Raw genomic sequence first — 144179 nt, 5'->3', positions numbered from 1 at the left:
GTGACCCTTCCAGCTTCCACCAACCATGTGGTACCAAAGCCAATGACGTGTTTGGGGTTTTTCTCGTGGCAGTACCCAAATCAGGCACAAGTACCAAAATCTGCATCAGCTGGCCACAGCGATACAGAAAGTCACTCTAAAACTGAGTGACTTAAAACAGCAACAATCGTTTTTTTAGCTCTTGAATCCACCAGGATAGTTCCAGACACAGGTCTGTGTTTACTGAACCAATTAACACATAAGATAAAATGAGATTACTCTGTTCACATAAAATTCTCTGGTCTAGGAGTTCTACTTTTTTGCCATCAAAAATTAGTTGTTTGGACCAAATTCCCCATGGAGAACTAAAAAAGCTGGAATACACATGTGCATGTGCGTACACACACACACACACACACACACACACACACACCAGGACAGTTAAGATGTGTAGGGAAAATGTCTTAGGTGGAGGAAGGAAGCCCAAAGAGGTGAGTCTGGCATTTGGTGCCACAATCCTTTCAAGAGAGAGAGTAAAGTTCTGCTCAGTCAATGAGAAACTGAGCAGAACTTTTAGCAGACACAGGTCTATGGGACAAAAGCTAAAGTTCAAGGCTTGTCAAAGAAAAGGAAATCTATTTCTAAAGGGATTCCAAAAGGTTATATACAAATATATACAATGACCAAGAGTAAACTGGAAATAGATCAGCGCTTCCAGATACCAATAGCCAACTTCAAATCACTGTAATTTCTGATTGTAAGGGGATCTGGAGGCCCTAGCTCAAGGTCCGCTTGCAGAAGTAAAAGATAATTCTCTTTGAAGGAAGAGAATATTACACAGAGCTTCAATTTCCTCTCTATTTTTAATATATAGTGTCTGGTATCCAATCAAAAACACTTTGGTATTTAAGAAGATGGGACTTAGTTGAAAGCCCAGATAATAAAACATATGATAGATGTATATTCTTTTGTCTGATGGAGTTAACAGCCATGAACTTTAAAATAATAGGTTCAAGGAACCAAAAGAACAAAATGAGAATTTCAGCAGAGAAATAAAAAAGAAGAATGAAATAGATGCTCTAGCTGGTAAATCCTAGTGTTAATAATAACTAATATTAAGAACTCAATGATTAATACAGTTGGCCTGTCATATGCTGAACTGTGCACCCAACAGCTATAGAACCATTTATCAAAACTGGAGACATGCTAGTTCATCAGCTTCTCTAATAAATTTCATAGGATTAAAATTAGAGAGTATATTCCCTGACCATTGTGGAAATAAGTCGGATGTCAATAACACCATCACAAAAAAAAAAGCTAGAAAATTTCTGTATGTTTGGAACTTAAATAACACACTTCTAAATAACCCATGTGATCCAGAAGAAGTTATAATGGAAATTAGAAAATACTTGAACTGAATAATAATGAAAATCGGGCATAAAAATTTGTATAATGAAACCAAAGCAGTGCTTGGAGGGAAGTAAGTAGATGCCAATATATGTGTTAGAAAAGAAAAGGGGCTTCAAATCAGTGATTTAAGTATCCATCTGAAGTTTAAAAATAAAATCAAATGAAACCCAAAGTAAGTAGAAGCAGAGAAATTATAACTCTGAGAGCAGAAATTGCTTCAGAAGAAAAACATAGAAGAAATTTAACAAAACCACAAAAAGTATTCCTTGGAAAGACTACGAAAACTGGTAATACCTTGGCATGACTGACGAATGAAAAAGAGAGAGAAGGCACAAATAACCAATAATACAAATGAAAAAGAAATATTACCGCTGGTCCTTCTGACAATAAAAAAGATAATATGAGGATACCAGGATTATGATGAGAGATTAGGACATTCAGGTAAAATGGAGAAATTCCCAGAACACACTTACTACCACTGAAGCAAAAGGTAGAAATTGATCAACATTTTAAAAATGTATATGGAAATAGAATAATGGCTGAGATAATCTTGACAAGAAAGGACAGGATTGGAGGAGCCAAGTTACTGAATGTCAAGATTTGTTAGAAAGCTACTACAACCGAGACTGGAGTGTTGGCACAGGGACAGACTGACAGACATGGAATGCAACAGAATCCAGCAAAAGGCCCGCCTACATATGGACACCTGATTGATGAGAAAGGTGGCAAAGCAGAGAAGGAGGGAGTAGAGAATCTTGCAACAAATGTTGCTGGATCAACTGGATATCCACAAAAGAGACACTGAAAGTAAGATTCAGCTACTATGAGACTGTAGGGAAAATTTTTAGAAAAAAAAAAGGAGAAAGTCTTCATAAAGTGAAGTTGGTAAAGATTTCTTAAATGGAACACATAAAGCACTAACCAGTAAGGAAAAGATGAATAAATTGGAATAAGTTAAATGTAGGAACTCCCGTTTCTAAAGGAAAAGACAAGATAAGACAGTGAAGGGCAAACCACAGGGTTTTTTTTAGATATTTGAAATTTGAAAAACATATACTAAGGGCTTGTATCCAGAATACGTAAAAATAATTTCTATAATCCATAAGAAAAATACAGAAATCCTACAGAAAGATATCCAAATGGCCAATAAATATCTGAAAAGATGCTCATTATTACGAATCAGGGAAATATACAAACTAAAAGCACAATGAGATACCACTACACCCCCACCAGAATGGCTACAGTTAAAAAGACTGGCTTGGGGCGTCTGGGTGGCTCAGATGGTTAAGCGTCTGCCTTCGGCTCAGGTCATGATCCCAGGGTCCTGGGATCGAGCCCCACATCGGGTTCCTGGCTCAGCGGGGGGTCTGCTTCTCCCTCTCCCTCTGCCTCTCCCACTGCTTATGCTCTCTCTCTCTCTCTGTATCTCTGTGTCTCAAATGAATAAATAAAATCTTTAAAAAAAAAAAAAGACTGGCAATATCATGTGTTGCTGGGAATATGGGACAACTAGAACCTTCATGCACTGGTGGTGGGAGGAAACTGGTGCAACCATTCTGGGAAAATGTACATCACATGTACACCTATCTTATGACCCAACTAGTCCTCTCCTAGATTTATATCAAAGAAAAATACGTATGTATATGAGCCAAAAGACACAGCACCATTATATGTAAGCTAAAAATAAAAAAATAAAAACCAAAGTTGCACTAACTGCCAAATGAGAAATACCATGTGCTCGGATCGTATAATAAAAGAGCACATTGCAATGACAATGCAAATGTTACTGCCACACAACATGGATCAAGCTCCCAAACATGCTGTCAAGCAGAGCAGGTCAGCTACCCCACCCCAGCAATATACAGTTTTTGATTCCATTCACATCAAGTTTGAAAACAGGCAAAAATCATTCTGAGTGGTTATCTCTGGGGAGGACCGAGTGAGTAGAGATCACGGAGGGTGGGTCTGTCCCCAGGCTCATGGAGCTTCCACATGCATAGGTCAGCATCCAGCCAGACACTCAGCAAACCCTTTGCTAATCTCCAGAGTTTTCTCTGTGCAACTTCTTCCTCTTTGATGCTCTGCTCCACAAATTCTAACCCCCTTGGCCTCCCACAACCCCACAGCAAGACCCTCAGACTCTGTTGAGGTTCCCTCTTGCTGAGTTGAGGTCTGGAAACAGCCTCCAGGCAGGATGCTGGAGCAATCGAAGGGCTCAGCTCATCTGTTTGCCTCCTTCCATGGATCAGTCTTGCACAGCCTATTACAGTGTCTAAAAACCATACTTTCGTATACCTATCCTAGTTTTCTAGCTGTTTATGGCAGTACTACCGTATCAAAAGTGCAAGTATTTGGATTCCATTCCTGGAAATTCTGATCTACTAAGTCCAGAGTGAGGCCCCGGGATCTGCCTTTTTGAAAAAATATGTACAAGTGATTCTACAATGTAATTCCCCAGTTGTCTATGATTTTTTTAAAAAGGCCATTGTCATTCACTGACAGGCCACTATGGTTCCCTATTTGAAATACTGACGGTCCCATTTACATCGAAACATACACGCATATAGTGTGCATATTCAGTTAGCATATAATCATTTCAATTATTTTGTATTTATATACATGTTATTTTTTTTAAAGATCCTATTTGTTTATTTGAGAGAGAGAGAGAAATCAAGAGCGGGGGGGGAGGGGCAGAGGGAGAAGCAGTCTTCCCGCTGAACAGGGAGTCCGATGCGGGGCTCCAACCCAGGACCCCGGGATCATGACCCAAGCCGAAGGCAGCCGCTTAACCAACTGAGGCACCCAGGTACCCTACACGTTATTTTTTCCTATGTACATGTTACTTTAAATACACTGGACATTGTGAATCTATGATTTTGAATTATAAAGTGAAAATATATTCACCATTTTAAAGTACGTCAACCTGGCTTGATATGCATGCCCAATTTTTACAAATAATGTTGGATAGCCCTATACAGATGATATCTCTATTCAAGGGGTTTTAAGACTTACTGATCTTTAAAGAAAATTGCTGAGCCCACTTACATTCAGATTCTGTAATCTATAGTTTTTGGATTATGCAAACACACACACTCTAATCTGCATACATATAAATTTTGAAATAATATAATTGCATTGATAGCTAATATTTATTGAGCACTTATGTGCCAGGCACTGAACTAAATTCTTTATAATTATTATATCTTTGGAAACTCAAAACCACCGTAAAATGTAGGTCTTGTCATTATGTCCTTTTATAGAGAGGCCCAATGTTAGGCAATGAGAAGGTTAGAACTGCAAACCAGCTCACGTTTGTGACTCCAAACTTGCGCTTATAATAACTTTGCTGCCAAACCCATGTAGAATCAGAAAAATTCCCTCCAGGGTTTTGAAATAAGAAGATGAAACAGTGAAAGAATTTTGGCCAAAATCTCTTTTCTCAGATTAATGGGATTTTTAAATAAACCTATTTTATGGAAAGAAGTAGTGTAAAAAACAATTGCAAATGGTAAGTTCCTTTCCCTCAAGTAAGGCATGACCCCTCAAGCCAATATTTACCATTATTGATTGAAATCTAAACATACAGTGAGTTCGACTGAGAAAGGAAGTTTTGCCATATCCAAGAACTTTGATGCAGATAAAGAAGAAAATGATTAATCCTGGAGGAATCAGAACTTTGATCCCGTGTTTACCCTCAGGTGAATGGCAGCAGACACTTGACCAAAGAAGAGTCATTAAAATGAAATAAGTGACTTCAGGAATCCCTTGGATCAATACGTAGCTTTCCCCATGTTTGTAAAAGCCCGTCGTCTGTCTCTGCGCAGGCTGGATGGGGTCTGTTCAGACATCTCCCAGTGCTCACATTTTCTGCTCATTAAAGCCACAAACGTTGAACTCAAGATAGCTCAGCCATCAGATAAGAAACTGTCCGGTCTCCAAAATAAATGTCTTATAAATTTTCACTAAAAATATTAAGGCAGTCTGTGTATATGTGCTTCAGAGACTACCATAAAAGGGAAAAGTAGGGGATGTTTCTCCATTGCTTCTGGGTTTTTTTCTTATTTTTTAGGATATACCAACTTCCTCTCCTTTGTCCTTCCACACCCAGAAACACTTGCCTGTTTTATAAAACTCAGTTTGAAGAAAGTGAGGTTAATGAAGCCCACATAAATAGAAATGATGTCCAGGTTTCCATAGTGAACATTTAGGGTTGTTCATCTTCCCCACCTCTTTCAGCAATTGCAAAGTGGAAGCTACATCAGCCCGGAGGCCTAATGAGCACCTGTTTCATTTACTAGGGATATAACTTGCGCTGCTGCAAAAATTGCTTTTGCAGAAAAGATGAGAAATGATAAACAAGTTCCTCTTCCCAGAGGCATAGTAGCTTATCCATAACTATCACTTCATAAACAGATTCAATCCAATTCTCATCTTTTGGTGTCTCCGAGGAAGGCAGTTACCTGCCGTGGAAATAGGGTAGGAAAACATTCACTCTGGCTCAAACTGCTTGGATTTGGATCCCAAGACAACCACCTGCGAGCTGTGTAATTTGGGCAAGTCACTTAGCCATCATGTGCTTCACTTCCTTATCTGGAAGGTGGGAATAATAATAGTGCCTATCTCACAGGGTTTTGTGAGGATGAGTAGGCTTTTTTTTTTTTTTAATAAAATTCAGCTTTATTTGCTTGTTCCCATGGTCCTTGCCGGGATAAACTCTCCCAAGTGTGTATCCATCTTATCTGAAGTAAGATAGACGATATCTCATAGAGTTAAGAAATCTCTAAATCAATCACATTGGCAATCTATCCTAGCTAATTTCATTGAGCCTCAAGACCCCTTACAAAGCCCTCCTATATACAGAATCTAGCATGACTAGCCTTGACCAAAGGGACATCATGCATATTCCTTCAAATTCCCAGAGTACTGTAACTGCTGCCTGGCTGAACCCTGTGGCTTATCACATATTGTCTTGGATTCTCAATTATACTTCTTTTTATTTATGCATCATCTTCCTAACAAGACTGAGCTACTCAAAGGCAGGGTCTATGCTGAATAGTTCCTTGTTTCCACCCTTACACTTAGCATCATCCTCATTGTCATCATCATCATCATCATATCTCTCATCTCTTCAGCTAAGGCAACCCCCAAAAAGGACTGATGGCTAAAGGCTGTTTGCTGGCAGCACTCCCAATAGCTGGGGTAATAAGTCCTTCATTCCTGAAGAGGGACCTGGATGATATATCGGAACATCTACTTTACTATCCAGGATAGTGGGAGATATAATATCCACAGAAGGTAGAGCCAGACCTTCCCACACTTGAGCAGAGATTTCCTAGCCACCTCTTTGTGGTACAGTTTGGTGCCGATTTTCCTAGGGGGATAGACTGCATGACCTCTGAAGGTTGGCCTTGTCTATTATCAGCCTGTGAATCAATGGCAGTTGAGAGGCTGCCTTGGGCAAACAGTTACTGCCCTTGTGAATCAGAATGTCAATGCTAAAAAAACATAGGTATCTGTTTGAGCAACCACATTCAATTTACAGATCCAAGGAAGTCCATGGATGATTCCTGTCCCCAAACTGAACCCAAGAGAAACTGGAAGAGCTCAGAGCTAACTCTGCAAACTTAAAAAAACAAAACCAAACCAAAATAATGAGAAACTCTTTGAGAAATAGGAGGTGGTTGGGTCTGGGATGGGTAGATGATGATGCATGCTCTAAAGCTCCAAATGGGCATAGACCAGCAGAGAATTTTTTAGTTTAACTCTTTTCTCTCCCCAGCATTGCCCTGAGCATTGACTTTTCTGTACAACCATTGGGCCAGTCAGAGAATATCCTGGAAGCTCTAAAGCTGCAGAGGTAAAGAATAGACAGCATAAGTGCAGATGAGTTGGCAAACTCCTGAGAAACCTGCTCCTTCTCAAACCACCCCATAGTTTGAGCAATTGCAACATCCCTGGATAAAAGCAGTTCCTGGGAAGAGTGACTGAACTCCCAGGATGGAAAGAATGATGCAGGGTGGTTTAATCCTGAATTTCAACACAAGGGCCTCTCCACCATGGGGCACTCCCTCTAAGTCACTTGGTATAATGCTCCCTGTCTAACTCACTTGGAGAAACCCTACCAGGATCTAATCAGCTTTTGTCCCTCTCTCCAGGTAAATAACCCTGGTTGAATATACTAGTCAGGGTCCCAGCAGGAAATGGTGGCATACTCAAACTGATCATTTGAGAAGACTTTAGTAAGAAGACTATTTATAGTTATGTGGCCAGCATAGAGAGTACTCAAGTGCTAGTCACAGGCCTGGGAGAGGGAGAGGAGGTAGGAGGTCTCAGACTCACAGGGAGAAAGTCTTTGAAAGAGGTCTGTCTTGACAGGAGTTCCGACCTACAGTCGAGGACACAGCCAACAGCATGGGGAGAGAAGTGAGAGAATAAGTATCCTTGACTGCACATTCTTCCCTCCCACCGTTCTCCTGCTGGGTCTCCCCAGTTGCTGAACCCAACAGGAAGCCAGAGGACAAGGGATCCTGTAGATGTCTTTTGCACAGGTCAGGCTCAGAAATACTGAGCAAGGTGGGGAAGGTGGAAAGTGGATCTAGAAGGGCAAACAGAAGACCTGCAAAACACCAAGTTAGCTGATAACCTCAAGGGACAAATAATGAGATACCTTATAAGCATAAACACTATAAAATGGAAGCAAATAATAAAACATTTGCACTAAAAAAAGCACAATTAATGTAACTAAAAGATTTTAAATAAATAAGTAGATAAGATATAAGGAGATATAAGGAGGAATATTGGAAACGATGCAGAGGAAAGCAATTATGAAAAATAGGCAATAGAACATATCGTGGTAGAGAATAATACATCAGATGGGTTTAATAACAGCGGTTATAGTCAAAGAACAAATTAGTAAGCTGGAAGATCAGGTCAAGGAACTCATCCAGAAAGTATCTGGATAGGGTAAAAAGATAAAGAGAATGAAAGAGAAGTTATAAGACATGAAAGACAGGTCAATTTCCATCAGGTGGGAGTCCCAGATGCAGATAAGGACTAAGTGAAAACAAGAACATTTTTTAGGAAATAATGCCCAAAAGTCTCCTAGAATTAAAGAAACATCTAAGGGGTGCCTGGGTGGTTCAGTCAGTTCAGCATCCAACTCTTGATTTCAGCTCAGGTCATGATCTCAGGATTGTGAGATTGAGCCCTGTGTCAGGCTCACATGCTGGGCATGGAGCCTGCTTAAGATTTTCTCTCCTCCTCTGCCCCTCATCCACCCCCTAAAAAAAAAAATTAAGACTCCAGAATGACAGGATTTTTAATGCTGAATTAGAGCCCAGAAGAAAAAAACCTATTCTAAACGCATTATAGTGAAATTTTAAAAACTTGAAGAAAAATAAAACCGTATTTCTTTTTTTGTTTTTTTTTTTTAAGATTTTATTTATTTATTTGACAGAGAGAGACAGCGAGAGAGGGAACACAAGCAGGGGGAGTGGGAGAGGGAGAAGCAGGCTTCCCGCCGAGCAGGGAGCCCGATGCGGAGCTCTATCCCAGGACCCTGGGATCATGACCTGAGCTGAAGGCAGACGCTTCACCAACTGAGCCACCCAGGCGCCCCGAAAACCATATTCCTCAACAGCAAAACTGTATAGGAGATAGATATATAATCTCGCTAAAGTACCAAAGGAAAACAACTTTTAATTTTGAACTTTATAATCAATTAATCTATCGTTTAAATGTAATAATGGAATAAACATATTCTCAGATGTGTCCCAGAAGGTTTACCACACCAGCACTCTGAAAAACCTCTTGGAATCTGTACTCCAGCAAAAAGAGAAATTAATATAGGGAAGCAACAAGATAGGAAAAGAAAGGATGAATAAAGAATATAGTAAGATTTATTCTTGTTTAGGGGCGCCTGGGTGGCTCAGTCCTTAAGCATCTGCCTTAGGCTCAGGTCGTGATCCCAGGGTCCTGGGATCGAGCCCCGCATTGGGCTCCCTGCTCAGCAGGAAGCCTGCTTCTCCCTCTCCCACTCCCCCTGCTTGTGTTCCTTCTCTCACTGCCTCTCTCTGTCAAATAAATAAATAAAACCTTAAAAAAAAAAAAGATTTATTCTTGTTTAGTTAAGCCTTGGCCAAAACAAACAACAAAAAGTATATCCATAATAATCCAGAACTAAAATTTTAGCTGATACCCATTAGGCGGGGAAGGGATAGGCGGAAAGGGGGAAGGCAATGATAGTATACTAAAGTTCCTGTCTTCTTTGCAGGGACACATAGTTTCTGATGACCTTTAGATACTGACAGAGAAAAAACAAGCATAAGCAAGATTTAATAATTGAGATCCTAGCAACAGATATATTCATGAATATATAAGAACTAAACACAGATAGAGGTAATATCACAACTATTAGGAAAAGAATGAATCATTTAGTAGATGGGGTTGGAAAAACAGGCTCACTAAATGGAGAAAAATAAGATTGGCTCCCTATACTATACTGGTTAGCATTAGGGTGTTAGGTTTAGTTGTCTATATATTACTCTCCCCCACCAACAAAGTGGCTGTGGTTAAATAAGGCATAAGCTTATTTCTCTCTCCTATAAGAGAAATCCAGAGGTAGGATGCAGGGCTGATACTGCAACTCTATAATATCACCAAAGCTTTTCTAGCTTTCTGCTCTGCCATCCTCAGCATATGGTACCCAACTTCAAGATCCCTCCATGGCTCAATACGGCTGCTGATACTCCAGCAACATTTCAGCAGTCCAGGCTGGTGACAGAAAGATTCAAAGGGAGAAAAAGGGAGGAAATTGTCTCCTCCATTTTAAAGAGTCTTCCCAGGACTCTCTCACATACTTTCGGTTATATCAAATTATTGAGAACTAAGTCATGTGGCCTCACTTAACTGGAAGGAAGTCTGGAAAATGTAGTCTTTATTGTGGGTAGCAATATGCCCATCTGAAATCTGAGGCTATATGTCTAAAGAACAAGGGAGAATGAGTATTGAGAAGTAACTATTCAATATTGACTATAAAAATAATAAGCTCCAAATTGATTAAAGATACAAATGTGAGAGATATAGAGTCAACTAAATAATAGAATAAGTTGATAAAATGCAGAAGAATATCTTGGTGATATTGGGGCAGTGGGAAGAAGGTGAATTTCAGAAACTAAACATAAAAAATAAAACCCAGAAGAGGAGAATGGATGGATTCTACTACAGCAAAAGTAAAGATTCCTCCTTAATGAAGGGCACTATGGGTCAACTTTCCCATGGAGGGGAAAAAAGATATTTGCAAGAAACCAACAAGAATTAATGTCTAGAATATACAAAGAACTTCTCGAATTATCAAGAAAAAATAGGACAATTAGCGAAGTATATAGACATTCACCAGTGGGGAAACCTGAATGGCTATTAAATACATGGAAACGTCAACTTTAGTAGTGGTCAGAACTATGCTGAAAACAACAACGAGATACTTATTTTGCCCATTAGAATGGAAATTATTAAAAAGTAGCATTAAATGCTGCTGATGATGTTGGGAAAGAGGAATCTTCATACACAGCTGTTCCAGATTCTGGAAAGCAATCTGGAGGTACTTAATGATACTTAACATGTGTGAGCTCTGCATCCTAGCAAGTCCACTTCTGCTATATAATCCGGAGAATTTCTTGCACAGTCCCACAAGGAGCTATATACAAGCATGTTTTTTGCAACATTGTTTGTGATAGTAAAGTGTTTGGGGCAAATTAGGGGGTCTATCTTTTGGGGAGTGGGTAAGTAAAATATGGCATTTTCCATGTAGTGCATGTAGTAACACAGACAGATCTCAGAAACAGAATGTCGAGAGAGAAAGAAGTAATAAGATATACAGTATGTTATGGACTGAATTCTGTTCCCCTCAAATTCATATGTTGGAGTCCCAACTTCTAGTTTCTCACAATATTACCGTATTTGGAGATAAGGTCTTTAAGAGGTGATTAAATTAAAACAAGGCCATTAGGATAGGGCCCTAATCCAGTTCAACTGGTGTCCTTATAAGAGGAGATTAGGATATACAAAGAGACACAGGAATATACATGCTCAGAGGAAAGGCCAGGTGGGGACTACAGCAAGAAGGCAGCCATCTGCAAGCCAAGGAGAGAGGCCTCAGGAGAAACCAAACCTGTTGATACCTTGATCTTGTACTTAGAGCTTCCACACTGTGACAAAATACAGTTCTGTTCTTTAAGCCACCCAGACTGTGATATTTTATTATGGCAGCCCTAGCAAACCAATACAGAGCACAATACCATTTATTGCACAATTGCTAAACACACACACATTAAGGGTGTTTGAAGGGAGGAGACAGGATGGAGGCAGAAAAATGATCAAATAAAAGAAAGCAAAGGATGGCCTTGTACAGACTGATGATTCTGGAGTGCAAAGAGTATAATCAACTCAGTCTGAGTGAGTTATAAGGAAGCATAAAGGAGCCATGTCAGGTTGTCAATCAATTCCATTTATGATACAGGTAACCAGAGCCACAGCCTCAGCCAAGAGTCCTCTATAGGTGGGAGAGAGGAGAGGCTCTTAGGTCAGAGACAAGGTATTCACCAGAAAGACACTCTGGGAGCACTGATTTCTTCATTCACAAACACGGTGGGACATTGGTAAGTGTCAGTGAGCCAGGGGTCAGTCCGCAAGACTGGTAAGAGACTGTACTGTTAGGTTAGGACTCTGGCCGATGAGAGACAAGGAAGGGTTAAAAAAAAAAAAAGCAGCTGGCCTGGAGCGATTCTACCTTGACACCCAGGACCAAGGTTGTGGGCATCTCCTCGGTGCTTCCTTTTGTCTCCTTACCGCCAAACACCACACCACCCACTCCCTCAGCCCTCACCAACTCTATCCCAAGTATGGAAGGCCAAATTTGTTCCCCAAAACCTACAAAAGGAGATCCCTGAGTGACAATACAGCCTAGCAGTAACCAGAACTCAGAGATAACACATAGAGGCTAAATCCCTAAAACCCTGTTGTGTGGAACAAAACAAACTGGAATGAACTCACAAGCCACAGTAAATTTGAAATCAGAAACTTAGCTCGAATCACTGAAAAAGGTAGACTGTCAGAGCTTAAAGGAACCTTACATATTACCTGATTTATAAATCCATTCAGTAATCCACCCATTCACTCAACAACTATTTTCTGAACACATAAAATGTTCCAGGTACAGTGTTAGGCTCTGGTGATTCACTGATAAATCAAAACAGATTGGTGTCTTGTCTTCACCAAGTTTTAGCCTCGGGGCAGAGATAGTAAAACTCCTTCCTGTCTTTGAGCCTTCACAAATACGGTATCTTCTGCCTACAAGAAACTTCAAATGAAAGTATCTTTCTGAAACTTTAGGTTGTAGCTGAAATGTTGGAGGCCTGTCCTAACAACTCTTTCTAAAGTGGACCCTGTCCCCAATACACACACTGGTATTCTCCTATCATAGCATCCTATTCGCATCCTTCATAGTACACTTATTACTTGTATTTGTAATTATATGTTCATTGACTTGTTTTGCTCAATACCTAAAGTTCATAGATGGTAAACTGAGATCCAGGACATACAGCAAGCTATTATCAGAATCAGGATTAAAACCCAAGCTACCTAAGTATACAGAAACTTTAAGAAGCTATGTAACTTCCCTGAATCTCAGTTTTTCCATCTATAAAATATGGTTGATAATCTACCTTACCATGGAAATCAGGCAAGAAAAAGGTACAAAGGGCACCCAGATTGGAAAGAAAGAAGGAAAACTACCTCTGTCTTGGATTATACACATGACATAATCTTGTATTTAGAAAACCCCAAGGAATCCACACACATTAAAAAACAAAACAAAACCTGTTGGAGCTCAGAAAAGTTGAAGGATACAAGATCAATATACAAAAATCTGTTGTATTACTATACACCAGAAATCAACAATTTGAAAAAATAAATTAATAATTATACTTATGATAGAATTAGAGACAGAATAAAACACTGTAGGGATAAATTTAACCAAGAAGGGCCAAGACCTATACACTGTAAATTACAAAATATTCTTGACAGAAATTAAAGAAGACCTAAGTAAAGAGAAAGTCATCCCATGTTCATGGATTGTAACACTTAATATTGTCAAGATGGCAATTCTCCTACGGAATCAATGTAATCCTTATTAAAATCTAAGCTGGTTTCCAAAACAATTTTGAAAAAGAAGAGCAAAGTTACAAGATGCACACTTCTCATTTTAAACATTATTACAAAACATAAGGATAGACATATAGATCAATGGAATAGAATTGAGAGTCCAGAAATAAACCCATATGTTTACAGTCAATTGATTTTGACAAGGATGCCAAGATAGTTCAACATAGGAAAGAATAGTTTTTTTCAAAAAACAGTGCTAAGCCAACTAGGTATTCACATATAAAGAATGAAGTTCAACTCCTACCTCATACCATTTACAAAAATTAGCTCAAAATTTTACCTAAATGTAAAAGTTGAAACTATGAAACCCTTAAAAAATACATAGAGGTAAATCTTTGTGACCCTGGACTAGGCCACTGTTTCTTAGATATGACACCAAAAGAAAAAAAAAATGATGGAATGTCCTCAAAATTAAAAACTTATACTTCAAAGAGCACTATTATGAAAGTGAAAAACAGCCCATGGAATGGGAGAAAATATTTGCAAATCATACATCTATTAAAGGCCTAGTATCCAGAGTATATAAAAGAATTCTTACAACTCAAAGACAAATGACTCAATTTAAAAATGAGCAAAGGATTTTTTTTAAAGATTTTATTTATTTTTGACAGAGAGTGAGAGAGCACAAGCGGGGGAGGGGGCGGCAGAGGGAGAGGGAGAAGCAGGCTCCCCGCTGAGCAGGGAGCCCGATGTGGGGCTCGATCCCAGGACCCTGGGATCATGACCTGAGCCGAAGGCAGGTGCTTAACCAACTGAGCCACCCAGGCACCCCAAAAATGAGCAAAGGATTTAAATAGATAGTCCTCCAGAGAATATATACAAATGGCCAATAAGCACATGAAAAGATGGTCAACATCATTACCACAATGAGATACTACTTTACACATGTTAGAATGGCTATAATAAAAAAGATGGATAATCACAAGAGTTGAAGATGTGGAGAAATTGGAACCCCATATATTGCTGGTGAGAATATATAAAATGGTTCAGTTGCTTTGGAAAACAGTTTGGCAGTTCTTCAAGATATTAAATATAGAATTCCCATAAGTCCCCATAGTTAAACTCCTAAGTGTAGAATGAAGAGGGTTGAAAACATATATTCCACACAAAAATTTGTACATGAATGTTCCTAGCAACATTATTTATAATAGTCTGAAAGTAGAGTCAACCCAAGTGTCCAACAACTGGCAAATGGATAAACAAATGTGGTATATCCATTCAATGGACTAGTATTAGGCTACTAAAAAGAATAAAGTACTGATCCATACTACAACATGGATGATCCTTAAAAACATATGCCAAGTGAAAGAAGCCCAGGACAAAAGGCTCAGTAATTTGTACGATTCCATTTAAATGAAAAGTCTAGAATATGCAAATCCATAAAGATAGAAGTGGATTAATGATTGGTAGGGGTTAGGAGAGGGGAGAATGAGGAGTGATTGCTCATGGGTGAGGGGATTCTCTGGGAGGTGAGAAAAATGTTCCGGAATTAGACAGCAGTGATGGTTACATAACTTCGTGAATATACTAAAAAGCACCAAATTGCACACCTTAAAAGGGTGAATTTATCATCTGTGAATCATAACAACAAGATTTTAAAGATCTTTCTGGGTAGGGGGCACCTGGGTGGCTCAGGCAGCTAAGCGTCGGACTCTGGATTTCCGCACAGGTCATCGCAGGGTCTTGGGATCAAGCCCCACATCAGGCTCTGGGCTCAGAGGGCAGTCTGCTTGAGGATTTCTCTCTCTCTCCCTCTGCCCTTGCCCCCTGTTCTCTCTCTCTCTCTCTCTGTCTCTCTCTAAAATAAATAAACAAATCCTAAAAAAGAAATATTTTTGGGTATAGTGCATACCAACTTCTCACTCTCCCCAACTCTGGTGTTTTCAAACTTGCCTCACTCACCACCTCCCATTCCCCCACCCTGTCATCATGGGAATATCTAATAGGACAGTCATGTTTTTATAAAGCCCTACTTCCTGGCCTCCATCTATTGGGCCCCATAAATCTCTAGGAACCAGGATCTTTCTCCATGATTTCGAACCTGGGAACAGATAAAGAAGCCGTCAATTCTTCATCAGTGTTAGAAGCTGTTAGAGGTAAGCCTAACCTGAAATTAGAAGCTGTTATATTCCATGGGCAGAAAGCCAGTGTGCAGTGAGAGGCAAATTAAGATTATCTCAGAGAGGGAGGAGTGAAAAACAAAGAACATGTCCTGGGGGGGCCTTCAGGTCCTGATTCCAGAGGTCCTGAACGTGAGATACATCCGGGATCTTCCCACCATTCAGGGCGTCCAATCTCCTTGGGTTCCATAAATCAAAAAGTTGTTTCTCTTCCTAAACTGGTTCTATCACTGGCTACCACACCAGTATACTTTAACACTGCAAAGCTTATTGTGAACGACAGATGAACGTAGGGTAAGAAAAAGAAAACATTACTAAGAGCTAACAGTTACGAAGGCCTTACTCTCTGTCAGACACCACTGTAAGCGCTTTAACTGTTGAACATGCTCAGCCGAATACAACAATCTTAGGAGAAAGGTGCTACTATTATTCCTATTTTAGAAATAAGAAAGAGAGGCACAGAATGGCTAAGAAACTTACCCAAGGTCACACAGGTAGTAATTAGCAATGTCGGGATTCTTCCACATTGCACTATGTTGCCTTGCATAGAGTTAAAACGCTGTGGGTGTGTAAGGCATTATTAGTACTCGGAAGACACCAGCAGGGGAAGTTTCCCTGTTGTTGTGATTTAACAACTATTCTGAGACGTGGGTTTCTTTTAAAAAGCAGTCTCTTTCAGCCCCAGAAATGCTCAGGAACTAGTCATGGTATTTGGTGCTTCTAACTGATGATTTCAATTCTCTGACTTTCAGTACTTCTATTACCTGGATCCAAATGAACTTTTATATTGGTTCCAGTTATTCCAGGTGATCGATAATGGAATTTTGGTTTTTACAGCCGCATACAGTGTCTGTCTCTGTTATGTTCCTGAAAAAGAAATGTTCATATTCTGATGTTTTTATTATCAGGAGAGTCAGTAAATGATCTCCACAGAGTTCACACTAGAGCCGTGGAGTTTGAAAGAATTTGGTCACATCATCTCCAATTCATGCAGGGTCTGCTATTGCAGCTGCACATCAAGAAGACTAACACTTGTGCTGCCTGGTTCTCCTTGCAAGAGCATCTCCAAATTCATGTCAACCTTAGAAGCTGCTTTCTCGAGATGATTAGAAAATCAGATTCTGGTGAATCCCAGGGCATACCCAATCTATCCCCAGCACAGGTTGGAACGTTGCACATTAAGCTTTTTCTCTCCTTCCTCTCTGCCTTCCCTGCCTAAGAAGGTGTCAACTTTGTGTTAAAGGAAGAGCTCAAGGGAGGGAGGCTGTTTTCCTCCAGGCTATTCGGTCCCCTGTGTCTGATTTCCTACAAAGTGCTAATTACTGGTGGAAACCTGTTAGATGAAGTGTGTGCACTGGGCATCTTTGTACAAGGAACAGGAAATGAAATTACCACTTCGTTTCAGAGAAATATCCAGTTGTCACCAAGAAGGCAACCACTAATGCCAACGGCAGATACCAGCTGGTGGCCCCCAGGAAGCACGCTGGCTTTAGAGGTAAGTAAGAAGTGTGCTGAGATGGGCGAGGAAACTAAGCTGGCCAGAAAGAACTTTCTCCTCTCGCAAGATAGTATCCCAAATTCCATGGTTCGAGTTTCACTCCTTAGTTTTAAGACTTTGCTAGGTTGAGTTGCAATTAATCTAACGAAAGGGGACATTTTAAATCTAATCAATTCTTTGTATCTTATTTGAATGAGTTTCAGATCCAATCCTGTGTTTTAGGAATGCAAAGAAAGAATAAGAACACACTCCAGGAAGAAGACATGAGGGACAGGAGCTTACAGGGAACTCAGTGTGGCCCAAGTCCTGCCTTGCAGTGCCATCTCTGACTGGTCAGTGTCTAACTGGCTCGCTGAGCCACTGAACCAAAGGGAGATCTGTGAGGCCTGGCCATCCCACGGGAGGAATTGGACAGAAGTCTTCCAGAAAGGGAAATCACAGCAGGCATCTAGTCAAGAGAGGGGAAGGGAGACCACATTGCGTTGTTGCTGGGAACGACCAGGTAGGTGATAAGCCCTCACGCTTGATGAATGGTGGTGGAGTCACTGCTTTCAGCAAAGTCCTACCTGAAGGTGGTGAAGGAAGAAGAATGAAATGAAATAGAAATGGAAGGATTAGTTGCCCCTGTCCTTTGAATATCCAGTGAGAACAATCGTATGGACACACCAAACAAGTAACAGCAGTTCCAAGCAACATGTCTGTGCATACCAGTTGCTAAAACAAAGGCAGGGTAAGTTCTCTCTATTCTCACAAGCTCCTGATCCAGTCTGCTCATCAATCCTATTTACCAGATGCCTAATACTCATCTGTGTGCTGCTCCTCTCAGGAATCCCATGATGTGAGTTTCGAGCTGAGTCTAGTGTTTCTTTTTTACTCTCTGAAGACTGCCCTGATGAATTTTTTCCCCAGCAGCTTGGAAAATAAAGTTAGCCATCAAAATAATTAGTGCTAACTATTCATCATCTAACCCTAAGCGGCCCTAAAATTTTTCTAGAATTTGAATAGAAAGGTAAAGCATGCCTTAGGCTTGCAAAAATAAAAGAATGACAGTAGAAAATTGACTTAGCATAAAATTATGTCACAATTCATTCGTGATGGCCCCTCCAATCTCTCTCAAAATGCAGAGTTTTAAAATAAAACCATGAAAATCTTTACAGCATTTCACAAATTACCTCGATTCTCACAATCATCCCATAAAGGAGGCAGGACTATTTACGATGTGACAAATGATGAAACTTTGGGGGATTTACTTTTGTTCTCTTTTTCCTCAACTTTATCTTGGAAAATTTTCAAATGAAGTCAAAAGAAGAGTACAGGGGACACTCAGATGGCCTCCACCTAGATTGTACCATTGTTAATATTTTGCTAACTTTGCTTTATTTATATGTGTATAAAAATATTCCTCTTTTGCTGAGCCATTTGAAAATCAGTTGCAAACATCATAAACTTTATCCCTAAATATTTCAGAATTCATCAATTAAAAATAATGACCTTTTCTTTTATAGCCATATCATTCTCACCATATGAAAATTAGAAATGATTCCCTAATATTGTCCAATATTTAGACTATGTCTAAATTTCCCCATTTGTCCCCTTAAGGGTCTTTTTTGCTTTTGTTTTTTATTGAGATATAATTCACATTCCATAAAATTCATCTTTTCATAGTGTATAATTTAGTGGTACTTGTATATATCATCATGATGATCTAATTCCAGAATATTTTCACCCCTTCAAGGGAATCCCTTACTCATTAGCAGTCATTCCTCTTCCCCTCCTTTTGCCAGCTCCTGCCAACTACTAATCTACTTTCTGTCTCTGCAGACTTGCCTATTCCGGACATTTCATATAAATAGGTAGGTCGCCTTTATATCTTGCTTCTCTCACTTAGTACAATGGTTTCAAGGTCGATCCATGTGGTAGAATGTATGAGCACTCCATTTCTTTTCATAGCTGAATACGACTCCATCATATGGATCTACATTGTGTTTATCCATGGACATTTAGGTTGATTCTAGTTTCTGGCTTTTATGAATAATGTCGTTATTGAACATTAATGTACACATTTTTCTGTGGATGTATGTTTCCAACTCCCTTGAGTCTAGACCTAGTAGTGTCATTACTGGGACACAGGGTAACTTTGTGTGCATATTGTGGAGAACTTCCAAACTGTTTTCCAAAGCAGCTGAACCATTTACATTTCCGCCAATGTTATGTGAGCGTTCCAGGTTCTCCAGATCTTCACCAACACTTGTGATTGTCCACCTTCAGATCATAGTTATCCTAACATATGTAAGGTGGTATCTCATTGTGGTTTTGATGTGCATTTACCTAATGATGATGCTGCTGAAAATCTTTTCCTGTACTTATTGACCATTTATTTATCTTCTTCAGAGAACGGTCTATTCAAATCCTTTGCTCGTTTTTAAAATTAGGTTATTTTCTCTTATTGTTGAGTTGTGAGTGTTCTTTACATATTTGGGATATCAAACCCTTATCAGATACATGATCTGCAAATATTTTCTCCCATTCTGTGAGTTGTAGTTTCACTTTCTTGATTCTATTGTCTGAAGCACAAAATTTTCAGTTTGTTTTTTAAGATTTTATTTATTTATTTGAGAGAGAGAGAATGAGAAAGAGAGAGCAGGGTGGGGGGGAGGGTCAGATGGAGAAGCAGACTCCGCACTGACCCGGGAGCCTGATGCGGGACTCAATCCCAGGACTCCAGGATCATGACCTGAGCTGAAGGCAATCGCCTAACCAACTGAGCCACCCAGGTGCCCAAAATTTTCAGTTTTGATGACACTCAATAAACTTATTTTCTTTTGTTATTTTTCCTTTTGCTGGCACACTTAAGAAATGACTGCGTAATTCATGGTCACAAAGATTTTGCCCCTATGCTTTCTTTTAAGGGTTTCATAGTTTTTGCTCTTCTGTTTAGGTCTAGGATGAATTTTGTTTTTTTTAAAGATTTTATTTATTTATTTATTTGAGAGAGCGAGAATGAGAGAGAGAGAGAGAGCACATGGGAGGGGGAAGGGTCAGAGGCAGAAGCAGACTCCCTACTGAGCAGGGAGCCCGATGTGGGACTCGATCCCGGGACTCCAGGATCATGACCTGAGCCGAAGGCAGTCGCTTAACCGACTGAGCCACCCAGGCACCCTAGGATGAATTTTGGATCGATCTTTGTGTACAGTGTGAAGTAGGGGTCAGACTTCATTTTTCTGCAAGTGGATATCCAGTTGTCCCAGCATTATTTGTTGAAAAGACTATCTTCCCCCTATTGAATTCTCTTGGCACCCTCGTCAAAAGCAGTTGACCATAAATGTGTGGGTTTGTTTCTGGACTCTGATTTCTATTCATTGATCTCTACGTCTAAACAGATGCTAATTTTATGCTAGTCTTGATTTATTGTAGCTCTGCAGTAAGCTCTGAAATTGTTAAGTGTGTGTCCTGTGTCCTCCAACTTTGCTCTTCTTTTTCAAGATTGTTCTGGCTGTTCTGGGGTCCCCTGTATTTCCAAATGAATTTTAATATCAGCTTGTTGGGGCGCCTGGGTGGTTCAATTGTTAAGCGTCTGCCTTCGGCTCAGGTCATGATCCCGGGGTCCTGGGATCGAGCCCTGCATCAGGCTCCCTGCTCAGCGGGAAGCCTGCTTCTCCCTCTCCCACTGCTTGTATTCCCTCTCTCGCTGTCTCTCTCTCTCTGTCAAATAAATAAATAAATAAATAAATAAATAAATAAATAAAAAAAAATTTAAAAAATATATCAGCTTGTCAATTTCTGCAAAAAGGACAGCTAGGGTTTTGATAGAGACTGTGTCTAATATTTTTTTAAAAACTTGCGAAGAGTGACTTTTAGATGATAGCCAATAAGCTTTTCTTAAGCAAAGAGGTTTTTCGAGGACAATCACTTTTAACTATTTTAATTGTTTCAGAGGACTAAATGTGGGGTATTTATTCTCGTTTTTAAATAACTTCATTCATTTTGAAGAAAAAATACATTAAATACATGCAAAACCGAATTTCAAAGGGTGTTCATGAATAAAGATGTGTGCTGCCAAGTAATCTACAGCACTCTTACCAAGAACTAGTGCTCTTTAATCAGCAACTTTTTTATTTAAAAAAAAAAAGATAATTTTGCAAGGGATTTTTTTTCCTTTTGAAGAAATCTGATTGCTAATTATTAAAGAGAGTACTACATAGCTCCAGCAACTAAGTGAGAAACAGACTGAAAGATGAGTTTTCAGCGAATGAAAATTCAAAATGCAACAACCTCACTTCAATCTGTTGGTGTAAGCTCTTAAAATGCTACTTTACAGAAGTCTGATTGCCTGGGATTTCAGTTAGCAATACTGTCAAAGAAAGCGATTTAAAAAATGCTTCCTTATGAGTTCGGTGCCAAACCCTTGCAACTGATTTCGTTTTCACTGCTCTTTCTCCTCCTTAGTGCCTCCTCATCACTCCCTTCCACCTCATCCTCACTGACTGCTTCTTTTTTTCTCTTTTCCAGAGAATTTCAGTACAGATTTTTTAAAGTATCATAAAATAAAGTTAAAATACATTGTTACTGAAATAATTGATTTTCTTACATCTAGGTCAGTGTTAACTCATTCTACACCAAGCACTTGGGTCATGTCCTGAGAAAGTGTCAGGGGTCGGAGGGTCCAGGAAGGGGGTGGCGGGTGCACAGATCAATTCGCCCAGATCAATTCGGGTGAGCGCGTGCATGAATACTGAGATGGGATGCTGTCCACCCTCTACTCACTCTACGGCAAGACAGACTCACTCAACAGCAAGATAGGTGTAAAATTTCCTAATAAAAAATTCTTTTTGGTACTTCTAAGACAAATTCATCTTCAATAGGACTCATGCTTGCTTAGACAAATTCAATTTTTCTCTATGGCGAATACTATGTAATAGAAGAAATAATACTCAAACATCTGTCATAAATGTGAATTGCGCCAGCTGCAAAATCTCTTATAACATAGCTACTTCGTGGACTATATGAGGCAAAGTTTAACCTCTAAGTGGCAGCTTTCAATCACTCGGTTTGTGTCTGAGTCACCTACATCCCTCCACTGTTAGAGTCTATGTTCAGAGGAGGAAACTCATTTGATTACAGCCCTATAGGAAAGGTACATAGTGAAGTAAATCTAGTAAGAAAACTCAAGTACTATATTCCAAAACAAATACAAGTGATATTTTTCTTATCTAGTATCTTGTAGTCTCTGGTTTACCAGCCTCCCCTGTATTATCCTAAGTCACTGGAAGTTGAACATATGTTCGAAAGGGAACGTGTGTTAAGTCAAATAACCACTCACACAGAGATACATTCATCCTCACCTGTTGTACTGAAAGGTTGAACTGGCCAGTTACGTGCAGTTTCTGAGAACATTCTTGTCTAGCCTAGTTTGAAAGAACTCAAACCTAGGCTCTCTTTGCAATAAAATCCTTGTGGAAAATTATAATAAAGTACACTTTTCCAAAGAATTGAGATTTTAATGCTTCCAAAAATTTAAACGTGCAATTGGGTATTATCAAAAAATGTACTCTATGACAGTACCTTTTTTTTTTTACTCTGACATTTTTTTTTACTTTTTTATTTTACTCTGACATTTTACATTGCACGTGTGTGTGAAATGACAATTTTTTACGAAACAGTACTTACTACATGCAATGCATTCTGGTATTTTCTATTCTATTTCTTCAATATTGTAAAAATGCTGAGTTATCCACCCAACTGATTTCACAACTCATTAATGGCTCCCAACCTGCAGTTTAATGAACACTGTTCAGAGAAAGACAGTCTTATCACCCCAGAGTAATCCAAGAATCGGACTTCAGCTTGTTGGCTGATAACCCCAGCTTTGACTCAGCTGCTGCCCCACTTTGACAGAAGGTTTATATTCTTTCCTGCTTTCTTTCTTCTGTAAGAGTCTCCCAAGCCACGTAGTGCAGGTAAATACAAATACACAGAGAGAAAACTGAGCCATCCTGTAGCATCAGTCACAGGCTTAAAAAAAAAAAAAATCCCTCATCTTCAACACAACAATTTATAACATTGGTGATTATGTAATCAGCAATCCAGAGAAGGGCAAATATTGAAGGCAAAATAGATCCACAAGAGCAAAATATGCATAGTGTTAACATTCTGCAATCTCCCTCTCTCTAGACTCATTTCTTATCCTCTGTAATGTCAATTTTTTTGCTCCGTGGGCAGAATACGGTTGCCTTCTTTGCCCTAATGTCTGCTTTTTTTTCCCAGAAAGTTGCTTTTCTCTTAGACTCATGGCAGCCTTCCATGCATCTCTCCCCATCCTTCCCCAGCACTCACTGAATAATGGAAGCTCTTTTATTCAATCCAGGGCACTAGCTCTCACTCGACTTCTCACCCACTAACAATCACTCATTGCCCAAGGATTCCCAGTAAACTCTGGCTCCCCTTCCTCCCCTGCCCCAACATTTTTCCAGCTTTCCTCACACAAAGGCACACGATTGCATAGCCAACCTAGATAAGAATAACGCGAAACAAAAGACAGATTAAATTTTTTTTTCATTTCATTACAGACAACATCATAGTCTATTGGGTACATATTAGTCACTGTATCTACCCAGCATAAGATAAAGGTTTTATTTTATTTGCCCCAGGATTAGGTGAAATTAATTGAGCCACAGGGCATTCCCAGCCCTGGTTCTGGCTGGAGGAAAATCCCCTTTGGTCATCCATCTTTCTGTTTAATTGCACATATCACCTTGTTAGTGAGGCTAGTCACTGCTAATCTTCCAATTCAGCACTTGGCGGTTTTTGTTAATTACTTTTACTTTTCCTACAATGACTCCTTCTTTTCTTGTTACTCACATGGCCAAACTAAATACAAAGTAGGCTTGTACCCTAGAACAGAGTAGAACTAGACCTTCAGCTTTTGTTCAGAAAGGGGGTTTCAACCTCCTCCATGTCATCTTTCTGGAAGTCGTATTTGATTACGTCATTACACCTAAAAAAGATGGACTACATATCATTTCCTATCAGGTGACAAACCTCAACAGAGAAATAACCGGCTTCACCTGTTTTACTGTATTACTTTTTTCCCTGATGTTAATTAAAAGATGGCCACATGTCCTTTTTCCTAATATTATATAAAAGTATGGAGATCAAAGTGAAAATCATGATCGTTCCACTACCTAGAAATAACCACTGACAAAAATTTACAAACCCACAGAGACATTTTCCTCATATTCACGTCTCCCTCTATCTCTCTCTCTCACACACACACACTTGAATGCAATATTTCAGAAAATCTCCAAAACAGTTGCCTTTGGCTGGTTGGACTAGGAATAATTTTTTTTCTACTTCTTTTTATCTTTCTCTGCTTTCCACAACTTTTTAAATGTCCCTACATGGGTACAAGTCACAGTAAAGAAAAGCCAGAAACTAAAACACCTAACAACCGAGGAGCCACGGTGGTGTGGGGAGAGGTCAGGGGCTGGGGCTGGCGGGGGCAGCTGGCACCCGTGGGCGGCAGGCCGGGAAGGGAGCACCCTGGGCAGGGAAGGGAGTGCGCGTGGGGCACGGGAAGAGGCTGCAGAGGCAGGAAGACCCAATAATCATTACTAATTCTCAGCTCCTGCTGATGTTTTCTCAGAACTTTGACACTTGGCCACCTTCACAGTGACTTTCTCATACGCTTACATTTTCCAGGACTTTGTTTAGGACATTCTGAGAAAAAGAAAATTACCTAGATCTCTTGCCAAAGTCAAGAAGTGAGGAATAAATTTATACATATTTCCTTCACTTCTGCTATCTGGGTCATTATGAAAAATCCCGCTCAAAGGTAAGATGTAGTTGGCAGGAAAGATGTAAGTATTGTCTGCATCCCTCCCCCAGGCTCAGGGAGGAGGAAGTGCGCACATCTCTGCAGGGCTGGGACTGACTCCCCATAGGCCACTGTTTCAATCCAACTCTGTTAAATTACACTCCTGCGCCAAACCCAGGAAACTCCCCTCCTTCACTAATGAAGCATTTATCACCCCTTCCACACTGAATCTACAGCCTGTTCCCTCTCCTGCAACTTCATATCTCAGTCCCATCCATCTCTTCCCTTTGTTTTACTTTAGGAGGGAGGCTTGTTATATATTGCTTGTATAATGCTTTAATCATGGATTCTGGGGTTGCTTTACAGCTCCCTGAATACCTTGGCAAGGTCTCTATATAAATAAAATTATTATTATTAAAATCAATTAATCAGAGGCACAATTCACTTTTTAGTGTCTGACATCCTGAAAGCTTACTGATGCAGAGAAGTAGAACAACATTTTGGGGAATCAATAATATAAAACATGGTACTATAGAGGTCCTTAATTAGATTGTAATCTGCATGTACATATGGATGCATTTCTTTTTGTTGACCTGTTAAGGATCAGTGATTGATCAGAAGTGCAGTAAGATAGGCTACTCAGTAATTATGTTTAGGAAGTGCTGGTGAGGCTTGTCATATAATTTGCAAGCTATTTTAATTCATTCTCAGCAAAAGAAAGGAGAAGCAGCTCATTGTATAATTTGAATCTCTCATCCACATCAATTGCTTTTGATAGGGTCTCTCTGGAGCAGCTAATAATTTGATTTTCCTTTTTTACTCTTAGTAAACTTTTTATTGAAGCATACATAACAGATATATGGAAAAGTGTGCAAATCACAAGTGTACAGCTAAATAATTTTCACAAAGGAAACAAAACAAGTACCACCCAGATCAAGCTATAGAACATCACCATTCTTGAGCGGCCCTCATACCATGTTCCATTTATTACCCTTACTCAAAGGTAATCCTGCTCCTGTCCTCAGATTAGTTTTGCCTGTTTTGGAACTTTCTTTCTTTTTTTTTAAAGACTTATTTATTTGAGGGGGCTGGGTAGGGGCAGAGGGAGGAGAGAGAAACTCAAGCAGACTCCCCGCTGAGCACGCAGAGCCTCAGGTGGGGCTCCATCCCACGACCACGAGATCACCTGAACAGAAACAGGCGCTCAACCAACTGCACCACCCAGGAGCCCCTGGAACTTTCTATACATGCAGTAACACAGGATGCATTCTTCTGTGTCTGTCCAATGATTTGGCTTTTATTGGACTTGGATTTTTCATTTATTATTTATTAAGTACCCGCCAGGAGGCAGGAATCATATTAAGGGCAGGGACTATAAAGACCTACTAGAGACAAGCCCTGCCCTTGACAGTTTTTCAGTTCATTGTGGCGGTGGGAGGGGGGTAGCATACACCTGTGCACAGATGGTGGCAGGTACCTGTTAGCAGTTCTGTGTGAAGGCAGGCGGTGGGACTCCAAGTAAACAGGGTTCAGTCCCACCAGGGTTCAGCTGGTAAGTTAAAAAGACTCCCCAGACACCTGTCTTCATACCTCTTATAAAATTCTCTAAGGTCTTGAAGAAAGAGTGGGAGGCATAATGGTGTTGTTCGGACAAATCCTGGAGGGGCTTCCCTGCCCTTTCAGCTCATTCTATCCTCATCTCCTTTCTAGTTTTTCCACCGCCTTCCTCCTCTACTCTCCCTTTCTCTAAACTCTCCCCTCTTCCTTGGTCTCGTCCCAGTAGGATCCTGCGGGTTCTCCCCCAGCATCTGTTCTGGATCCTTCCCTCCTGACTGACCCCTGCTGCTTCCAGGGGGAGAGGAGACAAAGGACTGAAGCCTCTGCGCTCTCTGTCCACATGCCCTGTCCACACGCCTTCCCGGGTGGGCTTCCTTAGGATTCGTGGGCTTGTAGCTCTCCTGGTGGCTGAGGGCTGAGCAGGTGGAAAGGATAGATAAAGAGAAGGACAGGCGTGAGTGCGGGATAAACACAAGGGATAAGCACAACCATTTCAATCAATTCTTTATGGTTTCCTACTCAAGTCCTATGGTCAATCGAATTGAGTTTGGCTGATTTAATATTTATTGTGCTCCTTGTACCACCGCCAAGTGCTATTCAATTTCGGGTGTTGAGGTGGAGTGGAGAGAGTTCTTTGTTTTGTTTTGGCTCCAGCAAATACATCCTTCTCTCCGAAAACCCAAAAGGTGGTTTGTGGGTGATGGCTCGTCCACCGAGGGGATGCTGCGCTTGCGTCTCCTGCCAGAGGGATGCTCCCTGTTCAGTGTCAGTAGGAGACCATTTAAAACGCCAGCAAGGGACCCAGACCTCCTGCTTTATCATTATGCCAAGAATTCCCAGCCTGTTTCTTTTTCATCTGATTCCAACGGGGTGGTTTTTGTATTTTACCCACTGGCTGCTTAAATTGGAGACTTGGCTGAAAATGAACTGGCTGAAGTTCAATCCAGACAAGATGAATGCCCAGGGTTGGTAAACTATAGAAACTGGAAGAGATAGTCCTGGTCTCTCGTACATGGGATTTTCCACAGGGGGATGTTGGTGTTCCAGAGGACGGAATGTGACTGCCATTTGGCAAATGTTAGGTTATGTTAAGAGGCAGAGGAGTGAGATGGTGAACATCAAAGGGCTTTGGATGAAACCATCTGAGTTTAAATCTTGGCTGTGTCCATTAGCTGGGTGACGGTAGGCAAGTTGCTTAAACCAAAGCCTGTTCACCGGTCTGTCACTTGGGATGGTAATGTGGCCTCTTCGGCTGGAGTCAGTGAGATCATGTGTGGGAAGGACGGTACAGTGTCTGGCACAGCTCCTCAGGGGGAGGTGTGTCTTTATCTCTTCTGGATGGGATTCTGTTTTTAATTTGTTACATTTTTTTTTTATTTTTTAAAATTGATGTATAGTTGGCTTACATTATATTAGTCTCAGGCGTACAACATGACTTGATATTTGTATAACTGGTGAAATGATCACCACAATAAGTCTAGTTAACATCCATCACCACACACAGTTATGCAACTTTTTTTCTTGTGATGAGAACTTTTAAGATCGATTCTCAGCAACTTTCAAATACGCAATGCAGTGTTATTAACTAAGCTGCCATGCTGCACATACTGCCAGTCTGTTCTCTGTGTCTATGAGATCTGTTTTTTTTTTTTTAATTTTTATTTATTTATTCATGAGAGACAGAGAGAGAGAGAGGCAGAGGGAGAAGCAGTCTCCCAAGGAGCAGAGAGCCCGACATGGGGCTCGATCCCAGGACTCTGGGATCATGACCTGAGGTGAAGGCAGACGCTTAACCATCTGAGCCACCCAGGCACCCTATGAGATCTGTTTTTTAGATTCCACATATAAGTGAGATCATATGGTATCTGTCTTTCTCTGTCTGACGTATTTCACTTAGCATAATGTCCTCAAGGTCCATTCGTGTTGTTGGAAATAACAAGATAACATTCTTTTTCATAGCCAAATAATACTCCATTATGTATATGTGTGTATTTTATATCTATCTATCTATCTATCTATCTATCTATCTATCTATCTATCTCACATTTTCTTTATCCATTCATCCAATAAAGGACACTTAGGTTGTTACCATATCTTGGCTATTGTAAATAATCCTGCAGTGAACATGGAGGTGAATTTATCTTTTTGAGTTAAGTGTTTTTGTTTTTTTGTTTTGTTTTTTTTTTCCAGATAAATACCCAGAAGTGGAATGGCTGGATCATATGGTAGCCTTATTTTTAATTTTTGGAGGAACCTCTATACTGTTTTTCATAACAGCTGCACCAATTTACATTCCCACCAACAGTGCACAAGGGTTCTCTTTTCTCCCTATCTTCACCAACAGTTTTTATCTCTTGTCTTTTCGACAACAGCCATTCTAATAGGTGTGAGGTGATATCTCATTGTGGTTTTAACTTGCACTTCCCTGATAATGGGTGATACTGAGCATCTTTTCATGTACCTGTTGGCCATTTGGATGTCTTCTTTGGAAAAACATCTATCCAAGGTCCTCTCCTGTTTTATTTTATTTTATTTTATTTTTAAAGATTTATTTATTTATCTATTTGAGAGAACGAGAATGAGAGAGAGAGTACATGAGAGGGGGGAAGGTCAGAGGGAGAAGCAGACCCCCCCGCTGAGCAGGGAGCCCGATGCGGGACTCGATCCCAGGACTCCGGGATCATGACCTGGGTCGAAGGCAGTCGCTTAACCAACTGAGCCACCGAGGCGCCCTGGTCCTCTCCTATTTTAATCAGACTGGTTTTTTGCTATGAGTTGTATAAGTTCTCTATATATTTTGGATATTAATCCCTTAGCAGATATATAACGTGCAAATATTTTCTCTCATTCAGTAGGTTGCTTTTTCATCTTGTTGACTGTTTCCTTTGCTGTGCAGAAGCTTTTTAGGTTGATGTGGTCCCACTTGTTTATTTTTGCCTTTAGTGTCAAATCCAAAAAATCATCACCAAGACCAATGTCAGGGAGCTTACCACCTATGTTTTCTTCTAGGGTTTTTTATGGTTTCAGGTCCTACATTCAAGACTTAATCCATTTTGAGTTACACCATTGGTGTAAGATAGTGGTCCAGTTTCATTCTTTTGCATGTGGCTCCAGTTTTCCCAGCACCATTTATTGAAGAGACTGTCCTTTTCTCATTGTCTGAGATAGTTTTAAAACCACAGGATGCCCTGGTGCTAAATGCAGAAGCTTGCTGATGTCAGGGCAGGTTTTTAAAGGGATCTGATTTCAGGTCCAATTGAAGTTTAAATTTCAGAAAGGTACCGTTGAAACTCACAAAATGTAGCTCTCTGGTTGCATGACTGAGGAATGGATCTTTTGGAATGACAAAGACCCCAACACCTCTACAATAGATGGTATGTGTGTGAGGACCTTCTGGGCTCATTGAGCCATCACCAGGATCCAGACCCTGAACGACAGCAGGGTGCTCGTAAAAAAAGAATCTCCTTTTGCTTCTTCAAGCTGAGACTTCCAATAAAAATCAGAAATCATAACTAATACAGCTCTGAAGTTATAATGGCAGGGAAAAAAAAAAAAGAAGACTTGAGACCCAAACAATTGATTTCTTTTTCTCCTACATGGTACATCCTCACACGTCAGGAAATCCTGCTAGCTCTACCATAAAAATATAACTAAAATTGAGCTATCTCTCACCTCTCCCACTACCACCATAGACCAAACCGTCATCCTCTCTCATTTGGAATAGGCTCCAAACTGGTCTCCCACCATACTCTATTCTAAACACAGCAGCTGTGGCTTTCTTTCACTCAGAGTAAAAGCCAACTTACGGTGACCCTAAGAGGCCTGGGTTCCCACTCTCTCTCTGACGTCTCTCCTACCCCTGCCCCTGGACCACTCTGCTCCACCACACCAGGCTCCTTGCTTCTCCCCATCCTATTTTCTCAGCTCCCTTAAACCAGCTCTTTGCACTAGCTCTTCCCTCAGCCCGGACCCTTCTTCCCCTAAAGCCACATGAATGACCCCTCATAATATTCAAATTTCTATTCAAACTACACTTCTCACTGAGGCTTACCCTTACCACAGTATTTTAAATTGTCCTCATGACACACACACACACACACACACACACACACACACACACCCCTCAGGCACTCGGGTACACCTAACTTGTGCCTTTCTGCCACTGATTTGCGGCTCTACATTTGTGTCATTTACTTGCTCATTATGTTTATCATTTACTCGTCATCTCCTTCCACTAGAATGTAAACTCCACTTTTTGCTATTTTATTCGGTAGTGTATTCCAAACATCTGGAACATTTAAACAATACATATTTGTTAAATGAATGAATTAATCAATCACATAACCAAGGCAGTTAGATACCTTAGAGATAATCTGACCTCCCACCTGATACCTCAGACTTTCCAGGAGGCATTTAATACACAACCTGAAAACGACCTGTACTTCCGTGCTCTGCACCTGGTTCTGCTAAGAGTGCACTCCTTGGCAATGGATTTATTTATATTCCATTTGATTTTGACCAGGGCTTCTAAAATTATCTGCAGTGAAGGATTTTTTTTTAAAGATTTATCTATTTTAGAGAACAAGCACGAGCAGGAGGGGCAGAGGGAGAGGGAGAGAGAAACTCAAGCCGACTCCCCACTGAGCACAGAGCCCAAAGCAGGGCTCAATCTCACGGCCCTGAGATCATGACCTGAGCTGAAACCAAGAGTTGGACACTTAGCTGACTGCACCCACGCAGGCACTCTTACAGTGAAGGATTTTTAATTACAACCTGCAGTGAACCAATACTTTTAAACATTACAATAAAAATCAGTTACTAGAAAAATAAAATTTAAAAATAGACACATAAGAATAATAGTTGAGTTAATAAAAAAGGGGCTCCTCGGTGGCTCAGTCGGTTAATTGTCTGCCTTCGGCTCAGGTCATGATCCCAGGGTCCTGGGATTGAGCCCTGTGTCAGGCCCCCTCCTTTGTGGAGGGTGGGGGGGTGTCTGCTCTCCCTCTGCTGCTCTCTCTGTGTCAAATCAATAAAATCCTTAAGAATATATATATTATTATTAGGTCCAATTGAAATACAGTGACTTTGTCCAGCTGCTATAAAAATTCTGAACACTTCATTCCTACCCTTAGATCACGGTGGCCACATGACCACAGTTGGAGAAACAGGCTTTGGGGAGCGCTAGTCTAGACCCTGCTTTAGGGTCCACTCCTCTCCTGCCCTCCAGGCTCTCAGCATGCCCTGTGCCCTCAGCGTAAGGAGGGGTGGCCTATGTGTTTTGCTAACTGTGTCCACAATTTCTTTCTGGAGAAAGCTTCCAGAGGGCTTCTGTGGAATTCTTGCCAATTCTAGTTTAACAGAAGCCCAGTGAGTTGACCTTTGGAATGTGGGGATAAAGCCTTATCTTTCCAAAGTCTTTTATTCTTCTGCTGGGGAACAGCAAGGCCACTGTTTTTGTCCTTTATGTTTCATTATGCTCCCTGTTACTAAAAACCGTATTTCTTAAAATGCAGCATGCCCGATACAGTTTGTATGTAATATCTGGGAACATCCAAAATACATCTAAAGTTTTATCCGTATGCGTGAAAATAGTGGACAATATATTTCTCTGATTTCATAATAGTTACTAGCCTATCGCCCGGATACAGGAATCCGAAAGCTCGTATCCCCCAAACGGTGTGACCATTTTTAAATTGCCACATATGTTTTGGGGGGAGGAAGTGAAAACGTAATTTAGAAAAGAAAGAAGGCGGTCCACGCATATTTCTCCGGACATTTCTCAAATACGAGTTCACATTCAGGGGGCTGCAATTTCTCCTCTTAACAATACCCCAATTGAGCTTTTGTGAAGTTATGAGGAATTTGTTTTCACTTTATGTACGGGATTTCTCCATGGAGATATGTCCATAACATGAAGGCATCCAATATAGAAAATGACACGCAATGCCTTTATTCTCGCGGTTTAATTAATGCCGTGACAACCAGTTGGCAGAGCTCGCAGAGGAGTGGAGGCCTCTGGAGGGAACTGCAGGTTATAAGCAGTAAGGAAATTGTCAAGCTGCTCCTTGGGGCCCCAATAGAGCAAAAAGCTGAAGCTCCCTTTGAAGCATCGCCGGAGATAAATCCCAAGGAGGGCAAGCAACTTGGAAAACTGGGTTGTTCGGTCTAACAAAGAAGAAAGCGGGTGATGGCCTGAGTCATAATGTTTTATGCATTTCAAATTTCTAGAGCATGGTTGCCCATCTTTGAAAAAAAGAATCCTTGTACTTATCCAAGCTAAGGCAAGTTCTCGGTGCCCTGAGTCCTTTGAGGAATGTACGTGTCTTTCCTTCCTTCTGGGGTGATTCCCTGAGCCGCAACATGGTGGCGGGCGTAGCAGCAAAGGAGACAGCCCCTGCTGCCACAGAGGGTCAGCAGAGCATCAGACACGGGGCAGGGGGGTGCGAGCGAAGCAGGGAGCCACTGCAGACAGGGGCATCAGGGAGGGCCGCGGGGACCTCTGAGCTGACACCTAAGTGAAGGGGGAGACGGAGACCCACGGAAAGAGTTCCAGGCCAGGCGGAGAGACGGGGCCAAGACCTGAAGCAGTAGTCTGTTTGCTGGGCTGAAGAAAGAACAAGAAGCCCATGGGTGGGAGTGGAGGGAACAGGTGCAAAGCAGGTGGAGGTGAGTGAGTTAGCAGAGGGCGCATCCCTGAAGCTTCTCCCTTCTAACAAACCAAAGCCCCCTTTACATAACAAATGCTTTCAAATGGCCCTTTCTCGCTCTCTTGTCACGAAATCCGCAGATAATACAACCTTTACTCATAATTTTAAAAAATTAACACAATAGCCTAACTCCAGGAAGAAGTAGAAGGCCTTCCATAAAATAAGTATTTCCTGGTGGTACCAGAAATTACAATGAATTAGTAAGACCCTTGCACCCACACATAAAATCACCGCGAATCTGACAGTGAACCGAGACCAGTGTGTTGGCAACTCCGTAGCGTACTGTTGCTGTCAGTATAGAGATTTTCTGAAAATAGTGACTCGATTTTGAAGACTAGCTTTTTGTGTTCTTGGATAACTAGGTGCACGGTAAAAATTAGTTTGTGTTTACGTGTAAAATGGAGTTAGGATCTAAGCTTTAGGTCATAATTAATAGAGTTCAGGACTTTCAAAAGTCTTGTTACAAACCAGACAAATGGGGTTGTGCGAAACTCTTCTGAGCACGGCATCACGTCTGCCATTCCTGGTACCCACCCACTAAATGCCAGCAGCACCTCCACGTCCTTCCCAGAAGCCTCCCAGTGGAAGCACCCTCGCCTTGGAGATCACGGGGATCGGCCACGACGGGGACTCTGGGTCTTCGGAGAAGGCGTTGGGGGTTTGGAGCATGACTATAGCCCAGTGCTGTCCACAGAACTGTATACATCGATGACAGTTTCCATATTGGCCCTGTCCAGGAACCCAGCTGCCGAAATGTAGCTAGTGCAGCGGAGGAGCTAAATGTGTCATTTTATCTCATTTTAATTGATTTAAATTTAAATGGGCACGGGTGACTAGTGGCTGCCATGTTGGACAGAACAGCTATAGACTATAAACACTGATTCCCAACGACCAGCTTTTTTCTTTTGTAGTTATCCCTCTCTTCCCTTATTTTCACGATCACTTCTTTTTGAGTCTACTGATTTAACTACACTTGAAAGACGAGCTCCCTGGAGGAGATGGACTTGGAGCACTTGCACCATCACTTACCTAAGGGCTAGGCAAGCAATAGGTAATGGGGGCTCAGGGAGGCGAGTGAGACTCCTCACTCCTGCCTCTAGCCAGACGCGGACAGGCAGTGAGCCGGCCTCCCTGGGACACAGGATGTCTGACCGCAGAAGTGCATCTCGCCGGCAAGCACAATCACCCGAGGGCCTACCGTGTCCCAAGACGTGAGGTTCAGATAACAGAGAAAAGGAAGATAAAGTTAAAGGGGCCAAGAGAGGAAGCAGAACGACACGAGAGGGCAGCTTACCTGGGGCGCAGTGGGGGAGGCCTTTGAGAAATGGCACAGTATCGTCAAACCGGGGGACAGAGTCATGTCCCCACCGTTGCTGTGAACCAAGTGCTGTGATCCCTGTTAGGCGAGGCTTCCCTGTCAACCAGACCCCTCCCTCACCCTATTTTTTTTTTTTAAGATTTATTTATTTGAGAGAGAGAGAATGCACATGCAAGAGCGAGCAGGGTGGGTACAGAGGGGCAGAGGGAGAGAGAGTTCTAAGCAGACTCCACGCTCGGCATGGAGCTCGCCGCGGGGCTTGATCTCACGACCTTGAGATCACGACACTGAGATCAGGACCTGAGCCAAACCGAGAGTCATACACTTAACCGGCTGTGCCAACCAGGCACCCCTTCCCGTCTTCTTGAAGAAGAGAGCATTCCTTGCCTCCAGGCTTTGCTTGCCCACGTCCTCCCCTTAAAATCTTCCCAGTTGTCAGTGCCCCGGCCCCATACCACTGCCTCCCCGCACGCTGTCCCCACACAATGCACTGCGTCTGTTTCGTCGGGTTGGCTGGATCGCCTCCCCACCGTGCTGCCCTGTGTGCCTCTATCACAGCACTTACCCCAGCCAGGGGAGAGGAGGCCTCCCCCCGAGCCTCCGGGTGGACGCTGGCCCTTCCCTTCTCCTGAACCCCTCCACACTGTCGTTGGTCATGACGTGACATGGTGTGTCGTCCCGGTCCTGTCCCCCTCCCTACAGGAAGCTCTGAGCAAGCAAGGACAGGGCTCACTCATCGGTGGATGCCCTGCACAGTGCCAGGCCCAGGTGGGTGCATGATGAACATCCGTGTATGGGAATCTAGCTCCTTTTCTCCTTAACAAAAATGAGAGTCCTCATGTGACAGGCGTTAGAGCCCTCCAAAGGTCCACATCCTATTTACCAAAACCTGTGCATACGCCTCCTCGTATGACGAAAGCATCTTCGCTGATACGATTAAGGATCTTGGGATGGGGAGACTATCCTGGATGATCTGGGTGGGCCCAATGTCATCACAAAGGTTCTCCGGAGGAACGGGGTAGGCAGGAGGCAACAGAAGAGGAGGTCGGAGTCAGAGAGGGATTAGAAGATGCCGTGCCAATGGCTCTGAAGATGAAGGGAGGTGAAGCAGATTCTCTCCAAGAGCATCCAGAAGGATCTCAGGCTGTCCAACAGGCAGACTGTGGCCAGTGAAACCCATTTTGGACCTTTTACCTCCAGAACTGGAAGATGCTAGATCTGTGCTGTTTTAAGCTAACTTGGTGGTTATTTGTTAAAGCAGCAGTGGTCAACTACAACATCCTAAACATCCTTTTGGCTCTTCAGCTGTGAGGGGGACCCTGTCAGCACTGACTGCAGGTCAAGGAGCGTCTCACAGACTTGATGCATGGTCAACGGGGTCCCCGACTACCCCCTGTCGGTTTCCCAGTATTGCCCGTCCAGTAGCCCTTTCCTGCTGGAGTGTGTACCTTGTCCGAGTCTGAGTCTGTCTTCTTCGCCGCTGCATCTCTGGGCCCGGCACGGTGCCTGACCCACATGCTCTGGACACCTGTGTGGAGGGCAGGAAGACACCGCCAGGTGTATTGCCTACAAGGAAAGAGCTACCAGAAGCAACATTCCTGTGTCTGAGGAAGGCACGTCAGTGGGGTCCCTTATCTGGGGTGCAAAGTTCAAAGTCACTGCAATCTGCCCTTCACTGCTTTTCACCCTTTGTGACTTGACAGTTTATACTTCTTCCAGGTGACATTCTCACTGGCATCCATGACCCAAGTTTCTCTGGTGTCTACCGCCACCTTCCTTTCTCTTCACTGTTCCTCTCTGCAGGATCTCATCCATGGTCAGGACTTTAGCTGCCATCCATAAACTGATGAAAAATCTACCCCAACTCAGCATCTTAAAGGGACCTGACTATTGTAGGGACAAGCCTAACATAGGTAGAATAGTCTTCAACAACACAAAGTAACAGATGACAAGGCCCTAAATCATTTGTCAAAGTCAACTGGTTTTCTGACCTTGCCACCTAACAAAGATGGACATATCACCTTGATTTGTCAAACCGAGTCCTCACTTGAAATGGATTGCTTTAATTCTGTATCTCATTTGGGCTTCTGTGGACATGAACTGTAAGTCAGCATCCTCATTTCGAAAATCCTTCATCAAACAATGGGCCAGAAATGTAGTCTCCTCTTCACCTGATATGAGAACAGGTAGGGGAAGATTCTGAAGGAATGGAATCAACTGGACTAATGACAGGCCCTCCATACAAAGCCCCACCTCTGCCCCAAGCATAACCTTTTGGGACAGCTATTGTGCACAGCATAAGGTGGGAAGGTCAACCACCCATTTCCCATCACCCAGCATGTATTTTGGCATTATAGTTTCCTGGAAATTCCTGCACTCAGCAGTAAATATTCAGTAGACTTGGTTATAAAGATACTGTCTATAAGCAACATCCTGAATTTATCGAGGGCATGGCTGGATGATCCTTAAAGTAAGAGACTGTGTCAGATGGGGAAACCCTCTGTGATGGGGGCACCTGTCTTTGTTTTTTTTAAATGCTCATGGTGGCTGTCATTTGTATCGGTTATTTTCCACCTATATATAGTCTTCTCTCCTGTCCACTGATAATTTAATTTTACCGCTCCTGACACTGATTTGCAACCAGAATAATTACTAAATGTCATGAATCCTCCATTCATCCCATAGAGCACATTTACAGACCTAGTTCTCACACGAGTCCTAACCTAAGCCCCAGCCTCCACTGAGCACTCCTCACCCTTGAGGACACTGCTACTGTATTGTCCTTTTATGGGCTTAATAGTTTCATCAATGCACTTAGAGATGTATTCATTTATAAAAACCAGTTTGGGAAAGGCTTTTTTTCCCAGATGACTTTATTTTGAAATAGACATGCAATGATTCTTCTCATTCAATAAGTTCAGTAAGTTTGAATTCTTCAATACAATGATTCTTCTCGTTCAGGAAGTTTGTGAATTTACAGATACAAGGCCAGGATGTTCAAGACATAATTTTCAAACCCTTGCTGTGTTCTTAAAGTCCGTCACATTGTCTCAGTGTCACAGGTCTTGGATTTTTAAAGTAACGTGTTACGCGCAGTGAGTTTTCTTCCTCTCCCTGTCAGCATTTAAAACAATCAGATTCCCATGACAACTGAATCCCACTGGCTGCTCACGACTTACAAGAAGACTGAAAACCCAGCTGAGATTGATTGCGGGGCCACCAGCTCCAGTGGCAGCCCCTCACCATGACCCAAGAGCATTTCCAGCAGGAGGGAGACCGCCCTTCCCCACACAGGAACTTTTTTTTTTTTAAGATTTTATTTATTTATTTGACAGAGAGAGACATAGCGAGAGCAGGAACACAAATGGGGGGGTGGGAACGGGAGAAGCAGGCTTCCCGCTGAGCAGGGAGCCCAATGTGGGGCTCGATCCCAGGACCCTGGGATCATGACCTGAGCCGAAGGCAGACGCTTAACAACTGAGCCACCCAGGCACCCCACACAGGAACTTCTTGAACTACTCCCTCTCTGAGCTACTCAAGGGCAAGCCTTCAAATGAGGAACATGAACACACTGAGGCCTGGAATACATCATGCAGATATGCTGACTCTGTATCTGGCAAAGGTGAACTAAGAGACCCTTAGGTTGACATCTGGGGTGTCTACATTCCCATTAACTAGAATTCCAAGGTTTATCTCAAGGACTCAACCTGTGACATACACAGTTTCTAGAGAACACAGTATTGAAAATATATTGATCAACCCAGTCTCATCAAAATTATGGCCATAATACAATAGGGTACAGAATGGCTTGGGTTTGAAACTTGGCCCTGCCTCTTATTAGCTATGCCTTGGAATACCTTTTTCTTCTTTTTGAGAGGTGTGGGGGGTGTCCCTGTTGCAGGTTTGTCCCCACCATTTTTTTAAATTGAAGTATAATTAAAATGCAATTTTATACTAGTTTCAGATGGGCAACATATTGATTCAACGATTCTGTACATTACTCCATGCTCACCATGATAACCTTAGTCACCATCTTGTCACCGTACCGTGTTATTACAGTACTGACAATATTCCCTCTGCTGTACTTTTCATCTCCATAACTTACTTATTTTACAACTGAGGTTTGTACCTCTTTTAGAGGAAATACCTCTTAACCCTTGCAAAGCTTTGGTTTCTTCATTGATTAGAAGAACACCTGCAGGGTTGTTGAAAATGTAGCAGAATTTTTGTAAATGGGAAATGTAAACCTAGCGTTTTCTTTTCCCCTCTTGATTTTTGCTTTTTATTTGTTTTGCTATTATGAATAAAACCACTATAAACATTCAAATACAGTTGTGTTTGTTTTGTTTTTGTTGGATAAACGTTTTCATATCTCTGGAATAAAATCTCAGGAGAATTTCTGGATTGTGCGGTAAGTATATGTTTAACTTTTTACAAAACCGGCCAAGTGTTTTCCTAAGCAGCTCTACCGTTTGGCATTCCCACCAACATCAACAACATAAAAGAGTTCCTTCTTGTCACTCTGAACCCTCGCTAGCACTTGTTATTTTCAGTTTGTTGTCTGTCTGCTTGCTATCTTTTGCTAATCTCATCTGTGTATAGAGGTATCTCCTGTGCTTTTAACATGTTTAACATGTTAAACTTTTTTTTTTAAGATTTTATTTATTTACTCATGAGAAAGAGAGAGAGAGAGAGAGAGGGGCAGAGGGAGAAGCAGGCTCCCAAGGAGCAGGGAGCCCGATGCGGGACTCGATCCCAGGACCCTGCGATCATGACCTGAGCTGAAGGCAGACGCTTAACGACTGAGCCACCCAAGCGCCCAAACATGTTAAACATTTCAGCTGAATTGCTCTTACCAGCTTATATGACACTGAGCATCTGGCCCAGGTAAGCAAATGTTCATATCCCATTTTTCTTTGATTTCAAGTCACCTCTGTTTGTCTAGATTTCAAGCTAGTTGGTTGCTCTGTACCTCAGCTGTTTGATGGGCTCAAGAGAAGTCATGATTTTGCAGACTTTTGTCCTGATTTAAAGTTAGGAATGCTTTCATTTTCTACCTTCTAAACAGAAGCTAAAAGTCCCAATACACAGCTTTTGGGTCTAGCAAATAGGTTTTTTTCAATACCTATCAGGAAGAAGCATCACATGTATTTGTCATTCACATATGACGGACAACTATATACCTTCATGGTCTTACTCCAGAGTTATGCTAATTCTCCTGCTGTCTGTTGCAATATAGCCAAAGGGCCCTGAACCATCTGGATATCACTTAGAACATAATGTTGGTTTAGTGTGGGTGATATGATATTAATTGGGCCAACTGAGCAAGAACCTGCAAGGAAGCTGGACATCTTGGTATGACAACACATATCCTCCATGTGCTGGATGGGAAATCCTCATGAAGATTCAGAAGGCTTCCAAACCAGTGAGGTTTCAGGGAACTGGTGGTCTGGGATATGATGTGACACCCTTCCAAAGTAAATGTAAAGTGAGGCGCCTGGGTGGCTCAGTCGGTTAAGCATCGGACTCTTGATTTCAGCTCAGATCATGATCTCAGTCGTGAGATCGAGCCCCACGTCAGGCTCTGTGCTGGGCGTGGAATCTGCTTAAGATTCTCTCTCTCCCTCTTCCTCTGCCCTTCCTCCCCCATTCTCCCTCTCAATAAATAAATAAATAAATTAATTAATTAAATTTAAAGCTATCGTACTTGCATCTTCTATTGCTAACAAAGAAATACAGTGCTTCTTCAGGTTCTGGGGACAACATACACTATTTCTATTCATTTACCAGTGATATGGAGGGCTGTTATTTCTGAATGGGGAGCAGAGCAAGAATAATGATAGTGGATCTAGGCTGCAGTAGAAGCAATCTCCCTGTGCTTTGGAAGAACGGAGGGGAGATACTTGGCGGGCGTCGGAGGACAATCAGCAGTCCCCGCGACACCGATTCAAATTTGGAGAGGACATAAAATATACTTCATCTGCATTCCATAATAGTATTATTTTCAGCCTATTATGTTCCATGTAGTGATTTAAAGCATGTTTGCAAATGCTTTGCTACCCTTCCTATCAAGAGAGGTGGATCTAATTTCCTTCCCTTTAAATACAGGCAGGTCTTGATCACGACGCTGCAGAAGTGATGCAGTCCCGAAGCGGAGAGGGCACACAGAAGGATGAGAGCTGCCAGCCAGCATCCATTTCCAGACATCAATGAACCAGGCCCCGTGGGACAGCGCATGGAGCCATGCCCTGCCCAAACTGCAGATTCACCACCAAAACGAATGATTGTCGTTTTTAGGCCGTGAAGTTTGGAGTGGTTTGTTACCCGGCGATAGATTAACTGGAACATCCCATTTCCGTGCGATTTGTGGTTCATGTTCGTACAAGTTAGCATCTGTTTCACCACTCTCCTCATTCCACCCTTCACTTCAGTTTCTCTTCTCTCTCTTTCCCCACTTTAGTGTTTCTTTTGTTTTCTTCCATTTTAGTACCAGGATAAGCATTTTTAAAGAAACAGTTCCATTAAAAGAGACATACTGGCCACACATGTTTGAGAACTGGGTTTTTGACGCTGTGTCTTTGGGATACTAACTTTTCATGCTGTTAATGTGGTTTCACATTTCAACTACTTGTATATAAGTGATTTAAAAAAAAAAAAACAACTGTTGTCACTCTAAACAGTTTTGGTGATGCTCCGAACTTAAGTCCTACCAATCGTATTTCACAGGCCGCTGTGAGCACCACTAGTGTCCACCAGACCCGTCCCTTCTTTCCCGGTATAAAAGACACGATTTGGGGTTTTCTTTAAATTACGAGACTCTAGCAACTAGAAGTAAATATACACAACACTGACTGAGAGACTATCTCTGAACATTGCTAACTGGTGATTTTTACTTTTTCATGACTGCCTCCAATTTCTGCAGTAAACTTGTGTTCCTTCTATAAATAAGGACAGATTATTTAACTATATATAGCAGCATTATGAAAAACACGTTCTAAAGCATTTTCTCTTTGCGGGTGGAGGTCTTTTCATTCTCTCCTTAATTTCTTCCTGGTTTAACCCAGACCTTTGATCGTAAAAGAAATCCAGGCAACCAGCCCATGCTGCAGGGAGCTGTGGACAGTGTCCTCTCCTTTCAACAGTTCCAAAGCTTCATTCCTACCTCAGCTGGGGGTTTCTCTCATGGCCTTCCTATTCTAGTAGTTTAAGAAAATTTCTTTTTTTATTGGTACATGTTTCATTTCTCCCATTTAAGGTTTAGTTATAATATCACAATAAAAAATGCAATTACTTAGATCTACTTAATTCCTTTCTCTGTAGGTCACTTCAGCTTAATTATTGCTTTTACATTCAGAGGCATTCATAGCAGCTGCCTGTTTTATCCCTCGAGACACGTGGCTCCTTCTCAGGTCTTTCCATCCACTCAAAGACGAGGCTTCAGTTAGTCAACGTTGTTCAATTAAACAAAGACTGATGTAGTAAGTAGCAGAGGTTTCTATTTCAGCTTCTTTCCTCCTGGATGTTTATGGGGTTGGTACATCTCAGTTCCTCTGAGGCTTTCTTCATTTCCAACTGGATGAGTCCCATGAAGGATGGCAGAACGTTCTGTCCCAGAGGAAGTGAACCTAAAGAGGGCTCGGAAACTCCAGGGCACACCTGAGCCACAGTAATGCCTCTATTATTAGGAGAGTCGGCCAAAAGTGATGAAATCATGTGTTTGGAACTAACGGTTCTCCACAGAAGACTCTAAGTGGGTCTGATTTTTCCTTTTGGGACCAGATACTAAATGGGACTTAGCCCATGTCTCTTTAGCTGCTGCTTCACATGCTGGAGAGAAGGGGGTGTGTATGAACAGTGCAGAAGTGTTATTTGGAAAAAAAGAACAGCAATAGCTATGGCCACCTTCTATATATTTTCTTGAACTCATTTCCAGATGGTTTCTTCCTCGCCATGTCAAGGACACAACTTTAAGAACTAACACCTCTTACTCACTAGATAGCCCCCTCTATGTTGGTGACCTCTACATTTATACTTGGCTATAACTTGGATCTCAAACTTAGATGCAACTACCTACTTCACACTTCCACTTGACTAAGCACCTCAGTGGCAACATGATCAAAATTGAACTCATAATCATCCCCATCCCACAGATCTAGTCCTTCCCCCGAGATTTCCTCGCTCATGGAATGGCTCTATCAATGCTGAGAGCACCTGTTGTCCAGACATCTGACTCCTTTGACCACTGCTGTATCTCCTCCCCCACCAACACAATGCCTGGCACACAGCTGGTACTCAGTATTTTTTGGATGAATATTCAAAATTTGTATGGAAAATGTCAATAATTAGACTCTCAACTCCTTCAAAGACCAATGAAATGGACTGTGGTTCATCCAAAGCCCAAGCAAATCTTCACTGTCTCTAAAATTCAGACTCTTTGCTCATGCCAAAGCTACCACTATTTACTCAAACAGTTGAATGCCTTCTAAAATTCCCATCATTACTGTGCATCAACATGCAGTTAAATGAATGAATTGATTATAATTTTCTCTGCTCTACCAAATTTCTGCTTCTCATACTGTGCTTCATGAATGTGTCACTGCTGGAAAATGAACACTAACTGTGTATTCAGGGCATTTAATAGCAAATTTGAGCGAAATGTTGGTATCTTGATAGGAAAGATTTTTTTGAGCTCTACTAAGCATTTTTGAAAGCAAAATGTGTCAGCAGACTGAAATTACATGCAAAATTATTTAAACTATTTACATATGACAGACAGTCACTTTGTAGCAGATGAAGCTTTCAAAATGTAGGGGGTGAAGCTGAATAGTATCAACCTTTGGTCTAATTACTTCCAAGTCTTTGCTCATGGCTAAAGGCATAAAATGCAAACAATTATGATACACAGTAGTGTGAGTCTTGAGGAAGCACCGGAGGGCACTATGACAGCCCTAACTGCACACACTGGGGCAGCTGCTGCCTTCCATCTACTATTTGAGAGACTTAGTCCTTAGTGTGACAAGGGATGCACTGTCCCTGGACTTGGTGCATTACTTTCTTTGCATAGTCCAAGCAGCTGTGCACACCTTGACGGGACTAAAGAGGCTGCTTCTTACGCCCGAGCTTTCCATGCTCCAGACCACCTTAATTCCATTAAACAGTTTAACTAAATCCATTGGAGGTATACCACTCATTGCTCGACCATCACACCTTGAGGGAAAACAGTGTATGTCACTTGTTCTCTGATTTAATCACTCGCAGAGCATGCTTTTCACTACTGGACAAACTCTTGAAAAGTAAGTAATGAAATCTGTGCGCGAAATAGAATCCAGAATCCTCCAATTTCAAAAATAAAAATCCAAGGTACTGTGTCCATTTGTGTAATTCCAAAATCTCAAACAAGAGCTATCTTCCTTAGGTGTAGCTTAGAGTACCTCTTTCCCTTCTAGTTGGAATGTTGCTACATTCCCTCACTTACCTGCTTTCTAGGCCACAATTATTTCATATTAACAACAGCCAACATCTACTGAGCACTTACTATGCCAGGTACCTTACTTGGATCAGGTTTCTCAGCCTCAGCACTACCGATATTTTGAACGAGATAATTCTGTTGTGGGGCAGGCACATAAGATGTTTAGCAGTATCCCATCCCTCCACACATCCCACAGTTGCGACCAAAATGTTTCCAGAAATTGCTAAATATTCCCTGGTGGGAAAAACTGCTCCCAGCTGAGAATTATACTGCCTCAGATATATCAACTTATTTAATCTTCTAAACGACTCCAGGAGATAAGTTCTACTCTCCACTGTGTAAGTGTGGAAAGAGATGCACAAACAGATTCAACTTGTCTAAGGCCATATCACTTGAGGAGATACAGCCGGTATTTGATCCAAGGTAGTCTGACTCCAGAGCCCCACCTCTTAACTGCTGCCCTAGAGCCCTGACCCCTTTCTGACTTTAGGGCTTAATGAGCATAATAGGATTGTTGGATCAGAATCCCTTCCAGAGTTATTGAAAAGAAATTGCTTCAGCAATGAAGACTGATTCAGGAATTGAAATTAACTTGAAAGTAAGAGAGAAGAGGGCATACGATCTCCACCTAACTAGGTATACACCTGAGTCACAGTAATTGAAAGAAACCATTTTTCGAATGGTCAACCATATATAAAAAAAGTCTAAAACCCCACAGCATAGTAATTTTCTTCTTCTACCACCTATAAATCATTTTTATTTTTTTTAAAAAATATTTATTTATTTCAGAGAGCGAGAATGAGAGAGAGAGAGAGTACATGAGGGGCGGAGGGTCAGAGGGAGAAGCAGGCTCCTTGCCGAGCAGGGAGTCCGATGTGGGACTCGATCCCGGGACTCCAGGATCATGACCTGAGCCGAAGGCAGTCGCTTAACCAACTGAGCCACCCAGGCGCCCCACCTATAAATCATTTTTAGATCTAGGTAGAATACTTGCGGAGCATAATTTAAGTGCCTCCTCTCTTTTTCCAAATGATGCACCAGAACATTATATAACAAACAAAATGACTTCCTGATAAATTTCAACATAGTATATTTCATATATTTTATGTTTGGTGTTAGGAATTAAGATGTTTATTTTTGAAGATTTTATGTATTTTGAAAGAGGGAGAGAGCACAAGTATGTGAGCTGGGGGCGGGATGGAGGAGGAGTGGCAGAGGGAGAGGGAGAGGGAAAGAATTTCAAGCAGACTCCCCACTGAGTGGGAAGGGCCAAGGCAAGGCTAAATCCCAGGACCCTGAGATCATGACCTGAGCTGAAATCATGACCTAAGCCACCCAGGTACCGCTAAGATGTTTATAAAGCATATATTAAAATTAGGGTTGAATAAAGTTCTATTCTTTTTTTGTGATGAGACCTTTTAAGATTTACTCTTAGCAACTTTTAAATACGCAACACAATATTATTGGCTGTAGTTACCATACTGCATAATATGTCTCCATGACTTACTTACTTTACAGCTGGAAGTTTGTACCTCCTGACTCTCTTCACCCACTTGGCCCCCTCCCCACCTCCCTTAATGCCCTTCCCCTGTGGCAGCCATCAGTCCACTCTGTATCTAGGAGTTTGGTTTCATTTTGTCTTTGTTATTTCACATATAAGTGAAATCAGAGTATTTATCTTGCTCTGACTTGAATATTTCACTTCGCCTAACACCTTCAAGGCCCATCCACAAAGCTGCAAATAGTAAGATTTCATTCTTTTTTACGACTAAGTAGTACTCCATTGCATACATGTACCGTATCTTCATCCATTCATCCATTGATGGACTCTTAGGTTGCTTCCATATCCTGGCTACTGTAAATAATGCTTCAGTGAACGTAGTGGTACCGATATCTTTTCAAATTAGTTGTTCATTTTCTTCAGATAAATCGCCAGAAGTAGAATTGCTGGATCATACGGTGGCTCTATTTGAGGAAACTCCATACTGTTTTCCATAGTGGCTGTACCAATCTCCATTCCCGAGGCATCTCCTCTCTTAATGGAAATATCTGGCCCATCAGCCAGCAATTCTCATCATTAGATCCCTTCTTGTAATTGGAGATTCATATCTTCCCACTACAGAATTCATTTGCAGATGACCCTTGTTAAAATGCTAATATCCATCTTAAGCTCTGTTAGCTTTCATTTAAATAAATTAATCAAATTAGTGAGTGAGTCATTTAGCAAGCCATTAGAAAGGAAATTACAAACAGACAAGTTCTTATGGTCCAGTCAGGAGCAGGGAAAATCTGGTTACAAGGTCTCCTGCAGGGAAGCCATACATGGGGCTGGTGGCACCTCCCGGGGCAGGACAGGCTAGGCAAGGTGCCGGGCAGGGGACAGGTGGCCAGCAGTGAGGAGGAGGCATGGAGAGCCACTTACATTCCTGTAAGTGTACTCTGCCTCCTTTCCATCCTTCATCCCAGTGCCCCATTTGACAATTTCTTCTCCCTCTGACATTCCAAAGTTCTTCCCTCAAAATGCAGAATGGTCCCAGCCTATCCAAGAAGGCTGCACAGCAGACCTGCCACTTTACAGCCAACTAAGAGGGGCTGAAAACTCCCCCAAGTGCCACTGCTCCTCCTTGAATCAGCTACCCACTTTAATGATACCTGCATTTCTACGTGCAGGAAATCGAAACCTGAAATCGCAATGCACATGGCTTTCCCCTGGTCCTGGTTTCTCCCAGCATCCTCCAGGAACACAAAATTTTACCACCTTCTGTGGGGCAAGAGATGTAGGGCAAGGGTGGATGTCATCCTTTGGGAGGCAAAAAGGAAGTCCATTCCCTCTCCCCGTCTCATTACCTCTAAACAAATGCAAGCATACAACTGCTTGTTTTCTTTGATCCAGAATGTGGCAGACAATAACTACACGAAAAGGTTTCCTACCTGGCAGTGCCTGTTGTGAGAATTCTTCTTCAAAAAAGGAATGAAAGAATACAATGCCCCTGAAATGTAACTAAGCACTGTAAATCTGCTTAGAACAACTTTCTAGTATTCAACTGCTAACGGAAATCTTCTTCAAAAATATGAACAGACAAGAAAACCAGACCCAAGGTTCATAACTGATATAACAGGAAAACATTTTATTGTGGAACTCTTAAAGGCCAATGATTAAAAAAAGAAAAGAAAACCATCATGCGGATTAAAAAGCTAGGTTGGGTGGTTAATTGCAAGAGTGACCAGAAAAACCGCACACGGGCATACTGCAGACACTAAGCAGGCTTAGAGATGGAGACCTGGCCTCTATCTGATCGGACTCTACCTTGTACCTTTTGAGAAAATCAGGGTGAAGGATAAACATATACAAGCTTGGATTAAAAAAAAAAAAAACACCAACTTCTATTTATTATATTTTGCAACTATGATCTTTTAAAACGGTGGCCTTAGGAAAATCTGCTTTGGCAAGCAACTGCAGAGGCTCCCGTGGAGAGGAAGTGAAAAGACTGGGCTTATATACAAGGCTGCTGGCACGTTCAAAGCGCAGGGGATAGTTCACAGAGCAAAATGTAGCCTTAAGTAAATGGGTTTCAGGCAATTTCAGTGTTAAGATAACATCATTAAGAGTAGAACAGATTGTGCTCAAACCCTGCTGTTTATAATTAACACGTTGCTTCCAAATACTCCAGGGTCTCTGGTAAATAGTCTTCTGCTCACATCCACCCAGACCAATCAGAGTATTTTCATCAGATTCCATGCTGGGCCAGCACCTGTCTGGACAAATCCAATAGAGCCAAAGAACTCCTCTCCCTGGCCAGCTAAGTAGTTGGATGAACACAGCTTGGCTTAGTCATTGTCACAGTGTCCATATGGCTTTGAAGCTTGTTTTCACAAGAAATCATACAAGTATTTTATTATGTCAAAGTTCACCGTCCTATAAACAAAAATAGATAATATGTTAGCATCCTCACCCCCTAGACTGCTCAGCTTTGTATGTGTGATTCTGGGGAGCACGTGCAAAATAATTCACAACCAGTGCTAACCAATCCTATAGTGCTATCAGAAGCACCATAATAGGAATGGAATTGATTTTATAAAATGTCACTAGGAACAAAGTTTCTTTGAAAAGTTTCCTTTTTTCTCCCATGCATAAAGTTTGCTTTTCTGAAAAAAAAAGGAAGCGAAGTTAGAACTATTCAACATTCTGTATTTCAATTATACTACAGAAAGTTTAGATTTCATTTGAAAGCTATCTGCTTTTTTGTCTAATAACCAGAATAAAGTAATTAGAGATGCAAAAGTATTTAAATCTTCTCTGCTTCTGAACACTGTTTATCTCCCCAGACACCTGTTTTATCATTACATAATGCATAGCTCATCCGTCCCCGTTTGTAGCTTTCATTCTTTTCAGTCTTTTAACACTGGGTGACCTGTATGTGTATTGTAACTAAATCTGTATGATCCAAGAATACAACAAACAGACGATGTGAATGTATATTTTTGTACTCTGATGGCACGCAGAATAAAACAGCAGAGAGACAGAAACATATAATTATTCTCCTTTCTCCAAACTCATTCTTCACTATAAATATTCAGACTTGGAGGTTTATTATTTGAATAAATGGTGAAAATAATTAGTTATAATGATCTAGCAATAAGTATAAAATTAAAGCCTTAAAGTATTCAATTCTGCAAAAATAATCATCCATGGGAGAACAGTCTTTTAAAGATTCACTAATTGCACACTCTTATTTATTAAACCATCATCAATTAATGTTTTTGTCTATCATTTTATAATACACTTTCTAAAAAAGTTTCTAAGCAAATGACTGACATATCAAATATTGTTTAAAATCTGGAATGGGGAACTATGGATACTGGTTATGAAAACACATTTAAAAATAGCTCAAATGAGATGCTCTGGCTATTGTGGTACCTAATGTAGGACTAAAGAATACCTTACTTGTTTCATTACAACAGTGCCTCTGAAGAATACTAAACCTTTCCAAATGGTATAAAAACACTGCCAAGACAATCCTGTTATCATTAACAGTAATAAAACAACTAAAAACAGTTACTAAAATTAAAAAAAAATCTCAGACATAAAGACGTTAAAATGTGTGGTTATTATCTCATAATCTATTTCATTTTTATGTTTTTCTTCTGTTCAATTCTAGGACCTCCCAAATATACTGGTAACAAGGTATCACTAACCATTTTTTTTTTATAAAGTCTTAAGAAGTACAGACTTCAGTTGGACAAAATTGCCAAAAAACATAAATCATACCAGTTCAAAAGATCTTTTTTAGAGGATCTTAGAAGGAAACAGACATAAAAAGCTATTTCTAAGCACAGGCAGAAAGGGGAGGAGATTTGCATATTTCTCAGGTGTATACCCACCATAACTTTGGGGTTTCTGACATTGTGTGGGGAAAAAACTTAGAAGCAGCTAAGATTAAAACATTTACATTTCAAAACTACAAGATTAGAAGCTATTATTTGATGGAATGTGAGATAGTCATAAAAAATGACCAATACGAAGACACACCTACAATACTAACAAGGGAAAAGGAGAACAGAATTATAGCTCGGTAGTGCCAGCACAGGAGAAGCGTCTGCATAATGAACTGGGACCAGAGGAGAACACAAACTAATGAAATACTGTGTTAGTGGCAGGACTCCTCTATTTTACTCAGTCTAGTTGGGTAACTTTAGCAGAGTTTCCGCAATAAAGTTTTCTTTGGCAGAACAAACGAACTGACTTAAAAACACTATGCTCTTTAAGTGTCTTCATCTATAAAAGCTTCACCTACGTTCCCTTTCTCTGCTTTGCCACTAGAAAATACTCAAGCAAACTGAATGATACCATAAAGATTTTGGGGCTTTTTCAAGACAGTAAATGATTCAGGAATTGAATATGTAAGATCATTCCTTTAGGAAACATTTAGTGCCCAAGATGTATGAATGTCTTTATCTTCCCTCCAACCCCCAATGTAAACTGGTGACTTGCCAACTGGTCCCCACATATATTATTCTAAGGCAGAATTTGAAAGAATAACCACAAACAAAACATAAAAAATTATGTCACACATTCTGAAGATAACTTTATGCTTTACAGGACTCAGAGACAAACAATTCACTGTAAACAACACTTTAAATTTCTACAAAGAGAATGATGTACTTTGTACTTTCTCTGGCTTTTCATGGCTTCAGATGCATATTAAATTTATATAAACATGACTGTAAGGTTTTGGATAGTTTTTATATAATACAGGAGATTCTCAGAACTGAAATGAATTATTTTCTAAAGTAAGCATATAGAAAAAATAGGATAAACACAAATAATATTAGTCACAATTTGCCTAGGAGTAATTAATTCTTAAATCAGAATTCAGAATACTTTAATACAAGTTAGTTAGATGGTATGTCTAAAGATTTAATTTTCCCTTTATCCTTTTATTATACTTTATTGATTCTTTTACTACACTGAAATACTTTTTTTCTCATGGGATACTATTTTATTTCCTTTTACATTTGTGGGCAGTTTGAGTTTGGTTCCACTGACAACTTGCAACTGGACAACTTTAAGCAATCTTATGTTGTCTTCCCAGTGACTGTGTAAGAAAGAAACTTAAAACTACCATTCACATTAAGAACAACCCAAGGACAATATTTAATAAGCTTCTCATCATCTGTCTTCTCCCACATTCTACCTCCGTATTTTGTGCTTCCTTTAAAGTCTCCCACTGCTTCTCGGTCCAAACCTTTCCACTGTTCCTTGGTCAATAAAGTTCTCTACGTCCTCTACCTCTTCCATGAATGTTTTTTCTCTTCTGGGTTTAACCGAAATCTGGCTCCCACTGAAGGACCTAGCCGCCTCTTTAGCTCTTTCTAATGAGGTTAGACTCCAGGCCGTCCTTTGGGTGGGGTTCGGTGTCCTGGTGCAAAAAGCTCTGCTCCTCTGAGACTCAGATCATTCCACTCACCACCTTGTGTCCCCCTGCCACTATGTCTTAGTCACTGAATCATGCAGCACCCAGTTTGGTCTTTCTCTCCATCCCAAGATCTGCACAGTGACCTCGCTGCATACCTGTCTCTCCTACCTCCAATGGTCTTCTTTTTTACTCTCATGATCATATTCAGAAATACTCTACCTCTAAAAACATAAATTCAGGCATGCTATCCTCCGATCCCCAAGCTCTTTCTCTAGGCGATCTGGAACACCTTGACACAACCAGTTCCCAAGCCCCTTCACTTGTTCGTGATCTGCAAATACTTACTGGTATTATGTGCTAGGCACTGAGCTACTGGCTCTCTACTGGCTTTCCTTCCTTCCTTCCCTTCCTAGCTTAGACTCCACGGTCCATCACTTTTAGCACTCACTTACTAGCATCCAGAAAATTTACCTGGCAAAACCTCAATCCTATGTGATTTCAACGATATCCCTTTGCTGTCCCAGTACTTAGCACATGGAATGCTATTAGAGAAGATCCTAAGTTTCACAGATTGGTGCCACTGTAAATTCAAGGTCAGGAACTTTAAATGGGCCCTCAGTACTCCCAGCAAGTTCCTTCTCCTGACGGCACCTTCTTCCATTCCCCACAGCAGCTATTTCAAACACCCACGTTCCTCTCAAACTGCTACTACCTCTGTCCTTAGTCTCAGTTTGTCTCCACATTTAGAGGCTAAATTAAGAAGACATCAGAATTCCCTCGACTTCTTGCCACCAACCTTCCAAACTCAGCTCCATCTGAATCCACTTTTTCCTCATGTTATAATGCAAAAAGAGTCCCCTCTTTAATCCAGGGCTATTTCTTTCAACTCATGTTTCTAAAATCCCACGTTGATATACCATTTCAGACTTTAATCTCTCTGTCCTCTGTATCATTAATTCTCCTCTATCACCCCTTTTCCATCAGCATTTAAATATGTTCAAACGTTTAAATAATAATAACCCTCTCACAACTCCACAACCCCTTTAGTAAGTAACAATCCTCTCTTCCTCTTCACAGCAAAAAGAATCCTAGAATACAGGCTCATGAGGGTAGGATATAAAGCTGTTCCACTTGTTGCCATATCCCCAAAGCCTAGCATAGTGATTATAATGGGCAATACAATAAATGTTAAGTGAACAAATGAATTAGAAACATTCTATTTGCTGCATCGATTTTCTTATAAATACTACTGAAATATGCTATAATCTGACTTCTAACCCACTGAACTGTAAGTGTTCCTGATAAAGTTGCAAATGGTTATTTTATCATTAAATCAGATGGACTCTGCTTGATTTCTTGGCATCAATTGCCAGTTTTGATCATCACTCCCTTCCCTGAGGTTTTCCTACTTTTCTTGTGCATGTAACTCCATATACAACTGCTTTATTCACTTAAGCCTGTATCACAAGTATTTTTCTGTATTTTTAACCTTCCAAAGTATGATTTTTAGTAACTGCATAGTGTTTTTTTTTAAAATAAGAAGGTACAATAAATTACTGATCCATTCCCTTGTTTTGGACATTTAGGTTGTGTCCTCTGATCTTATCATTCATTCTCTACTACAGGAGTCTGGAACTAGACACACCTACCTCTTCCTCGGTAACTATCCTTGTGATCTCTTATCTCTAGCACACCTTGATTTGGAATGAAACGCTGTCTCCTTAGCTCCCTTCTTATTGCTGCCCCAAAAGACAAGCCCACAATGGTTCCCCTTCATCTGAAGTTTTACTGCTAATCACTATAGGGAAACATGAACTATTTATATATTTAGCATATATAAGTTTAAAGCATTGTTTAAGTTTGAGGTAAGGCAGTGACTGGCACAAACACAGTCTCTGTTTTTTTGTTTTGATTGTTTTTTTTTTTAAAGATTTTATTTATTTATTTGACAGAGACACAGTGAGAGAAGGAACACAAGCAGGGAGAGTGGCAGAGGGAGAAGCAGGCTTCCCGCCGAGCAAGGAGCCCGATGTGGGGCTCGATCCCAGGACCCTGGGATCATGACCTGAGCCAAAGGCAGAAGCTTAACGACTGAGCCACCCAGGCGCCCAACACAGTCTCTGTTTTGAGCTTCATGGGCTCATACTGTCAGAAGAAAGATGAACTCTAATTATTAAGTAATTAATTAAAACTATGAGAAGTATTAGAGGAAAACAATGAGACCTGTATACTGTGACTGGAGTGGGGGCACGATGGTGGTCATGGTATGTTTAAGAATGCTTCTTTTCATTTAAATTGAAATCTAAAGGTTATGCAGCAGTTAGCTAGATAAAGGAGAGGAGGTGATGGAAAGTGCTGCATTTGCAAAGATGGGAAGCAGAATGGTGAATATGAAGAACTAAAAAACAGCCAGCGAGGTTAAAGTGCAAATACCTAGGGGAGCAGTGTGTGTATCAGATGTGGCTGGGCGACACAACCATGTGGCAGGGGCCAGACCACTGGGGCTTTGTAAGCTACATCAAAGATTCTTGTTTTTTTAAATCCCAAAAATCATAGGAAACTATTAAAGACTTTTTTTTTTGAAGTATAATTGATGTATAATATTATATTAGTTTCAGGAGTACACCATATTGATTCCCCAATTCTATACATTACTAAGGGCTCACACAGTAAGTGTAGTCAACATCTGTCACCAAACAACATTATCACAATCTTATTGACTATATTTCCTATTCTGTATTTTTCATCTTCATGAATTATTTATCTTGTAACTGGAAGTCTGTACCTCTTAATCCCCTTCACCTATTTCACCCATCCCCACCCACTTCTCCTCTGGCAACCACCCATTTGTTGTCTGCATTTGAAGAGTTTGTTTTTTAGAGTCTACATGTAAGTGAAATCATATGGTATTTGTCTTTCTCGCCTGACTTATTTCACTTAGCATTATACCCTCTAAAGCCACCCATGTTGTTGCCAATGGCAAGATCTCATCCCTTTTATATGACTAATAGTCCATTGTATATATGTACCACATCTTTATCCATTCATCTATTGAAGGACACTTGGGTTGCTTCCATATCTTGGCTATTGAAAATAATGCTTTAATAAACATAGGGGCACATATATCTTTTCGAATTAGTGGGGTTTTTTTTTTCATAAGGAGTTAATATCCAAAAATATATAAAGAACTTACACCACTCAACACCAAAAAAAAAAAAATCCAATTAAAAAAGATTAAAAGATGATTTAAAAAAAAAGGATTACAAGAGATTAAAAAAATGAACAGAGGACCTGAACACTTTTGCAAAGAAGACATATAGATGGCCAACAGCCATATGAAAAGATGCTCAATGAATCATCAGAGAAATGCAAATCAAAACCACAATGAGGTATCACCTCATACCAGTCAGAATGGATGGCTAGTATCAAACATACAAGAAATAACAAGTGTTGGCGAGGACGTGGAGAAAAGGGAACCCTCACACACTGTTGGTGGGAATGTAAGTTGGTACAGCTCCTGTGGAAAACAGTATGGTGGTTCCTCAAAAAATTAAAAATAGAAATACCATACGATCCAGTAATTCCACTATTCGGTATTTATCCCCCCCAAAAAAAAACTAATTCAGAAAGATATATTGTAGACTTTTAAGTAGGAGGCTGCCATTAAATTTGTATAAAATCATTCTGGCTATAGTGTGAACAACAAGTTATAAAGGGTAAGAACAGACAGAAGACCAGTTAGGAGGCTACTAGAGAAGAGATGGTGGTGGCCTGGTCTATAGAGAGAACAGTACAAATGGTAAAAGTGAATGAATTTGAGATCTATGGGAGGGACTTGGTAGTCAACAGGACTAATGCTTGGATACTATGAGTGTGGGAGAGAGAAATGTCAAGAATGACTCCCAGGTCTCAGGCCTGTATAATGTGGCAGACTGCAGTGTTAACCACTGAAATAGGCAACACTGGAGGAAAGCTGAATCATTCTTTTTTTGTTGGCAGGTAGAAGTAGAGATTAGAATTCCTGAGTTCAGTTTTGGAAATGTATTGATGTAGCTGAGAAACATCCAATAAAGGTCAAGAATATTAGAATAAAGGTCTGGCCTTTAAAAACTGAGGAGTTATTAATATAGAGATGGTCGTTTAAGTCATGGGTATAGCTAAAATTGCCTAGGGAAGAAGTACAATATGAAAAGAGAAAAGAGCCAAGTCTTTTTTTTTTTTTTAATTTTATTTATTTATTTATTTGACAGAGAGAGAGAGACAGCGAGAGAGGGAACACAAGCAGGGGGAGTGGAGAGGGAGAAGCAGGCTTCCCACCGAGCAGGGAGCCCGACGCAGGGCTCAATCCCAGAACCCCTGGGATCATGACCTGAGCTGAAGGCCGACGCTCAATGACTACACCACCCAGGCGCCCCTAAAGAGCCAAGTCTTAAGGACCAGCTACATTTAAAGGTAGGGTGGAAAGGATAAACTGGCAAAAGAGCCATAGAAAAAAAACAAAAATAAAGAATAAAGAGGAAAACCAGAAGAATGAAATCATGGGCTCTAAGAAAAGAGTTTTAAGAGAGTGGTCATCAGTGTTAGATGCCACTAAGTAGATAAAGAGCCTGAGAAAATTTCAAAAAAAGGTTCTGGGAAAGATGGAGGAGATAAAATTCAGATCACAGGTGGAAGAGAGACCCCCACCTACTGAAAAAGGAAAGAGAGAAGATGAACACCAATGTAACTGAAGGAGTTCTCAACTGATGGTTAAAATTTTATTCTGTAAAATAGGTGAATGCTGAACAGAGTGAATTTGAAAAGAGTCAAGAATCTAGGTTAAAAAGAAGCCTGTGAACCATGTGCTCTATTCTTCAATATATGAGGTGGAATGATGGGTGGGAGGCTGGTAGAAGATTATCAAGCATAAGAAGAATGGGGAAACAGAGCCAGATTGCACGAGGCCCAAAGGAGTTCACGTTTCTACAACAAGTTGGGGGCAGTAGCAATCTGGAAGTGGCAACAAGAAGGAAGGGTGGTGGCACTTAAGGAGCATCCAACCTTGAGAGATTAGCACGTGAGAAAATAAGCAGCTACCATTAGAGGTAACTCCAGGGGAAGGAGTATCCCCAGGTAAGAATCAGGTTTTCATTAAGACAATGAGGAAGAATATTAGGAGAAGATAGCAGGATATGGGAGGGAGACAAAGAAAGAATGGAAGGTTAAATGAGCAGAAAAAGAACACAATATATCATGGGGATGAGGGAGTGGAAGAGGGAAGATGTGGGAAGAAGGAGGTGGTTATTCTTTGGACACTGCCCGTGGAAGGCAAGGAAGAGAAAACAAAAGTAACAAAGCAAGTTAGAGAGATCCCAAGTTCTAGGACAGAACCCCAGGTCTACAAGTCCTGCTCCCTTCTTAGGTGGTAAATGGAAGCGCACTTCTCTGGATGTGTTTAATATCACTGATGCTATGAATTAAGTTTCTGTTTAGTTCACTGTATATTCATCATATTGGGCATTCATAAGCCTCTGTCCTGTACATGTTTATGTTGGGGCACAACCCAACACATTCAGAGTAATGACAAAATCCCTGAAATAAATACACTTCATTCAAAAGTTATATCTTTGATAGAAGCTCATAGGTACAGAGTTTTTAAAACAGTTGTTTAGAAAAAGAAAGGTACTGCTTTATGGTCATAGTGAATACACTCAGTTTCTGTTCAATTTCTTCTGGGTAAAAGCTGCCCAGTTTTGCCAGAACAACATATTTTAAAACCTTCACTTCATGTTTTAGAGTCTACATGCCATCAAAATATCTCAAATACCTGCATCATAGTATCACAGAACTTTTTCTCTGCACAGAAGAGACTTCAGGGCAGAGGCCGCCAACCTGTGGACTTCAGAATGTTAGGAAGCTGTCGACCTCATTTGAGGAGATCTGCAAATTCATACCCATGTCAAGCACTATTTTTAGCCTGAATAATGTTTCATGCCTGTATATAATTTTGAAATATATGTAAATATTTTCAAGATTTTGAAGGATATTACAATTGAATCTTCATATTCAAAAGGGTTGGGAAAGCCCTGTCTTACGGATTGCCCTATTTCACCTGCCAGTCTACACGGCCTGACAGAGTGCTATCCAGCTGCAGTCATGAGATGAGGTCATTAATTCACATAAATGGCTGGAACATTTTTCATAACAGTAAGTAGACCTCTGTGTGAGGAAACTCGCTACATTTTTAGACAGCTGTCATTTTGACAGATGTACTTTCTTCCCTAGAACTTCTAACGTTCTAGACTTCTCAGAAGTAGTCTCATCCACTTTGTACGTGAAAGCCCCTGAAATACTCGAGACAGTTACTGCCTCCTTCCTAGGACTTTACTCTCATACCCTGTCCCTCAGTCAGGGAGGTGACATGGTTCCTCATTCTATCACTCTCCTCCTGCCCCCCCCTTGGCACGTGCCCATTTGTCAATGCCCCTCTTAAAATGCCAAGCACAGGACAGCACACCAGATTTGTTCTGCCTATGGGAACACACAGCAGACCTATTACATCTCCTAAATGAGACACCAGGATCGTTAAAACCTTGCCATCAGCTAAAATACTTAGGACTTAAGCCAGGTCTCTCCCACCTTGTTTTAGGACATTTCAGTTTTTGTAGTCAACTGTCCATTAAATCCTACCTTGCTTCTATGGGACCATTATCCCAGTCTTTTAAGGTCTTTCAGAATCTTCCTTTTTGCCGTCTAACATATTAGCTACTTCTCCCAATTTTATGTCATTGTAAATTGAGGAGTGAAACTTATTCATTCTTGGCACTTAAATGATCTTCTCTTGCTTAAATGACTAATGACATTACATTAGGAAGAACATTAATTTTTATATTTAGTATATCATTTACATAATTCAAGACATTTTACATTAACGATTATTCTATGCTTACCTAGCAATAGCTCTGATGAAATCTAGAGATACTGTGCATTTGTATTTTGGTCCATCAAGCTGATCATCATGGCCAACCAGGGTTAACAGCTGAAGGGTCACTAGAGAGGTAATCTAAAAATAAGAAAACATTTTTATGAGCTATTTTGATGAGATTACATGATGCCCTCATTTCTAAAACATTTTATAGTTCCTTTGATAAAGATATATAACTGAATTCATAAGAATAACTGCAAAGAATATGACTTTGAAATTGGTATACACAAACGTGTCATATGCTTAAACTAACACATCAGTCTTTAAGGACTCCACTAGAGACATCTTTGTTTCATTAATAACTCACAACTGCTAATCTTTAAAAACTACAAAGAAAGCACATTCCTTCTGTACTCAGAATTTTATGGAGTTTCTATCTTAACTCAGAATATCCAATCTGCACTCCCTTGAGAATTGTGCAGTTAAAATGTGGATGTGGGCCTTTTTCAGAGTTGGGTAACTGGTTAAATGAGATAAATACATCCTTCAGACCTGGGCTTAGTCTTAATCACCAATTGGGTAGTCAGGAAAACACCAAAAGGATTAATACTAGCAAAACTAAAAGTGCATTTTAACAAGTCAAATCAAAATATAAGATAACTTTACATTCATAAGCCCAACAAAAGTATTTTTTTAAAGATTTTTTATTTACTTGACAGAGAGAGACACAGCGAGAGAGGGAACACAAGCAGGGGGAGTGGGAGAGGGAGAAGCAGGCTCCCCGTGGAGCAGGGAGCTGGATGCAGGGCTCCATCCTTGACCCTGGGATCATGACCCGGGTCGAAGGCAGAGGCTTAACGACTGAGCCACCCAGGTGCCCCAAGCCCAACAAAAGTATTATGTATGCTAATATCCAAGCAAGAAAGTTGATCCAAGAGCTGGAATTCTTTGAGCAGCCCATTCTCTTTTCCCAATTTCTTCCCCCACCCTTCACCCCCCAATTTCTGATTCTCATCTCCTAGATAACAGGAGAAGAGGTCAGCAATGCCAACAAGAAAAGATAAGGAGACTTGTATGAGGGATAAGAGTTTTTAAGTCTGTTAATACCTAATCACAAGTCTTAGGAATTAAAAATATTCATTTAATTTGAGACTAATACTTTACAGATGCTCAGTAAAACATTCTATCAATGATTAAAAACAGTAATAGCAGTAATGACTTGCTTGGTACCAAGTACTCTATACACAGTGTCTCATTTATTCCTCAAAACCTTAGAAGGTGCACATTATTACTCATGTTATAGATGAGCCTTAAAGGTATTAAATAACTCTCCAGATCCTAAGCTGGTAGGTGGCTTAGCAAGATTTCAAACCTAGAGTCCCTACTCATCCTACTATATAGTACAGTACAGTTCCATTCTCTCCCATGTTAAAAAGTGTTATGCAGTGTTCAGTCAGCTGTCATTACTTCATTAACAAATTAAAAAATGAACAGATGGTAGATTCCACAGTATTTTATATACAGAAAATTCTATATTTAGCAAATATGAAGCATTTTGGCTAATTAGAAAAACATTTTGTTAATACACCAAATATGAAGCTCTGCACTCAAAAAGCTATGACTTTAATTTCTAATTCACTATCACAAATTATGCCTTGAAACGTTTTTTACGGATGTGTGTGTTGAAAAGAGTTATGCATTCTGCAGCTGTCGTACACTATTTTACAGGTCTATTAGAACAAGCTCATTTGTAGGGTTGAAATCTTACAATCTCCAGTTTTTATCTATTTCATCTATCGAAACTGACAAAAAAGCATTAAAATTCTCCCACTGTGAGAAGGAGTCTGTCCTTTTCTTTTTGTAATTGTTAGTTTTTGCATGCACTTAAAACCACTGTGTTTTGCTGGTAAATTAAACCTTTTCATTACTATTTAATGGTCGCTTCCTTCAGTAATGCCTTTGCCTTACAATGTATTTTTTCTAATATTAATATACCTATATCAACATTCTTTTAGGTGATAATCTTTTTTCCTTTTTCAACATCTTATTTTCACATTTTGTATTTTCTTAACTTTAAATGTTCTCATGTAAACAACACATAGTGGGATTATCTTTTTACAGCCATTCTGACAATCTTTATCTTTTAGACTATACGCTCCATTTGCTTTTATTGTAATGATATTCTAAAATTTTATTTCTACCATTATGTCAACTTATTTGTTTTTATGTGCCTTTCTTGCCTTTTTAAGAAAAGATTTATTTATTTGAGACAAAGAGCGAGCGAGAGCACACATGTGCACGAGTGGAGGGAGGGGCAGAGAGAGAATCTTCAAGCAGACTCCCTGCTGAGCATGGAGCCTGACGATGGGCTCTATCCCAAGACCCCAAGATCATGACCTGAGCCAAAATCAAGAGCCAGATGCTCAACCAACTGAGCCACTCAGACGCCCTTCTTTCTTGCCTTTTACTGAACTGAATTATAATACTTTTCCATTCTATCATTTGTTCTACTATCTTGGAAGTAGTTATATACTCCAGTTCTAATTTCTGTTTTGATTTCTTCTTTGGCCCCTAAGCTATTTTAGAATTCTTTAATTTCCAACTCATGAACTTTTTCTAGTGTTTGTAAATTTGGAGATTTTGGGGGGCGGGGTGGGAGGGAATTGCTGGAAATCACAGGATGTGGTCTGTATACTGGCAATCCTTTGAAATTTGTTGAGATAGCTGGGTTGCCCAGGAGGAAAAGAAGAATGCACAGAAACCTGAATATCACTGTGACAAAGAGTGAAACTGATCACGGTAGTCACCCTGCCTGTCCTGCCTGCCAGGCCCCTTCCCTCTTTGTCCCCAAAATGTCTTTAGCTGATGGCAACTGAGCATAAAACATGCCCACAAAATGTGATGACCTCACACCAGGCAAAAAGATTGGAATGAGATAAGAGTCTTCTCTCTTACTTACTTAGGTACCGATATAATATTACCCTCCATTTTGTCTCTTTGCCTGCAAAACTTAAGATATTTACAATGTGGCTCTTTACTGAAGAAGTTTGCCAACCCCTCCATTAGAAAACTGCTAGATTCAGATAATTAATTTAACCAATGTGGAAATCAAGATGCTCACCGACTTGCCCAAAGTGATAATGACAGGATAGTGCCAGAAACTCAATTGGCTAGGATTTAGCTTTCCTAACTACAACTCAAAACTTTTGAAAATCATAACTAAACTGTGATCACAGCTAAGAGAGTTAACATCTAATGAGCTGTATTAGACTCTTGCCTGAAAAAAAGTATGTGTTGAACGAATGGGGATGATCTGTAAAAAAGGAAGCATTCAAGAGAACAGACTTGGCAGTGTGCCTCCAGCAAGAGGACTAAAGGGCCTTGCCCATTAACTTGGAAAGCTGAGTGGGTGTTCACTGTGGAGGTGGAGCTGTTTAGCTGTTACTCAAGGTATTAAGATCATCCAATAATCTTCCCACTCCCACTCCTGAACCTACTCTGATTCCATGTTTAATCTTCTCATTTCAGAAAAGAAGGAACAAAGTTAGGAAGACCTATCTTCTTCCACTTACAATTCAGATTAGTCACTTCAACAAATTGAGACTCAATTTTCAAAACTAAAAATCATCATAATAATAAACCAACCATGCAGTATGTTCTAAGTATTTATGAGATAACCAAAAATGAGCAGAAAGTCAAGGTACTATTTCAATGCCTGGCACAGAGGAATTGCCTATTAAGAAATCAGTATTTTAATTCTGAGTTTATTGAGCTGATCAGTAAACTTAAATATCCTATCTGCTTAATAATTTTTTCAGTATCTAGTCTGCTTAACAATATTTATCAATAAACTGGCATTCTGGCTTACACGTTTGTCTCCTGAGATTTGACCAGTATAATTAATTCTAATCATATTCCTGAGATGCTGACCACCTCTAGGAAAATCTACAAAACCAAAAACCTATGAAAAACCTAAAAGCTAATGGCCAGTTCCTGAAGGGCCCGCCCAAAACAACAGCTCTAGAGTCCTGACTCGGCAGGCTACACCACAAGACCTTACCACTGCTGCCCCCTAGGCTCACTGAGCTCTTACTTTTGTTTAATTTTCCAAACTGTGACATGAAAATTTTAAACTTGGGGTGCCTGGGTGGCTCAGTTGGTTAAGCAACTGCCTTCGGCTCCGGTCATGATCCCAGGGTCCTGGGATCAAGCCCCACATCGGGCTCCCTGCTCAGTGGGGAACTTGCTCCTCCCTCTCCTTCTGTCTGCTGCTCTGCCTACTTGTGCTCTCTCTCTGTGTCAAATAAATAAATAAAATCTTAAAAAAATTTTTTTTAAACTTTTTAGTACTTGCAGATAACATGAGTTCTAGATGTGACACTAGTGTGTTTAAGTCCATAAACATAAACTGTATCTGAAGCGAAATAAACTCTTTTATTCAAATAATTATATAAATTATTATAAGTGATAGGAAAAGTTGAAAAAATGGCCAAAATTAATAAACTCTGGAAACTTAGTAATCAGGCATAGATTTTCAGTGGGGATAAAAATTGTTTATCAACAAATTTCCATTTACCTCTTAGAGAGACTGTTAAAGGGTGGACATGAGAAAAGAGCCAAAGTTTAAGGCATCTTCTACAATCATTACAAGAATGGAGCATCAGATAATGAAGTGAAATGAAAAACTGAAAGCTCATTTCAATATGCAGCACAGAATTAAGTGCTTCTTTATACCACCATCACTTTTAAAACTTTTACTGGATTCACTGACCTCACCCCTAGAAGCACTTCTGTTAGTACCTGCCCAGCTTCTTACGCCACACTTCAGAAGAGATTGACCTCAGGCATCACAGGGCCTTCATATCGAGAAAGTAACATCCAGACTTTTACTAGAAACTAATCATGGATCTCTTCTCAAATTAAGCTAAAAATGAGTAGTATCTATTTTACAATGACCTACTATATATATAACATTTTAAAATTCACTAGACAAATATTTATTGTGTACATAGTATGGATCAACCATTTTGGCATATATGCTAGGTATCTTCTAGTCCATAAAATTACAAACGGTACACCCCTTCTTTCCTAGGGGTTGCCCCCAAATAATATAATGGTGTTCACAGATCTCAAAATTGGTATGTATTACAATAGGGATGCAAAAAGAATATTTTTTAATCATTACCTTTAGTTTTTGAAAGTTTAAGAACACGTATTATTAGGTGAAAAGTGAAAAGACCTTGTTTTCTTGACTGATTTTGAATTAGATAGGGATTAAAATGAAAAGAGTCAAATAGGTAATTAAATCATTTCAATCCCATAAAATTCCTTCACATTTTCACTGGAAATGCAAAGAGGAAAATGAAATGATAGAAATGGGAATCCAGGTGATACAAAATCAAAGAGAATCCAAAGTAGCCTACAGCTGGCACAGATTACTATTTTCAAAGTGAAGTTATTTCTGTTGTTAGTATTTTTACCTCATCCCATGAAGATATAACGAAAGTAAAACTGATTCAAGGCAAAAATGATTTCAAAAGCTAGTAAATACTTTTCTTAGTAACATTTCATATGCACATATGAGTAAAGTTAATGAATGGTAAAAAAAATTTCAAGTTATTCAATATTTTTATAAAAAATAAGGGCTTCCATTTACCTAGTGTAGGAGTTAAAGTTCAATGAAACAAAAATGATTAAAATTAAGTTAGTTGTTAAAAACGTGTGAAATAGGAGCACCTGGGTGGCTCAGTCGTTAAGCGTCTGCCTTCGGCTCAGGTCATGATCCCAGGGTCCTAGGGTTAAGTCCCGTATCGGGCTCCTGCTGAGCAGGAAGCCTGCTTCTCCCTCTCCCACTCCTCCTGCTTGTGTTCCCTCTCTCACTGTCTTTCTCTCTCTCTGTCAAATAAATAAATAAAATCTTAAAAAAACAAAAGTGTGAAATAGTGATGTGCCCATCAAATGAGGTCATCTGTAAAACACTTAGCACAGTGCCTGGAACACAGTATTTAGTAATATGAGGTATTATTTATATTATTACTACCTATTCGCATTTTTTTCAATTTCAAATTTAATGAGTGTTTCTAACAGCTCATTATTTAAAACTATATTATTTTATTTGAAAACACTGAATTTCCTATAGCTTTCTGAATAATATACCATGCTTGACTTATTTAGAAACATGAAGTAAAACCTAAAACTATCTGCAGGCTAAAAATATCTGTGTCAAAAATGTAACAAAAGTTATATGGCAATTTGGACCCAGCTGTAGAGAAAATTAAGGAACGTGAGAACAGTTCTGAAGAAATTAACCAAAATGCAGAGTACAGAGATACAAAGAGGGAAAATATGAAAGAGATGACTTAACATATTTCTAATCAAAGCTCTAGGAGGAAAACAGAGATGGACAAAAGGGGGCACAAGCAATATCTGATGAGATAACAGATGGGAATTCATTTGAAGAGAGGAAAAACACCAAAGCACAGAATTAAAGAGCTAAATAAATCCAGAGAAGGAGGAATCAAAAGAAATCCACACCTAGACACATCATAGTGAAAGTGTAGCCCGCAAGAGGAGTTCTTAAAAGCAGCTAGAGAAGAAAACACATGATTTTCCAACAAGGGGCAGTTGGACCTACAGATTTCTTAAGAACAATGAAAGCCACAAAATGGTGAAAAGATAGCTTCAATGTATTGAAGAAAATCACTGTTAACTCAGAACTGTACACCCAGAAAAAAACAATCTCTTAACACTAAGGATGAATTAAATGCATTTCCAAACTAAGAACAATCAAAGGTTTGCTACCAAGAGATCCCTACTCAAGGAAATTACTAAAATGTACCACCTGGTAAAGGGAAGGCATCCCACTAAAAGGTGAAATGCAAGAAGGAATGAAGAATGAAGAGAGCAGAAAATACGATGGTAAATCTAAATGGATGTGCCTGCAGAAATGATAACAATAATGTATTATGGGTTTAAAAATAAGAGTAAAGTGCACAATACCAGTAATATATAAATTGGGAGTACAGAAAATGAAGTTAAAAATGTTCTAGGGTGCCTGGGTGGCTCAGTCGTTAAGCGTCTGCCTTCGACTCAGGTCATGATCCCAGGGTCCTGGGATCGAGTCCCACATCGGGCTCCCTGCTCTGCGGGAAGCCTGCTTCTCCCTCTCCCACTCCCCCTGCTTGTGTTCCTGCTCTCGCTATGTCTCTCTCTGTCAAATAAATAAATAAAATCTTAAAAAAAAAAAAGTTCTAAGGTCCCATGGTATCCGAAAAAATAATAGTACTTATTAAATTTTGACTTTGGTAAGTATGAATGTTCTAACTTTTAGAGTAACACTAAGAGGACAGAAACAAGAGTATGTACTTCTAAATTAGTAGAGGAAAAACTGAATTATAAAAATAATCACTCCAAAAGAAACAAAAATAGAAAGTATAAAATAATAGATATAAACAAAATTATACTAGTAATTATATTAAAAGTAAACTAATTGCTGAAAATTAAAAACAAAGATTGCCTAAAAAAAATAAATCCAACTTATATACTGTTTAGAAGAGATACCTCGAAAACAGAAGAATATGGGAAAGTTAAAAGTCAAAGGACAGAACGAGATAGGTCAAATACCCACTAAAAAGAAAAATGAAGGTATATCAACACAGATAAAACAGATTTTAAAAGAGATTTAAAGAAAGGTTCACTTAGGCGCCTGGGTGGCTCAGTTGGTTAAGCGACTGCCTTCGGCTCAGGTCATGATCCTGGAGTCCTGGGATCAAGTCCCGCCATCAGGCTCCCTGCTCAGCAGGGGGTCTGCCTCTCCTCTGACCCTCCCCCCCGCTCATGCTCTCTCTCTCTCTCTCTCTCATTCTCTCTCTCAAATAAATAAATAAAATCTTAACAACAACAAAAAAAGGTTCACTTAATAATGACAACATGCAGGCCCAGTACTCATCTCTCTTACAAGATGGGTTGCTTGAGATCTTTATTATGAAGGGATGAGACACAGCAAAGATCAACAGCAGGAATAATAGGGGTCTTTGGAGGAAGAGTACACATCACTGAACATCAAGACAAACTTGTCATCCTTCCTATTTTGGAAGCAGGTAGGAATCATGATGAGAAAGCAGGCCGAATTTTAAGGATATATAGAAAAGAATTAACACAGTTTCCTACAGCAAAATACATTCATTAACTTCAATCTTTTCTATTTTTCTGTAAGGGATTCATTTGCTAAAGTACGTTAGTAATAGTCATTTGAAACTCACATTAATCTTATTTTTTTTAAATATTTTATTAATTTATTTGACAGAGAGAGAGAGACAGAAAGAGCAGGAACACAAGCAGGGGGAGTGGGAGAGGGAGAAGCAGGCTTCCTGCCGAGCAGGGAGCCCGATGCAGGACTTGATCCCAGGACCCTGGGATCATGACCTGAGCAGAAGGCAGACACTTAACGACTGAGCCACCCAGGCGCCCAATCTTCCTTATTATTAAACGCAGGTTTCTTTAGTAGTTTCCTTTTAAAACAGAAGAAAACATTAATTACCTTTTTACTCTGCCAGTGGCACCTCCTTATATTTCTTATAACTTCTACTTTCCTGAGATTCAAATACTCTCATATATTTAATCCTTTAACTCAAATTGTATGCTAAGTTATTCTTACATATTTTTTCATAAAGAAACAGAAAAATCTGTCTTAAGTTAGAATTTCAAGAATATTTTTGGATAGCTTACTTTTATTACTTTTATCACATTAGCTTCAACAAAATTCTAAAGGCACTTAAGTTGAACTAGATAGTCCCTTAAAGTCACTACCAGAATTCCATAGATAATCATGTAAATTGTGTGAAGGATACAGTATCACTTTAAGACAGAGCAGTCAAAAGGCATTTCCAAACTATTACTAAGATGGCTGCTCAATTTGGGAAGGGGGAGGAGGGTATGATTTAGGAAGAGCTAATACACAAAAAAATCTAAAACCAAAATGAAGTAATTAAATTAGGATGTGATTTTCAAATTAAAAATTACTAATTTCAGAGATTTTTTTATTCCTTGATCTTACCATATGAACAAAGACATACAAATAATTTTAGAGAATACAACATAAAGCAAAGTACAAATGTACCAACAATTTAAAAGGACTCTGCCAGTTTATTAAAATATTGCTAGAATAAAACTGAAAAAAATCATGTACAAAGATTATTTGTAGCATGAACATTTTGAATCTCAAACATATTAACTTATACCTAAATGAAAACTTGCAGAAGAAAATATATGAATCTTTTGGAAAATTATTTCTATACACGTATAAGTTCAAGAATATCTACCCTCCTCAGGACTGTTCTGGGATGTCTGTTAATCCACCTCTTAGAGCTAGAGGTAGTCCTATACTTGGTCATTAAAATGGCGGAGGGAGCAGAGGAGGGGTGAAGGGAAGGGCTTTTTGCTAGTATCTCCACATCTAGAAGACCATTTTAGGTTATCACCATAGGTCTGTATATGCGTTTTTATGAAGTATCTGCGTTTGTTGTGGACAAGGTTCAATATTTTGTAAAATCTAAGCTTTTTGGATGTCCTGAGGTGACAATGTCTGATGAAATGTACAGCTGGTGAATTAAACAATTTATAAGTTTCTTTTTGTTATTGATAAGAAAGAAGCATCCTGGACATGGAATTGTAAAGCTATCTCTAAGAAATGTCAGGACTTACAAGGTTGGCAGTAGAGGGGCAGAAGGAAGTATAGAAGGAGAGATGTACGCGGATGTGTTCTTATTTACATTGTAATGATAACTGTTAATGTGTGTGCATCTCTTTGGTTGTACTATAGGAATACATTAAGTGATTCAATGCAAACATACCTCCTTGCTAATATCTGGATAGTACAGATTAGATAATTGGATAATTTAGTAGCATTACATGTTGTGTATGCTGTTACTTTATGTCTCCGTTTTAAATTGAATATTAAGGGAATGCAGTATTTTAATTGTAACTCTGCCAATATCTTTATCTAGAGGCCTGTTGCCATTTTTGTCTTTTAGGAAATTTTTGTTGCCAAGAAAGGCAGGATTACATTTTTTTTTTTTTCAGATGTGAGTTGTATTCTTGGTTATCAAAATACTCTTAGTTTGGGGACTTTGAAATGGTAAATATTCATGGTGTGTGAAAAAGCATGATACATAACTGTATGATCTTAATTACATTAAAATGCTTACTTGTGTAGATACACACATGGGACCTAGAAGTCAAACTGTAAACTGCTCGTGAGTATGGATGACTTTGTTGTTTCTTGTGTTTTTCAGTTTCGTTTTATGCACGTTAACTTTTAAAAAATAAAAATTTTACAACCTAAAAAAGAATATCTACCTTCTTCAATATTAGCCAATTCATAAAAATTATCTAATTTTTATTTCTAATTGCATATTCATGAAACTTTTTAGAGCACCTCCTGAGCTGCTCTAAGTACTGTGCATCTACTGATATACTTCTTTGCCCAACTTAAAATGTTCATGATAACATAATGAAATCATATCTCCAGGCTGGCATTAATACCTAAATATTTTGATATGATCAGTGGGAATATGGCAGAAGTCTCTAGACGGTGAAGGTACCTGGGACCAGATTCATTATACATACAGTGTCCCGGTTCTGTGTGGGTACATGTGCATGCATAAGGTAGAGGTGGGATGACAGTCTTTCTCATCTGCTGCAGCAACCGATCCTGTTGTTAGAGTCATTCCCATTGGTAAGGCCCCAAATGCAAGAAATTATTCTGAGTAAGGCTCTGTTTCTAGCAAAGAAGAATAAACTGGAATATACTACAGTCAATAAAACTAATGTCTTAAAAGGATTTAATCTTGATTGGGGATAAATTCCCTAAATAATGGTAAAATATACTTGAATATTCTGGAAAAAATGTTAGCAGTAACTTACAGAAGGTTTCTCATGCAACTGAACTTTGAATTACCCTTGAATATTCTGTATAAACGAATACTAACAAAGAGTCTAGAAAGTAGGGTTAGAAAGAAAATATAAAAAATTAAATTAAATGAAAATACAGAAGAACTTCTGGTCCAGACAAGATGGAAGAGATTTGTATTTACTGTTCTTCCCTGGACAACTATACACCTTGGAAAGAAGCCAAAGGAGGGCTCTGAAAGGTGGAAAGAGGCAGGCAGACTACTCAGGGACCCAGGACTAGCGGAACAATATAAAAGCAGGGAGTCCGGTGGTTCTCCACGCAACAGCACAAAGTGATCCAGGCCTCGCGTCCCCTAACTCCCAATCCAGAAAAGAAAGCTCCCCAGGTAGGCTTATTCCTCCCTGGACTGAACACAAATCCTGCCCCCCACAAAACTGGCAATTGTGAGTTCTATGTCTCAAAACACTATCCTTCATGAATAAAGTAGAAATAAAGAAATTCTCAAATAAGGGAAAACTAAAGAATCTGTCATTAGCAGACCTACCTTTAAAACATGATTAAAGGAATTTCTTCGAACAAAAAGGAAATGGTAGAAGGAGGAACCCTGAGTTCCAAGAAATAAGCCAGAACAGTGGAAAGAAGAGAAATACAGATAAATCAAATAGACTATCTCCTCATGAATTTTCTAAACCACATCTGATTAAAAACTATACCACCACCTGACACTCAAGACAATATCAAAACCACAATGAGATACCACCTCACACCAGTCAGAATGGCTAAAATTAACAAGTCAGGAAACAAGAGATGTTGGCGAGGATGTGGAGAAAGGGGAACCTTCCTACACTGTTGGTGGGAATGCAAACTGGTGCAGCCACTCTGGAAAACAGTATGGCGGTTCCTCAAAAAGTTAAAAAATAGAGCCATCCTATGGCCCAACAATTGCACTACTAGGTATTTATCCAAAGGATACAAACATAGTGATTTGAAGGGGCACATGCACCCTAATGTTTATAGCAGCAATGTCCACAATAGCGAAAATACGGGAAGAGCCCAGATGTCCAACGATGGATGAATGGATAAAGAAGATGTGTGTGTGTGTGTGTGTGTGCATGTATACACACATACATACATATAAATAAATAAATAAATAAATAAATATCTTGGAATATTACTCAGCTATCAAAAAGAATGAAACCTTGCCATTTGCAACAATGTGGATGGAACTAGAAAGTATTATGCGGGCGCCTGGGTGGCTCAGTTGGTTAAGCAACCGCCTTCGGCTCAGGTCATAATCCTGGAGTCCCGGGATCGAGTCCCGCATCGGGCTCCCTGCTCAGCAGGGAGTCTGCTTCTCCCTCTGACCCTCCCCCCTCTCATGTGCTCTCTCTCTCTCATTCTCGCTCTCTCAAATAAATAAATAAAAATCTTAAAATTGAAAGGGAGGCAAACCATAAAAGATGCAGAACTCTAGGAAACAAACTGAGGGTTGCTGGAGGGAAGGTGGGTGGGGGGATGGGGTAATTGGGTGATGGGCATTAAGGAGGGCACTTGATGTAATGAGCACTGGATGTTATATGCAACTGATGAATCACTAAATTCTACCCCTGAAACTAAAAAAAAAAAGGCCAGAAAAAAATAAGCGGATGAATCTTAAAAAAAAAAGTGGGAAAGCAGAGGGATCTGAATGGAAGTAAGATTACCATACTTCACAGGAAGTGGTAAAACACTGACATCACTTACAAAACAAATATCCAATTATTACCTACCAATTTGCACCACTGGGCACTTATCCCAGCAAACTGCATGTTCACACAAAAACAAAACAAAGAATGGGAGAGCCCAGATGTCCTTCAAGGGGTGAATGCTTAAACAAACTGTGGTACATCCATATCATGGAATATAACTCAGCAATAAGAAAAAGAATGAACTATGACACATGCAACAATTTGGATGAATCTCAAAGGAGTTAATTATGCTGAGTGGAAAAGGCCAATCTCAAAACATTACATATTAATAATTCTGTTTATAAAAATTTTTTTAAGATTTTATATATTTATTTTACAGAGAGAGTACAAACAGGGGGAGCAGCAGAGGGGGAGAGGGAGAAGCAGGCTTCCCGCTGAACAGGAGCCCCATGTGGGGCTTAACCCCACGACCCCAGGATCATGACCTGAGTCAAAGGCAGATGCTTAACCGACTGTACCACCCAGGTGCCCCTAAAAAAATTCTGAACTGACAAAACTTTAGAGATGGAGATTGGTGGTTGTCAGGGATTGGCAGAGGGAGAGGGCAAGAGGTGTGTATGGTTATAAAAACATTGTGGTGAGGTCACTGGTCTGTTATCTTGACTATAGTGGTAGATACACAAACCTACACAAGGGATAAAATTTCACATAACCAAGTATGCACAGACATACACAAAAATAAATATATGTAAAAGTGGGAAATTTGAATAAGATGAGTGGATTGCTTAATGTTAAACTCCTGTTTGTGACACTGCAGTTTTATAAGATGTAACCTTTGGGGGAAACTGAATAAAGGGCATACAGGAAGAGCCCCTATTATTTCTTACAATTGCATGTGAATCTACAATTACCTCCCCAAAAAAGCTTATTTAAAAAATAAACACACAAGAAAAAAATTTTTAACGATGTATAGTGAAAAATGTTATCTAGACTTACTATGGTGATCATTTCACAGTATATGCAAATCTCAATTCCTTGTGTTATACACCTGAGACTAAGATAATGTTATATGTCAATTATACCCCAATAAAAACATACATACACACACTGATAAAATACACAAAATACAGAGGGCTTTGAGAAAGACCTTATAAACTGCCAGAATAAATTTTTTCTTAAAATGTTTAAGTACCTATGAAGTTATAAATAAAAACATTTTTTAACTCATATTTACAGGGATTTAAAGAAACTACTTGATAAAATAAAATGGGCAAATTCAAGATGGTAATTATTTCAATACTGATATGTTACTGTGGTGAGGCTATGTAGATTTTTAAAAGCATACAAATTACAGATTTTCTTACTGAAAGCCAGAGGATTAGCTATGACTTATGGTTCGGCCGCAAAGCATTTGTAGCTGCTGGTTTCATGCTCTGAGCCCATAAAGGTCTCACAAAGTTGCTACAAAACCTGTGACTTGTACAACTTATTTCCTCTAGAACATATGATTATAGAAAAACTATTATTATGTAAATCCCAGCCTGAGCGTTCCACATTTTCCCAAAATTTACTTTTTATTTCTATTTCTTAAAACTGTTAAAGTTTTTTTTGTGTGTGGGGGGGCTATTTATGCTTCAATATAAAAATGACTACAAGATAAAATTCTGAACTAGTCTATTAGGACTGAAAACCTTGGAGATCAATGCCTCATTTTACAGATGAGAAAACAGACATCATAAAAGGATGAATGGCATTATCAGTCCCTGGTCAGTCACCCCAAACAAATACATTGAGGCACTTTAGCAGATGTTGCAAAATGATTTAATCCAAAAGTCCCAGTGAAAAAGAATACATACAACATGTACACCATGTTAGAGGTTTACAAAAAAAAAAAAATTTGAGTTGTAATAAAAAATTTTAAATTAAGCACTTAATCTTAAGAATGTTTAACACATTAAGAATGTTTAGCCAAAACAATGTCTCACTTTGGGTGTTGATGACTATTAGAAGGTGGTCTGCCAAAGCTATTAACTACTGTGCTAAAGACCCCAGTCAGTGTTTTTATCTTTTCTTCTAGTGTCCCTCAAAATTCCTGAGAATGACACATATGTAACCTGGTATTCCTTCCTTCCTTCAGGATCTAGCAGAGGATATGGACAAAACCTGAGGGGTGGGGTAGGGGGGGAGAGCTATGGGACTGGTTAATATTAGAGACCATGGGTAACAGTGGTATGAGGACTGGAACTTGTTATTGAGTCCGAGCTCTACAGATCAGATACAGACATTGACAGATCTAGATCTCAAAATTATGGATAGAGAAACTGTGGTAGGCATTTTAATGTCTTCAGTCCTCACAAGAACCCCACCATGAATTAGGTACTATACATAAACCTTTTTTTCCAGATGAAGAAACAACCTCAAACAGGTTAGTAAATGTTTAAGGTCACTGAGCTAACAGTTCTAAGAGCAGCACTGAATTTGAGTACCATCTAAATCCAAAGCCAATATTCCTCACACTACCCCAAAAGGGAGCTGCAGAATACAGGCAGAGAGAACTTTGTTGGGACAGACTAAGGAAAGCTTTCCGGAAGCAGTGAGTAAAATGACAACTGTGGAAGCACTACACGCTGAAAGGGGGTTAGAAACCCAGCAGCAAAGACACCAGACAAAACAAAGACCTTAATGAAACTGCAGCAAAAGGATAAAGAAATCTCAACATTGGCAAATGTCCTGCGGCAGGGGTACAGGTAATAATAGCCTTGAGAATAATCAACAATCCTGCGAACAAAATTATCAGATGTGAGGGGTGTGATGTCACGAAAGTAAAATATTAAAGTGGAATTTACTGACCTAATGAAATGTTAACTTTTCATAAATCAGACTGCACACTAGATATAAAATTACTGTTTTTAAGGTTTAATTTTTAAAAAGACAATTTAAGGGCGCCTGGGTGGCTCACTTGGTTAAGCGACTGCCTTCGGCTCAGGTAATGATCCTGGAGTCCCGGGATCGAGTTCCGCCATCGGGCTCCCTGCTCAGCGGGGAGTCTGCTTCTCCCTCTGACCCTCTTCCCTCTCGAGCTCTCTATCTCTCATTCTCTTTCTCTCAAATAAATAAATAAAATCTTTTAAAAAATAAATAAATAAATAAAAATAAAAGACAATTTAAGGTGGGGAAAAGCATGATTTCTTAAAACCTGAAATTATGTAATACTAAAAATGGTATTATAAAGCAAAATTTCTCACACATTTGTGGATTAAAGATCATTTACAAAAAAATTATTTTAATAAATCATACAAAATATGTAACAGTTGAAAATGTTAAGTTAGGATAAACATTAAAATTTTTAAAAGCAAAGGCAATGAAAAGGTCTTTCCTGAAACACTGAAATCATTCCAAGTAGTATCATTTTAATTATTTAAGTAAGTTTAAATTGTTGTGGGGATATTGTTAACCCCCCCTTTTGGTTTCTATTACCTATTAAGGCATATTCTTTTGTCAATAATTTTCAGATTTTTAACTGTGTTCCACAGATGCTTTTCTTTCTTGTCTATTGTGTCAAGCTCAAATTCAAATGAATGAAATTCAAATGAGTATGAAAGTAGTCTAGGGAGTGGGTTTTCTTTTTCCAAGTCAGGATTTAGATTTGGTGCTAGGAATTACAGAATAAAGTTAAAAAAAAAAAAAAAAGCTGTACTAGAAGAAATCAGGATCTAGCAGAGGATATGGACAAAACTTGAGAAACAGCAGGGGGGGGCGGGGAGAGAGCTGTGGGAACTAGTTAATATTAGTGTTAAGTTTGAGTCGTATGTTGCCATTGATGTTTTTCCTCAAAATAAAATTAATCCTTGGTTTAAAAATAAGCAAAACTCCTAAAAATCTGAAGCATCTTGCTATCAAACAGTATTTTCCTAGCTTTCATGTACTACCAGCAATATTGACCATAATTAATTTTATTTTACTTTAGCTTAAAATAATCCATCTACCTAAGTCAAATGCCAAAGTATCTATTTTTCCCCTCTGACTAGTTCCTAGGTCATGAGGGAGGCATTCACAAAGAAAAATTACAAGTGAAAACCTCCTTATACTTGGATATTTTAAAATTTACATGTTAAATGGGGTTGTGCAATATTTACTTAATCTTTGCTCTGTGTACTATTATGTTCTTTGTTCTCCTCCACGTAGGGGATGAGCTGATTATTTATGTCTTAACAAGAGGAGTTCATGTACCACAGTGAGGATTTTTTTTCTTAATCTGAGAGGCAGTCACTAACAAGCTTCAGCTGGAAGTGCTTGATGTTAAAACAGTGTGAACCTGCTCCTGGGCTAATAAACTATGTTCTTTCTGCCAACAAAAGGAAATCAATTTACAACTGTAATTAATTTTTAACATGCTCGTTATTTTTATAATTTCATAGGTTGGTATCTATGTCAATTGATTTGTGAAATACCCTGTCTTGTTTGTCCTGGAGGAGCTTTACAACCTGAAACATATTAAATTATTTAAATAAAAGAACTTAACACATGATATGTTAATGCATGAGGTTCATACAACCCAACAGGCACCACATTTGATCTGATTTCAGGTGACGTGATAGTTCATGAGCATGTGGCGGACATCAAGAGAGTTCAACTGACAGTTTTATACACACAAGGTAGAGCTGATGAGTGCGGCAATGGAAGGGATAGGCAAATGCTGTCAAAGCTGCTCAACTTAAAATCATCACCTCTGGAAATTCACCTTTGGAATTTTTATTTCCAAAAAAAAGGTGGGGAGTAGACTATTAGTCTTCACTTATGCTCAGATAAACAAAAACTGGCATGTATGTTTTTACACAGAGGACTAAAGAGAGTGCCTATAATCTCTGGAACTTATTAGTACACAAATGACTACAAACCATTCATATCTAGGAAGGCCATAATGCAAGCTTAGGCGAATGGGAGACCATTCAATGAGTGAATCTCATGTTGAAGGCACTGAGAGACACAACAATGAAAAGACAGAGGTCTTTGCGGCCTCAAAGAACTCAATACATCAGAGAAGACAAACACATAATAAAATGGTAATGACACAACACAATATGAGCGGGATGCTAGTGATATGTATAAACTCAACTATCTGATCAGAGAAGAGAATGAGTAATAGGGAGGAAGGCAAAATGTGGAGTCATTGAGAAATGGCATTTGGGAGTGCAGAGCATGAAGCATAAGAGCTCAACAGCGGCTGGGAGACAGCACATGTAACAATACAAAAGAAAAACTGGTGTGTTTTCAGAGAGGGAACAGTTTATGGTGAATGGTGTAGAGAGTGAATAAAGAAAGTGGCAGAAAATGGGGCCAGTCTGTGAAGAACCTTACAGGAAATGCTATGAAATGGATAACTGACTTTATAGATAATGTAATTCATTTAAAAAAGTGTAAGCAGAAAAACAAGATCAAATTTATTTTTTAAGATTTATGCTGACGACTTGTATGGAAGATAAATTCAGAAGTACATGGTGACAGGGAGACTAGTCAGGATGCTGGTGCACTGGTCTAAGACATAAGGAAGCTACGTATTTAAGGCAATGGCAGTGTGGGTGGGAAGAAAGGAGTTAAGTCCAAGAGACATTTATACTTAGGAGGAAAAACAGACTGGACTTGGTGACCAACTACAGGGAAACAAAAGTGTTCAGAGATGATTTCTCCACTGAAATAAAAAAAAACCTGTATTATGTTTGTTTTTCTAGCACGTAACAATCGTGCATGCCACAAAGTATGTGCTTTGTTAAAGGATGAAAAAATAAATGATGAGTTTTGAAATCTAGGTAAGGCTGAAAAACAGAAAAAAGGTTTAGGGAATAATTTTCGGTTTGGATGTGTCAGTGTGTGATGGATATGGCGCGTTCAGGTATGATTGTTCAGTTGGCAATTTGGGTCCAGAACTAGAGAGGATAATGGCTAGAAATAAAGGATTCAAAAGACATGAGCAGGCACACAGCATCTGAAGTTAAGGGAGCAGATAAGACAGTTGTGGGTACACTTATTTCCCTTTCTGACTCCTAACAGGACATGATTACTTTTGATTCTAAGACTTCAACTCTATCACATTTAGGGTGTCCAAGGTGAGGGAGCAATTAGGTTCTATAGATGGCTTGGGACTAACAACCCCAATTTCTTACTATGAGAAACTGAAATATGTCTTTGTATGGGCAGGTGAGGTCAATGTCTTCCAAAGGACTCCAATTAGTTGCAAGCTGACAAGAAATCAAGACAATTTCTCATTGGAAGTCCCCTTAAGCATCAACATTTCTTCTAATCTTTTTATAAAAGTATTTTAAAATATAGCACACATTTCCATAACGTAGATTTTTCCAAATCATTTATCTCCTAAACCATTCTTATTAAAACTCCTTTCCTCACTGAAACAAACTAGTGCAAGCAAGCACATACCTCCATATGTTCTTTAGTGCTTTCAGCAAAAAAAAAAAAAAATCTGCCAAGTCAAATAAAATTTATTGGTGTTGACTACATTTCCCCCCAAAATGTGAACAAAGGGTATACATTTGCAATATTTATTAGAAGCACTACTAAGCTTTGAGAAAGGTGGCTATAAAATATTGCCTACAAAAATAAGGTACCAATGCATTATTTTACTCAGAAGTTGAAAGCATAATTTATGCAATTTTTTTCAGCCCTTAGGCAGTATTTTACATGTCACCCTTAAGCAATGGTTCCATTTTTCTAGAGTTCAGTAAAAATGCCTATTGCTGGGCTAATATATTCACAAAGACAAAGTGGCTACACTGATGAAATTTAATATCACATTTAGGGAAGACAAGAGAAGAGCAGAGTAGGTGTAAACACTGTTCTTTTACAAATGACAAGAAATTCAACCTTTACCCCTGGGCAATAGAGTAAAATATACTGTGCTTTTTCTCATCCTTGGTAATAATTAATATCAGTATTCCTTACCACCAAAGTAAATTTACTCTTTTGAAATATGAAATATCCCCAAATAGTTTTTTAAAAATCTCTGGAAATAGGCACCTACTACAGAGTGTCTGACAGCAGAATAGAAATACACCCACATCAGGGGTAGGAGTGGATTTGAGAATCTAATTTACTGCACCAGTGGAGACCGAGCACCACGGGAGTCAGGCCCTTCACTGCTAGAGAAGGGTCTGCCTCTGTCAAACAGCACCCCTACCAACCTCGTCATCAGTGAAGTAGGCATTAAGTAAGCCTCCTTTACCATGTTTGCAATGAAATGTGCCACAGTCTCAGTTATGGTTAAGAAAAAAAAACAGTAAGATTATTAGAAAACGTTAACATTCAAGATATCTTCTGTGATTTATATAATTTACCTTAATAGCATCAAGTATTTAAGTTGGATATTACAGAGAATATAGGAATGCTGGCACAAGCCAAATGAAGCATAGAGAAATCACAAAAGAATAGCTTTTCATATTTTCTAATACTCTAGTACGCAGAGAATTTGTTTTCAGGAAAACTGTTGTTTGCCAACCTTAATATAAAGAAAATAATTAGTATGCGGAGAATTTGTCTTCAGGAAAATTGTTGTTTGCCAACCTTAATATAAAGAAAATAATCATACTTAAAGTCACTTCATATGAATATATTATAGCTAGATTTTAGGATGTTACCCTTTACGTTTACAAGTTTCACATTCTCACCTAATCAAAACATGCATGGGATAATATTTCATCAACTATGATTTCTAATGTTATGTGACTAGCATTTGATAAATGTTATTACTTTTTCTGTAAAAATATAAATCAAATAACTGTAATATTATACAATAAACTAACTTTTTAAGGTAAAGAGGTTTATAATTATAAGTCTATAAAATCAGCTTACTTGGTTAAAAATTTACAAAAGTAGTTTGAAATATTATATATAAAGGAGTGACATAATAGGGTAACTTTTATTTTTTTATTTTTTTTAAATATTTTATTTATTTGACAGAGAGAGAGAGAACACAAGCAGGGGGAGCAGCAGGCACAGGGAGAAGCAGACTCCCTGCTGAGCAGGGAGCCTGATGCGGGGCTCGATCCCAGAACCCCGGAATCATGACCTGAGCCAAAGGTAGACGCTTAACCAACTGAGCCACCCAGGCGCCCCTAGGGTAACTTTTAATCATAAAGCATTTGAAATACACCCATGTAACTTTTTAAGTCCCACTTAGTTTATAATAAGCCAAATAAAATACACTGCTTATTTGTCCACAACTTAACAAGTTTCAAGTCTTAACTGAGACTGTTTGATACCAATAGACACAACTAACAATCTAATTTACTTACAACTAAATTTAATTGGGTATTAGCAAAATTTAGTTATGACACAGGTATTAAACAATCATGCTCCACAACACTAAGTTCAAGGCATGTCAGAGGGAAAGATTCAACAAACAGGTTTGTTCATTTTACTTGGAAGAAGACATTCAAATACCTCTATTATCAAATAACAGGGACTACTAAAGTGAAAAATTCTGTTTTTTCTAGTCACCTTAAATATTTAAGTATTAGTTTTCCCTTTAAGTATTTAAGTATCAGTCCTTCATTCAGCATGTCTGTCCTCCCAGTAAATACATACACAGGCCATTAACCCTAGTACAAGCCAGAAGAGGGCAGATGCCCCAAGACCAAATGAAGGGCCGTGGAAGCCACAGACTGACTTGGAAGTCCTGAGCGCAGAAGCAGCATTCTCTTCACATTCATATTCTCTTTATTTAACACAGTGCCTGCAACATAGCAGGCCTCAATAAGGATCTGTTAAATGAAATCTTAAGCAGAGAAAGAAAAACTTAATCCCAACCAAGGAAAGAAGGTAAACACTAACTTTGAAGTATGAATTAAAGTAGATTAATTAGATTGAAATTTTTATTTTTAAATGTTTTCAAGTTAAATAATATTAACAAAATCCCTTCTATACCGTAAAAAAAAACAAACAAAAAACCCCAGAAAATTATATACATTTACTGAACAGCTACCTACATTTGAAGAAAAATGCCAAAAATCTGTTTTTGGTTGAATAAAAGGTTAGCGGCCCTAACAAGTGTAGCAACAACGTCTTCCAGCTATGGTAAATTAGAGATGAAGCATCTGCTTCAAAAAGCTCTCACAGATAAAATAACTAAATTATCAACTGCATTCTGACAGATGATGATTTGGAAAATATCACAATTATTAGTTTAAATATATCCTGAATAGCTTATAAAACCAACAACTAAATGAGCAGAAAGCTTAAGGTTATCTAAATGCTACTACCATTAATACATTAAAAGGTCAAGTTGATTCATGACCAAAAAATTAAACTGATGTAACAAATATAGTCCAAATATATTCCTTATGTATATGGTATTATGTGAGTTCAAAAGCAGAAAAATAGAAATGGAAATGTATATTTTTGAAAAAATATATCTGTACATTATACTTTGCTCAAAAATTCTTTATACTCTTAAAAATGAAAACCAATTTGTAAGAACATTTTAATTTAATTTTTCCTTATTAAATTATGCACACCTAAATAGAAAGCCATTCGGAAATCAGATATTAATTACTGAAAAAATTCAACTTGTCTCTATGGTACATAGAACTATTTTTTAAAGGAACAATATATGCTCCTTTTCTTATCTTTCAACTACTTCTTGATACTGATTTAGAGTGCATTTTTATGATACAGGATATAACAATTATTTTAAAACTTCTGAAGTGTACAATTACAGTAAACTATCTTCAAAACTAATTCTTCAAAATGCTAACTAATCAAATAGGATCAATGTTAATATGTAATATATGGTTAAGCAACTGCCTTCGGCTCAGGTCATGATCCTGGAGTCCTGGGATCGAGTCCCACATCGGGCTTCCTGCTCAGCAGGGGGTCTGCTTCTCCCTCTGAGCCTCTTCCCTCTCGTGCTTTCTATCTCTCATTCTCTCTCTCTCTCTCAAATAAATAAATAAAATCTTTAAAAAAATAAAAATAAAAATAAATCTCAATTTTTTAAAGATAAACTTCCTTTTAAAAGTCACTTTAGAAACCACTACCAGTAATTTTAGAAATAAACTCTTCAGCAAGTTTATCCTCTGAGAAAAGAGAAGGCAATATATTAAAATAAGTAATATACATGACTGCAGTCTTAAAGAACTGTTCCTACTATCTTCACCTAAATACAAGACTATGGAGGAAGTGGACAAAGATGAGTAAGAGAAGATACAGAAATATCAAAAGGATGAAATAAATCATGCAAAATTTGCCAAACAAATTATCATTTTTCTTCAAGGAAAAAAAAAAGCATAACCTGGTTTTTATATACTTCTGGAAAAAAAGGACAAGTCAACAGTACTTCTTTTAAAGATGATAAATGGTCTTCAATAACATACCTGATCAAATTAAAATTTGAAAGTAATACCTCTAAACTTTACTACTTCCTGCATGTAAATGGTATAGTTTACCCATTCTAGCCACGCTAACAGGCAAAAAGAATGAAAACACCAGAATTAATGCTTTGCCATTCACAAAATTCGTATACATATGTAAGAGCTACATCTGTTTTATGTGAGTGACAATTTTTAAAATGATCCATGATCTTGAATACAAGGTTATATTAAATTGGGTAAGGCTAAACTTATCTTAAAAGTCTCAGAAAAATTTAAAAACCATATTTCAATTTGATAAATCTGAGCATTAATCTAACATAAAACGTTAAATGTGCTAATATTCTTTTACCTATTTATGAGACTAAAAAATTAATAGAATTTTACCTAAAATTTAATAGATAATAAATTCAGAAGAATACCAACTACAATACAATACTGTTAATTAATACTATTATGAATTTGACTATTATTCTCAACTGGAATTTTAACAACTTTAAAGATTCCTTAAGCTACTATTTTTCTAACTTTTTTACAGAATAGATTTAAATAGATTTGAATACAATGCAATGGAAATAAAATTGCACTTCAAGAAAATTGTGAACATATATACCACATTTAATCAATTTGTTTTATGTAAAAAAATAATTATATAACTGGTAATTCAAACTGAAAGAACGGCAAATTACCATGAAATAAATATTTAGAACAGTTGCATATGAAATAAATGATTAGAAAAATAATACATTATCATCTCATATAGGCACATTAACAGCCAATAGAAAACAGTTTACTTCCAGGTAGAAAATACTCACAACACAATTCTTTACCAATCTTATTTAGATTTTCATGAACATGTACACATGTGTGCATACATACACGTATGTATCATTAAACATCTTCAGGCAATTGTATTTTTGTTCAAATAAACCAATGCGTTCATTTAACAGCTTTCTCTAAACATGAAAGACTATTAAGGAGTAACGCGGTTTCCTTAGTTCATCTTAAAGCTAGAATGCAGCAATATCGCCATCTAGTGTTCATATCAAATAAGCACTGCCAATACAAATGTCGGCATCCTTCTTTTCTTAAAATTTAAGTGAACTTAAGGAAATTGTCATTCCTATGGGCAAGAGTAAAGTCTGATGGCTGAATGAAACAATATAAATAGAAAAGGTCACTGGGAATCAATGGGAAAGGAAAATAAACTTGTGGAAGAAATAGCCTTTTTCTGAATGTGATTTCTGCCACATTTTGTTCTTAAACACAGTATATATGCTACTTGATTTTCTTGGATACTTTATTGACCAAGCAAAAGTAGAGGTCAACTCCTTAGGGTTAGTTGCATCTATCCCTCTGTATACTCTCACCCTTTGTATCCCAAATGGGAATCACCGAGATCAAGTCCTAAATGATCTGTCATCAAATGAACACAAATTCATTTAAAGCCATGTTTTAAATATATAAAATTAATCATTTTGATTACTGCTAATGAGAAGAAATCAACAAAAACTTCGTTTAGGTTGTTAAGATTGAAGAGAATTTCATTTCATTTAAAAAATAAAGATACATTTAGGCCAAGCTGTTTCTTAATTACATACATTACAGACACTGTTGAGAGCATAAAGACTGATGATACCGTTCTTCTCTCATCAAAGCCTCAGAGTAGCTAGTAAATCTCCAAATCAGCAACCTCTTGTTGGTTTTTGACTGTCCATCCCTATAAATGTAGGCGTGCTGCTGGGAAAATCTGCATCCAAGTCTGGATGCTGCCAGTGATTTGCTGTGTGGCCTTGGGCAGATCTTTGAGGCACTGAGCTTCAGTTCCCTCTCCTTTTCTAAAGATTAACCCAGGACGCGGCAAACTTTGTAAGATGCCAAACGCTCTAGCAATGTAAGGTACAATGTGGAAGGCATCAACAGCAAGGCAGGATGTGCGGTGATGGCAGGACTACTCGTCCTGGACCACAGCGACGACTGCTGTCACTACTACGATACAACCCCATCCACTCTCAATGAAACTGAGGCGGCAGTTCACAAATGTGTCTTGCTTTTTCCCAGTCCCATCCCTTTGCTTGTATCACCTCCCCTTCTTAAATCTCTAACTCTATCCACCAGAAGTAAGATGTCAGGTTTATCTATTACTTTTCCTTATTTACCCAATTTCTCATTTTTTTGTACAATAAACAGGTATCACTTACATAAACTAGAAATACTTAAACAAAACTCCTACTCATTCTCCACAGCCCAGCTCCATTTTTCACCTTTTCTGTGAAGCTGTTTTTCTCTCACCCTGCCCAATCCAGAAGCACTCTCTCTCTGCTCTAAAATTCTCAGCAGCACTACCCAGCATCCATTTACAGCCTTACACCATTATTTTTATACATGTTTTATTCCCCCAGAATAAATTACAAGCTTTCCACAAGGAAGAAACATTTATCCTTCCCTCTCTCTCCTGTGCACAAAGGTAGCTTTTGAGCACTTGAGAAGTACAATCACATGTGATGCAAATTGCCTTCCTTAACTGTCTACCTCAATTCTCTAGGCTTTGATTCTCAAAGATTTACTCATTGTGTCATATTTGGAAAGCTCAATTCCATTTAACAAAAATAATAATACTTGCTTTCTGTTTCATAGTTATTGCGATAGCAAAAACAAAAAAAAAATCATCTACTATATGTAGAAAGCTATTAACAAAATGTAAAGTCTGATTAAAAATTAATTTCGGGGGTGCCTGGGTGGTTCAGTCAGCTTAAGCGTCTGCCTTAAGCCCAGGGTCCTGGGATCGAGTCCCAAATCAGGCTCCTTGCTCGGCGGGGAGCCTGCTTCTCCCTCTGACCCTTCCCCCCTTTGTGCTCTCTCACTCTCTCAAATAAATATCTTAAAAAAAAAAAGTCACTATGACTTTTTAAAAATATGGAAAAAAAATCCTTATAATACGGATTAAAACTGCATTAGATTTTTATTTTTTATTTATTTATTTATTTTAAAGATTTTTTATTTATTTGACAGAGAGAGACACAGTGAGAGAGGGAACACAAGCAGGGGGAGTGGGAGAGGGAGAAGCAGGCTTCCCGCCGAGCAGGGAGCCCGATGCGGGGCTCGATCCCAGGAGCCTGGGACCATGACCTGAGCCGAAGGCAGATGCTTGACGACTGAGCCACCCAGGCGCCCCGTGCATTAGATTTTTAAAGTTATCAGCATTAGGGCTGCCAATCTACCTACCTAAGCTAGTTACTTACATAGCCTAATAACCAACTAGACTACCTTTCTTCAAGAACACAATAAATGTAGATACAATTTTCTATAAATGCTGATTTACATAAAAATTATCTAACTTCAACGTTGAGAACATAATTGTTTTTGGTTCTCAAAGTCTTATTTAAATGAATAAATAAAAGTTAGCATCATATAGGGGTGCCTAACTGGCTCAGTCGGCTAAGCATCTGCCTTCAGCTCAGGTCATGATCCGGGGATCCTGGGATCAAGCCCTAGGATGAGCTGCTTCTCCCTCTCTCCGCCCACCCTGCTCCCCCAATCATGCTCTCTACCTCTCTCAAATAAATAAAATCTTAAAAAAAAAAAGTTACCACCATACATTAGATTACAAGTCAAACATCCATTCAGGGACTAAATTTATTTGCAGCGAATTTAAACATAAATGTTAGTATTTATATATTTCTCAACCTAAAAGCATATATAGAGAACAAAATGCTCACTGCAAAATCTGAAGTGCTTTTTAATAATACTAGTCACATCATTTGTTTTATCTTCTAGCCATTCATACCAAGAACTGTTTTTCTGGACCATTTAAGAAATCTATTGTGACTATATTTTCAATAAACAGATTTTTCTTAAAATGTCAACTAAAAAACCCTTAATGACTTTATTTTTTTAATAAGTCATATTTCATATTTTTTTGCTACTGCTGCCATCTAGTGAAAATTTTGAGAACTTAATCATTCTGGAAATTTTTTTTTTTACCATACTGTTGACATATAATAAGGATATTATAGATTACTTTCTTATAAATACTTTTTTTTAAAGATTTTATTTTTATTTGAGACAGAGAGAGAGAGATAAGAGTACAAGCAGAGGAGTGGCAGGCAGAGGGAGAAGCAGGCTTCCCATGGAGCAGGGAGCCCGATGCGGGGCTCGATCCCAGGACCCTGGGATCATGACCTGAGCCGAAGGCAGACGCTTAAGGGACTGAGCCACCCAGGCGTCCCTTACAAATACATTTTTAAAAATTTTGTGTTCATTGGATTATATTTCTACATAACAATTCACCAATTTAATCATGAAGCCACTTATTTGATCAGCAAGATAATTATAAGCATTTAATTTAAAAATTCCTTTATTGAAAAAAAAGAAAACATCTGGAAACATCAAGTTGGTTTTGTCATCAAGTTACAACTGTAAATAGAAGCAAATTCAGGGATACCCTCAAAGATTCTATATTTGGAATTTTCAAGTACTTACCAAAAACACTGTTCATTGCTTAGTTAAAACAGTGATATATGCTGACTAAAAATCTAAATGGCTAGAACTATACCAACTACACTACCTGAAGAATTCCATAAAGACAGAGAGGACAGATAAAAATCTATTAATTAAGCTTACCTGGGAAAAGATGTTTGCTGTTGGAGCAACTCTACTGTCCACGATACTATATAATATTGCTAATAATCTGTCCAGTGGAAATGGTTTTGGTCCGAGAAGATGATTGCTTGTCTGTAACAAAAAGAATATGGATTTTCTTCTTATAGCAGAACTCACTTTCTGTACCACAAATTCCCAGTAACAATATACGTATACCTCAAAGATCCTAACAATTCTAACTTTTAGTCTCTACATTAAAACCTTAGCTGATATAATGACTTATCTTTCAACATTTTCAAGATTTTCTGACTTAGCATAAACAGGTATTAAATAAACAGCTCACAAGTTATCCACTTCTAGTCCTGAACATCACACCAATTTTGTTGTTATAACCAGATGGTGAGTTAAGCCAGGTCATTTGTCTTAATAGTCCATAATCAAAACCAGGGTCCAGGTCCTAACTCCTCGACTAGAACCTACTCCTTACTTCTCACTATTCATTCCTTTTTGTGCCATCACCAGGAAAATATATTTGTTCAACATTAATAATTCTAAAAAGATCAGTTATAGTAAATACTAGCTTAGAAAACTAATAAAAGACTTGATAATTTGTGAATAAGCTGTCAGCCTGAAACAACATAAAATTTAAAAACGAAAAGATCATAAAATGTACATATTTGTGTACAAAGCCATATGGTACAATTTCTTGTCATCAGAAAACTGAACTGCTCAAGGTCCACTCTAAGATAATTTTAGTAGCACTGTTAGAATGCAAGTACTCTGTATTACATCTATGTGATGCCACATAAATGAAAATCTGTATTTACATGCATTAGAAAAACTATTTCTTTAAAGAATGACTGTAAAGAAAAACACCTAAATACCTACACAGAATTACAAAATGAAGTATATGTTTACCTCAGCTATTTATATCTAAAAAATAGTTTAGAAATCATTTTCCAGGTCTTAAATTTTATATCCTTTCTCATTAAATACTTCAAACATTTAGAAAAGTACAGAGGCTGGTATAATGAATAATAATGTGCCCAGCACCCAATTTTATCAAGCCCTAACAGTATGTGATATATGCAAAGAAAGAAAACAGTAGATCAATTACAGATAAACTGAAGCTCCCTTACACCTCTCTCTCATCCCATCTTCTCCCTAAACGGAACCACTCTCCAGAATTTGGTGTTTTTACCACTTCCATGACGATTTTTATACTGCTACTACAGATGTACTCATAAACAATATACAGCACTGTCTGCGAGATCTAATCTCATATAAACACTCTACCAAGTTGCTTTTTTCCTTCAATATGTTTTTTGAGGTTTATCCATATGGATACATGCACTTCTAAGTCCCATTTTTAAGCAACCCTACAGAACTCCATTTTATGACAAATCACTATCTACTTCTAAAAATTCATCACTATAATTCATCACAAATAATCCTGTGATGGACCATCCTGTACATTTCCCCTTGTGCACATGTGTGAGTTTCTCTAAGTGGGACTGAGAAACTAAAATAGAAAGCAGAGGGCAGACACAATGCTGTATGATCACCAACACTTCCATCTGGGGCCCAGGGAAGACAACATTTCTCAGTTATCTCCTGCCCTTAGATGACTGGGGGGGTGAATGTGATGTCACTTACTTCCAAGCCTGGCCTTTCAAACCTTTAATCTTCTTTTATTCCTTTAATCTTCTTACCCTTTGGTGGCCACTTTAGAAATCACCATGTTTTACTTGGCATCACTACAAAAGAGGGCCACCCAACCCATACTCCACTGTGTCATAAGCAACATATAAATCTGTTATGTTAATCCACTAAGGGTTTGGGGGTTTGTTTTTTGCTGCAGCATAGCCCAGCCTATCGTGACCACTACAAAGTACATTCACATATTAACTTTATTATCGCCAACCTACAGAATATGCAGGCTCTTACTCTTCTACACTCTCACCAATAAAATCATCAGATTTTTTTTTTTTGGTTTTGCCAATCCAAGAACATGAAATAACAGCTGTTGTTTAAAGTTTCAATTCTCAAAAAAATAAAAATAAAGATTAATTTCTGTCATTAGTGAATGAGGCTGATAATCATGTCAGGTTTGTTACACATTCAGGTTCCTTTTTATATCATTTACCCACTTATCGATTGGATTTTTGCCTTTTTCTTACTGGTTTATATATGTCTTAAAAAAAATTCTAGATACTAATCATTTGTTACTAATCATTTGTCAGTTGTGTGAGTTTAAGAATAGTGGTTAACATCAGGGCTACTGGGTGGCACAGTCAGTTGAGCATCTGACTTGTGGTTTTGGCTCAGGTCATGATGCGAGGGTCATGAGATGCAGTCCCACGTTGGCTCCCCGCTCAGCGCAGAGTCTGCTTGAGACTGTCTCTCTCCCTCTCCCTCTCCCACAGAAGTACTGTGAATTCTGCCCCCACATCAGTGTTAAGCCCTAGTTCCTAGTTGAAATTCTCAGGGAAGATTTTTGTCCTCCCTTCACAATGAGTCAGAGTTTGGCAGGGAAATTTCCTTACCAAATCCGTTTGCTTAGAAAGGAAAAATTTTCACTTTTTAAATTTTCTGGTTAGAAAACACATATCCAATTTAAAATTAAAGTGTTCTAGTGGCACGTGAGGCATATGATATTTACCTTCCTCACTGAACTGGTTTTGTGCGCTATACATGCAAACTGGCTCCCCTCCTAGAGGGGAAGGCAAAGCCTGAGAAATGCCTACTAAATCCACTATAGAACTCATTACAGAGAATGAAGACCTGTAGAAATAGATCAAGAAATGAAATCAAAATCAAATCAAATTTTTGAGGCATTAAATGGCATCAAATTTGGTGTCAAGTTACACCAAGAAAAACAGAGACAGAAACTTAGAGTTATGAATATTTATACTAGAAAAACTAAAACTAGAAACAATTCAGAGAAGAGGGGAATGAGACTATGGGTGAGGATAGGGGGAAAACGGTTGCTTTTCTACATAAACTGATGGGCAAATAATCTGGTATCACACACAGGCATTAGTTGAATTAAAAAATAAAATCTTAAAAAATCAGTGTCAGCTGAGGACAGAGAAAAAGAATTATACAATTGAAGATATATAGTATTTTCAAAACAACTGTTACAATAATTATTCATGTGGTTTGCTTTTTAATGTGTAATGGCTTGATTAGATTGAGAGCCTCATGAAGGCAGAGACAACGGCTATTCTGTTCTCTGCTCTATCCATAGCATCCAGTAGAGTGCCTGGCATAAAATAAGCATTCAGTCAAGATTTCAGGAAGAGAGGGAAGAAAAATATAAACTAAGGACGCAGGGAGCTTTCAGTTAAGCTCAAATTTTACAATGACATGAACCAAAGACAAAAGAGGCTACTATAAAGGTCAAGTCAATAAGAATCCCATCAAGAGAACTACAGTTCCTTTACAACTAGAGATATTTTCATGAGGTCTTTGCTCATATGGTTTCCTCTGTCAAGACTGTCCTTCTCGGGGACTTATACAAATCCACTCATTCCACAGGGGTGGTCTCAAGTGCCAGGATGTCACAGTCCTCACTGACATTCATACAGCACTCATATATCTCCCACCTCAAAATCCTTAAATGGTTTTCACTGTCTAAAGAACAGGCCTAAAATTCTTAGCCTTATGTTCATTCTTCAATTTTCTTTATTCTACCTATTCATTTGTAAACACCCGCAAATACCACCAAGTGCTGAGACACAGAGGTGAAGGGCTTCCTTCCCTTAAGGAACTGGTGAGTGATAAAATTCCTCCATAACCTGGCCTCACATGACTTTTCTCTGAAACTCACTTCACACTTCAGCCAATTACATTTCATTATTTCTTTTTTTTGCCCTACATTTTCTCACCTCTGCTCTTGGCCCTAATCATTACCTCAAGTGGAATAGCCCCTCTCCCATCTATGCACATACAGTTCCCACCATTCCTTTTTTTTTTTTTTTTAATTTGAGAGAGACAGCAGAGTGAGCAAGAGAGAAGCGGGGGGTGGGGAAGAGAGGGAGAAGCAGACTCCCTGCTGAGCAGGGAGCCTGACATGGGGCTTGATCTTAGGACCCTGAGATCATGACCTGAGCCAAAGGCAGATACTTAACCAACTGAGCCATCCAGGTGCCCCAGTCCCCATCATTCTTGAGTGCCCATTCATATGCAAGTCCCACAGATCCTTCCCTGACCACCCCAGCTATAAGTACTCCCTCCTAACAATCCTTTATTACCCAAAGCGACTACACATATAAGAAAGAAGGTTCAAAATCAACGATCTGCCAACGGTGGAAAGCCTAATCAGAGATGTCTCAGTGAAGAGGCAATATGAGAAAAAAAATTTCCATTCCAAGCAAATGGATCTGATAAGGAAATTTCCCTGCCAAACTCCGACTGTGTGAAAGGAGGACAAAAGTCTTCCCTGAGAATTTCAACTAGAAACTGGGGCTTAACGCTGACGTGGGGGCAGAATTCACGGTACCTCTGTGGTCTGAAAACCCCCAAGGCTAAGAACCGAATTTCAAATGATCACAGGTTACTGGTGTTCTTAAGTGCCTGCACAGAAGTAAATGTAAAACCTTTCTAAAGGAACACACCTCAGGCCTCAAAAATTCCAAGATGAAGTTCAGCCAACAATTAAAAATAATAAAATGTTCAGGAGCAAGGCATTATGCGCATGAACCAGCAAAAACAGAAAATGGAGAATTCGTAGATCGACAAGGACTTCTAATACTAGAATATACGAGAGAATATAAAATATTTCTATGTTAAAGAAAAATGAGACAAGGAAAAGTATAAAGGTAATCAGACTTGAAATAAACCAATGAAACATCTAAAAATTACAATGACATTACTGGAATTATAAAGATGATTTAACCAGAAGAGACAAAACTAGAGAGAAAGTTAGAACACAGAACTGAAGAGATCACCCAGAACAGAGCACACACAGACCAAAGATAATAAAGGACGAGAACGACTTATGAGACGAAGAGGACAGAGTGGGAAGGTCTGTCATAGCTAATCAGTGTCTCAGGAAGACATGTTAGAAGCTAATATTTGAAAAGTTAATTCATCAGAACTGAATAAAGGCATCATTATTCAAATTCAGGAAACAAAATGAATCCCAATTAAAAAAATTCAATCCCAGATCCACCATAGTGAAACAGTAAAAACACTAAGGGAAAACGAGAAGAGAACTTGTAAGCAGCTAGAGAAAAACACAGATATCAACAAAGGAATAACAGACTAACAGCAAATTTTTTAGTGGCAACAATAAAGCCAGAGACAGCAAAACAATGTCTTCAAAGTCGTGAGAAGATACTATCATTTTAGGAGGGCATACTGAGAAAAACTGCTTTTAAGAATAGGACTGAGAAACAAGAGTCACAGCTTCTGTGGTACAAAGTTTACAGGTAGAACTTCTCTTATCTTTTACAAGAGAGGCATCAGTGGTTTTGATGTACAAAGCAGAACGTGTCTGAGCAGTCCACACGCTCCTTCCCCCAATTTCAACGTGGCCCCACACCCTGCCTTCAAATGTGCTCAGGGCCTCTGATTTCTAAGCTGTTCCAGATTCCTCAGGTCAAATCTGCTTGCTTTTGGGCTTAGCTGCCTGCCTTCTCGGCCTATTTAGTAATCTGTGCATCTACCTACAAAGCAGTTCCAAGTTGTGCGGGTCTGTCATCCACTTAAGTCCCTATGTGTTCACCTTATTTCTTCAGGGACATTTTTGTCAGAGCTTCAAAGAGGAAAACCAGCTGTGTTTAGTTAAAAATTCCAGGGTAATCTTTTTCATCGATGAATTCACTAAAAGAACTTGTCAACTCACTTTTATCTCTAATACCAGCTCACGTGAATGTGTCTTCATCACCGCACTCAACATAACAAAATACAACATAATAATGGTACCTTACCAATAAATAACTTCTTACATCCAAATGACTAATAAAAGCATGCATTTATCCACTTTCTACAGTATCTTGAATTCATGAGTTTTTCCCAAGAAATAAATTAAAAGGTAAATACCTTTTCATGTTTCTTTAGAAAGTTAGTTTTCTTGATTTTCCCATGATGCTGCAATTAAGGAAAGTAATTGTTAAGATGGAAAAAAAAGGTAATACTCCACAAAAACAGAAAACCTAATTTAAAACAATGGCATATATAATACTAATTTACGTATCTTAGGCTTTCTTATTTTATTTACTACCACCTAAAATATCAACATATTTTAGGCTGCTTTGACTTAAATTTCGATCATATACAAGATTATTCTGTATGTAAAGAAAAAGGTGTTAAAACAAAACGGTGATACTTCCTAAGAGATGAAATTATTGTATTGACTTAGTACAGCATATTTGTTTTGTCTGTTTTTTTTTTTAAAGATTTTGTTTATTCACCCGTCAGAGAGGGAAAGAGGGAGAAAGACAGAGAGAGAGCGAGCACGCACAACCAGGGGGAGTAGCAGGCAGAGGGAGAAGCAGGCTCCCCACTGAGCAAGGAGCCTCATGCGGGGCTGGATCCCAGGACCCTGGGATCATGACCTGAGCCGAGGGCAGATGCTCAACCAACTGAGCCACCCAGGAATCCCCAGCTTATTTGTTTCTATAAAAACAAAACTTCCAAAGATAAATGGGTTTTTATTCATCCCTTAAGGCAGGCTGTCAATTCGCATAAGAAACACTGATTGAGACCATTTGGTTAAGCACTTGGAATTTAATCGTGGAGAAAAAACAGATGTGGTCCTTGTCTTCATGAAACAAAGAGACTAGTGGGAGAGATAAGCAAAACAACAAATAAAAATTTATTACAAATATATTCAATAATGAATCAAATTGCATTTTTTTCCCCAAAAGAAAACAATTCCAAAATGGGATTTCTCCAACTAATGTACATGCAGAAGAGGCTTCCGAATGTTCTAGATAACGCTGTATGGAATGCATGGCCCTACTGCAGGAGCTCTATAACAATAACGGAGTTACCACACTTAAAATTATTCCCATCTCTCATACCTTACACAAAACCTTATTTATGTATTTTTTTTAAAGATTTTATTTATTTATTTATTTGAGAGAGAGAGAATGAGAGATAGAGAGCACGAGAGGGAAGAGGGTCAGAGGGAGAAGCGGACTCCCTGCTGAGCAGGGAGCCCGATGTGGGACTCGATCCCGGGACTCCAGGATCATGACCTGAGCCAAAGGCAGTCGCTTAACCAACTGAGCCACCCAGGCGCCCTTATTTATGTATTTTTTAAATCTAGGACTATTACCTAAAGTATACCTGAACTCTCCTGTGAAGCTATCTACTTTCCCCAATCAGGTTGTGACCTTAATTTAAAGTTTTTGAAGAATAAGTCCTAAATATACATTTAGCAATCTCTTATTCTAATCTCTGCCCTGAGAAACTTATAGGTGTTGAGAAATTTCAAAACATTCCTGAAATCTTCAAAAACAAAGTAAGAAGAAATAATTATTACCTTAAGGAAGAACCTCTTGTCAGTTCTTGCTGGATTGTATGAAGCGAGGTACGCAGCAATTAGAATAAACTTAGAGTAATATGGAAGCTCCACCTGAGTATATGCTGAGAGACCTACGTAACAAAAATCTTTTATGAAGGCATTTGATAGGCTACCATTAGATTTTAAGTATCTCTTATCTTTTCTCACTGATCTTTTGACTTCCATATGGTGTTCTGTGGTAAAAATGACCTACTCTGTAAGCTTAAATTATAATAATGGGCAACGGCAGTGAACGTTACTATTAATCATATGCTTGCTTTTTCTATTATTTTTTCTTAGCTCCTCCTATTCCGAAGTGTAAATCCTACCCTTCCTGCCCTTCAAAGCCTCACTTTCCATTAAACTTCCCTGCTGCTCTCCTATCATACCAAAATAGAAAATCTATCCCTACTATGAATTCCTACTTTGTGGATTTCACTTATGCCCCTGTAACTTTATACCTTGTAGAACAGTTGTACATAAATTATATTTCTTACCAAGCTATAATATTTGCTGAAGGAAACACATTTGGGTTTTTGTTTTTGTATCCCTACGGTACCCCCACACAAAGGAAATAACTAAATGCATGGATAAATAAAACAAAGGAGCCAGTCAAATAGCATCGATTAATTTTACAGGAAAGAAAGGAATCTGATATTTACTGAATATCTACCACAGACACTGTGCTAGGTGCCGCCTTATTACTGAGGCATCTCCAAATCTTTGCAGTAACTTAAAGTTAGACATTCTTTTCATTTTAGATGAGGCCACTGAGTTGGGCTCAGGGTCATACACTTAGGGAATAGTGCAGACCAATTACTGCAGATTTTCTAACGCCAGCATCTATTTCTTGCCATTGGAACACACAACTGAAAATCACTTGTACAGCATCTAGGGCATTTAGAAACCAAAATAGACAAAAGAGAATTGCAACACCACTTAATTTTACACCACTTCCTCTCACCACTAGCCGGTGATCTACTTTTTAAAATAAGAATATTTTAGATACTTGCTCAATTTTTTTAAGTGAAGTTGTTCTATTGGGATAAATCCAAAGTAATAGTTTCTTCAAATAAAACAAAAGCACAAAGTTTTTTAATCATAACCAACAGAAACACATCCCCCAAACTGAGTTAACATTAAACTCAAGAAATACATATATACTGAGATAAAATTGTGTCATACAACTGAACAAAAGCATTTAAAGAAATTAAACCACTTGATTTTTACATGACATAATCCAACATTTAGAAAATAGAAACCTGGTATTCGAATTATTTCCCCTCATAAATTGGAGCTTCACTTAAGAGAAAATCATTAATTAAAATATAGTAATTTGTAAATTATTTTTCATAACACTATTTACTGACTGATGCTATTTTTAGTATTAACCTCAGTATCTCAATTATTAGTAATCAAAGAAATGTCTCTCATAACTGTTTCAATACTTCCTTTGATACCTTTAAGTTGTGCTGGATCCGTGTCATCTTTCTGTAGCTTTTCCCACTGTGAACTGAAAGAAAATAGAACAGCAATAATGGTTTGAAAATATATGAAATCAATATACTAAGAGTCCTAGAAAAAGTAATTTTTTGGTTTAAGAAAATAGCCAGTTTCCTTATCAATAAGACAATATAAATGGAATGTACATGTTTGTGCCTCAATGAAATCATTTAGTATTAGAATATAAACTTACATATCAATATCGAGATGTTAATTTTTATATCTCTTTTCCTGACAATTTTAAAGCTATCAAAAAGTACCAATAAATAAATAACATCACCTATTCTTCAGTAAAACTCCCAATGCTCCAGTCAGCATATTAGATGCAACTGTTACACACCATTTCCAACTCCTTAACAATCTCTTTTTTTAAATTTTATTTATTTGAGAGAGAGCACAAGCGGAGGAGAGGGGCAGAGGGAGAAGGAGAAGCAGGCTTCTCCTGAGCAGGGAACCCGATGTGGGGCTTGATCCCAGGACCCTGGGATCGTGACCGGAGCCAAAGACAGACGCCCAACCGACTGAGCCACCCAGGCTCCCCTGCATAACAGTTTCTTCAGATAAGTGCCATTACATCAGAAAATTGAGGCCCATAGGTTATGTTGCCCAAGGACACCCGGCTAGTCAGTAACAGAGCAGAGCTAAGACCTGAGTCCTTATAGAATGCCTGTAAAGTTCATGGCATTTCCACTGCCCCCCTGATTTTACTTGCAATTAAAACTATTAAACACCCCAAATATTATTAAGAATATGAAGTCATGATACGACAAATCAAATTCATTAGGAAACACATTATAGTGTAGGAAAAAGACTACCCTGAGAGACAGAAGTTTTAGCTGTATGACCTTGAATAAATAAATAACCTTCTCACCAAAAAATAAGGCAGTTATATGCAATGATCTGTAAGAACCCTCTCAAACTCTTTAACTCAGCTCTTAAAATAGTAATTTAAAAATAAATGCCAGACCAGAACTAAATAACCGAAATCAAACTGTATGTATTTTTTCAAATCCACAAGCACAGCTGAAAATTATGGAAATATAGACACACCTCATTTTATCATGCTTCACTTCACTGGGCTTTGCAGATAGTGCGTTTTTTACAGATTGAAGGTTTGTGGCAACCCTGGATCAAGCAAGTCTATCAGTGCCATTTTTTTTTACAGCAGTTGCTCACTTCATCTCTCTTTGTCACATTTGGTAATTGTCATATTAATTTCAAATTTTTTCATTTTTATTATTTCTTATGGTGATCTGTGACCACCAAAGGTGATCTTTGATATTACTATTCTAATTGTTTTGGGGGTCACAAACTGCACCCACAGAAGATGGCAAACATAACTGCTCCACTGCCTGGCTAGTCCCCCATCTGTCCCTCTCCTTGGGCCCTCCTAGTCCCTGAGACACAACAATATTGCCAACTAATGGCACAACACAACATAACTGCTTTTTAAGGGCCTTAGGATTTTTGGAATGGTCATTGAGCATTGGCTTCAACTTAAAGTCACCAGCTACATTAGCCCCTTACAAGACAGTCAGCTCTGTAGCTATGAAAGTCCCATTTCATGGGATTTAAAGAAAGAAGCCATCTCTCTAAAATAAAAGTGCAGGGTGAAGCAGAACGTGCTGACGTAGAAGCTGCAGCAAGTTACTTCAGGCACAACACAACAATCAGGCCAATTAATGACCCTACAATGGCCTCTGAGTGTTCAAGTGAAAGGAAGTCTCTCACTTTAAATCACCAGCTAGAAACTATTAAGCTTAGTGAGGAAGTCCTTTCAAAAGCTGAGACAGACCAAAAGCTAGGCCTCTTGCACCAACCAGTTAGCCAAGTTTAAGTACAAAGAAAAAGTTCTTAAAGGAAACTGAAAGTGCAACTCCAGTGCACGCACAAAAAATAAGAAAGCAAAACAGCCTTACTGCTGATATAGAGAACATTTCATGGATATGGACAGCGATATAGACAGAAGATCAAACCAGCCACAACACTCCCTTAGGCCAAAACCTAATCCACAGCAAGCCCCTGACTCTCTTCAATTCTATGAAGGCTGAGAGGGGTGAAGAAGCTATAGAAAAAAGGTTTGAAGCTAGCATTTTCATGGGGTTTAAAGGAAGAAGCCATTTCTCTAACAAAAGTGCAGGGTGAAACAGAAGGTGCTGACGGAGAAGCTGCAGCAAGTTATTTCAGAAGATCTACCCAAGATCATGAATGAAGGTGGCTACACTACACAACAGGTTTTCAGTGTAGGTGAAACAACGTTCTATTGGAAGAAGAGGCCATCTGGGACTTTCATAGGTACAGAGCTGACTCTCCTGTAAGGGGCTAATGTGACTGGTGACTTTATTTATTTATTTTTTAAGATTTTATTTATTTATTTGCAAGAGAGAGAATGAGAGACAGAGAGCATGAGAGGGAGGAGGGCCAGAGGGAGAAGCAGACTCCCTGCTGAGCAGGGAGCCCGATGCGGGACTCCATCCCAGGACTCCAGGATCATGACCTGAGCTGGAGGCAGTTGCTTAACCAACTGAGCCACCCAGGCGCCCTTGACTGGTGACTTTAAGTTGAAGCCAATGCTCAAGGACCACTCCAAAAATCTTAAGGCCCTTAAAAATGATGCTAAAGCTACTCTGCCTCTGCTCTATCAATGGAACAACAGAGCCTGGATGACAGCACATGGGTACAACATGGTTTACTGAGTATTTTAAGCCCACTGTTGAGACCTACTGCTCAGAAAAGATTCCTTTCAACATATGACTGCTTACTGACAATGGACCTGGTCACCACACAAGAGCTCTGATGATGAGATGGACAATGAGATTAATGTTGTTCTCATGCCTGCTAACACAGAGTCCGGTTCTGCAGCCTCCTGATTAAGGAGTCATTTCAACTTTATAGTCTTACTATTGAAGAAATACATTTCTCAAGGCTATGGCTGCCATAGACAGTAATTCCTCCGATGGATCAGGGCAAAGTCAACTGAAAACCTTCTGGGAAGGATTCACCAGTCTAGACACCATCAAGAAAATTCATGTTTCATGGGAAGAAGTCAAAATATCAACATTAACAGGAGTCTGAAAGAAGCTGATTCCAACCCTCATGGATGACTTTGAGGGGTTCGAGACTTCAGTGGAAGAAATAACTGCAGAAGGGGTAGAAGAGCAAGAGAACTAGAATTAGAAGTGGAGCCTGAAGATGTAACTGAATCGCTGCAATCTCATGACAGAACTTTAATAGATAAGGAACTGCTTCTGATGAACAATGGAAGTGGTTTCCTGAAATGGAATCTGGTCAAGATGCTAATGAAGATTTTTGAAATGACAACAAAGGATTTAGAATATTATATAAATTTAGTTGATAAGGTGGCAAGAGGATTTAAAAGTACTGACTCCAATTCTGAAAGTTCTACTGTGGGTAAAATGCTATCAAACAGCATTGCAAGCTACAGAGAAATCGTTCATGAAAAGAAGAGTCGGGGCGCCTGGGTGGCTCAGTCAGTTAAGCGTCTGCCTTTGGCTCAGGTCAGGATCCCAGGGTCCTGGGATAGAGCCCCACATCGGGCTCCCTGCTCAGCGGGAAGCCTGCTTCTCCCTCTCCCACTCCCCCTGCTTGTGTTCCCTCTCTCGCTGTGTCTCTCTCTGTCAAATAAATAAATAAACTCTTAAAAAAAAAAAGAGTCAACAGATGCAGCAAATTTCACTGTTGTCTTAAGAAAGTGCCACAGACACTCCAGCCCTCAGCAACCACCACCCTGATCAGTGAACAGGCATCAACATCAAGGCAAGACCCTCCACCAGCAAAAAAAAAAATTACAACTCACTGAAAGCTTAGATGATGGTTAGCATTTTTTAGCAATAATATATTTTTTATTAAGGTATATGTACACTGTGGGGTTTTTTAAGATAATCTATTACACTCTTAATAGATGAGAGTATAGTGTAAACTAACATATATGCACTGGGAAGACAAAAAATTCATTTGACTCACTTTATTGCGTTTTTTTTTTTTAATTGCAGTAGTCTGGAACAGAACCTGCAGTATCTCCAAGATATGCCTGTACGGCAATACGGGAAATTTTGACAGACTACTAGTAACCTATGTGGAGAGCAGACCTAGCACAACAAACTGACTTTCAAAACAGATCACTTCCTCCACCTTATAGCTCAATATTGCTTCAGAATTATAAGGCATTTTCACATTCATTACTTCTTATAAATGCAAATAAAAATAAATTTTTATCATTTACATTGTTAAAACCCAGACTTTGAGACAGTTCAAATTGATAAGAGTTTCTTATATAGCAATTACCCATTTAATGTTATTTAAACTTGCAAAGGACAACCAGGGGATAAAATGACCATTTTAATGAGATGAGAGGAGATTTATATCTTATGAACCCAGCTCTTAAGATATTCCATTTAATACTCATGAACTTATAAGACAGATAGCATATCTTTTCTTTCTTCTTTTTTTTTTTTTTTTTTTACAAATGATAAAACTGAAAGTCAGAAAAGTTAACCAACACAAAGCTTCTAAGAGGTAGGACCAGTTTCAACTGAGATCTGACTAAAAAGTCTATCCATGTTCTAAATAAATGTTTATGAACTATCAATTTCCAGAGGTGATTCAAAAAGCAGTTGTATTAATTGAGGTCAAACAGGCTAGAATTTTAAGATGAACCAGGGAACAAAGCTGAAGTCTTTTTTATAATTCATCCAAATGGTTTATAAAAGCTGTACAAGCAACATATATTCCTAACAACAGCTTGCTGAGTCAGAATCTAGCCTTCTATGACTTTATTCTTTTTCTTTATTCTGTTTATCCAATTATTTAATCTCAACTTGGAACTATAAAATATGTGATTTTTTTTTTAAATTTAGCAAATCTTATTTTACATGGGTGAAGAGTCAGGGATGGTGGGGAAAAAAATAGATAAGTCACACCTTGAAGCAATTTGAATGCTTTCAAATGGACCAGTAGATCTCAGCAAACTTAGAATGCTATTTTCCTACTACCCTATTGGAAAGTCTCACTGGTCCTTTACCCCACATTACAAGAAAAAAGGGGACTTAAGGGCATTCTATGATTTGACTACAAAGGTAACCAAGTGGAATAAAAATGCAAAGTATCCTAACTGCCAAAAAACGTTTTTCAAAAAGACAAAGAAAATAACCACATAAGGAAATTAAGCAAATTAACATGACAAAGTTAATAAAGCCTATACAATTCATATGTTTCAATATGGCAAGAGGTCAAATTAGCAGTGCTTATTTCTGTGCTCTGCACCTTTCTGTGAAAGAAACATATTACAGACTATACATACATGTGACTGAGTTAATAAGAATCTTGAGATCAAGAGATTATTCTGGAGTATCTGGGTAGGCCCAATGAAATCACAAGGATTCTTTTAAGAGGAACACAGGTCAGAGAGAAGAGAAAATGATACATTACTAGCTTTGAAGACAGACCAAGGAACACAACAGGTCAAGGAATGCAGGTAGCCTCTAAATGATGTGACAAGGCAAAGGAACACATTCTCCCCAAACGCCTCCAGAACGAACACAGCCCTGCACTCATATTAGACTTCTGACATCCAGAAGTATAAGATAATACACATTGTTTTAAGATACTAATTTGTGGTAATTTGTTACAGATTAATAGACTAGGGCAGTCTCAGAATTGACCATTCTGGGTCAAATGAAAAGATGAACCCTATACTATGTGGAACCAGGGACGCCTGGGTGGCTCAGTTGGTTAAGTGTCTGCCTTCGGCTCAGGTCATGATCCCAGGGTCCTGGGATCGAGCTCCATGTCGGGCTCCCTGCTCAGTGGGGAGTCTGCTTCTCCCTATTCCACTCCCCCTGCTTTGTGCTTTCTCCCTCGCTCCTTGTCTCTCTCAAATAAACAAAATCTTCTAAAAAAAATGTGGAACCAGGTCTTTTTTTCCTTCTGGAAAATCTTGGATTACAGTTTTAGGAGCGCCTGGGTGGCTCAGTCGTTGAGCATCTGCCTACGGCTCGGGTCATGATCCCAGGGTCCTGGGACTGAGTCCCGCATCGGGCTCCCTGCTCGGCGGGAAGGCTGCTTCTCCCTCTCCCACTCCTCCTGCTTGTGTTCCCTCTCTTGCTGTGACTCTCTCTGTCAAATAAATAAATAAAATCTTTAAAAAAAAATAGATCTTAATTCAAATCCAGTGTTTTCTTTCTTTGGGAAATCCAATTATACATACATTGAATCTTCTTTGCCTGTCACATTTGTTACATTCTATTTGATTACTTTTACCTCTTTATTTAGTTTTGTCCTTTGGTTGTTTTCATTCCTCTCTTCAACACCCTTTATTATATTCTCAGTTGAATCTACTCTCCTTTGGATATCTTAAAATTTCATTTTCATCTGAGGAAATTACTTTTGCTTGAATTCCATTCCTGAGTTTGGTCAATTTTGTTTCACATCCTATTTTTTTTTTTTTTTTTTTTTTTTGATTTGCTGAATTTTTGATTGAAGGTATTTTTTCATATTAGAAAATGCTTATTTAAAATTTAAACTAGGTTGGTATGTGGTGTTGTATCTTCCTCTGCTTTATTTGGGTGGGAAGGCAAAAATTCTCATCAGCTAAAATTTTTTTATTCACATTTTCTGTTTCTTCTTATAATACCTTTTTATGGATTTTCTGTTTATTTTCTCTTCATTTTGAAATGCCCAATGTTTGCTTGGATCAGCAAATAAATGATACTATGAATGCAGGGGTGAGGGTTTGGGATGGCTTAGATTTCTTGGTTCTAAAATGCCTTCTTCTGGGGCGCCTGGACGGCTCAGTCGTTAAGCGTCTGCCTTCGGCTCAGGTCATGATCCCAGGGTCCTGGGATGGAGCCCCACATCGGGCTCCCTGCTCAGCAGGAAGCTTGCTTCTCCCTCTCCCACTCCCCCCCATCCCCCCACGGCTTGTGCTTCCTCTCTCACTGTCCCTCTGTCAAATAAATTCTTTTTAAAAAAATAAATGAATAAAAATAAAATGCCTTCTCCTGTAAGGATGAAGTGCAGCTTCTTTAAAACATAGTGCCATTTTGAGGGGGAGAGATGGCTTATCTTTTGATTTTGTCATTCTTTTTTTGTTTGATTGGGGGTGGGGGGGCGCCACAGGTATCTTAATTTCTACCCCTTGCTTCTTTCTTGACTACCTACCCATCCTTCAGGGGATACCCAGCCCTTCCAAATCACCTGTCTTCCCTAGAAAACAATCCTTTCCCAAGACTGCCATGATAATTCTTGCCATACATACTCTTAAAACACTTCCTTTTGATTCTTTAGTAGCCAGTGCTCTAACCCTCCAGGTCCCACTTGTCCTCCATGTTTTCCCACTCAGGGCCGGATTCTCATCCAGAGGTGATTTCATCCGTCTTTCACCACTACTGGTGAGCCCACCCCCTACTTCCTCTGTCCTCTCCTTGCAATGACTGCTTAACGTTTTACTTCAGCATGAGCTCCACAGTGGACTCCACTGACTTAGGTTGTTTCATTAATAACACATAAATTGAAGTTTGTAGTCAACTCCACAGCCTCCCAGTTATACTGCAGACAGGGGTTAGGAGTGATTTTATCTCCTCTCCTTATTGATCTTGTAGAGAAAACTGGATTTACATGGCCATGACTATCCTATGAGAAACTCTAAGTACTTATATAAAAATCATTTTAACAAACATCCAAATTTTTCTACCTTTAAAAGGGTAGATCACAAGCTTTTCTATTCTGTGACTTCCAAAAATCCTCATCAAATGACTTTCATTATTGAAAAGAGGACTAGCAGTATCTTTGTAATGCTTCTATTTATTTAGAAACTATTAAATTTCTCCCTGAATTATAATCAACTAATTAAATGAAAAGCAAACTTAGTAAAGAAAAGTAGTTACAGATTAAGGTACTTATGAGACAAAAATGATAACACAACTGACCAGAAAGTGAGAAAAGCAGATAGTGTTGTTGTTTTTAAATTTCCTATATTGCTTTGTAACTGAGGCTTAACCTATCACCTGTAAGGCACTCTATTACTCACAAATCGTTTTCACACACATTCTTTAAATCTTGGAAAGACTGTGAGAGGAGGAAGCTGAGGCCTAGAGGTTTTTAGGTGACTTGCTAAGCCCACAAAGCAGAAAATGGCTGAAATGGAATCAAAACCCTGTTCTTCCCACTAAACGCCACCATGTCTCCTTAGCAGTTTCACTACTATGAAATTCTAATAACAGACAAATGCAGACTTATGACTTGATTTACACATTGCTTTAATAATCAAATTTTCATTATACCTATTCAAATATCTAACACAAATATAAAAAACAAAGCTAAAGCTGATTTTCCTGTAGCTTTCCAGACTTAAAAAAATTAGCAATTGTGAAATATATGCCTTGCTTCAAACTGTGTAACATGCTGGTTAAATTGGCTGTCCTTCCCAAAATAAGAAGAAATGATTCAAAACTCGTGGGGTTTTTTCCTAATGTGAAGAAGGTAAAGGAAAACATTTACACTTTAGTAGACAAAATATCCAAATTAAAGATAGAAATATTACACACACTAAACAGAAAATTACCTTGATATTTCCCTGAGATAAACAGTCTGCATGGCTCTCTTCAAATGAGGTTCAATATTTCTCCAGAGTTTGCGAGTATCACGTTCATTTGCTACCCCAAAAGGGAGAAAATTTCAAAAATTCAGATCTTACAGAAACTGTTTCAAAACAAATATTAATAAGTAAAATTACATAGTTACCTTCTCCTTTAACCACAGGTTCACAATATTTAGGAAAATTAAGTACTGCCTGTAAATAAAGGGAAAAAAAGAGAGAAAGCACTTATTCACCACAAATAGGAATTATTTTCCAAGTACAATTTTTATTAGAATGTAAGCAATTTTATTTCAATATAATTATTCAAAATATTATTATAGCTTATTACAATAATAAAACAATAGAAAAAATGATAGTAAAACAACATGCAAAATACTCCTGAAGTCCTGCCTAATGTATTAGCTTCCAGATATAAAGTAATATAGCAAAATATAATTTGTAATTTTAGTTTATAATTCTGTCACAAAGGACCATAAAACACACAATACCACTAGAGTTACCTGTTACTTTCCAAGTTTTGAACATTCTCACAAATCAAACATCATCTCATTCAGTACAATTCAAAATTATGAGATTGGCAGCACCACCTGAGACTACTATAAATTCAAGTTCTTGGCACCATGCCAGGCATACACAATGAGAGCCTCTAAGAATGAGATCCAGGAATCCATGTTTTAACAATCTCTCCAAGAATTCTATGTATTCCAAAGTCTGAGAAGCACTAACTAATCATAATTACTTAATAGTTTTCCATGAATCAACATTGGAATTTTACCGAGAGGTAGTTCAAGCAAACTGATAAAAACATGTAGCTGCCATTTATTAATATTAACTTGATCACAAGTATTTCATACTGAAATGATTCCATAATGAAGCCTGGAGAAAGACAGATGTAAATGTTAACTATCCAACCTCAAATCTAGAAGATAGAGAGAGCTAAGAACTAATTCTTGAAACAGTTCTTCCTATTTTACTCCATAAAAAGCAACTGTTTAGGGCAGAAAAATCTTCCAAACTCTATTAAGTGTAGACAGGCCAACTTTCTTAGTTTCAGGTTTTCAGATCTAAACACTGCTTAATAACAGTAATGTCACAATGTCAGCAGTAACTGGTAAACAACTTGGCCAACTGCTTTTTTTCTCTCGGCCAAAACATTAAAATCCCTGTTTAATCATTTACAAATAGCAGTAAAAAGGTAATGGAGATAATTTTAGGAGACTATTTTCCCATTTTACTTTAGTAAATTAGTATTTTCCCCATGCCATTCCACAAGAACTTGCTGAGTATATAAAACTATACGATTATGAGTACCCTTAACTGTCCAAATACAATCTCTGTATTTAAGTAAATCTATAAATCCTAGCCCTAACAAGGGGAATCTGACAAAATAATCTGTCCAAATACAAAATACTTTCCACAACTTTGGCTATTAACATTCAAATGTGCTCTCTAATACTATGCCCATTTCTCCTATATTAATCCTCAAATATAAACAAATCTTACTTCCCTATATTAAGGATTATTTATAGCAAAATCTACCTTTAGGCCCATTGATATTTTAAACTGTCCTCCCAATGACCCAGAGACTGGCAATAAAAAGAATGCTAATAAAATCACAAAAATAATTCCAAAGCCCAAGCAGAAATAATTTTTAGATAATTTTTTGATATAATAAATTTCTATTCCCACTGAACATTCCGCCCACTTAACTCCCCATTATTCCTTAACTTTTAAATATATATTTTACTCTTACCTGGTCCCATTCCTGAAAAGGGGTGGGAGGGGCAAGACAGAGGCATAATTTTATTAAGAAATGACCATGTGCTCAGCAAATATTCATGCTTGTAACAGGACAAGCATAATTATGGCCACCTGTTACCTCACTTATTTTTGACGACTGCACTTTTATTATGCCCATTTGTTGGCCAAGAAAGCAAAATATAATTGCCTACAGGCACAGAGATTCCAGTGCCTGAATTCATGATCATGATTTGTGAGATGTCCTGGGAATTTATTTCTTAAACCAATTAAGGGCACAATGCTATCAAAGCCTGATCCAGGTGAAACAGAGAGACTACTTCCCTTATACTGCAAAGAAAAACTTGCATTGCTTTAAGAGGCAAAACAATCCATTATGAATAATCACTAGGTTGCCACAAGATAGAGATAGGCAATTTAGGAAACTTCCAACTCTTCCTCGGCAAGATTTTCAGAAAAACTTCATTATTCTATTTGAAATTATTTGTTAGAAAATCATCTAAAAGGGGCACCTGGCAGCTCGGTCAGAAGAGTGTGCCCCTCAATCTCAGAGTCGTGAGTTTGAGCCCCATGTTGGGTGTAGAGATTACGTGAATAAAAACTTTAAAAATATGATACATGTATACTGTAGTAAGCAAAACTCTAAGCCCCACAAGACTCCCAGCCCCTGATATACATGCACACCTTCTCTCAGTTATTCAATCAAACACTAATTTAGGTACTGCTGTAAAAGAATTTTGTAGATCTAATTAAAGTCCCAAAGATAGTACTATTTATGGGAGAATTAAAATAGAATCAGATGAGTCTGACCTAATCAACAAGCCCTTCAAAAGCAGAAAGTGTTCTCTGGCCAGTCACAGAAGTCAGAGACTAAGAGTATGAGGATTCAACAAACCCCTGCTGGCTGGTGAATGGATAGGTATGTGGCAAAGAACTCAGGTGCTCTCTAGGAGGCCTGAGACTTGGCTGACAGCCAGCCAGACAGCTTCAGACCTCATTCTTACAGCCAAGAAAACCTGCATTCTGTCAAGTCTGAATGAGCTTAGAAGCTATTTTCCCTAGAACCTCAAGATTAGAATACAATTTAGCCAAAACTTTAAATTTACCTGATATCCTGAGCAGAAGCCAGCAACATTGCCTCGATTTCTGACCTACAGAACTGTGAACTAATAAATGTGTGCTTTTTAAAGCCACTAAATTTATGGTAATTTGTTATGCAGCAATAGAAAGCTAATACACATGTTCAAGTACAAATAGAAAAACATATTCCAATATTCTAAGGCCACGCAGAAATAATTTCTGAACTCTTTTGCCTTTTTAAGAATGCCTACATTTCAGGGCGCCTGGGTGGCTCAGTTGGTTAAGCGACTGCCTTCAGCTCAGGTCATGATCCTGGAGTCCCGGGATCGAGTCCCGCATCGGGCTCCCTGCTCAGCGAGGAGCCTGCTTCTCCCTCTAACCCTCCCCCCCTCTCATGTACTCTCTCTCTCTCATTCTCATTCTCTCAAATAAATAAATAAATCTTTAAAAAAAAAAAAAAGAATGCCTACATTTCATTTCTGAAATATTAGAGAAATAAAAATCAGAACTGAGAACATTTGCATTAACATTAATATAATCAAGCAATGGGGGCCTTATTACATGCATTGTCCTTAAATGAGTTTAATCCTCTGAGCCTACAATGTAGACATGATATTATCATCATCCCCATCTTATAGAGAAGTTAAAGTATCTTTCCAGTCTCTGACTTCCCCTTCTTTGATCAGCCACAGAAAATTCTGCTTTTAAAGTGCTCATGTGGATTAGGTGATACCTATCCTGGTAATTGCCCTATCTTAAAATAGGATATCCTGAAGCCAGACAGAAATGAAAAATGATTAAGTTGAAATTCTGATGAGGAGCAAGGTATTGACAAGGTTTCGAGGTACTTCCCCACAACAAGGAGAAAAGAAATACCATCTTAATCAAATGATCAAGTGAACATTATCAGTTATAAAATAAAATGAAATCCTGTTAACACCTGATAGGATGCAATGAGAACAAAGCATCATTTCTGTTGATATTCCTGTCAGATGCATAACCTGAATGTGACCATAAGCAAACGTTAGACAAATCCAAATTAAAGGTGATTCCACAAAACAACTGACCTGTAATCCTCAAAGGTCACAAGATCATGAAAGTCTAAGACTGAACAACTACTCTAAATGAAAGTTCAAGAAACATAGCAACTAAATGCAGTATGTGACTCTGAACTGGATTCTTTTGCTCTCAAATCCATTACTGTGACAACTGGCAAATCCTGAATAGGGCCTGAGGATCAGGTTGGAGCAATGAGTCCATTTTCTCATTTTGATGGTTGTACTGTAGTTATGTGGGAGAATGCCATTCTAAGATACTAAATACTAAAGATACAAATACTAAAGTATTTGGGGTCATGGGGCATCAGGTCACAATCTCAGATGATTTGGGAAAAAAGAGAAAAAGTTCTTTTTATTGTACATGCAATTTTTTGTAAATTAGAAATTGCTTCCAAAATTTTTTTTTAAAGATTTTATTTATTTATTTGACAGAGAGAGAGCAAGAGAGAGCACAAGCAGAGGGAGAGGCAGAGTAAGAGGGAGAAGCAGGCTCCCCGCTGAGGAGGGAGATGGATGTGGGGCTCAATCCCTGGACCTTGAGATCATGACCTGAGTCGAAGGCAGACACTTAACCAACTAAGCCACCCAGGTGCCTCATAACTGCTTCCAAAAATTTTTAAGTAAATTTTAAAACTATCCAATACTTTCATTATCTTGTAAATACTATATCTAATAAAATGATGAGAGCAAACTATTAACATGTCAGTACCAACAGAACGCTGTTGTGATACAAAAAGAATTCTTAATTATTCAAGGCCAAAAATAAAGGTACCCTATAAAGGCCCAACTGGGAAAGCTAGCTAAATACTGCTTCTTGCTTACCCCATGTCTAAAGATGACTACGGGACTGCTCAAAATACGCCACAGCTTCATTTAACATGGATGAATATCTCAAAATGTTGAGCAAATGTAGACAGATAAAAAAGAATGCCTACTGTATGTTTCCAAGTGCAAAAACAGGCAAAACTAACCTTTAATGTTAGAAGCAAAGATAGTGATTATCTCTGAGGAGGGAAGAAGAGGTAGAAATCAGGAGGAAGCATGAAGTGGGCTCCTTAGATGTTGGTAATTTTCTACTTTTTGACCTGGATTATATTTACACGTGTTTTCATTTTGTGATAATTCACTGTGGTACATATGTATGGTTTCTGTGCTTTTCTTTCTTTTTTTAAAGTAGACTCCACACCCACCATGGAGCCCAATGTGGAGCCTGAACTCATGACTCTAAGATCAAGACCTGAGCTGAGATCAAGAGTCTGACGCTTAACTGACTGAGCCACCCAGGGACCCCTTGTGCTTTTCTATATGTATGCTACACTTTACTCCAAAAGTCAAGAAAAAATAAAAGAAAAATAAACCTAACTAGGTTATTTCTCCTAATTAAACACTCTGTCTCCCCCTTAAGCACCTCTCACCAAAAAATAGCTCTTCTCTATATGGAAAAGACATCCTCATTCATACATCAATCAATATAAAGACATAAGAGAATGGTGAAGGACACCCACTCACCCAACCATCTGTCAAACCAAACCTGGCCATGAGCGGAATGACAGCTGTCCTGCCAGATCATTCTTCAAACTTCGTATTCTTTAATATATGACTTCAACATATGATGCAAACCTACAGCAGTTTTAGTTAGCAGTCTCCATACCCAAGCCATGGTTTATGTTCTTGGAGATACTAAGATTACAATGTATTTTTAAGTCCATGAACATCTGGTCAGCAGAGGGAGGAAGAGAACTGAAATTAACTGATCCCTTTCAGCTATCAGGTATTTTACACGTGCTCCCCACCCCCCCCCTTTTTTTTAACCTCACAAAACTCCTCTGACGCAGATATTATACCCACTTAACAGAAGAGAAAATTCAAGTTCAAAAGGTTAGGTAACTTGCCAAAAACATACTGCTGGTAAATGACGCAACTTGTGTTTCTTCATCTATAAAATGAAAATTCATAATAATGCCTTCCTTCACAGGGCTGTTGTAAGATTTGAGTCAATATTGGCAAAAGGCTTAGAACAGTGGCCAGCACACACAAAGTACTTAATAAAACTGGCTATTGTTTAAGAGGTAGTTGTGGTATAGTGCTTATGAACATATGCTCTGGAGCCAGACCCCAGGATCCTTTATTTGCAAAATTTTATAATCTAATTCATTTTAGTTCTCAGGGACCATTTTTCCCTAGCATACAATCATATTGTAAAAATAAAGCAAAAATAACTGATATGTATAGAAACACATTGGTGTGTACTGTCTTTTGAGTCAACTGAGACTAGGGGACAGATCTGCAACCATTTCAGAACATGACAATCTCTTCCTCATCAAAAATAAAGTTTGAAAAATACATGAAAGAATTTGACATATGAGAGTGTCATGACTGCTTGAAGTAGAAAGTACGTTGGGCTGGTCAGCTGCATGTGCGACAGGTGAGTTATGTGCAAGGCAGAAGACTCTGTACCCTGAGCAGCTTCTCTGTGCCAGCTCCCTTCACCATCCTGCAACCTAGAACCCACCTCCTCCCACGCTCCAAACATCCATGGGACAAATCTACCTAGTACCCTACTCAAAAATAAGATCAAAACTTCTATTCCCTAGGCAGTGCTGGGTCCTGGCTACATAAAAACCAGCTGTATTATTTCATTAAAATAATTCATAAAAAGTAAATGATCCCCCCAGAAATTATTTGTACTTTAAAAGGAGAATATTTATTTAAATAACTTAGTGTTATCAGTAATATCACCTAACATATTTTATAAAAACTTTAGTAGAGAGTATTTCATTTTATCCTCATAAAAATCATCTGAGTTATGTTTTCTTGGTTGCCCCCTGCCCACTTTAGAAATGAGGAAACTGAAGTACATAAAATTACATACATATCATAGCTGGTAAGCGGCAGACCTAAGGTATTTGAATCTTAAGTCCTCTGCTCATTCTACCATATATACTTCAATTATCTGGCACCCGCTTCCTAGTCACTATGTCACTGGTCACCACAGGCACATGGCCAAACAACAACAAAAACTTGGGATCAGAAATTTGGAATTACACTCTAAAAGATTACTAAGCTTTGCCTAAGCAATTAATTTTTCTGAGTAATTTCTAAGAAAATTGTGATATTTAAGAAGAAAAAAGTTTAAAATACAATAAACTTAATGTGTAACAGATTTGTTTCAAAAGGACCATGCAAACATTTTTAAGAAAATGAACTACTCTGTGTTTGGCATTCATAAATGAATATAAAAATAACTTCAACTGACCCTTTTAAAAATTATAAATACTATTTTTAAGAATATCATAGTCATATAAAATAAACCTAAATGGATATTCTAAGTGGTACTTTACTTTCTCCTATCTCATGCTACCTACAGACCTAGCCTCCAAAAAAATAGTACTTAAAAAAATAATGTGTAAAACAAACTTAAAAGCGCACACATAGAAAAGATGCCTAAAAAGAATCCTTTGCAGGTGATTTACTAAACTTTCAATAACCATGCCATTTACAAACTTTGAAACAAATAATAGTATCCACATGAAGGAAAATACATCTTTATTATCCTATGTTCCACATATGGAGGAAAATAAGAACACTGCTATTTTTTTCCTGTGCTTACAGATCATATCTTATATATATATATTAGTATTACCAATAATAGTAAAAGCTTAAATCACACTTCAAGCTTCAAGTTTATGAACATGATGTAATAACAACAAAACTATAAGCTCATCCCTAAATAATTTTTCAGTAAAACCTAAAGGGCTAAAAAAGGACTATAAAAAATATAGGACTATATAAAATAGCATATTTAAATATATATTTTCTTTTACACTTTATCTAGAAATAGTTCCCTAAACATTTATTTATTCTTACACTTTATGATCTACTTTGAAATGGCTGCAGGCACAGATTCCCACAGGATTCAAGGAAATCAGTGCTAAGTTGTGGTAACTGCAGGTTACTTCCCAGGCAAGATGGTAGAGGAGTGTTGCCCCCTGACTCCACCTCATGCAGGGACCGTGTACTGACCCCTCTCCTCTCTGTAAGGCCCTCTGTTGTCATTTCCTTTGGGCACCAGGGATCCAAGACATTCAATTCCTATAGAGATGTTAGTGATGAGCTTGAACTAGAACAGCCTGCTCCCTACTGTTCTAGTTCTAGTTTTTTCCCTACTCTGAAGATACCTGATATCTACATCTAAATCAGAAGAAGCCTAAAATCTAAAACCTAGAAAAACATCCTAAATGTGAACCCAATTTTAAATGGTCACCTTCTTCTACATTCTGTCTCAAACACACATTTCAAACACATACTGAATCCCTCTAAATGACTTCTCAGAGCAAAAAGAGTAAAACAAAGAAAATGTGCATTAATCTACAGAATCTGTTCCTTTTAAAGTAACTGTTTTCCAGGGGCACCTGGATGGCTCAGGCAGTTAAGCGTCTGCCTTCAGCTCAGGTCATGATCCCGGGGTCCTGGGATCATGCCCCACATCAAGCTCCCTGCTCAGCAGGGAGTCTGCTTCTCCCTCTGCCCCTCTCCCTGCTCGTGTTCTCTCTCTCTCTCTCTCTAATAAATGAATAAAATCTTAAAAAAAAAAGTAACTGTTTTCCATCCTCATATATACTACTACTTTCTCTTACATGTAGACAAAATCTTAGTATGAATGGAAGGTTTCTAAAAGGGAAACCAGATATTCTTGCCTCCTCCCTTTCACATCCAATTAAAAAGTAGAAAGATCAAGGAAAAATTAAATATGATTACTTTACAAATTACCTATGAAATATAAATAGCTTTACTACTCTTTTAAATAATGTTTTAAGTAATCATTTATATAAACATCAAAAGTAATCCGTTATATAAAGATAACTGATTCAAGGTCATTGGCTCATGAAAGACCTGTAATTAAGGCTTCTGACTACCCTTAAATTCATCTAGATGTCAGACCACTATTGCTACATACATAAAACGTGAAAGAAAATTAAAATTATGTTACAAAAAATTAAGACATAAAATTACTTATTAAGCTTTTACACCTTATCTATTTCTCTTCATTTTTATTTTAATGAAGTTTTACATTTTCTGCAATTAAAAGAGAAAGAAACAAAAAACATTCCTAAGGAAGAGTGAGAAGACATAACTAAAGATGAATGAAGGTTTTCTGATCAGACTGAAGTTTGTACTAAGGAACAGACTTCCACCCACTTATGTTAGCCTCAAAAGGCCATATCCAAATTTCTAGAATAAATTCTCAGCTTCTAGCCTACCTCACACCATTTCTACATGGAAAAATATTAAAAGATATACTTTTTCTTTTTTTTTTTAAAGTAAAAAGCTCACTCACCAGATGTCTGAGCTCTTTCAAATCTCGGCAGACAGTGTAGAAAACTCCAAGAAGAATATTAATGTAGGCAGCATAGAAATCAGCCGAATACTCTGGAGGATGATCATGTGACAGGATCTTCTGAAGGTTCCCTGTTCAAAGGACACACATGAACTTAAGGATTAAGCCAGCAGCCCAGAAGTTATATCTTCTAGCATTTTATAACAAGGGTATAAAACAATAAATATATAGGCCCAGCAATTATTAAGGAATATGAAAACTATTACAAGATTAGAAATGTAACACAACTTTTGAAACTGAGGTAAAAGAATTATGAATCTAATGTTCTAAAAACATTATTAAAAATTGCTTAAGACAGGGACGCCTGGGTGGCTCAGTCGGTTAAGTGGCTGCCTTCGGCTCAGGTCATGATCCCAGGGTCCTGGGATCGAGTCCCACATCGGGCTCCTTGCTCAGTGGGGAACCTGCTTCTCCCTCTGCCTGCTACTCCCCCTGCTTGTACTCTCTCTCTCTCTCTAGCAAATCAATAAATAAAAATCTTTAAAAAAAAATGCTTAAGACAAATATTAAACAATGACATCTAAAGAAAATCTCAAGAACCTCTGCAGGCAAAATCTGTATCAAGGGTGAAAAATAATATACATTCTATTTATTTGTCTGCCTAATACGTAAATCAACTAGAAAAAACAAGCAGGAGTACTACATAAACGACCACCAAACTGGAAAATGCTCATTTTTTGAAAAATAAAAAGAATTCATAAGTTTTTATGAAAATCATCATCTTTACTTTGTCATTCCCCCTTTTATAAATCATATTTTCTTCCTAAAGCTTTGGTATCTTTACTATATTTCTCTTCTACCTTAAACTCTTTATATAATATCACACGTTTAGAATCCTAAACTTTATTTTATCCTGCTGGAAATATTATATTGTAGAAGCACAGTTAAAATTAAAAGAGAAACCACCACCCATTACTCAAAAATTGCCCATGAAATCAATTGTACATGAAATTAATTAGTCATTCATTCCTTATTGCAATTCCCTCTGACTCCCTGGTGCAATGGTCTCTTTAGACTCCTCAGTTAGTTCTTTGTCTAATTCCACAGGTTCAGGATTTTTGCAATACTTAAGTAAAAAGTCTCATAGGATGCTCTGATCAAGTCAATTTCCTTTTGTCTAAGGTTCCCTTTAAGAGATGAGCAATTTTTTTAATTTTTATTTATTTAAGAGAGAGAGAATGAGAGATAGAGAGCACGAGAGGGAAGAGGGTCAGAGGGAGAAGCAGACTCCCTGCTGAGCAGGGAGCCGGATGCGGGACTCGATCCCGGGACTCCAGGATCATGACCTGAGCCGAAGGCAGTCGCTTAACCATCTGAGCCACCCAGGCACCCTAAGAGATGAGCATTTTTGTGCTCGCTTCAGCAGCACATATACTAAAAAAGAGATGAGCATTTTTTTTTAAAGATTCTATTAATTTGACAGACACAGCGAGAGAGGGAACACAAACAGGTGGAGTGGGAGAGGGAGAAGCAGGCTTCCCACAGAGCAGGGAGCCCGAAGCGGGGCTCGATCCCAGGACCCTGGGATCATGATCTGAGGCGAAGGCAGACACTTAACGGCTGAGCCACCCAGGCGCCCCAAGAAGTGAGTATTTTTACCATAGATACTATGCCATTTACCATCAGCCCGTGACTCTACCACTCTCTTGTTCCTCACAATCAGATATAGGTGCAAGATCGAACAATATATACAGCCTATCATTGGATATATATTAAGAGAAACTTATATATAGTTATGTATCAAGGGGCTCTTTTAGATAGGGCTGCTGACTGAAAAAAAACAAAACATAGCACATTTCAAAGCCCAGCCACATGCTTGGAATATTATCCTGAACGGATTCTCTATGAGAGACTGTTACTAGATCTGCATTTTTTTATATCACAACCACTGAAAAAAAAATACACAAAGTCCAAAACTTGACTTTGGTGTCCATGTATTTTTACATTCTAATAGGACATTTTACTTTTTTTAAAAAAATATTTACTTATTTGAGAGCAAGAATGAGATAGTGAGAGCATGAGAGGGGGGAGGGTCAGAGGGAGAAGCAGACTCCCTGCTCAGCAGGGAGCCCGATACGGGACTCGATCCCGGGACTCCAGGATCATGACCCGAGCCGAAGGTAGTCACTTAACCAACTGAGCCACCCAGGCACCCTAGGACATTTTAAATTTAATGTTACTAAGCTTTTTAAAACTATGAATGGGAAAATATTGGATACACTGAAAGTTTCTACAAGGTGCCTTAAAACTGAGGAGATATAGAAGGGATGGATGGTCAGACAGATGAACATACACAGGCGAAAAAGATGGCCTAACAAATGGATGGATGCAGAAATCTGGAAAACAGGTCTCCAGATCAGAGGGCACTGCTAAGCTCCTGAACATCTCTATCTAAACATCCCTTATTGGTGACTCTCGATGCCACACATGAAAGTTGATTAGATGTTACCACTGGCCCAATCCTGATGAAAGTGTTCTAAGAGTTAGAGATCTTACTGTGTTGCTATAAAAATAAAGCAGCTGCTTAGTTAGACTACAGGTAAAACTGCAGAGTATAACTCCACGTTACAGAAGCTCTGTCTGGGACTATTCAAACATATGGAAAAATCCCATCTCTAATAGAAAGTCAAAAAATAGTACACTAACAGGTAGTAAATAAAGGGAGGAAGAAGCCATCTGATTGGTCTCCTGTTGTCTTAAAATTTCACTATCAAAATATAGTTTAAAACATAAAGAACAACCATTTCTAACTTGATGAGGAACTTCAGCTTCTAGTCATGAACAAGTAAAAGAGGCTCCAGAAATACTCTCCGGCAACAAACTAAAATATGGACAAAATATAAAAAACACTATTTTTAGACATCAAACAACAGGCAATAAAGCAGTATGATACCTGAGAAAAAGGAAACAAATAAGACATCAGCCAGGCTTTCTAACAAGAGGTAATTTTAGAATTGTGGTACAGTAAAGTTCCAAAAGGAGCCATTAATTCCAAAGAGAAGACAAAGATCAGAGTAGAGGGAGCTATCTAAGGCTGCTAGAATGTGCAGGGTAGAGTACAAGAGAGAAAGAGCTATGGAAAGAAAGAGCTACAGAAATCTACACAGGGGTTCTGCTTGAGTCTTGTCTGAATACCAATCTGTATATGCACGGACTAAAACCCTACAGGCCAAGCAAGAACAACTTCTGGGGTTAAACAATTAATGGAGAGTTGTCAGTCAAACAATTATCAAAGCTCACAAAGAACTGTAAACCATTCATACTGTCACCAGTCACAATGAAGAAACTATATATATATGGCATTCAGCAGAGATCCCAGAAGGGCTATGTCTTAGGAGCAGAGCTAAAATTACCCCTGGAATAAAAGGCCACTCCAGAGCATCCCTCCAAAAAACCTTTAAAAAAGCCCTAAAGAGTCAGATATATCTTCAAGAAATTTAAGTGCTCCTAGAAAAATGTCCAACATACAACAAAAAAACACAATATCTATTATTCAATCAAAAATTACTAAATATACAAAGCAGCATAACAAATACCCATAATAGATAAAAATTAGTCAACAGAAACAAACCCAAAATGAAAGAGGTCATGGAATCAACAGAAAAGGACATTAAAACAACTATTATAAACATACTCATAAGCTCAAAAATACAAATGAAAAGCATAGTAAGATCTGTAATGAAAAATTCCACTGGATGAGATTAACTGCAGATTAGACACTTGTAGGAAAAAAAAAAAAGTCAGTGAACTTAAAAACAGAGAAAAAACACTATCATTGATAAAACACAGAGAAGAAAGATTTAAAATTTAAGTAAGTAAACAGATTCAACGAGAGAATATCAAATGATCTAACATACACGTAATACAGTCCCAGGAAAAGGCAAGATCAGGGGACACAGGGAACAAAGATAAAATATTTGACGAAGTAAGGGCTGAAAATTTTCCAAAGTCACCAAAACTATACAATTCATACATCCAAGAAGGTCAAGCAAGATAAACAATAAAAGACTTTTTTATTTCTTTCAAGTCTGAATAATAATTTAATATGGGGTTTATAATGGGGCACCTGGGTGGCTCAGTCAGTGAAGTGTCCAACTCTTCATTCCGGCTCAGGTCATGATCTCAGGGTTGTGAGTTCAAGCCCTAAGTTGGGCTCCATGCTCAGCACATAGTCTGCTTGAGATTCTCTCCCTCCTGCTCCCTTTGCCCCTCCCTCTGCTCACAATGTCTCTCTCTCTCAAATAAATAAATAAAATCTTTTTTAAAAATATGCGGTTTATAATAAATGTGGCTCAGTCTGTTAAGCATCTGCCTTCAGCTCAGGTCATGATCCCGGGGTCCTGGGATCGAGCCCCGCATCAGGCTCCCTGCTCAGAGGGAAGCCTGTTTCTCCCTCTGCCTGCCACGCCCCCTGCTTGTGCCCTCTCTGACAAATAAATAAAATCTTAAAAAAATATATATAATAAATGTAGAAATAAAACACAGGACAAAAACAGCACAAATGGTTGTGATATGGGAAACTCTAAGTCAGAGATTTTCAGATTGTTTATTGGAACAAAACTTATCCTGAATGATACAATAACTAAACCAAACCAAAAAGCTGATGAAGTGCATTACAATCCACCGGGGGGAGGGGGTGGGGGGAAACTTTACCAAAAAGATGAGTTGTCTGCATGTGGTAGAGATCAGAAACAAGAATTCCAAACTGACGGGTGCCTGGGTGGCTCAGATGGTTAAGCATCTGCCTTCGGCTCAGGTCATGATCCCAGGGTCCTGGGATCGAGTCCCGCATCGGGCTCCCTGCTCCTTGGGAGCCTGCTTCTCCCTCTGCCTCTCTCTCTCTCTCTCTGTCTCTCATGAATAAATAAATAAAACCTTTAAAAAAAAAAAAATTCCAAACTGAACTCCTAGTGATCACCACTGAGAGAGGGCATCCTGAACATCAAATACCATATTCTTATAGATGGTATGTGTATCAAGTTATGACTGGATGACATTAGCCACTAAGATTATCCCTTTACTCTGGTTCCATGCTTACTCTAACTACAGTTTGGCTTATCAATTAATGTTTCTTTTTTGAATGCCCCTCTATGTGATTATGGTGTTATGCTTTTTAAAAAGATCTTGGGATGAAGAAGGCCCTGAATTAAATCATCAGATAAAACGTGGCTCCATTATTATATACTTTTCAAAAACCTAGTACTCTATGCGCTGAAATTGGCAAGATTATTTTTATTATTTAAATGTCCCCAAATTCTCTCCAACTATGATGCTTTGTATCTTTACTTTCTAAAATTTTAAACCAAATTCTATAATTATACCATACTTTAATACAACTTCACTAAGATGTAGAAAATCAGCTTTTAAAAGAACAATTTCTTTAAATTGTAGTTTTTCAGTACTTAAACCCTAAATGGGTCATGAAAAAAATTAACTTTGAACAATGATGACACAAGGTACAAAGCAATTTTTTTAATGAAATCCTTTGATTGATTCCTTTTCTTCCTACCCTTTTCTCTTCTTCCTGTTTTGCAATTTTCATGGAAGAGAAGCTACTGAAAATAAGGGCTCCCTTCATCTATTCTGGGTTCCTTTTTTCTATTTCAGTTAATTAGCTAAGGCAAGGTGTCATTTGATTGCTGTTCGGGTATAAATAGGCAAAAATGTGTTTATCTTAACAATGAATGTTTACAGCTGATTAGTTCAGAGGGCTAGTGTCAATGAGGCTAAGGTCAAGGAATGCTATTTTTTCATAGCCTGTTAACCACTTTATGCTTCACAATTATAAACTTTGAATCAGAAGCAGCATATTTGTATAGTGACAACACAATACTAATCTACAAAACTATTCAGCAACACAAAATGCTACAGTGTTCTTCCAGAGACAAAAATAATCAAGATCTATGAAATTTAAGATTAAATACAAACCAAAAGGCAGGAAGAAACACAAGGCCTAGCAGCTGGTACTATAAGAGGAACACTAATGAAAAATAAAATCAGATTTACAAAGTTAAAAGGTACATTCCACATAGTACTTAACCCAAATAGATGGTAAATAAAGATTCCCATACAATTTAAATGTGCTTTCCCAACCTAGTCTGATTCTTTTTTTTTTTTTAAATAACTGGCTGTTTTATTTTTTTATTTTATTTTATTTTAAAGATTTTATTTATTTGACGAGAGAGAGATAGCGAGAGAGGGAACACAAGCAGGGGGAGTAGGAGAGGGAGAAGCAGGCCTCCCGCGGAGCAGGGAGCCTGATGTGGGGCTCGATCCCAGGACCCCGGGATCATGACCTGAGCCGAAGGCAGATGCTTAACGAATGAGCCACCCAGGCGCCCCACGATTCTTATTTGTACGGGTGTTACCATCACAATATATATGTCTTACTATACTAACTAAAAAATGTGAAAATACACCATTAGCACAAATATGTGAAGAATACTCATTCAAAAAATTTTAGTAACTATCTGAGAATAACTCCTCACAGTTCCAAAATAAAACCTCTGTAAGTGCAGATACATAACATTTTATTTGAGATTGGCAGCAAATCTGAACAGATTAAGACATCAAAGTATTTCACTTGAATATGCTAGCTTAATCTTTCAAACAACAAAAACTATTTTAGTGAATATCATTTGTCAAAATGAAGTTTTAAAATTTACCTATACTATAATCAGGGAAATACAAGACAAATGGCTCAAAGCACCCAGTATTTGGCCGAAACTTTTCCCAAACAATTTCACTGAGAAACAGAACAGTCACATTTCTGTCAGTCTGTAAAAGAAAGAGAAATAAAAGTAACTTTGCATTTTAAAATCTTAATCAGAGCAGCAATTCCATTTGAATTTTTCTTTCAAATAAACCCAGCAAAGTTACAACATATAACAAGTTATTTGCATATTAATAATACTTATTTATAAAACCTAATGAAGGAGCTCATCCACTTGCAAATTTTCATACATCATTACTTAGAATTTCCATAAAACTTTAAGGTTAACCAACATTTCAGTTACCCATGAACGCTAGGACAGTCACACAGGGTTTATTTTATAGAAAGTAAGAAACACATTTGTTTAGTAATGAAGACAAGATCCTTTTATAGGAATTTTCAAAGAAATCATTAGCTTTCAATCAATAAACAAAAAATGTGCAACTTAACATCTCTCATCATTAAAATAGCTACAGAAACCCAGAAAGGAAATAAGAGTTAAAGAAAAATAGCTATGTTGTACTTACAACCATATAATACTAGGAAACGTTAAGGGTTTTTTAAGGCTATTTTCATAGAAACTATTGAGCAAAACACGTTGAATATACATTAAAAACACTAAATACACACACAAAACACCAGTGTAAAGTGACAGTCATCTTTTGAAGTATATTTGGAAAGCATTATCAGTATACCAAAATGAACACTTAAGTAAACAAGCTCAACATGTATACTGTCCTACAGAGTGGCCATAAATACACTATGATGCCGGTTAGAATTTATCTGTAGACACACCTCTGCATTTTCAACACCAATTTTAATTTTCCCCCTTTTTTTTATTATTAACATATAATGTTTATTTGTTTCAGGGATAAGGTCTGTGATTCATCAGTCTTACCAGCGCTCACAACACATACCCATATTTTTTTTGACATCTCCCAAGGTGACAGATCAGACATGGCAGCTGCTTTGTTCAGTAACTATTCTTAGGATCCAAACACATAAATTACACTATACTTTGGTGGTGATTTATTATTTACTGATTACTAACTTACATGTAATCTTATGTTCCAGTTTTCATTACTTAGAAAAACATTCTTTTGGCTAACAAAGATAGCTGAGTTTAATAAATTAATAAGTCCACAAAAATCTAGCTTCTTTATGAAAAACAGGAAAAGATTTTTACTTTCAAATGCTTTTTGTCTCCTTGAATTTATTTCTATAGGGATAAAAAAGTATGCTCTAAATACAATCTTGATTACATAGCATTGAGTGGTTTTGCTTTAAAAAATGACCATCTAAAAGCATTTGATAAAATCAGTTCAAAAATAGAGCTCTAAAAAATAGAAAATATTTATCTATCTGAAAGAATTTTAAGTTGGTAATGTTCTCATCTCATCTCCCCTTCAATGTACAATGATTATCTATCACAACTTAAACTTCATTTTACTCAGATAAATATTTAATATAAAAAACATGAAATGCTAGGGCGCCTGGGTGGCTCACCCGGTTAAGCATCTGACTTCGGCTCAGGTCATAATCTCAGGGTCCTGGGATGGAGCCCTGAGGCCTGTGTTGGGAATCCCCACTCAGCAGGGAGTCTGCTTCTATCTCCCCCTCGGACCCTCCCCCTGCTCATGCACACAGGAGCGCGTGCTCTCTCTTGCTCTCAAATAAACAAATAAAATCTTAAAAAAAAACAAACATGAAATGCCTTTACTAGATTTCTCCTAAATGAAATACATTTTTTTACATCAAGCCTGTTTCCAGAAATGTCAAAACAATTCTCTTTTCTGCTAGAGTTGAAATTACTATTTCATTTCTTTCACTTTTTTAAAAAAAAGTGAAAGGCCTAACTACTATGAAGGGATGCATGATGACCACTACTAGGCATGGGGGGAAAATGAGGCAAGCTATAGCGGAATAGCAAGAGGACAGCAACAACGTCCTCAGGACACCATACGGGGAATCCTACAGCAATGAGGACAGTGGATGAAGGTATGTAAAAAAACCCCCACAAATGCAATGCAACAAAACAATAAAAAGAGGGATGCCCTGGTGGCTCAGTTGGTTAAGTGTCTGAGTCTTGGTTCCGGCTCAGGTCATGATCTCATGCACCGTGAGATGGAGGCTGGCGTTGGGCTCCATGCTCAGCAGGGAGTCTGCTTCAAGATTCTCTCCCTTTGCTCCTCCCCCTACTCTAATGCAAGCACACACGCCTGCTCTCTCTCTAAAATACATGAATAAATCTAAAAAAAAGAAAAACAAAAAAACAAAAAAAGAAATGAAGGAGGAGGCATCTACTCAAAGAGGACGGGTTCCTGGTCTCAGTAGTAAAATGCCAGGAGTTAACCTAACTACAAAGGCTAGACTATGTGAGGAAATTTCCAGGACGGCTACCAAGAGCTATACCTCTCTCTCCTCCTGTCCTCTCACAGCTCACCTCTGCCCAATACTATTACTAAAAGTGGATTTTAGGAATTGACCTTAGACAATGATTTCAACGGCACTTGGAAAGCCTCTCTGAACTTCTAACAGTTTCTCAAATTTCAGTAATATGTTCAGTAAATATTTAACTTTTCAAAGGTAGAAATGCTGCAAGCACTGTCTCTCCAAATATTAATTTTAATGATAATGTTACTGAATACTTAACGCAGACATAAAACTAGGTAGGTACAAACTAGTTATGCTCAAAGTACTTATAGGATTATAAAACAAAAACAAAAATAAACCTGTAAGTTAAATACAAAATTATAAAATCAATAAAATTTAAATGAACAGTAATTGAATATGATTAACAATACTGTTTTGATCAAACTAAATATTTGCTCACTTGTGATTATGGTACAAATAGGAAACAGCCACAGTTCTTTTGAGTTTAGCATTCCTATACCAATTGGTATTGGTGAACAATGAATTCTCTCCCCAGTTGTCTTTTTTTTTCTTACTATGTTACGTTAATCACCATACATTACATCATTAGTTTTTGATGTAGTGTTCCATGATTCATTGTTTGCGTATAACACCCAGTGCTCCATTCAGTACCCGCCCTCTTTAATACCCATCACCAGGCTAACCCATCCCCCCACCCCCCTCCCCTCTAGAACCCCGTTTGTTTCTCAGAGTCCATAGTCTCTCATGGTTTGTCTCCCCCTCCGATTTCCCCCCTTCATTTTTCCCTTCCTGCTTTTTTTTTTTAACATATAATGTATTATCTGTTTCAGAGGTACAGGTCTGTGATTCATCAGTCTTACACAATTCGCAGCGCTCACCATGGCACATATCCTTCCCAATGTCTATCAACCATCCACCCCATCCCTCCCCCTCCCCCACTCCAGCAACCCTCGGTTTGTTTCCTGAGATTAAGAATTCCTCATATCAGTGAGGTCATATGATACACGTCTTTCTCTGATTGACTTATTTCGCTCAACATAATACCCTCCATTTCCATCCACGTCGTTGCAAATGGCAAGAGTTCATTCCTTTTGATGGCTGCATAATATTCCATTATATCTTCTTTATCCATTCATCTGTCGATGGACATCTTGGCTCTTTCCATAGGTTGGCTATTGTGGACATTGCTGCTATACACATCGGGGTGCACGTACCCTTCGGATCCCTACATTTGTATCTTTGGGGTAAATACCCAGTAGTGCAATTGCTGGATCATATGGTAGCTCTATTTTCAACTTTTTGAGGAACCTCCATATTGTTTTCCAGAGCGGATGTGCCAGCCTGCATTCCCACCAACAGTGTAGGAAGGTTCCCCTTTCTCCGCATCCCCGCCAACATCTGTCGTTTCCTGACTTGTTAATTTTAGCCATTCTGACTGGTGTGAGGTAGTATCTCATTGAGGTTTTGATTTGGATTTCCCTGATGCCGAGCGATGTTGAGCACATTGTCTTTATTCAAACTTCTGCAAAACCCTGATTTGCCATAACATTATTTGGCTTTGACCTGACACATATGCATATTAGATCCATCCCTATTCTTTTCTCATTAGTCCATGACAATTAGAGTAGTATGAATACTATTCAGTGCCAACAAATTATAAATTGAAATACAAAGCCGGTTTTGACACTGACTGGCCATGAGGTAGAACTCCAGAGACCCAGAATAGACATACCATTCTTTTTCTAGATTACTGAAAAGAAAATTTTTAAAAATTCTTCAGAAAGTCTAAAGTTTAGGCCCCCACCATTTACTCTAGCAAACACCTAAAACCTTTAAAAGAAAGCAGGGTTAGTCACTTCACAATTAGAAATAAAAAGCTAAAATAAAGAATAAATGTTATCAAGTCACAAACTGCTTTTACTTTGGAAAAAATGCTCAACAACATTCATAATAGAGAAATGCAAACTGAAATGCAAACTAAATTATGTTAAGATTCATTTCTCACCTGTCAGATTGGCAAAATAAAAACTCTGACAAGACAATCTATTGATTAGGTCATAGGGCAAAAAGACTCTTATACATTACTTACCAATTCTTGTAACCTAAGAAACCCAGGCAAAAGATTTGCTTCCATATCTCTTAGATATTCTGCTTTATCTAGAACCTTATAAAAAAAAATGCAGTGTCAAAATCAATTTACAAAGCTCTTTATAAAACATTAACATTATATAATGCACAATTCAAGACTTGAATTTTCCATGTTCAAAAGAAAAATTGTAACCTATGAATTAATTTTTAACTGGCATTTACATTTGCAGAAGGCATTTCAAACAAGTCAAATTAGTAAATTAAAAAACACTACTTATAATGTATTTTAATCTAAATTTCTAAATATAAAATGAATCACAGCTACATTAAAAAGGTTTCTTTTCTAGGTATACCATCAATGCTCTAAGGATACCTTACTAGGTATACAAGAAAAATAACTGGATGCATTTTTTATTCCATTTGATAAAAGTGAAATTTTTGTTCAGTTACAAAACCACTGGTATTAATGTTATTTTAAAAGATACTTCTCTATATGTTATTTTAAAAGGTAATTCTCTTTCAAAGATATATGGTATACATACTATACTATATACTATATACACTATACTATATATCTATATAGATACAGCACATATATCCATTGATAACATATATGATGTATATAAATATGTAGAGAGAATGTATATATGTTATTATGGATAATATAATATGTTGCAGGGAACAATGTTCCTGGGTAAAGATGACACAAGTTTGACCATGTTAATAACTGAAGAGGGATGATGGGTTCATTGGAGTACATTACACTATTCTCTTTATATGTTTGAAACCTTGATGATAAAAAATGTTAAAAAAAAAAAACCTTGCTTCAAGTCGTCCATTAGTCCATAAAAATAAAATCAAAGTCTTCATAACACTGTCTAAAATATTTAATCTAACCTTTGTTTTTACTTGTTATGGAAATTTTAAAATATACACGATAGGGAGATCAGTAACTCCCACATATATTTCACGTAACCTCAACAAACATCAACAGACGGTCAATCTTGTTTCTTCTACCCACCTCCACTTTTCCCCTCCACCATCTCGCTGATTATGTTAAAGCAAACCCAGACATACCACTCCATTTGTAAATATGTCAGTATGCAGCTCTAAGAAATGAAAACCTACTTTTTTAAAACATAATCACAGTATCATTATCATGCCTAAAAAATTTAACATTTCTTAACATCATGTAATAACCAACGTTCAAATTTTCCCACTTGTCCGACAAATGTCTCCTTAGAGTTCATTTATTTGATTCAGGATCCAAAAAGGTGCAAGTGTTGATTTTACTGTATTTGGTTTGTCTTCTAGTCAATTTTAAATTATAAGATTTCCCCTGACCCTTCCTTTTTTCCTTGTTATGTATTTGTTGAAAACCGGTAATCCATTGTGTAGAATTTTTCGTAATACTGAATTGGCTGACTGTCTCTCTTTAGTATCATTTAACATGTTCTTATATCCCTTATATTTCCTGTAAAACTGTCAATAAATCTAGAGATTTGATCAGATTCAGGTTCAAGTTTTGGCCAAGAATACTTCACAAACAGTGCTCTGTATTTCTTATTGAATCACATCAGCCGGAACACAATACCTGGCTGTCTCTCTGTGACATTAAGACTGACTGACAGGTTCAGGTACTGTCAGCCTGATCGATCTATTATAAAGTTCCCCAGCGGCCTTTCACCAAATGATTGCTGCATCAACTGATGATCATTACCTATATCCAAAACTTTCTTAGGTATTGCAAAACTTAATTTTCTATGATTCTTCCTGCATTTGTTGCGGGACATTTTTCTAGAAAGAACTTTGCCTCATCTGCTATTTAGTTACTAAGAAATAAAGTTCACACAGGACAGAAGGGATAAATGCTTGATTCTTTCCTTTTATCTACTAATTTTCAGAATAAGTTTGTGCCTCTATTAGTTTTCTGTGCTTGCTGTAACATGTTACCACACAAACTTGGTAGCTTAAAACAGACTAAAATTGATTCCTTCACAGTTCTGGAAATCCTAAGTCTGAAATCAGTTTCACAGAGCCAAAATCAAGGTGTCTGCAGGGCCACATGCCCTCCAGCAGCTCTAAGGTAGAATTCATTCTCTGCCTCTTTTAGCTTCTGGTGGCTGCCAGTATTCTTTGGCTTGTGGCTGCATCACTGCATAATTCAAGGCCAGCATCTTCAAGTTTCTCTTACTCTGCTTGCCTCTGCTTCTATTACTTGGCCTCCTGTCTGTGTGGTTTAGTCAAATCCTCCCTTTGCCTCTCTCCTACACAAACATTTGTGATTGCATTTTGTGACCACCCAGATAAACCTGGTAAATCTCCCTATTTCTAGACCCTTAACTTAATCACATTTGCAGAGGCCCTCTTTCCAAATGAAGGATCATTTACAGGTTCCAGGGATTCAGATCTGATACCCTCAGGGGCCATTATTCAGCCTATGGCTGTGCCCTAGTAAATGAAACTCCCATGGTAACCAATGAGCTGAGGTTTTGTGTTTTTTATTTATTTGTTTACTATCATTATAAGTTCATGGATTTTAACACATCTAATGTACTTCCATCTACTGATTATTTTTTTTGATGGCCCAATTGTACCATGTTTGGCCAGTGGAAGCCCCTTCAAACTAGCTTCTAGGTCCTTTTTGTACCCCCAGCTTTGAGATGTAACTAACATATAACACTGCATAAGTTTAAGGCATACAACTGTTTATTTGATACACCTATATACTTAAAATTATTTCCATGAAAGCTTTGGCTAACACCTCCATCACCTCACATAATTATCATTTCTTTTTTGTGGTGAGAACATTTAAGATCTACTCTTAGCAACATTCAAGTATATGTAACACAGTATAGCGTAACTATAATCACCATGCTGTACAACAGATTCCCTAGAGCTTATTCATCTTATAATTAGAAGCTTGTACTCTGACCAACATCTCTCTATTTCCTTTATCCCACAGCCTCTAGTAACCAACCATTTTCCTTTGTTTCTATGAGTTTGGCTTTTTATATTCCACATATAATTAAGAGTCTCTGCCTGACTTCTTTCACTTAGCATAATGCCCTCAAGGTCCATCTATGTTGTCACAAATGGCAGGATCTCCTTCTCACGGCTGAATAATATTCCACTGTACATATAAACACATAGTCTCAGCTCTTATGAATAAAACTGCAATGAACATGGGAGTGTGGCTATCTCTTTGACATCCCAATTTCATCTCCTTCGTATATATTCCAGAAGTGGGACTGCTGAATCATATGGTATTTCTATTTTTAATGTTTTAAGGAACCTCCATACTGTTTTTTCCCTAGTGGCTATACCAATTTACTACCCCAAGAACAATGCACAAGGGTTCCCTTTTCTCCACAACCTTGCCAATACTTGTCTTTTGGATGATAGTCATTCTAACAGGTGTGAGGTGGTATCTCATGGTTTTGGTTTGCACTTCCTTGATGATTAATGATGTTGAGCACCTTTTCATGTACCTGGCCATTTGAATGTTCTTTGAAAAACTGTCTATTCAGGTCCTCTGCCCATTTCCTAACCAGATTTTTTTTTTTTGCTATTGAGTTGCATGAGTTCTTTATGTATTTTGGATATTAACCCCTTGTTCAGTAGATGACTGCAAACATTTTCTCCCATTCTATCGGTTGCCTTTTCATTATGGTGAATGTTTCTTTTGCCGTGCAGAAGTTTTTCAGTTCAATGTAGTCCCACTTATTAATTTCTGTTTTTGTTGCTTGTGCTTTTGGTGTTGTATTTAAAGAACTGTTGCTAGGGTGCCTGGGTATCTCAGGCAGTTAAGTGTCTGACTCTTGATTTAGGCTCAGGTCATGATCTCAGGGTCAAGAGATTGAGCCCCACGTTGGGCTCCATGCAAGTGGGGAATCTGCTTGAGATTCTCCCTCTCTGCCCCTCCCCTTCCATGCATGGGCACTCTCTCTCAAATAAATCTTTAAAATAAAAAAATAATAAAAAACTGTTGCCGAAACTAAAGTCAAGAAACATTTTCCCTATGCTTTTTTTCTAGGAGTTTTATGATTTCACTTTTTATATTTAAGTCTTTAATCCACTTCAAGTTAATTTTTGTGAATAGTGTAAAATAAGGGTCTAACTTAGTCTTCTGCATGTGGCTATCCAGTTTTCCCATCACCATTTATTGAAGACACTATCCTTTCCCCACTGAGCATTCTTGGCTTCCTTACCAAATATTAGTGGACCATATGTATATGGGAAGATTTATTTCTGTGCTCTCAATTCAGTTCTATTGGTCTATGTATCTATTTTTATGCCAGTACCATACTGTTTTACTATAGCTTTGTAGTATAGTTTGAAATCAGGACGTACAATGCCTCAGGCTTTTTTCTTCTTTCTCAGCATTGCTTTAGTTATTCCGTCTTTCGTGAGTCCATACAAATTTAGGACTGTTTCCTCTATTTCTGTGAAAAATGTCATTGGAATTTTGATAGGGATTGCACTGAATTTATAGATGGCTTTGGGTACTATGGACATTTTAACAGTATTAATTCTTTCAATATATGAGCTTCTGTGTCTTTTTGAAATGACCGTAGTTGTAGTTGATAGTTTCCTAGCTTTCTATTATGGCAAAATGTTCTAGATTCCTCTTCTACATTTTCTTCTCAGAACTGAAATTTAAAAAGCTGGGTTGTTTTTTTTTCTTTTTAACATTTACACTTTATTAATAAATCTTATTGGAAACTATAATCATTTAAATTGGGAATAAAATTAAAATGCAAAGAATATTACTTCCTTAAGTAGTCCAAATTGTTTTACACGTTTTATTAATTAGTAGACAGCTTGAAACAATCTATGAGAGTAATCAACTTAAGGTATTTTATTCCTAATTAGACAAAATAAAGCTAAAATTATTTACTGCTAGAAAGATATAAATTATTTTCTCCACTAAGCAATTATGCAATTTCCCCATCAATCTCCATTTAAATAACTCACTAATCCAGGACACAGATTAATTCAAATAACTGGCCCATCTTTATGCCCATTTTAATGCAACACACAAAGCTGAAGCAATAAATTAATAGTTCATTCTTCTAATTTAGTTAACCCACTATAATTAATGATTTTATGATATTCTAATAAATGATGCTTCTTCAAAAGCAATGATCAGATAAGATTCAGAGAAGTAAAAATTTTAATTCAGATCCAAACATTTATCTTAATAAATCACAAAGGCATTCTAATAGACTCCTGATCTGCAAATTGGTTTACTGCCTAGAAAACATTCTCAGCTACCTTTCTGTATTTCCTAAGTACTGAAGCTTACCAATTCATTTATTAAATAGCTGAACTGTCTATAGATGTACTCTAAAAAATGTTCCACACTAAACACCTGCAAACTTTCTTACACTTAATGTTTAGCCAACTAACAAGTACTTACAGAATATCTACTTCTATCCAATGGATCTGAAAAATGAGTAGAGCCCTACTTACTCGTCAAGGCTGTTTATAGAATATTGATTTTCCGTCCTACCTAAAGACATTCAGCTTTGAAACTCTCCTTGTTGTCATCCACATATACTGAGGTCATTCCTCTTCATTCTTTAAATATTACCATTTCTTACTACCACCTCCCTATTATAACTCCTATATTTTTTGGATATTTCAAAACCCACATTAATGCCCCCCTTCTGATATGGACTCTTAATTCCTTAAATTCCTCCCCACCAGTGATCTTATTTCCTACCTTATCTCACTGAAAGACCAACTTTCTTAGAACACTGGTTTTTAAGGTACGGTTTGTGGCCCCCTGGGGGTGGGAAGGGTGTCTCTGATATCCTTTCAAAAGGCTGGAAAAGTCAAAACTATTTTCACCGTAATACTGAAACATTTAGCCCTTTTCACAATATTGATATTTACACTGACGGTGCAAGTAATAGTGGTTTAAACTAGAGTTGCCTTGGCATAAATCAAGGTAATGGTGCAGAATTGTACTAATAGTACCTGTATTCTTCACTATGCACCTGCATTTTAAAAGAACTTCGACTTCTAACTCCGAGAAGATGGGAGTAGATGTATTTTTTCCTATTCCTTCTGCTAAGTAAAACTAAGAATCTTGAATATTACATCTAAAACAAACAGGGCTCTGAAAGGTAGAGAGAAGACAGACCAGCTAGGGACCTTAAGAGCAGAGGAATGACAACTCACTGTATTGAGGGTGTATTGCCTGAGTTGTCTTTTTGCCTCACACAGCACATATGTGGAGCTGAAGAAACCAGCAACACAGAAAGGCTAATGAGCATAAACCAAAAAAGCGCCAAGAAACCCTGCTCTCCCTAGTCAAAGGACCAGGAAAGGGGCAGTGTAGCAAGACTTCCAGGACACTGCATTTACCCAAATTTTCTTTATACATCACTGATTTCTTCTCTGTCCTCATTTGTTCTTCCTCATCTCCTCATTCCATAACCAAGAGATTGCCATAAGACTCGGGCACTTGGACTCCCCTCTCTTCTAACTCACTCACTCTGCTGGTGACCTAATAGTCTCACAGCTTTAAGAACTACTACCTCTGTACTCACAACTCCAAAATCGTATCTCCACAATGGGCCTCTCTTGACCTAAGACTCCAGTCTCCAAGGGCCAACTGAACATCTGTATTTGGATTGGATTTAACGTGTCCCAAACCAAACTCCTGATGATTCCTTCCCTACCCAATAAGACGCCCCCCCCGCGCTGTAGTCTTCTCCACTAAGATAATGACAACTCCATCCTTTCAAGTAAACAAAAACTTCTGAGTCACCCTTAACTTTGTTCTTTCTCTCCTCCCCTATAGTCAACCTACCAGAAATTCTGTCAGAATATATTGAGACCACTTCTTACCACATCTACTGCTACCACCCTGGCCTAAGCCAACATGATGTTTTGCCTAGATTATTAAAAATGCCTCATAACCAGTTGTATTAGTTTCCTACCGCTGCCATAAAAAGTACCACAAACAGGGTGACTTAAACTACAGAAATTTATTTTCTCACAGTTCCAGAAGCCAGAAGTCCAAGATCAAGGTGCTGACAGGGCCATGCTTCCTCTAAAGGTTCTAGAGAAAGGTCTGTTCCAGGTCTCTCCTGGTTTCTAGTAGTCTCTTGGCTTGTGGCAACATAACCCCAATCTTTACGTGGCATCCTCCCTGTTTTTTCATGTCTATCTCCAAATTTCCTCTTTATATAAGGACACCAGTCATATTAAATTAGGGGTCCAAACTACTCTAGCATAACTTCAGCTTAATTAATTAGAACTGCAATGACCCCATTTCCAAATAAGGACATTCTGAGGTACTAGGGGTTAGTACTTCAACATATGAATTCTTGGAGGAAACAATTCAACCCATAACCCTAGTCTTCGTGCTTCTATCCTTGTACCCTTCATTTGATTCTCAACATTACTACTCTGCCCCCTACTTAAACTATTCCAGCCACAATGTCCTCCTTGGTATTCTTTGAATACACAAAGCATGTTCCAGTCTTCTTTGTAGTCTTATGTAAATCTCTTTACCTGGAATACTCTTTTTTCACATATCTTCAAAGCTTGCTCCTCACTTCCTTCCCTGCTCCTCAGATCTCAGCTCAGTCATCATCTCAGTGAGATCTTCTCTGTCTTCTCTATTTAGAAAAGTAACTACTCTCCCCCTACCCAAGTGATTCTCCCTTACTCTATTAACATATTATATCTGACATCCTACATACTAACTTGCTTTTTATCTAGCTTCCTCAACTACACTATAAACTGCAAGAGGGCAGAGACTCTATTTTGTTCTGTGTTCTATCTCCAGTATCTAAAATAGTCCCTGGCATACAGGAAATGCCCAAGAGTTATTTGCTGAATAAATAAATGAATGAAACTAAGATGTGGAAGGAACTGTTTTATAAATTTCAGGAGATGCAAGAATGTGTAAGACTTGGTCCCTTATAACTAAGTTTATAACTTAGTTGTTATAATAAGACATTATATTAAAATTTAATTCTAATTCCAGAGATAATAATTTTAAAAAGGGCTAAAGTATTATAAAAAATCCACTAAAATAAAACACACTACACATTTTCAGTTGTCTGCTAAACATTTTCACATTGATTTAACAACTACAATTCAGACTCAGCCACGCCAAAATCAAATGATTCATCTTTCCCCACAAACCTACTCCACACACAATTGAAAAATTTGACCTTTGAGGTCTCTTCCATTTATTCCTCTCTGCATCTTCCCCAAGGCTAGTCCTGGCCCAAATTTCCTCTAATTTAAACAGTGATAAGAGCCTGAAAACCATCTTTTAGACTTCAGTCTGTCACCACCACCCCCTAACTATTTAACATGCCTTGCAGAATAATCTTCCTAAAACGGATTTGTTGCTCTAAAATCTTCACTACCGCCTCACTGCCTATATGCACTTTAGTAGAGTTTTCAAGATACTCCATGATCTGCCTCACCTACCTTCCTAGCTTTTTTCTCCCCTCATACACTGTTACCCACCAAAACTGGACTATTGGCATTCCCTGGCCTCCACTGCATCTGCATGATTCTCCTTACATAATTCCTACCATCTGAAATTCCTCTTCTTCAGTTTCTTCCTATAATCCTTTAATCATCCTTTTAAGTCTATCTCAAATGTTATCACCTCATGAAGCTGTACCACATATGCTTAAGTCTGTACTTTGCATCTCATGGTTACCACTTATCACACTCTGCACATAGTCACATGTAGTATGTGTCATAACTCTTCCATTAAACTGAAGTTCCCTTTGGATAAGAAATACATCTAAAACATTTCTGTATCCCAAAAGCACCTTTGCACGGTGCAACACAAATAATGAGACTAGAAAAAATTTACAGAAATTGACCAACAAGCAGTTTTCAAATAGATGGTATAATGAAATTAAATTACTCACAATATATACAGTCTGATCCTTGAGACTTTCAGCTTTGGTTACTTGTTTAAACAAGCGAACAAAGTCATTAAGTGTTTCACAGGTTATTTGAGTAGAACATCCACCCTCTGAAGAACTAAGATGATTCAATTTGTTTAAAATTTGTTCCAAAAGCAGCCTCGAGGTAAAGCATTCAACACAATTCACAAAGACATGTGGGAGCTGAAAACAAAAATTTGAAAAACGTGTCAACAGAAAAGAAAACCCACATATATAGTAACGGCTCTGATGGATATTCAGCAGGTGACCTTCTACTCTACATCTCCCCCATCCCCCAACCTCCTCTGTACCCCAGGAGGCTGACCACTACAGGCTGCATTACCCAGACTCTCTTATTTTCTGGCTCTGGTTGGTTTCAGTCAACAAGAACCAGGAACGTGAAGGAGAGCAGTAAGAAGAAACAAAATGAATATTCCCTTAACTTACCCCTTATCCCTCAGTGGCCCATAGTTCCACCATGGCTACATTCTTCTACCAAAAGCCACAGCTCCAGCTGGGCAGCCCCCCCATTTAAGGCTACAGCTCTTACAGTGATCTGGTAACAGCTACTTCCTATGGTCCATTCAGGTCTAGGAGGAAGAAAAGCTTCCAGTGCTTTATCATCCCTTATTAGTTCCCTTAACATTTCTTTGACCTTTGTGCAACAGTACCAATGAAGGTACTCACTTCAATTATTTGAGTTTGCCATTTGTTTCCTACAGAGAATCAGAGCAAACCTGTACTTTAAAGAATTTGTATAAAGAAACCCAAGTACATGTTAAAATTCTTAGGAATTTCATACTAATAGTTTTAAGATAATATTCTAACGATAAACAAACCTCGATCGAAAAGAATTTTAAGAGTTTGAAACCACAGTAATCCTCCTATGAGGATTAAGCTAGCTCTTCATTTAAAGATCAAAATGGACCCAGCAGGCAACGCTGCAGCCTCGGGTCAAAATGGCGAGCAGGCCTGCTGTTGCAGCATCAAGCCAGTGGCTGGAGGGTATTCGAAAATGGTACTACAATGCTGCAGGGTTCAATAAACTGGGGTTAATGAGAGACGATACAGCATATGAGAATGATGACATGAAAGAGGCCATAAGAAGTCTTCCTGAGAACCTTTATAATGACAGGATGTTTCGCATTAAGAGAGCACTGGACCTGACCATGAGGCATCAGATCTTGCCTAAAGAGCAGTGGACAAAATATGAGGAGGATAAATTCTACCTTGAACCATATCTGAAAGAAGTTATTCGGGAAAAAAAAGAGAGAGAGGAATGGGCAAAGAAATAATGATGGAGTTGAAATCTGTGGTTGCACCTGCCCTCAAATATTTTTAGGAAATTGAATAAACCTGAAATGTACAATTCAGAACTATCGAGCTGCAACTGTTACTCTAAATAAACGTCTATTGTGATTAAAAAAAATAGTAAAATAAAGATCAAAATGGAGGTTAATTCCAGAAGTAACAAGGACACAAAGACGTGCTTACAAATATAGTCTGTTCTCCAAAAGAAATCACAAAAGTAGTACTGCTCATTCTAGGAAGATAACTTTTGGCATCTAGCACAAATAATGGAACCTATAACTATTTTTAGTGACATTCCACAAATCTCACCGAGGAACGGAAGCTTTTCTTTCTCTTTCAAAGTAACAATGTAACTAAGGCTACCTTGTATCTCTTAAGTCACAGTTTCACTAACATTTGCAGGCCTTTTTTATCACAGTCCACAATATCTCAAACAAAAATTGGTGAGAAATGTTTCATATAGAAGATATTCCTTCAGAGAAAGGTAAACTATACTAAATAATCCCCCAGATTCCATTTCTAGGAGTCTATGAGTAAAAAAAAAAAAAAAAAAAAAAAAAATCAATTAACAGTTATTCTTACCTCTAAAGTTTTCAACAAAGTTTGTGTTACGTAGGTCTTTCCACTGGCAGTATGTCCATAAATAAAAATTGATGGAAAGCTGAAATGATGCCTCTAAGAGAGAAAAGGCAAGTATTACTCTGCACGTACAAAACAGAAAATAATTACCAACTCATGAGAAAGTTTTACATGGCAAAGTAAAATTTAATTCAATCCAAGTTATTTCAACAGTGACCATACACCGGATCCATGATTACACTTTGAACTTACCTGAATTCAATTCTAAGCACTTTCTCTGTTAAATTAAAATTTCCGAAAAACTGCATTTGGCATATTTAGTATATACTACATATACAATATGATATATATGCTATGTATAGTATATATGTATTTATGCTTTTTATTACTGTGCAGGTTTATATGCATGAACTCTTGTATTTTCAAATATATAGATTTGAGATTTTTCAAGGATAACTTTGACCATACTCCATTTTTATCTTAACTCTTTAAAGAATCTAATCCCACAGACTACAATTTCACTATACATTTTAAACAAAGCCTATGTAATCAGAGTTGGAAGGAATTTCAAGAGTCCTCTGTTCTTAGGAAAACTTAACAGAATACTTTTAAATTATGCATACTATATTTACCCTGGCCTAAATGTACACATTTCATCAAATAAAACAATAAAATCTATATATCATATATTTCAAAACACATATTCCCAAGAACCTCTTGCTAGATGTTAAGAGTCAGCTGCCTAGTGAAAAGACTGTCAAAAACCCCTCTATTGGACTCATTAATACTACAAATATGTTTCATTCATCTATTAACCACCTAACAAATGCTGAAAACGATGATGCATTAAAGAGTACAAATAGCTGTTAAAGACAAAATCTTCTCTGGAAGAGTTCATAGTCTAGTGGAATGCACTTGTTTTAAAAAATAATTACAAGAACATTGGATGATGCAATTTCCACAAGAAAGTAGAGTCTATGATCATCTACTACTGCAATAATAATTTATTTATTTTTATTATTTATTTATAAATTCACTATATTTGTGTTTATTATCATTATTATTTATTAAACATTTATTACATTATAGCCACCAAGTTACACATTTCCTTTTGCAAGACAAATCAGGGACTCAGATTTATACAGGAGAAAACTTTCTAATAGCATATGCCAAAGCAGCCCTAAAATAGACTTAAGATGGATGATTTAGTATGTGAATCCTTTTTTTAAGTTTATACCTAACAATCTTGTAAATTAACTGGCTCAAAAATGCTATCCCAAGAATTAAACACCTGCTTGCTGAGCCTCTCTGCTATTCAAATACTACAGTTCACCTTTAAAGAGAAGGTCAAGACATCCTTCAGGAAATTTTTCCAAGCTACACTGAAACACTCCTTTTCTGGAATCCTGCCACATCGGTCTGCATACACTATTAGCTGCTTAGTAATATTCCACCCTATGACATCTTTTCTATTGTTACCTAGAATTGTATTGAACTCTTGCACTGTTACTTAATCTTTCACCCTCATAAATCTCCTTAACAAAATGTAGCCAGGATCTGGCACAGTGCCTAACAGAGAATGTGCTCAGTAAATATTTGTTGAGCAAATAAATGAATCTGCTTAGAAATATGAACCAGTTTTTTTTTTCTCCACAGTTTAAATCGGTATTAATATTGCTAAACGTGATCTGCAGTAAGAGCAAAGGTCGAAACCCTTCCTGTGATCAACACTAAACCAATACTAGTCATCTCTATTTGCCAATATTCTTTTTTCTGGAGGACGGCTCTAGTTGGGAGTGATCTGGTGTTATATCATCTCCAAAGAAGGAATGCAAAGAGCAAAACGGAGAAAACACTTCAGTGATGATTTGGATAACTGTAATTGAAAGCATTATAACTAGAATAATGAGGATGCAGTCATTGACCTCTTACTTTCCTACCTACGGTGCACCTTTAGAAGGTGGTCCTTTTCCATTAATACTCCACAGACTCAGACTGCCATCCAACATTTTAAGTTGGATGCAAGTACTTAAAAAGTACTTAGGAAAGCAAACCAGAAGATGGGTGGGAAGGAGCGATAATGAGTATTGACCCTAAACTCTCATTTACTCTCCTCACAGATAAGACCCAAGTCTGAATGACTTGACTCCATGCCTAATTAATGAGGCTGAAGCAAAAGGCTCACCAAAGGCCGCCAGAACACAAACAAAAATAGACGAAGTTGTGAACTGGTGAATGCTACCTCCTGCCTATGAAAAGGAGTCCCTAGCTGTGTTCATTCAAAGACACTTAACCTCTTCTCTCAGGCATCACCTGAACCGCTGGTCAAGAATTCTAGACAAGATCTCTTCACGGCTTCTGCAATTCTGCAAAAGCCGCTGAAGTTTTAAACCTGAAGTCTGCTCTGGCCCTCACTAGTCTTGAAACCACCACCTACATCCACGCTTGATTTACCCCTATTACCTCAATAAAACGTGCGAACTGACACTGGAAAAAAATAACACTGCGATCACACTTGTGTAAAATCTTTTTCAGCTGGGATAAGATACTAAGCAACTTCCAGTGGCTACTTTGGGTTAACACCATCTCAAAAGCGTGGCGTGTGTAAAAAGAACCCGTCCTGGGCCAACGTCCTGTGGTGCCGGCCGCTCCCGCCTGTGCCGTTCTCCTTTAAAAGGGACTAACCAGCACTTACTTTGGGTGGAGGAATGGGGTAGACCTACAACAACCCTTTTCTCAATGCAGAAAAAATGGAGTATTGCCCCTCAATCCAAACACGAAGACAGAAAATCGAGGACACGTCGCAAGACCACGGAAATGTTTGCCTCCAGGATTTGGAAGAGAAAAGATAGTTTGACCACAATACCTCTCCAAACAGGGACTGCAAGATGGACACTTGGGACTCGCGACAAAGCACCATGTTTTCCAAGTGAGGCATTCCGGCGGGTACCAGTGGGCAACGGAGCCTCTGCCACCTCCACAACCCGAGCCGCAGCGCTACCTCCGCCCCTCGATCCGCGCTCCCGCCGGAAACCAGACTCGCGAGGGCCCGTGCGTCGGCGTAACGGCAGCGCGCACGCCGAGCGTCGCCCCGCCCTTATCTTCCAAGGTCCGGGGAGGCGGGCTCTGTTTTCCCCTTCGAGGAGGGGTTCGGCTGACGGTGCTGTTGGTGATTGGACATCTCGGGTGCCGCTTTTCGCCAATCCGGGAGGCGAAAGGCCGGGCGCCCAAGCGGGGATGCGCGAACAAGAAAATGGCTGGCACGAGCTAAGGGGACCCTTCGGGTTTCTGATGACCCGCGAGCCCGTGGCTTTGATTGTCTTTCCTACAGAAACTTTGACTCCCAGGAGCTTTCGCCGTGGAGCGCCATCGAGCGCCATCGAGGAAAAGAAGGCAGGCGTGCAGCTGCTAGGCCCCTCTCCTTACAGGGACTGTAAGGCGAACTGAGCTAATCAGTAGTCTAAAAAAGATGGGGTTTTTTCCCCTAGGAGAGTGTGGCAGTTAGGGGTCTCTGGTGCAAAGAAAGAGTGTAATGGGGTGGAACAAACAACTTGGATTACTAGTGTTCGTGCAAGCCTGAAACCGGATCTGGAAATGCCTCTCCCTCCTAAAGGGAGGAAGATCTAAGGTGAAGGTGTTGGTGAGGGCGCCGGGAATAACAGTAATGCTATCCTTAGCATAAGACCTTCACGTGTATTTATTCGAGAAACCAGACACTGGAAGATTCTGTAAATAAAAAGATACAGAAGTAAAGGGAAAAGAGAACTTGGGGTCCTAAAACTTAAGAACGGAGAGACCTCGGTAAAGTTGAACCATTCATTTCGAACTTCAACTTCCTTATCATAAAATGAGGATAATAATAGCTGGGATATTGCTAGGAGTAAAAGATTATATACTTAGTGCCTGGTACGTAGGATTAATTGTGCACATCATGGTCCGAATCATGGTCTAAAGGATCTTCAGTTACTTATTCTCCAGTTTTTAACTAAATGATTTGTTTACCAAACAAGGAGAGATGTTTTAAGCCCTAAAATACTGGGTGATAAAATGCGCTTTCAGGTTATTGCTTTTCAATACCATTTTGAAAGTCTAATATACATTGTGATGTACTGGCATTTGGGGCTAGTAAAATATAAATTAAGAAGTTATCACGCAGAAAGAAAATCTCAAATAATGGCCATGGAACTTAACCATGTCATCAAATAAACTAGAAGTAAACCCAAATGTAGATGGACAACTTCAATATTTTGGTATAGCAGTAATCTAATTTTTTGAAAGTTGTCATCCCCCTACTCATCCTTCTCATTTCTCATTCCACCAGATCCTCACCAAGTACAAGACCCTGTAGAACCTGCTCCCTCCCCATCTCACACCTTCACTCACCTCATCTGCTTCTCTTCTTTAAGCTCGCTCCCCTTCAGTCATACTGGCATCCTTGCTTTCGCTGGAACATGCCAGGCATGTTCCAGCTTCTTATGAGTCTAAGCTGTTCCTCCGAGACAATTTGCTCAACCTTATTATTATTATTCACGTGGCTTGCTTCTCAACTCATTTCTCTGCTCAAGTCTTTGCCGTCCCCCACTCCCCTTTTTTCTTTATTCACTGTACTTATTAAATATATATATTACTTATTGTCTCTCACACTAAATGTAAGGTCTCTGAGGAACTTAACCTAAAAAAGTTCTAGTGCAAAGCAGGCACTCAAATAATTATTGAGGGGCGCCTGGGTGGCTCAGTCGGTTAAGCATCCAACTCTTCCTTTCAGTTCAGGTCATGATCTCGGGGTCATGAGATGAGCCCCACCTCGCTTAAGATAAATTTAAAAAATAAAATAAATATATAATTATTGAATTGATGACTTTTTCCAAATGACTAGCATGAGTTCTCATACAGAGTAGATGTTTAACCATATTTGCTTTATGAAATGAACAATTAAGGAAAAATTCTTGCTAAAGTAAAACACCAAAAAAAGCCCCAAATATCCTAGTTTTAGTTGTAAAAATGCTTTCTGTGCCTTGAAATACGGCATCCCACTTTTACACAGTAGTCTGATTATCATAGTTTTAGCCACTTTGAAGAATACCCTGAGCTCAAAAGAAAGTATAAATGGTTGTCCAAAAAATAAACAAGCATATAAATAAATAAAATTGGGTTAAAATCCAGTTTTACTCTGAAATGAAGCTACCATTAGGTCCTTTGGCCATTTACTGTTAAGGAGGTTTGAACGTGAAGGACCAACGGTCTTTAGAAATTGGGTAATAAACTGGCTGGCTCAGTTGCAAGAACATGCAACTCTTGATCTCAGGGTCGTGAGTTTGAGCCCCAGGTTGGTTATACAGATTACTAAAAAGATAGAAATTGGGTAATATATCCTCAGTACCACATTACACTTTTGTGAAAATCCCTCCAGGTAGATGAGGACATTGCTTAGAGTATTATTTGAAAATAAACCGAATACTGACTTTTTCCCAAAATAAATATATTTTAACATGTAAAGACTAATTAAATAATAATTACCTGTATGCATGAGTTTATATTAAGAGAAAACATGAAGTAGATTTGAAAGCAATGTCATACTTAGGCAGATTGCTATATTTTATGTACCTTCCCTAAACTTAACTATCCATCTCTCTAGTTCAATCTAAGCATGATGTCCACCTTCTCTGCTCCTTCCATTTGCCACTTCTGATAGGCAGAATAATAGCCTCCCAAAGATAGCCATGACCTAATTCCAGGACCTGTGAATATTTTAGATTACATGGCAAAGGGGAATTAAGGTTACAGGTGGAAGGAAGGTTATCAGCTGACCTTGACAGGGGGCGATTAGACTGTATCATCCACACGGGCCCAATCTAATTACAAGAGTCATTATTAGTGGAAGAGGTAAGCAGAAGAAGGAGAACCAGAGAGGTGGGAGTGTGAGAAAGACTTGGTCCGATATTGCTGGCTTGGCAATGGGGGAGGGAGGGATCATAAGCCAAAGAATGCAGACAGCCTCTAGAAGCTGCAAAGGGGAAGAAAATGGATTCTCCCTGAGAGGTTCCAGAAAGAAACGGAGCCCCACTGAAGCCTTGATCTTAGCCCAGTGAGACTCATTTCAGACCTCTCACCTCCAGAACTATAAAAAAAAAAAAAAATCGTATTGTTTTAAGCTGCTAAGTGTTACAGCAACAACAGGAAACCAATGCACCACCTGTTAGAGTTCATCCTGATCTTTCTGCTGGATTAAAATATATAGACACGCCCCTCATTAGTACTCCTATTGGTTAGTCTTCATAATAATCATGTTTGAAAGTTATTTAGGGATATTAAAGTGATTAAAAAGGACATTTGTCTCTACTCACCGATTTCAAGAGTGAGGGTCATAACACAGACCCTGAAGTATTACAACTTTTTTATTGCACCAAAATTATGAAACAACCCTATTAAAATTACATCAAAACTCAAAATGCCAAAAATGGTGGAAATTCAAGGAAGAGTTGTCAAATCCACTCCTAGTGCAGATTTCAACAGAATCTCCCTAAACTGGTAGATCAAGCAGACAAAAATAGTAAGGATATAGGAGGTTCGAAAAACATAATTAACAACCTTGATTCACCAGTCATACATAAAACCATTGCTTTTTTCAATATTCTTATTCCATCCCCAACTCTTGGCATTCTCTGTGGGCTTGCAATTCAGAGGTGGTCTCTCTCCCCATTCTAGCCTCTCCCCTAGAGACAGAATGCTGCTTTTTTTTCACCTGCTACTCTGCCAGTCTGATTGGGGGAGGGGGGTGGTATTCTCCGCTGTCCCGTCCTGCCGCAGTCTCAGGCTGGCCCTGAAACGTAGTAGTGGGTTTTTTCTCGGTAAACCTGTCCTTCTCTCCATAGCGGCTAAACTCTGCAGTGTGTCTTTGGGGGTCTTATTTGGGATTTCCTGCTCTGCTCCTAGGAGTGGAAGGTGTTTTCCATTTACCCTTCTCCCAGCTGTGGTTTTAGCTTTCCACATGTACTCTGTGGGTAAGAGCATTCATTGCCTTTCTTCTGAAGCCTTAAGACTTTTGTTTTATACAGAACCAAGAGTCGGAGCAGGGTTTTGTTCATTTCCCAATTTCCAACATTTCTCATTTCCTCTACCTTGTACCTCAAGGGAAGCTTTCTCCTGCTCTGCTCCCGATCTTTTTTGTGAGCATCCAGTGGAGGTCTATGGAGATGAGCCTGTGTCTGTGGCTCTATCTTAGCTACAGTTGGCCTTCACCAAATCATAAAAAATTTTAGCTAAACATTTTTACCTGCTTCTATGGCACCTACCTTCTCCCTTTCCCCCTATTTTGCTACAGGTGAGTCAATGTTTACATGCATCTCTCCTTGAAGGAGCCCATCTTTCCTTAGATTTCATGCTACTTGGTTTCTCTGTGACCTTAGCTCTTCTTTAACCCCGGTGGGTTAAAGAAAAATTATTAGTTTATCCAGCTTTTCTTGTTAAAGTGGGAGTAATGCTCTTTCCAGATTTTTACAATCTAGATTATAGTGGAACTCAACTAGTTGTTTTTTTAAATCCAAGCTCACATATGTTCTCATTTCCCTTTTTACTTTTTCTGCCTCTGGTTTGAGCCTTCCATCTGAAAGCATTTTCATCATTGACTCAAGCTGTATTTTCTAGGAAACCAAACCTAAGACATTGCCTATTTTAAGTCCAAGCTCCAGCGCTACAAAACTCCCCCAATTTTCTCAACAAAACCTTTCCACCCTCAAGTCTCATAGGATTTATTACTTTACACTTGTATAGCACCTGAAATTCTTAACTTTGTATTACAGATATTTGTGCTTATGTTTTTTTGGGGTACCAATTCGATTAAAATGCTCAGATTCATTTATTTATTCCTTCATTCATTAATCTAGCATTTGGGTGGAGTGCCAGGGATGTAATGTGACCAAGAGAGACATTGTACCCCATCCTTGTGAAACTTACAATCTAGTGTGGAAGACAATGGAGACATAATTAGAAGCTTATGTCCTACAAATGCCAACTCTCAGTAAAAAATAATAAATTAATATAATACTTATAGAATGAGTAAATGAGTGACTGAATAAATGTGGGAATAATAATCTTCACAATTTTTCCCTCTCTTCTTTATATTACATTTAGCCTAAAATATAATGTTTCTTATGGTCCCTATCACATTATTTTAGAATTTCACTAAATATAGCCCCAGGAAATATTTTTCACAAAACGTCTTCTTTGATAAGTGATCAAAATGTAGCTCTTCCCAAGTGTTGGGTTCTCATTACAGGACCACAGTTTTCAGTGCTGCTTACTCTCTGAGAGCTACTAATATTAGAAGTCTTTTTAAATATTCCATTGAATCGGACAAATAATTTGAAATTCAGCTCAACTCAAATTTATTTCAATGCGATAATTTTTAAAATTATACCACAAAAGAAAAAGAAAGTAATAAAAATATGTAATGAAACTATATTCAAAGTAATTTATGTAGTGAAATATAAAAAAATCCAATATCAGAGTGAGATTAAATCAATATTAAGTAGAAAAAGCAAGTCAGTTAATTTTTCCACTGCACTAGCCAGAGCCATTATTTTTACATTACTTCTTTTTAAATTTTCAATACTGCATTTCTAAGGACAGTTTATTGGACAGCTAATTTAGCACTACTTAAATGACATTATATTCACTTTAGTGAACATTTATGAATACATTCTTATTCAAAAGATAAATAATGGGGCGCCTGGGTGGCTCAGGAGGTTAAGGGTCTGCTTAGGTCATGATCCCAGGGTCCTAGAATCAAGCCCCACATCGGGAACCTGCTTCTCCCTTTGCTGCTCCCCCTGCTTGTGCTCTCTCACGCGCATGTTCTCTCTCTCTCTGTCAAATAAGAATGTATAAAATCTTTAAAAAAGATAAATGATAAAGTATAGGTTCTAGCGTTAAACAGATGAGTTGGAATCTTGACTCCTACATTAATATGCTTAGGCATATTAATTTTCTAAGCCTTGATTCCTCATCTATAAAGTGGGGGGAAATAAAAAATCCTACCTCATAAGGTTGACAACTCTATCTCCGGGAAGAGATGATTCTCACTCACACTGAACTTCCTCAGCAGCCTGACTGTCCTTTGTCAGAATGCAAACACTACAATAGAACACAGGGATTTTGCTGGTTTTGTTCAATGCTCTAACTCCAGATCCTGGGATAGTGACTAACATGTATAAGGTGCTCAGTTACTCTGTGTCCAGTAAATGTATATGATGTGTTTATCAGGGGGCCCAGCACATGACAAATACCCAATAAATATCATTATGATTATAATTTAATTAGCCTGACCAAAACCAAACTTCTCATTCTTGCCCTGCTGCTACCACAGTCATTCCACCTCAGCAAATTGGCACTACATTTTTCCAGTTGCTTAGGCCAAAAATTTGGAAGTCATATTTATTTCCCTTTTTTCTTACTACCTCACAAATCCATCATAAATCCTGGCTCTGCCTTCAAATTACCATTGTGAGATAATTCAGCATGGGTCTCTCACATCTCTGCATATCTTGTGAGCAAGACACTGACTGCCCTTTTCTCAAGACTATCTCTTCGAAGAAGCTCGTCTAGCAAACAGTTTTGGAAAATAGAAATAGAATCTTTGGAGTGAAAAAGGACAGGCGAACTTTCGGCCCCAAATGGTAAAGATAATATCTCCTTCAGGAGCAAAAAGCAGGCATGTTTACTGCCCATTATAAAAGATTCAG

General features: G+C 38.4%; 1 protein-coding gene and 1 pseudogene across 4 annotated transcripts; one reads left to right on the top strand and one right to left on the bottom strand.

The window, feature by feature from the left end:
* Positions 1-47190: 47190 nt before the first annotated feature.
* ORC5 (origin recognition complex subunit 5) lies at positions 47191-137485 on the bottom strand. Of its 4 annotated transcripts, XM_025872754.2 has the most exons (14): positions 137306-137483; positions 134443-134535; positions 132532-132732; positions 123615-123689; positions 119085-119196; positions 112360-112490; positions 103269-103317; positions 103090-103180; positions 94466-94518; positions 92985-93097; positions 91538-91585; positions 85511-85621; positions 57937-58049; positions 47191-48006 (listed from the first exon to the last, which is right to left on the bottom strand). In XM_025872754.2, the coding sequence occupies exons 1-14, from the start codon at positions 137375-137377 to the stop codon at positions 47961-47963; spliced, it is 1308 nt and encodes a 435-aa protein (XP_025728539.1). In that variant the 5' UTR covers positions 137378-137483; the 3' UTR covers positions 47191-47960. The 4 variants fall into 4 exon arrangements, with proteins under 4 accessions (XP_025728539.1, XP_025728540.1, XP_073754792.1 ...); XM_025872755.2 differs by lacking the exon at positions 91538-91585 and having other exon boundaries at positions 137306-137484; XM_073898691.1 differs by lacking the exon at positions 123615-123689 and having other exon boundaries at positions 137306-137484.
* LOC112824817 (cytochrome b-c1 complex subunit 7 pseudogene) lies at positions 133482-133844 on the top strand (annotated as a pseudogene).
* Positions 137486-144179: the final 6694 nt, after the last annotated feature.

This window comes from Callorhinus ursinus, unplaced genomic scaffold, assembly GCF_003265705.2.
Source record: "Callorhinus ursinus isolate GAN/ISIS: 27379988/994484 unplaced genomic scaffold, GSC_fseal_2.0 scaffold12, whole genome shotgun sequence".
Lineage (NCBI taxonomy): Eukaryota > Metazoa > Chordata > Mammalia > Carnivora > Otariidae > Callorhinus > Callorhinus ursinus.
The sequence above is the reverse complement of the archived record's forward strand: the minus strand, read 5'-3'. Positions and strand labels throughout refer to the sequence as shown.

Excerpts from the sequence above, each read along its gene's own strand:
- ORC5 (XM_025872754.2), bottom strand. The coding sequence starts at position 137,377 with ATGCCTCACTTGGAAAACATGGTGCTTTGTCGCGAGTCCCAAGTGTCC. Across the intron at positions 103,318-112,359 it reads TGAAAGAGCTCAGACATCTG|GCAGTACTTAATTTTCCTAA; the intron begins GTGAGTGAGCTT and ends CTTTATTTACAG. Across the intron at positions 93,098-94,465 it reads GGATCCAGCACAACTTAAAG|GTCTCTCAGCATATACTCAG; the intron begins GTATCAAAGGAA and ends TTTGTTACGTAG.